This window comes from Crinia signifera, chromosome 5 (genome assembly GCF_055691185.1).
Source record: "Crinia signifera chromosome 5, ASM5569118v1, whole genome shotgun sequence".
In the NCBI taxonomy this organism is placed as follows: Eukaryota; Metazoa; Chordata; class Amphibia; order Anura; family Myobatrachidae; genus Crinia; species Crinia signifera.
The window spans coordinates 56,565,532-56,709,710 of NC_139221.1; the positions used below are offsets into that span (position 1 = coordinate 56,565,532).

A 144,179-nucleotide genomic window follows, 5' to 3' on the forward strand; every position below is an offset into this window, starting at 1 on the left:
TACATCCCACCGCTGCCCCTGAGCCTTCCCCTTACATTCCTCAAATGTAATTCTGGATTTCATGCCCGCTCACACAGATAAGGCTTTAGGAGCTGATTAGTTGGTACTTCATCACTCTCCACTTGTCATTTTTTTAAGCTTAGTACATCTGACATACCTTCCAACTGTCCCGATTTTCGTGGGGCCGTCCCATTTATTTGGGATGCCATCGACCATTGATGATTCAAAATCATTGACGGTTTATGGCCGATGTCGAATACTTTTACCATCAATGGGGGAGATCCAGATGGTTTCCCTCCATCGATGGCACAGCAAAACCGATGTTTTGATTGGCCCCCAGGCCAATCAGTCAAAAAAAATGGATGACCATCAATAGATAAAAACATTGATAGTCATCCATAGCATAGTTTAACACTATCAATGATCAGTTGCACTATTGACATCGATGGCCATCCCTATGTCCCACCCAGGGCTGGAAATGTGTCCCGTGGTGGTGGGGGCAGTTGGGAGTCCTCCCTGCCTGCTGCTACTCTGCTGGACAGAGCAGCAGTGAATAGACAAGATGCGCACAGTGTCTAGGTATGCCCATGTGCCAATCGTGTACTATGTGTTCTACTAAGCTCAATATGCATATTATACGACTCCAGCTAAAAATGAATTTGCATGGGGTTGTCAAGGGAACAGCCATAGAATTATCCCAACCCACTTGCAATTTTCTAGCGACCCCACTACATACTTGCCTACTTTTGAAAACTAGTTTCAGGGAGATTATAGTTAGTAATGGAATTTTGCAAAGCGGCCCATTGAGGGAGCGTGTCATGCTCCCTCAATGGGCCATATATGGAGAGACTGTGAAAAGAGATTGTGAGCGTGGCACCTAGAAGCGTGGGTGTGTACTGCTACATCTGAGAGGAATCTTTTAAAATGACTTATATCCAAATGTAGGTGAGCCCCAAAGCAGATAGTAAAGGCCCCCATACACTAGCCGATTTTGGTCAGATTTCGGCCAGATCAGTCGGATCTGGCCGAAATCGGACCAAAATCGTCTAGTTTTGATGTCCCCTCAGATCCGATGCGCGGTCCCGTGCGCATCGGATCTGCGTCGGGTGGTCGGACCTGCTGCACGTCCGACCACCCGACTTGGGACCTAGTGGGGCGGCGCGGCGGTGGAGGGAGCAGGGGGGGCTGGGGACGCTGCGGGGGACACAGGCGGCATAGAGCCGGGCAGGGGGAGCCGGGAGCTGTCAGTACTGAATCAAAAAAAAAAGCCCATACAATGAATGGACGGCCTGTGATTGGCTAAGCGCTCTCTCAGCCAGTCAGAGAGAGCGCTCAGCCAATCACAGGCTGCCCATTCATTGTATAGGCTTTTTTTTCTAGCACTGACAGTTCCCGGCTTCCTCTGCCCGGCTCTATGCCGCCTGTGTCCCCCGCAGCGTCCCCAGCACCCCCTGCTCCCACCAGCAGCCCTGCTCTGTAGCTCCCCCCCCCGGGTTTTTTACATGTGATAAATCGAGACGATTTATCACATGTAAAAAATGGCACATCAAGTGCCAATCTAATCAAGCTCCCCCGGGGAGCAGCCGGGGAAGCTCAGGGGGAAGTCGGTATGGGGGCCTTAAGAGCTACTATACTTGGTAAAGTGCTGGGAAATGGTGCTGATGATTCATTGTAACTGTATCTATCTCTTATTCCTTTTTCCCCCAAAATATGTAACAGTGTAATGTGGGCTAGGTGAAATGAGGGAGATTGCTAGACCAAATGAGGGAGAGAGGGAGATTACTGCTATTTCAGGGAGTCTCCTGCAGAATGCAGGAGGGTAGGTAACTATGCCCCACTACCTTCATTAAACGCTGACTACTTGTAACTCGCTTTATTATCGATGAATCCAATCCTATGCCCAGTGGCAAAACACTGCTCCACTGCATCTGGCAGGCACCCGGCGTGGCAACAGAGCATCAGAGGGATTATAATTAGCAATAATAGCATTAAATACAACATTTTGCAATAGCTCAAAGTATTTGGTGGTAGTGGAACAGAGAGCACACAGGCAGCAGGTCCTCTGTCAGTGTAGGGAGCCTCTGCGGGCAGCAGAGGGCGCTGCGATGCCAGTCTCCGCGTCTCCTGTGCTCTATGATCTCCGGAGGTCACTGACTCTGTTCTCTGTTGTGTCCTATCTATGATGGCGGCGCCCTGCAGGAGACATGCCGGCAGCTGCCTGCGGATGTTACGGGCGGCTCTCCGGACTGATGTTGCCCGTCCGCTTAGTGCATCAGCGCCGGTTGAGCCTGGTGCTGGGAACAGCCAGGACTCGGCGGGGAGAGAACCCGCGACGCCAACGGTGAGAGGGGCAGAGGAAGGCAGGTGGTCACCCCTGTCTGCTTTGGGGGCTCTGGGTCTTGTGGTTCCACAGATGGAGAGGTGCAGGCTCGCTGGCCAGTTACTCAGTGAGGGAGTGGGAGGTCGCTTACTCTCCTATAGCAACCTCATCAGGTCGGTCCTTAACATTCTTAATGCATACTTACCTCCCAACATGACCCTCTCCAGGAAGGACATATTGCTCTGTTCCCGGACTTCCCTGATAATGTATGATTGCTATCACCTGTGGTGAAACACCTGTCTTGTCAATCAACATGTTTTAAACAGGTGAATGGCAATCATAAATGAAGAGGGAAGTCTAGTAACAGCATTCTGTCCCTCCTGGAGAGGGTCATGTTGGGAGGTATGCCTAATGGTGCCCATACACTTAAGATATTGCATGCGCATGTCACGTGGTGCATACCTCCCAACTTTCGTCCGGAGGAAATAGGGACTAAGCCGCGCGAGCGCCCGAAAAGGGGGCGGGGCGTATGCAAATGAGGGCGCGGCTTATGCTAATTAGCCGCGACCTCATTTTCATACGAGAATAGACGCTGTGCGCATGCGCACAGCGTCTATTCTACTAGATTGGGGGGTCTCCCAACTGCCACCCCCCGCAGCGGGACAATGCCTGCCGCGGGTGGGTCGTCGGGACAGGACCCGAAAATCGGGACTGTCCCGACGGAATCGTGACAGTTGGGAGGTATGCGTGGTGCACTGGCATGCTGAATCCTGTGTTGCCAGATATTATGTGCTGCACATAATATTTATCTCATTGAATGTGCAATCGCATGTGGTTTTAACCTCATGCAATCGCTCGCTATGCGATTGGCGGCGGTGGAGTGGGAGGCAGGAAGGCTGCCCGAATGTGAGGCCTCTGAATGGCTGAGAGAGCTCACTTAGCCAATCAGAGGGACCGCCCAGTCTTTTGAAATGTTTAGTCTCAAATTCTGCTGCGTGCCAGCCATCATGTCGCCAGCTCCGGTACACCGCCACCTACCAGACTGCCCATCAGCCTTCATATAGCTCCCATTGTGTCATCGCAGGTGGCATGTGACATTGTGTGCTAGAAAAAAAGCACTTTGCACAATGTATGGGCACTGTAAGGTTCACGTTCAGGACACAGGACCCCCAGGCCAGCCCAGCCCCACTGCCCCAAGGAGGCGTCACACAAGGGAGAAGCATACCTCCAAACTATCCTGATTTTAGCAGGATAGTCCCAATTTTCTTTTTTTTTTTTGGAGGGGACGGGGGACTGTCTTGCATCCCACCTGCAGTTGGGAGTCCCCCTGCCCATCTGTTCTCTGCAGAGCAGTGGTGAATAGAAGCCATGAGCATGCACGCTCGGTGTCTATTCACGGAGACAGAGAGGCTGGGTGTGTGGCCAGCGGCTCACAGATTGCTGGCCATGACACCCTCAGTGGTGAAAACAAGGGTTTGGCCTTGCATGAGTTCAGCAATCATAGGCCATGTCCCCTGGCTGTGAAGCTATGCCCCTAAATGCACGCTACCGTCTCTTTCCTGTTTCACAAAGTTATGAGGCATGGAGAAGTAGCAGCATATGTCATATTCGGGGCCCCTCTCCCCACCCCTCTCCTCTGCTGCAGATTCTTGCAGCCCCTGCTCACGGGCTCCCACAGTGGAGGTAGTTTATCCACACATCGTCTCCCACTGTTCTTGTTGCAGATGGGGACAGACCTATGTTTATTCTAAAACTCTGCTGTTACAGTCCGTTTTAAGTATATCTCTGCTTGAGTACAGGTGGTCTATTTAGTAATTTGATGTACTGTAACCATTAGATCTCAAGCATGGATATTCTTTAAACCTGGACTGTAATGGTAGAGATTTGGTATATTTGATATATAGAATGAAATGAAATATAAAAGAACCCAAGACAGGAAATTTCAATCTGAGTTAGGATTTTGTTTATTTCTGAAGTGTACGGATCATAGGCTCAACAGTCAATAAATCGACACGAAAAGGTCACTACATGAAGAGGTCAGCAGAACTTTTCCACCGTTTTAATCAGTGTCAATGTCAACACCTGAGTATGTGGACCTAATCTAGTGTAACCCGTACCCACGTTTCTCTCGCAATGCTTCGGTTAAGGTTCCTCCCTCCATTACTGCTGTGCTTGACACTCTACCGTTCCTAATTAGAGTCGACATAGATGTTAAGTATGAAAAAATGAAAACTCATGTCAACAATTGCCATGTTCACATTGTGCAATTCGAGCTATTGACTGTCCTTATCATCTGGGCCCCTTTTATATAATCCCCCTGTAGGTGATGGCTGTCACAGGCTATGGTCTTCATTCTGCAACGCTTATATATACATTTAGCATGGACAGCAGCTATTTTTCCTTTTCAAACTTATTACATTTTTTTAGTTATTTTGATTTGTAAGGCCCCTTTTACACACACCCACGAAACTCCGCACTACCAAGAAGCCGTGCAGTGCACAGAAGTTTACAATGGTCGGGTTGGCCACAGCCCCGCAGCCGTCCTTTCCAGTGCTGACAGCCGGCTGCACCCGCGTGAATGGACACAATCCTGTCCATTATTATCTACTGTGTACAGCAGGGCTGGCCAAACCGGTCCTCGAGATCTACCAACGGTCCACGTTTTCCAGGTTTCCTAACTGATGCACAGCTGTAGTCATTACTAACTGTCACATTTTAAAACATGCTGCATTCATTCCTACTATAGATCTGCAGGTTGCCTGGAAAACATGCACCGTTGGTAGATCTTGAGGACAGGTTTGGCCACCCCTGTTGTACAGCATGGCTTTTGGCCGCCCGGTGTCAGCCGGAGCGTGTGAAACAGCCCTGAGGCTGAGCCGGCTCTTCCATGTGCTCCTTGACACCTAACTGGATTAGCAAGTGGCAAGACTATTCTCACCATTGCAGAAGCAAAAGAAAGAAAGAATGTCTGTTCCTGGCGCACTAGGAGTACACTAATGTAATATTTAACTTTTAAAAAATTCCAATAAAATTGCTTTTTTTTTTATACTTGTGACAATTGGGGTTATACTACATTACTGGGTTATTATATTACAGTCATTGTTGGTTTCAGTGATTCATTATCATTACGCTAATGATCACTGAAAAATGACTGTAATATAATTACCTAGTAATGTAGTACAACTCCAATTGTCACAAGTGGGGTATAAGCAGCGACGGAGACTTCCACTCAATTTAGGAGATATATAGTGTTCATTCTAGCACCCGCCATATTTGAAAACCCATGCAGTTCCTCTTCCCTGCCTGTCACTGTATGCTGTAGTGCTTCTAGCACAGTGTGGTCTGTATATGAACACTGATATGCAAACCAGATCTGTGCTAGAAACACCAAAGCAGACAGCGACACCTAAGGCAGGGAAGAGGAATTGCATGGGTTTTCAAATGTGGCAGGTGCTAGAATGAACACTAATATACATAAGGCGGCACTGACAGCTATTTGCGCATAATAAAGCAGAGCATTCCTCAGCTATTATGCTAAAGTAAGGGATTATATAACAACCTCTAATTGCAATGTCCTGACACACGGTCAAGGACTCACACTTAATCTATGCTCTGTAAACCCCTCAGTCGGTGCTGCTAACCCATTTGGAATATAATAAAGTACTCCTTAATTATATTGCCGGACTGTAGAATAGTGCAGCAACTTCAATCTGCATTAAAACACACCTCCGTCACACTACCAATGCGATTCATTCATATTGAACTCAACACATCTCCTAATCAACCTGATACAGGGAACTGAATATTATGAGCGATATTATAAAGAATTAGCAATCCCTCACTACTATGGGGAAGGTGTAATATATTTGCCTGTCCGATATAGGACCATAGACATATTTCAAGTCTAACAATCTGGCAAATAAGAGGCCAGTAAGGCACACCATATATTAACCCCCTAAATATATCCCACTGCCTAGTGGAGAGACATCAGCTCACTGAACTGAGAGTAGTTCCTATGTAACCCAATAGGAATCTTGTGATATTATAAAATTACAAATTCTTAAGGCAGATTTAATTGACACAATAAGGGAACCAATATAGGTTCAAGAATCAAGCGCCAATATAGAACCCAGAATATATTGGGTCTCTTATAACTGAGAGCACTCCCACGGATAACATCGGTCCCGATGTATAGGTGGAAATTGCTCAGGTCTAATTAGAACTAACATCACTGTGTAACTCATGGAAAAAACAAAGAAGTCAAATTGACAGATGCAACAAGTAAACGACACACAGCCTACATTTATTTCATCACACTTTTTATTTTCTTTGACAAATTTATTCAAAGTTAAAGTTGACATTATTGTACCCCTAGCGCGCCACAAACAGACATTCTTTCTTTTGCTTCTGTACATTTCTGGGGCTGCACCCCCTCAATAAGAGCATTGATGGATGCCGAATAAATATACTGTAAATGAGATGTCTTCTGTATCCTTAGAAAAATAAGACCTATAGCTCTATCTCCTGTGCCTACATATTCTCACCATTGCTGGCCAGTGTCTTGTGACCTTTTCTTCTTGTCACCTTTTTGAATCTCCAAATGGAAGATGTATCACTGTGATGATCATCTTCATTACTGTGGTGTCTTAATAACTAGATCCACAAATTCCCTCAGAAGCAACACACTTGCAATCTGAGGTTAATTTGTTCAGCATCCATAGGGGACCTATGCAAACAGGAGAACATGTGAACTCCACACATATGGGTTTGTAAATTAACTCTTGGCCCTAGCAAACAAAAACAAAATATACAAGCAAAATATGGAAATGACTCCTTGGCATATATTCAATGCCGTGGGCGAGCGGTGACTGCGAGCAGGACTTTTTGCTCGCAGTCACCGCTCACCCTGTCAGTATTCAACTGACCCCCCCTCATTCGCAAATTCCCCCTCGCTCCGTTTTTTGAGCGAGGGGGAATTTGCGAATGTGCCTCCAAAAGCTGCGAGAGCCGAGGCTAATTACAGCGAGTTTGCTGCACTAGCCGCGGCTCTCACAGTTTAGGGGAATCCTCGCAGTTCTGTGACGGCGAGGATTCCCCCGGAACGTTGCATAGTGCGAGCGGCCGGCGCGGGGGTTAAACTGCGAGGATCACTGGTTTTCTGTGATCCTCGCAGTTTAACCCCCTCGCCGGCCGCTCGCACCGGCATTGAATACTGCACCTTGTCTTTCACATTGTTTTAGACATTTACTTTCCTGTGAAGGAAGTTATGGGCTTTGCATATTGAATTGGAATTCAATAAAAGACCCGAAAATATAAAAGTAGTGACATTCTGCATGTAAGGGAAAACTTTACAAACTGACTGCTGTATAAACGACATGATTAGACCAGTCTTCAGGGTGTATATCATGTCTGATACTAAACACTATAAATAGACTGTCAGTGGTGGTTCCTGCTTCCTTAGGAGAAGGATAATTGGTTCCCAGATAAGATATTTTTGCCAGGAAGAAACATCAGTTTCCTGTGAAAAATCTTATTGTCATCACCTTAACATTTCCTCCAATACTTGAGACTCTGCATCAGAACAAGCTAAATAGATGATCCAAAGTAACTGAAATACTGCAACATATTTGATTACAGGTTGAGTCTCCCATATCCGAAATGCTTGGAACAGAAGGATTTCCGATATCAGATTATTCCTCATTAAGTAATATTTGCAAAGCATCTTGGGGATGGGACCCAAGTGTAAACACAGAAAGCATTTGTGTCATATTTACTGTATACACATAGCCTGAAGGTCATTTTATACAATTTGTTTTATTAAATGTTGTGTATGAAATTAAGTTTGTGCAGACATTAATGTATGCTTCATATACGCCCAGCCTGAAGGTAATTGTATACAAATATTATAGTTTTGTACATGAAACAAAGTTTGTGTAGAAAACAAAGGTGTCACTATTGGTCATGCACAAAATATTCTGTATTTTCTAATACTCTGTATTTCTGAATTTTGAATGTGGGAAGCTCAACCTGTTGGTAAGGTCAGAGAATCCCACCTTTGAGCCAACTTGTCCAAAATCATATCCTATAAAATCATTTGTATACCATTTTGGTCTTGGCATTATAACTTGAGTTTTTGATTTGTTATATGTATAACAAGCTGCTTTATCTTATTCAGCCACAAGAGGGAGCTTGTGAAACAGAAGTTAATTTTGCAGTTCTGTTGCATGCAGGTCACTTGGCTTTGTTGTAGAAATTAGTGTCCACACATAATGCAGGTATTATCAGTGCTAGTTTGTTGCGCACAATATATTTTACACACATTTTGTAGAGCGCTCTCATACAGTTCCATTAGTTTAAAAATCAGAGCAGGGTTGTTCCTATATGATAAAAGACTTAAGTGGTTTATTCATATTCTTGCCCCAAATACATATGACTAGATGAGAAGTGCAGTTTGTGCTGGAGGCCAGATGGGAATAAATGTAACCTACTCCTATGCTTAATGTGTGAGGGCTTTTGCATACATCTATATTCTAGTCCAGTGATGGCTAACCTTGACACTCCAGCTGTTGTTGAAATACACATCCCAGCAAGCTCTGCATCAGTTTTAGCATGGCCAAATAGTAGAACTGTAGCAGGGCATGCTGGGATGTGTAGTTCAACAACAGCTGGAGTGTCAAGGTTAGCCATCACTGTTCTAGTCTGAGCACTTTAACAATTTTTTTTCACATGCTCCTGTGCAAATTAATGGACGACAGATAGGGTTAATATAATAATTTCGGATTACAATGGTGGGAAACAAAGACGTATGAGCCACAGAAAGAAAGCTGTAATAATGCCACTGTATAAGTCATCGCTACAACCTTCTATTTAGTACCGCTTTCAATTCTAGAGGCCATATTTCAGAAGGATATTATTAATACATTAGCGATGGTACAAAGAAGGGCATCAATGGTACATGGCTTACTCTTCAAAACTTACCCAGAAGACTAAAATGTTTTAACATGTATACTTTGGAGCAGAGCAGGGAAAAGAGAGACATGATAGAGACTTTCACTTATATGAAGGGTTTTAACAAGGTCCAGGAAGGAAACCTTTTTCAGATGAAGGGAAGTATTAAAACACAGGGACATACACTGACACTGGAGGAGTTTCAGGCGATAAGTGGAATAGCCTCTCATCAGAGGTGGTAGAGGCATATACTCCTATATAACCACCATAGCTTTCTCTAAGCATAACGCTGAGTAAAATATCTTTGTAATTAGACCTCCATGACGAGGGCAAGCTGTTGCTCAATGCAGAGAGATGATTTACTAATGTACTGCTTTATTGCATGCATTTTCAGGAAGCTCCCGTGGACAAAGAATCTTTCGCCTATTTACTCCGCCATTCTCCACTCACTCAGCTGGGCCCAGCCAAGGATAAGGTAGTCGCTGGAACAATCTTCCAAGTTATTGAAGATGATCTGTACATCGACTTTGGAGGAAAGTTTCCCTGTGTGTGCAAGAGGCCTGAGCAGGACGGAGAGTAAGTACAGAGAATAGAACGTACTGTAACACCAGCATGCCACTGTCGTATTTTTTTCATTAGCTACAGCTACTTACTTTTAGACAAAAATATTTTTGGGTGCTTCTCTCAATCATCGGCAGCCTCAATCGCCAACACTTTAATGGGACTCATCCCCTATGCCCCAAAGAAGATTTAAAAGTGTGAAGAGGGGTTTTGATGAGGGTGGAGGCACTAGACTGATGTTAATCTATAATGAAACAAATACTTATCTAGATGATCTTCATATGGTTTCTTTCCTATTGTGGTCTTCTTATCTTTAGCTCGATTATTGATTGGAACGGTGAGTTCACTCATATAACGGTTTCTTTCTCCGTGAGGAATAATTTTATTCAGCATACAAGGTGTGGTAATAAAATATAATAAAAGCAAAAGTATTTAAAAAAAAAAGGAATTGTTTGCTAGTGAAGGAGTTGTTATAGACCCCTGAGGGAGGTAGGCTCAGTAATGGTGTGTACACACGGCAGGTATGCCATGCTATGCGAGTCTCAATATGATCAGATTGTATTGGGACTCGCATCGCACGGCATGCTGCAGAGGGACAATTTGCCTGCCCTCACTATATCGTTGCCGATTTGCGCTCACTCGGGAGCGCGCATCGGCAGCACATCGTGCTCGTTAGCCCTAAAAAGCCGACTATTAATATGCGATATGGCTTCCGATGTTCACTATATTGGGAACATCGGAAGCCATATCGCCCCGTGTGTACACACCATAACAGTACTATAATCCGGTTTTACAGTCACTGGTTTTTAAAATATAGAGTCCTTACTTTATCTTCTTGGGTCCACCCCTCCGTATTTCACCAACAACCTGTTAGTGACCACGCACTATCCTTTAGTAGGGATATGTGGCAATCCTTTTCACAGCGGATAACATTTTAATCTCTCTCTCTCTATCTATCCTATCTATCCTATCTATCTATCTATCTATCTATCTCTATATATATATATATATATATATATATATATATATATATATATATATATATATATATATATATATATATATATACACACACACACACACACGAGTATTAGTAATTTTTTTATTTTTGCATGGGTTCAATTTAGTGTCTACAAATATGAGCCATGCATAATAATAATAATCATTGATATCTAAATGTTGAATAACGATCAGCAATGGCATTCAGTTTCGAGGGCAAAGTTTCTTGGTCTGCTGAGACTTTTCTCTGGATTTACAGATACATGTAGCATCACTATAAGAGTATACTAGGCATTTATCTTGCTTTGCTAGTCTAAAGTCACGTACACACTGGCAATGGGAGCTGAGCAATCTAAGCACAGATCGCTCAGCACACAGCGCCGCACTAGTGATGTGAGCTGAGCAATCGGTCACTGGCCGTGTTGTCAGTAGAGAGAACATAAGCGTTGCCTGCAGTCAAAATTTAGTGAAGCGATCGTGATGTGTGGGGCCGTGCTTCATTACTGAGCGATGTAGTCAGATCTCTTAGAAGTGGGGCTGAAATCGTCCCATGTGTATGCCCCACTATATTACCCAAATAATCCTGATGCACACATTCTTCACTTTAGAATACCTGTAGCATGATATAAGCAGACGTTCTGGACTGAAATGGATACCCAACAGATCTGTAAGATCCAATCAGAAAGACAGTGTGTTGCCTTCACTTTAACCCAGTAGCTGTCATTCAATAACTGTATGTTTGGTGAAAGCGCCAACACTTTATTATTTTTGCCAGTTATTTATATGTGTGCACATAATCCGCAGCGCTTATATTTATATGTGTACCTGCACCAGTGGAGCTTACAATCTCCTATTCAGCAGTACGCATTTTCCCGACCTTTTTATACCCCCACTACTCATGTCGGCGTGGAGTTGAATTTATAAAGTGTGGCAAGCGCACGCGGAAAACGAGCCCAAAGCGTGGCGAGCGGATGCGGAATACACGTCAAGTAATCCGCGGGGCTCACTGCGCTCTGATTACTTGACGTGTATTACTTGACGGTGGCTTGCTGCGCTTGCCACACTTTATAAATTCAACTCCAAGCCAATGTGCATAGTAGGGGTATGAACAAGTCGGGAGGACATGTACCACGTCACCTCGCGGGGCTCGCTGAGCTCGCCATGCTTCGGGCTGACGTGGATAGTGTGGGTGTACTAAATACGGCAGGTACAGTGAAACTGCGAATGGCTCATTGCATGTGATGCGATCCGCAGGAAGTGCTGCCGTGAAACTACGCAAGTACCCAATTTGCATGGTGGTCTACTAGATTTTCACCTGTTTTGCAGTCCTCAGTAGGTATGTGAAGGGAAAAACATAGTTGTGCAGGAGGGGCACGCTAGATAAGGTCTATACTACCTCTTTGTCAGAAGTATGTTCACTTTGGACATTTATTTGGAACCCTAATGTCCTTCAGTGTCTTTAATATGAGTTGTTGTAGAGATCACTGTCAGTGAGGAATCAGATGGTGATCTGCAATATACACTCCATCTACTGTCATTGACAGGCTTCACCCTATGATCAAGGTCAGAGGTGACTTAGTAATTCCCAGGGCTTTAAGTCTTTGAATTATTGAATCAACTCCTCCTGAAAAGCCAGGGGAAGCAAAATGGGAAATGCAGAACAATTGTAACTTGTTTCTCGGTGGTGTTGTCACACACTTGTTGTCTTGGTTTATTTTGCTTTGTATAACAACCTCACTTGACTAGTGCAGTACCTGGCTCTGTTATGGGAGCAGCATTTACTGAAGCGGTTGTGCAACCTATTGGCCATCTGCTGGGTGCTGATAGAGTAGTGTCGCCTGCATGTCACGTCTCTTCCACATGACCCCTGATCTCCTCACACCGTGCCAAAGGCTTACTTTTGTCAAGTGTTTGACACAGAAACGGTGAGCCAGCCAGGCAATGTGAGACACTGCTATTTGCCTTTCATATCACCATGGTTCCTGTGGTTTTCTCTATGTACACACAGAAATATAGAACAATCACATAGTGTATAAAAAAGATGGGTGTTAAGTTCAAATCATACATTCCATATAAAGCGCAGCGGTTTTCCCATGATGGGCTGAGGTTGGACAATGTTGTGATGTCCACTTTATCCGGCAGATTCCGGTCAGTTTGGTGTATGATGCCCCTTTTTCATATGGGACAGATTCACCCTAAGAAGCAGATGTGCGTTCCCATGTACTTGGTCACCTCAGAATAATAATGCCAGTCTGCAGCTCGGGACAGGGAAGAAGTTGGGGCATGTTCAGTGCTGAGGCGATAGCATGCTCTCCATTATGTATTTATCACTATTCCCAGATACTTTTATGCTAAAAAACAAAACCCAAAAGATTAATACTCTGTATGCAGATGTGCAATTGCCTATGCCCTGATGGTGTGCCTAGTCAGAGCGTCCGGCTGTGCCCACAAAATAATGATTACATGAGCCGGATGTATTGAGTTGCAGGATCTGTGCCGAACTCTGAGGTTTTTTTAAATGGCCGTGATTTACAAACCATGCATGTGACTGCCCATTCTGCACAGCCGCTGGGCACGCAGCGCAATACATCCGTCTCCGGATGTCTAAATGTTGGAAAGTATTAGTACGTACATAGGACTCCATTTGAGAATGACACCATTTACCGACAGCCTGTTTCATTTCGTATCACAGAGATATGTATTTATTAACTTTTTTTATATAGCGCACACATATTCTACAGCAGTATACAGAGAAAATTTGAACATTCAGTCCCTAGCGCTTTCGATCTATATTCCCTACCACATGTACACACAGACATGCTAGGGTTAATTGTTGATGGGATTCGCGTACCATTGTATTTTTGGATTGTGGTAGGAAACCCACGTAAGCACGGGTAGAATATACAAACTGTAATGGAAAGACAGATGTATGTGGAGCAATACAGCGCAATTAATTAAGTGGGGTGCAGCTTGTCAAACATAAAAATAAGGTACACCACCTTCTGGAGTGAACTTTATAAAGAAGGAAAATGTTTGAACTGAGTGTTGAATTGAGCGAGCATTGAACATCTTTTTAAGAGGGTTGTGCTCATTTCAAAATTTTCCTTCTTTGTAAAGAATATACAAACTGCGCACAGTTAGGGCCATGGTGGGAATCGAACCCATGACCTCAGTGCTGTGAGGCAGCAATGCTAACCATTACACCATCCACACTGGCCCCCCATACCATAACCTAACTTAAATATCCTGTCTGGTCCAGTGGTGTCCTCCGCTGTTAAGCTTGCTGACTAGTGTGCGTGAATGCTGTCAGATTGCGCATTGTCCTGTGATTTCTGTATGGTAAAATAATTTCCCACCTTTTACTGTGAAATTATTTAGCAAATGCAGATTGCGGCCAGAGATTGAGGATAAATTCTTCTGAATTCCAATGGCGAGGTTACAAAGAGAACGCAAATACGTTCCCAAGCCAACATCTGTTACCAACAACTTGCTCTGTTATACTTAATATATGCAGTATGTTACCAATGGGCACAGACATACTTTCACACTGCGCAGAGGTCCTCTTTATACGTTAAACCGATTGCACACAGGATCTGTCAGCGCCGGCTGAGCACAGCTTAGAACAGAAGAGATATTGACAAGTGGATAAGGAGAGCTTGGCATTGGCAGCTCAGCCATGGAGTCAGCGTGCCATCATCACCACCTATACTGCAGCTGCTGCACGTTCCCCACAAGTGGTGTGACACTTCTCCTTCTCACCCTTTGTGTCGTCTGCCAACATAAATCCAGAGTAAAGAAGCAGTCGTTTAGCAACGAGCGGGACTGTAATCCTCAAGAGGTTTGTTTACCGTGAACTTTTGGACACTGATTCTTGAAATGAATTTCACACAACGTGCTGAGTCCCATTCCAACCTTTTCCAATTTCACCTTTGTTTCATTCACAACAAAATAGAACATGTTTCTGGTTATTCTAGGTCCCCTGTCACCTGGTGGTTCTTTGCTCTGGGGTCATGGGATGTGAACCCCAGCTGGCTTGTACCAAATACTGGTTTTTTTTTTTTCCCAAAACATCCAGATCTTGGTGGTAGAAGCAAGTGATTTTCTTTATGCTGCCTGAATAAGTACATATTTGTTTCTTAAACACATTGGGGTTTATTCTAGTTCATTCTTTCTGACAAAATCCTTCTTAGATGGACAAAACCATGTGCACTGCAGGGGGGGGGGGGGGCAGATGTAACATGTGCAGATAGAATTAGATTAGGGTGAGTTATTTTGTTTCTGTGCAGGGTAAATACTGGCTGCTTTATTTTACACTGCAATATAGATCTCACTTATAGATCAGAAGAAAAACCCCACCCAAATCTAATTCTCTCTGCACAAGTTACATCTGCCCCACCCGCAGTGCACATGGTTTTGTCCATCTAAGAAGGATTTTGTCAGAAAGAATGAACTAGAATAACCCCCATTATCAGTAGTGTAGAATCAGAGTTGTAAAGTTAAAGACAATTTTGAGTGGAACTTGGTGGTAATGTGGTTTGCAAAGACAACACCTTCTGACTTAATGCTCAAAACATATAAAAAGGATTTCTGAGGACCAATTTACCGCATTTGGGTGGGTATTTAATCCCGGACGCTATTTCTGCCAGCAGAAATAGCGGCCCTTGCCTATTCAACGCTGCAGTTACCAACAGCATTGAAGGCAATTTCCGACAAAACAGATCCGACTTAAAACAAGTCTGATCTGCTTTGTCGGAAACTATTGTGGAATGACAAATCCGCAGAGTTTCCATCACTCAACAGCTGGAACATTGAATTCCGTCTAACTGAACGAAAACGGCCCAGGATTCTGACTGATGAGACATTCCAACAGTCTGAATCCCACAATGAATAGCAGTTTAGTATGATTAACGGGTTGGTTCATATACATAGTGATCAGATTAACTCATATAGGGGTAGATTTATTAAGCTCAGTGAAGTGATATGGGGCCAGATGTATCAAGCTTCAAAAAGTGATTAAAGTGGAGAGCATTCTGTAACATGGCAGGCAGGAGCTGATTGGCTGGTTGTTTATCACTCTCCATCTTATCACTTTTTGAAACTTGATACATCTGGCCCAAAGTGTCTGGTTTTTATCACCGCCAATCAGATCCTACCTGTCATTTTTCAAACTAAGCCTGTAACTTCACAGTTAGGAGCTGATTGGCCGGTGATAAAAACCAGGCACTTTATCACTTCACAAGCTTTTAATAAATCTGCCCCATAGTGACATCTGATTCCTCTTTTAACATTACTCAGGCACACCTGGTTCAGTCTCATGTGAGAGAGAAACTAAACGGCGGGAGGAAAGATCCAATAAAGTGTTGATTAAGACAAAAAGTTGAAGCAAAGACCAGCACAGCAGTATTTGTTCTCTGTTCGGAGAATGAAGAAGTTCAAAGAATAGTTGCAGATTTCTTAATACTAATTATTATACATTTGCAGTTTATGAAGGAGTTGAAGTTTCTGTATAGCCATCCATTGGCTGAATGCGTTTAATCAGCTGCGGACACAGAAGTGGTGTCTGCAGCTCAGCTAAAAAATGCGCATACAAAAACCTCTGGCAGCTGCATGTGAATGTGCACAGAATGTGCAGGGTTGAAAAAAATCAAAACTTTTTTTTTGTTTGGTTTACTTTAAACTATTAACAATCAAGTCTTTTTATATGATTTATTTAAAATCTTTCAATCAAACCAATTTTAGATTAATCATTAAAACATGCAAAAGTAGTTTTCAGAGAAACGCACTAACACAAAAAATCAGTGGTTAAGCATTAGCACTGGATATGTCACTGGCATTAAACATTTTTAATAAAAACACTAACTTAGATGCCATTTCAGTTCCTTGTCTGTTTCCAAGCTTCGAATGAACTAAACCAGAAAAAGAAAAAAATTCTTAAGACACTAGCTGAAGATGAGTGACCAGTCCGATATTGTTCAATAATTTAAAATACATTAGGATTAACGAATGTTTGGGGAGAAGCTTGATGCAAGGCAGACTTGGCACCTATTGGATTCACCTCCCTATGTCTCCTGTGTGAGATTTACTGCATTGATTCAACTTACCTAGATAATGACCACAAGCAACAAGAATGTGCAATAACACCAGGCATTCCCTTACAATAGGGTTTTTTTTATATCATTGAATGGTTTTGATGTGAAGACTAGTAACCATTGCATTACTTATTTGATGTCTGAAACCCGGGGGGTGTGGTACGGGACTCCGACAGTCGGGATCCCGACAGTCATTATCCCGAAGTCGGGATCCCGACTGCCCGGAGTCAGACAGCATGGCGAGTGCAAAAAAGCCCCTTGCGGGCTCGCTGCGCTGTGGGCACGGTGGCCCACGAGGGAAAATAGCGGGTGGCCGTCGGGCACCTGGCTGTCGGCGTTGTGGTGAATGGGTTAGAACATTTTGACTCCTACCCTGTAAAGCCGAATACTAGTGCCAGCTGGGATGTTTTTGGTCTGATTTTCATATAGTGGGGAAACCACAAGCCTGGCTCAACCTATTATCAGCCTGGACCGGTCAGATCTTGCTTAGTGACCATGTCTGATGTATGTGAACCGTTTGTCTTTTTTTTTAAGATGTTTTGCATAATGTTTCAAGAGATGGATGAAATCTATTTTTCCACTGCGATTGCAAATTGAGTTTTAAGACGTTCGCTGACATTTATCCTTGTGGGTTACACACGTTGAATGAAATGAACACTGCTTACAGTTTATTGGTTCATTGTGCTGCAGGAAATTAGTCTCGAACTCGAGGAGTCCATTTCTGTGTCTGCCTTGTGTTTGTTTGCTGAATCTTTGTATCAAGGTTATAGAAAGTGGCTTTGTCGCCTTTCACAGTCTACAGTACTTTATAATTCACTTTCCTTCTGCTCTCATCCAAACAATGTGGATGGTGCCTCGATGTCTGCCACACCGCGTTTCCTTAGACTCTCTGTCACAGCCCCTTTATAGACTGGGATAACATTATTCACACTGCCGGCCTACTCTGCAGCTGACTGCTTAACGTTGCTCTATCATCTAACCTCTCAGTGTTCTGGATTTGGACAGAGAAATCCATGTTTTCCAGAGGATCTTGTAGCTTCTTTTCACTTTTGTTTTTCATTAGCTGTTAAGTGAACCAATGGGTTGTGGGGGGTGGGGGGGGGGGGGCTAAATGTTCATGAGAACTTTAAACTTTATTTAATTTGCCTCAGATTTTATTATGTGTTGTACAATCATAAATGGAAATAATGGGGCAGATGTATTAAGCCAGGTGACATGATAAAGTAGAAGGTGATAACACACCAGCCAATCAGAGGTATGAAAAATGATAGGAGCTGATTGGATGGTGCGTGATCACCTTTCACTTGATCACTTCACTAAGCTTACCACATCTGCTCCAATGTAAGGTCACATATCCTGAGGAGATGCTTTCAAAATCCTGGCAGTTGGGATCCGGTGGTCAGAAGACCAACATCGGTCAATCTTGTCACATCTCAAGCCCTGGGGTTAGGGTGATCTCCTGGATCTGTACCGCCATCTCCTGGATCTGTACCGCCATCCACACTGTAAAGTGACCATACAGTAGTACATTTCTATTGAGACTTGTTTCCATCCTCTGACATACTGCACAATCTAGTATTGTGGCTCCGACCAGCACATCGCTGCTGTTACAGGCTTGATCAATGTCGTTCTTGTCTGCACTATGGTAACTGTGCATTATATTTATGTATGCAGGTGGCTAATATGTTGTATATAAGTATTAATTATAGTGCTTTCACAGTAAAGAGCAGGCTGTTTGCTGCAGCTTGTAAACCAAGGTGCACGTTAGGGGCTAAATCAGTCCTTGCCGGTGTTAGCTGTACTGAACTCCGCATGACTGTTTGTGCCGGGATTAAAGGCTTTGTGTGGATGTCATCAAGTGAAGTTGACGGGGTCACCCCAGGTGCACACAGACACCTGTGACTCGTCAACCGCCCTAATAAACAGAATTTGGGCTTTTGTTTTTCTAACAGGTTTTGCGCACCTGACTTTGGGACCCAGTGAAAGGATACAGATCCTCCTGTCGTGTAATGGCTGTTGACAATGGAATTACATTGCTGTCGAGGGTTTGCTGGCAGGGAGTCTCTCTGCTCTTTGTGATGTGCCCTGCCTCCTGCTGGGATGCACTCACTGCCTCGCTGCTAATACTTGTATGGACCTCGCTCTCGCTGTGTCTGTGTCACACGGATTCCGGCACAGTGTAGAGATTCATGTGTCCTCCTCAGCAAGGGAAAGGATGAGTCCTTGTTCATCTATTGCTGTGTGTGTACTTACAATTGGTTTTTGTCAAACTGATGAATGTGATGACTTTACAGTCAGATCCTGATATATGCACTACACATTATGCAGAGTTCTGTATTGATGCCATTATTGTACATGGTTTAACCATAATCCCTTGTTCCTTCCCAGAGGTTTCCAGGTAGACGTAAAGCATGTACAAACTATGGCCCTCCAGCTGTTGTGAAACTAAAAGTCCCATCATGCCTTGCCACAGTTTTGCTAATGGGGAATGCTAAAACTATGGCAAGGCATGTTGGGATGTGTAGTTTTAAAACAGCTGTAGGGCCACAGTTTGAGCATGCTTGATATACAAAGTGCGCTAGGTATATGAGGACATGATTGATTGGTTGCATGGCTTAAGTGGCAAAAGGATAATTATGTGCAGCACTTTTGCATAGGTGTATCACATGTGGTAGTTCTGGGCCTAAAGGCAGTCAGAAATAACTTTCTCTAAGCCCATAAATATGCTTCTAGCCCGCAGAGGTGGAAAACATAGCATTACTGTATACTGTGGGATACACTTTTAACCTGTCATGATGCAACCAAGGAGCACTGTCAATGCAATATAGATTGGTACAGAACTACTGGCCAGGTATTGTTTGCAGTGTCATACCTGCCAGGGCCTCTAGAGGGAGCACCGCTACTAATAATGTAATGAATGGCTAGCTATAGTATAGTTTCGGGGTTCTGGCTCTGCAAATCAAGCCACAACTGGAAGAACATAATTTTTTCATGGATTTACTGGTTAATCTGCATGTTTTACTGATCATGATGGAATTTGTGTTTTGGGTTTATTTTAAGGATTGCATTATGCTGTCAAGCATGGCTGAGGAAGAACAACACACGGAATATATTATGCTGTACTAATGACATGGTTCAAATACTACATATACAAACCTGTTTAGAGCAGTAGTCTGGCAGGGGTGCAATATTACACACACTGACACCCACACAGTGATTTTTAATCATGATGATTTCTAGGCAAAGGGCAACCTAAGTGTTCTTCAGTATTAAAAAAAAAATAATGGAGGCGCACAATAGTGTGGTTTTTTGAGATTAAAAGCAGTCTTTACTAAACACAAATAAAAACTCACATAAAGCATATAGGTTTTTAATAAAATGAACAGAAAAGCACCTAGAGATAAGGGATTATCGGCATATCCCCATCCTCCTCTGTATCGCGCTAGCCTTTGGGTGCCGACTTACAGGTCTCTGACCATCATGTCCACGCCGCCGGTGTAGCTCCACCCCAGGGATCACTTATGTCTATGCCTTTTCTTTACCATTTAAGACCCCCATACACTAACTTGATTTGGGCCGATTTCCCCTCAGGTCCAATGAGTAATCAGACCTGAGTCGGAGGTCACACTGGCATGCAGGTCCAACGTCGGTCCTTCCGGCGGATGGCTGGATGGGGAACAGGGCTCGCATGCAATCCCTCACAATTAAAGTACTGCATGTGATGGATCACATGCGACCCTCCCGACCGGCTGGGCATACACTGCTGGGAGAAATCGCAGTAGTGTGTGCCCAGCTTTACAGTGTGTGCAGGTGGAAGAGCCCAAAAAAGGAATGCTGAATAGGCTGATCAGAAGTTGCCTTTGGGGACATTAACCTGGCAACAATCCTGCACAATATATTGAAAAATAGACTGTTGACTTAGACATAGGGGTTGATTCTATGAGCCGCAATGAATTTGCAGGTGCGGATCTTTGCGGCCGCACTTTACAGCAGAAGGATATCACAGAACCGTGCTTGCTGCCTGCGTTTAACCGCCATTGGAACGGCACCTCGCACCCATCGCATTTAATAGGTTTGACCCTATTGTCTGTCAATCATCCGGATACCCACTTTGCTCATGTCAGCATTGCATTGTAGAAAAAGTTTTTCAGCCAGCATTAAAGAATATAGATGGACATTTCTTTGGATCAGAGTTCAGATCTTATTCCATCCCTTCCAAACGTCTTTAGTGTGCATCTAAGAATACATTTTCGTGTACTTCTCTGGTTTTTAAATCCAGTCTGTAAGTACCCCCAAGGTGGGGAGGCTTTCATCTGCTTCTGTTCACATTTGATCAGCCTTTCATTGGCTGGCTTCCTACTTCGAAAACTAAATAGGAGGGAGGGCCAGGTATTATTATACTGGCTGGGCTTATTAGCATGTTGGATAGGTTTTGGGCCTACACATGTAGTGATATCAGGCTATTTTCTGAGCAATGTTACCTAATGTAACTACATCACTCAGAAAATGGCCCTACACTGCTGTGTGTTTTTGTGTAGGATCCACCAGAGAACACTGACCCATACAGGTCATTCAGGGGCACGTCAGCACTGTGGGCCTTATTCTAGTTCACTCTTTCTGACAAAATCCTTCTTAGATGGACAAAACCATGTGCAATGCAGGGGGGGCAGATGTAAAATGTGCAGAGAGAATTAGATTTGGGTGAGTTATTTTTTTTCTGTGCAGGGTAAATACTGGCTCCTTTATTTTTACACTGCAATATAGATCTTACTTTGAAGTAAAACCCCACCCAAATTCAATTCTCTGTGCACAAGTTACATCTGCCCCACCTGCAGTGCACATGGTTTTGTTCATCTAAGAAGGATTTTGTCAGAAAGAGTGAACTAAAATAAGGCCCTGTGTGTTGAGCGATCTACCGTCGCTCGGAACATTTTGTGGAGGTATCCTATGAAAGCCTATTTCAAAATTCCCATTTGTTGGAGATCACACATTGGGATCCAAGATAAGTCGGCTCTGAAGGGCTGCTTATTGCAGATTATGCGTCAGGTGCCCGATATGTGCCAGCATCAGGACTAATATGATAGTCCCGGGAATCCATTAGCAATGGAAAATGACTGTTGCTAATAGTATATCTCCCTCTGAAGTAGAACCTTGCAAAATGTAGTCGCATTGTTTTCCCACTTTACTTATTTATGAATTGTGGAGCCGATAGAGAATAACAAAATTAAAAAGACATGGGGTGTTGTTCTAAGCACCACGCTCCCCTGCGTGTGATCGCACAGGGGAGAGATGGTGAGCGACTGCCCATGTGCATATAATTTTATACGCGTGTGCAGCTGCGGCGAACCGATTGTTCGCCATCCCATTTGCACCTATCAGGGCAGGGGGCGTGAGGCAACGGTGACTGGCTGTGCCCATGAAAAAGCTGGGAGTTCCCATGTAAATGCGCCCATGACGAGGAAGGAGGGCAGCGGATGTCAGCTTCCCGTACACGACGCCCGCAGATGCAAGACACCAGAGAGGATACCGACCATCGAAGGATTTCCTCCCTGCACTCAAGCGGCGAATGGATGTTTATGCTAAACATCTATTCACACGCGTGCGGGGAACTCTGCGTGCGAGGGGGAGCAGCCGTTTATGTGTGGCATTTAAACCACACGCAAAGCTGCGAGTTTCACAGCTTTGCGTGTGGAACAGAATAAGGTCCATGGTAAATAGAAAAACTTGACGATTGGCAAAAGTTATACACTACAACAATCAAAAGGGTTTTTACATATAAAAAGAGTCCAAATAAATGGGAGTAGAATGCAAATGGAGTTAAATATCAATGTAAACTAAAATAAGAATAAATATTAGGCGTAATCGACCAAAGGATTAACCAGTGTCCTGAGTTATTGTCAATTAGAGCATCACCCAACAATTGTATAGAAATAATGCAGCTGCTTCTTCATATCAGAAGCCTTCAAATCAACAGACCTTTCCAAATCCCAAAGAACTTATCAGTGCCGACTTCCGTATGCAGTCATTAGGTCGACACAAGGGGGAAAAAACGACATACATTATTTCGACATGAGTCAACCCTCTTCATGTGTCGACCTTCTGCCTGTCAACCTAGACACTGTCGACCAAATAATTCACATCCTCTCAGATTGCTTTTAATTAAGCCATGCGAAATACATAGAATAGCTTAGCTTGACATAAAGCCATAGTTGGCTCTGACTGAATCCACTTATGAGCGGTACGTTTCCTGGCAGCTGCACTCACAATAGGCAATAGTTTAGGAATCTGACCGATGAGGGAGTGACACCCAAAATTGCCCACTCGGTCAACATTGGAAGATACATCAGTGTCGGCAAAGGGACAAACCGGTCTCCAAAAGTGTGAAATAAAGGGACACTCATACATACAGTGCAGAAATGTGGACTCAGACATCTTTTACATTGGGAGCAGGCTCTAATGTCAGGCCCATAATCCGTGATGTGGGGACAAGTAACCATTATGAAAGATGTTGAAGCCGCCCACCACGTCGCTCATTTAGCAATGATGCGGGAGCGAGCATCTGTGCACACTGAGCGGCTTTCATTTCAAAGTCGTCCAGTGTGTATGGGCATTATGAGTGAGTCTTCAGGAACTGCTCCAATTTAACATGGCCAAGATGACAGGCCCTTGGTAGAATGCATACGATCCAGTGGTGTGTGTAACAAGCAATGACCTTTGTGCCGGCTAAAGGATGAGAAAGCATAAAGTCCAGATTAGTAGTAGGCCAGTCTAAGGGGAAAAGTGATTAACCACAGCATACTGCTGAGCTTGCTGTAGTGCCGAAGCCTGTACACACCAGTTCCTTTTTTTTTTTTTTTCTTCAATGGTATGCACAATAACGATTTGTAGCGGCAGAGAAAGCATATATAAATGGATGCTGTTATTTGTTATGTTTTGGCAGGGCCCTCACTCTTTGTCTACTGTTCATTCATTGGTTATGGCATGTTTGGTCGGAATTCCATATATTGATACTGTATAAATGTTGATAGTGGTATTTTGTATTGTAGCCTAGCCCTGATTGTAGAACAACTCAAAAATCATGTGTCGTCAAGACCGTGTTGCCATGTTCCACACAGTAAAAAAACAAAACAAAAAAAAAACATAGAAAATGCAGGCGCATGTTCTAAATACTAAGCGCTGCTAATCAGACAAAACACTGCAATATAACCTATTCAATTTAAGGTGCTTAGCATAATTTTGGTAAAACATTTGGGCCCACCTACTGCGAGCTAGGGATGGCCAACGATGATTTGAAATCATCAATAATTCATGGCCGATGTCGAATACTTTTGCCATCGATGGGGGAGAACCAGATGGTTTCCCTCCATCGATGGAACAGCACTTTTTTTTAAGTGCCTGGACACGGAGCATAGCTCCGCCCCGGACACCCACGAAGCCCTGCCCCCCCCATGTTTTGATTGGCCCACAGGCCAATCAATCAAACACAATGGATGACCATCGATATGTAAAAATATTGATGGTCACCCATTGCATAGTTTAGCACTATCGATGGCCAGTTGCAGAATTGCCATCGATGGCAATGATGGCCATTTCTACTGCGAGCTGGTGGGTCCCTAGCACTAACTTTAAAGTTCAGAGGACAGGAACTGAAAGGACAGCACAAGCCATCACACTAATGAAAGGTTTAGTGTTGAGGTGCCCATACAGTAGGGCGATTCTCGTGCAATTTGGTCACTTTTAATGCGGTTGTGGAGATAAATGGCATGAAAACCGTCCAAATCGAATGTGATTGACATTGGGTTTAATGCGATGCCTGATCTTGTGCGCATCACATCAGAGCCTGTGAGTCACATCGGCTGCAGGAGAGATATATTGTGAGTGTTCAAATATTCTCTGTAAAGCCCTGCGGAATATGTGTGCGCTATATAAGAAACTGCAAATAAATAAATCATGTGATATATTGCATGCGAAAGGACTGCATGCGACCGCATGCGGAAGGTCCCGAGCAGCACAAGTATATGGGCAGTTTACATCAGTAAGAAGCAACAGCCATGCATAGAGAGTGCTGCATAGGACGAGAGTTAATAATTGGAGCGTAAAAAGTGTTAAAAAAAAACATTAAGTACTAAAGTGCTAGACCAGTGATGGCTAACCTTGACACTCCAGCTGTTGAACTACACATCCCATCATGCCCTGCTACAGTTTTAGTACTTTGGCCATGCTAAAACTGTAGCAGGGCATGCTGGGACGTATAGTTCAACAACAGCTGGAGTGTCAAGGTTAGCCATCACTGTGCTAGATGGTGCATGTCGACATTCAGGCCATGATGCTGTTGACATTCTGGATGTTGACGTAACGACTCCACCCTTATTCTCTACCCCGTTCTGTGCACCTGCTGCTGCGTATGTTGATAGTGTATAAATGAAGAGAATAGCGGGGGGCCTTTTAGTCTCCCCAATCTTAATATATCTATTTTGAACATTTTTAAATGCTAAGTTGTGCTACGTTGTTCATTGAGCGATCCAGATGCTTTTATTTCGTATGTTTCTTGTAATTCTTTTCAACCTGTAGAGTTCCAGTGATCCTTGGCAATGGTTTTCTTCTGCTTCTTTGTACATCGATTTCCTTTACCTGGGAAATCATGAAGGAATTTAGATCTTTATAACAGAACGACTGAAGGATTTGTGCGGTGCCTTTTGTGCCAGTGATGTGCCCTATATCCTTGATCTTCCATTCGAAGATTTATTTGTTTAGACGACCGGCAAAAAAAACAAAAACTTTTTTAACATTGACTTTAAGCTTTGGGCTGAGCTATTCTTTTCAGCCAGTGGGTATGACACGGAGTACAGGAGTGAAGAGGAGTCATTCTTCCTCCCTCACTTTCAGGGCTCACTTGCCCCATTGAGCTGCACACAGTGACGGAGGACAAAAGCAGTATACACTGTACAAACAGGGCAGCAAAGCGGCAGTACACTGACTCATTCTTCGGCCTGTGTGAGAACTGAGGGGGACTCTATTCACTTCCTTTGTGCTGGTGTCTGTCAACAGCACTGTTTGAGGCAAGGCCTATTGTGCCGGCCAGTGTTTCTTATTGACCTAAGTCTGTGCCTGCAATGTTCCCAGGGTCGAAGTTTGGTGCAAGGGAATGTTTGCAGGGGGAGAGGGAACGGAACGCTTTCAGAATCATTATAGTACTTTATATATTGTCATCCTATTAAGTCTTCACTTATTCACGTTACAGCAGACGGTGGTAACATCACTGCTGCGTTTAGGTACATGCAGTGGGCTGAGCTGCGGGTTCAGAAGGTGTACCTTTGGGAGTAGTAACCGTATGCAAAATGTTCACTGGTAAAGAAGTCTGCCTGCCTGAGGTGTACAGGTGTGTCCTCATACACCACACCAAACAGCCCATCACAGCACGCCAGGTGCTATGCACCTTGTTTTGTGCTGAGCGTCTTTTATACTCTAATGTGTGCAGCGGTCAGGGAAAAAATATGTGGGTCCTGGGGACCCCTCACGTTTTTGAGCTGCTTTCAAATATCGTCCAGTGTGTATACCCCGGCGATGAGTGCTGATGCACGCTCCCGTGTCATCGCCGGCTGCCGCCGTTTGCTGGTTTTTACTAGCTGGGTGGACAGCTTTCCATAGCATGAAAATCGTTGGGCTGGGTGAAAAATCGTTCAATTTTTATTTTTATGTTTTTATTTTTACTACATCGCTGGCCATACACCTTGGGCAAAAATGCCCAGTGTGTCTGGACCTTTAGTTGCAGTGTGATGTGATAACACTGCTTCATGAGAAGGCACTGAGTTAAATGTGTATGTGTGTTGATGAGTGCTACGATGCCAAGCTCCCATTGATTGGAGTCTGCAGTGCAATAAGACTCAAATTTGAAAGAAAAAGTTGTTACACTGCACCATCCGGTAGAACTTACCTGCTTTGCACGGTGTATTGAGGCTAGGTGTTTGAGGACACATCTGTAGGTAGTTTTTTTCTGATCATATACGTTTAGTTGGGTGGGTAGATCTGTTTAATGAAGCAGATATTTATTTTATTCATGATTGCGGTCCAGGTCTCCCGAGCTCCTGTACATGTTTATTATTGTGTTTACTTGCAGAAATTTGGCACATGTACTTGTAGATATAGATCTTTTGATGGTGACTTTTTCAATGTTTAAACAGCAACTGAATGGCACCTAGCACCCTTCGGCACTAATAGGATCGACCGTTTAATTCAGTGTTTTAAAGGGGCATACACACGGGTGATTTAAGCCCTATTTCTAAGTGATCTGACTAGTTCGCTTAGAACCGAAGTACATATTGCTTTGTGCGTACAATCTGTAGTGATGGCGATGCGCGGTCCCATGTGAGACAAGTGCATGCACTGTCTATCCTGCTTAGATCCCCTATCAGCATAGGCTTACACTGCTCAGCATTTATCCCAGGTGCATCGCATGTGTGCAGCGATCCTGCTCAGCAGGGGACTCAAGTCACCCCATGTGTACAAGGTTTTAGTGGGGGGATTGTACTTGATCTTATCGCTAAATTGACAAAGGGCTATTCAATTGTTTGTGAAGATGAGTGCAATTATCTGGGCGCCTATTACTTATTATGCATGTTGCATGTAAGGTGGCTAAACCTAAATTTGCGTTTGGTGCCCCCAAAATCCCACTTTTTCTGTATTTTGTCTTGTCACTTCATGGTTCAAACCAAAATAATGTCCATCTTCGCCCAGCAACAGAAGCTATTGGACCACTCCCATCAGGAGCTGCTTATGCTGCTATTAAGAAATAGAGGCAATAATAGCGGGGTTGGACAAAATTGGATATTGGTCTTGAGAGTACGTTGTGCTTGCACTCTTTACACCACAGGTCTTCAACCTGTGGCCCTCCATATGTTGTGGAACTACATGTCCCAGCATGCCCTGACAGTTTTGGCAAGCTCTTATAGGAAAAAATGTGGCACTGCATTTTGGAACATGTAGTTTCACAACATCTGGAGGGCCACAGGTTGAAGACCCATGCTTTACACTGTTGTAAGCTCTGTGATGCTTTCTTTGTGACAAGGGGTTAATGAGCAGCTAATCACCCATAATATTTAATCGAGGTTCCACACGCTGACATATGCACTATTTTTCTATTAGATTTTGCTTATAGAAGCAAAATTGAATAGGAAATCAAATAAAAATAATTGAATGGGCATCGACTGTTTTTTCTACATTCCATGCAGATTCAATCCCGATGTGGTCTTCCGTGTAGTGTAAATCGAATAGAAAAAGTGTCTTGGCAGGAAAGAATATAGAGTCACATCGAATGCATTTTGCGTATCTTTCGATTCGATCCCAATCGAATCGGGATCAAATTGCACCATATGTACCCACTATAAGTGCATGTGCCTGCCTACGAAGGGTTCTTGTTGGAACTGACAAATTAGTGGCCAATTGGAACTCGTGTGCAATGTACTGTAGGCATGGGACGACCGCTGTTCTTTTTACATCTCCCTGGTTAGCAGTCTCCGGGCCCTTGGGTGCACTTTCATGGGTCTTGGAAGGCGAGACATTCCTGTAATGACTGTTCATCCATGCATCAAAGACAATGGACACAGTGGCTGGAGGGACCTGTGTAATGTCCGCGATGCTTCTTGCACTCATAACTCCGGTTGAACAGCCCATGGTGGTCTCCTTTTTAAACTTGGTTATCTCCTTCCTACGAGGACTTTTCATTCCTTTTTGTTGAACTGCTTATGGTTACGTTGGCCACAGGTTTCATTAACCTGGTTGACACTGACACTGCTTGTCACTTATATATCTGTACTCATCTAGTCTGTATCACTTGTATATTTCAATTACGGTTTCATCTATTTTTGTGAATTTGCATAAATACTTTTTCTGTTGGGGTTGGAGATGAGGGGTTCTTTATTGTCTTTGCCAGAAACCAAATGCTGGGTACACACTATGCAATTTTCCTTATCACTATGTACGATAACAATATGACTAACGATATTGTGTGCATATTGTTTAGTGCGCATCCACTGTATCTTTAATCATGCACACTACAATGGGTCAGTAACCCTTTGAGTGCCAAGTGAATTTGTCAAAATTGGTGTACAAAAATTGCCAAGCAAACATGTTTTTCATCATAATGACCTGCAATGGTTACCTTTTATATAGGAAATATAATCTTTTTTTCACACAACATTTTTAATTTGAATTGATATAACAAATGTGAGCGACACTGGCATTTTAAGTGGATATTTGGAACCTCGCCTAGAGATTTTGTCACTCAAATCCTTAACAATCACCCCTGTCGTCTGCACATGCAGTCAAATCTGACTATAATATCATTGCAATATCCTTTTAAGGACATCGTTTAGTGACATCACCAGAACTGGTGATGTCACTAAACGATGTCCTTTAAAGGATATTTTTCAGTGTTTTAGTGCTAGATCGTTCATGCGCACTGAAGCGCTTAACCTCTGAACATTCTCTTTTTAATGACCTCCTTCATTGACATCACCGGGTCTCGTGTATATATATATATATTGTGTACCCTTCTTAAGAAAAATTGTTTTGTAATTGTTGGGTCATCCACTAGTAAGTACCAATGCTGCATATTTGCCTTTGCAGAGTCACCGCTATGTTCAGCACCGCAGTCTCTGAAAAAGAACATCTGTAATTTGATTGTATGTTTTACTGGACACCCCTAATTGCACTTCCCATTGTTTTGCCTTGTCTAATGTATATGTGTGTGCTAGTGTGGATGTTGTGACTGAGAACAGTGTACATAAACAGAAATATCCCCCGCCCCTCCCCTCTAGGAATGTAATGGAGCAGTGCACATATTTCCTTTAGTTCCCCGTTTGAAATAAACCACTAAACAAAATGACAGGTTTGGGTGCAGGAGCAGATGTTGGAACAGGCAACTGGGAAATTAGTAGGACATCCCTCTTAATTATCATTTCAAAGGATACAGTTCACATGTTGTAATTATGGATAACGAGGTAGGAAAAAGTGTCTGAGCCATATTGTTCTCAGAAATCCACAATAAGCCCGTGATTTGGCAGTACTGGTAACTCCAAAGGGGTGTCACCTCTGGTACTGCAGATGTTATGGCTGTGTCGGTGCTTCCCTTTGGAATCTGACGGCGAGGCGATAGGACATAAAATTTAATTATTAAATAAGCACAATTAATAATAATAATAGATTAGCCATTATGTACTTGTACGAACAGCAACTCTACATATTTGTAATATTTCAAAAATCATGTTTTGCAAGGTTCAGTACAATGTTCCCAACACTAGAGGGCAGTGCTATATAAATTAGCCAATGAGTCAGTGTTGTGATTATCTAATGGACAGTTCATAGTATAAACCTGTGGGAAGGAATTCTGCTTAGTGGTTGATTCTTAATTGTTTTCTATAGTTATTACAAGTTTTAAAATGCATTCTTTCAGCTTCTGATTCACATGTCTTTACGCTTTAAGGTTATTCTAAGTGATTATTGTAACTTGGTACTTGGTATTTTCTTACATTCGTTAATAATCTATAGGTATTATGTATCCTGGCGTATGTGATGGGTGCCGGACAGGATCCCGACAGGCATTCACCCGACGTCAGGATCCCCACTGTCAAAACACTGACACCGGGTTTCCGACGGCCGTCGGCTATTTTCCCTCTTGGGGGTTCATGACCCCCATAGAGGGTGAATAGAAGAGGTGGCTCGCATAGCGAGCCACTGTGCCTACAGCATGGCGAGCGCAGCGAGCACGCAAGGGGCTTTGTTGCGCTCACCATGCTGTCTGAGTCTGGCCAGTCGAGATCGCGACGTTGGGCTAATGACTGTCGGGATCCTGACTGTCAGACCCCTATACCACACCCGTATGTGATGTTATACAGTAACTGGCATATCAAGCCCTTTTCACCTGTACCGTTAGAAGTGTTTCCCTATGTATTCCTGTACATTATATAGATCTGTTCTAGCACAATCGTACTTGCACCTCTGATATGGACAGAGTAGCAATAGCTGCTGCTTACATGGAAGCTCTGATATAGTAATGGGTGTGGATCAATAGGTCTACCACTATTGGTCGACAGTCAATAGCTCAACAAATGATGAAGATTGACAGGCTTTATGTCGACATGTGTTTTTCACTTTTTTGGTATCTGCCGACATGGACACTGTGTAAGTGTACCACGTCCCCTTGCATCGCTTGCTGCACTCACCATACTTCAGGCACACTATCATAAAGAAAGTACAAATTGAGTTTTTCATGATTTTTTTTTTTAAATCGTGAAAAACACATGTCGACCATTTTCATGTTAACCTTTTGTCAATTTTTTTTGTATGACTGGTTTCTTATATGCCCTTGACACCACTATAGGGATAGAGCTGGTCACCCGCTAACTTGCTTCTGCCGACCCTTTATCTGGTTCTCTGAGCAGCAACATTTTGTCATTTTGTTTTGGAGAATTTTGTTCAGCCTGGTCTTAAATTGTCCTTTTAAGGAAAATAACGAGGTATGGAACTTTAAACAATGGCTTCCTTGTCCGCATGGAGATATTAAAAGATGTCTATATTTTGTTATTAATAGTCGGTGGATGTCTGTCTCAGGAGCTGCCTGCTGTGGAATCAGATTTGAAGATGTGAGATTACAGCTGCTGGGGGCACTTAAGTTCTATCAGGGTCTTGAATAGACTCTTGTCAGCAATAAACTGACAAATAAATTATATTCCTGGGAACAACTGGTCTTTCGGCCTCACAAGATGACCAATGACGTTGATAGCTGTGGTCCTCCGCTACTGCTGCTCATATCCTTACAGGAATACAGTACAGCACTTCTCACTGTCCTCTGTGGTGCCTGCTCCCTCCCAGGGGAATATACACAATGCACGCATGGTACATCTATAGGACCCTTTTGGATCCTCTACTTAGTTGGTGTTTGTATCTATACATGTCTGCCTGTATATGCCCTTGGGAGGGTATGAGGGGCTTTGATATGACTCAGAGTTCACGCTATTGTGACACTGGTCTGCATTGATCCGCTTCCCTCCCATCTTTCCAATACGAAACTGGTAGTCTGAGTTCTGGTTCTGTAAGCGATACCATTACAGAAAGCAGCGTCTGCTGGCTTAGCTCATGCAGTTGTGTAAACCTTCGCATTGAGAGCCACAATTAACAACCTCATCAGAACACACCATTGGGTTATGAAGAAGTGGGAACACTGAGCAGATTTCATCTATAAATAGCAGCCATGAAAATAATTTAGCTTTGTTTAAAAAGGAAGAAAATGTGGTTTTATATTTCCAGTATATGCAAAGCGTGTATTGTACAATGTGTGAGTGGCTGTACATAAGAGCAGTCACATGAAAGCATACCTGTGCTAATCCTCCTTGTTGGCATTGTGTTCCCTCTATAGTCCTTGAGTTTGGATCCGCAGTCATTATGCAGTCTGTATATGACACCCTGGAATGCAGCATACCTGTACACGCATAAAACTGTCCAGTGTTTTGTCTTTCCCAAATCGTTTCATAAAAGAAAGGAACAAAGGGATTTAAAAATAAAAAATAAAAATAAAAGTGAAGTTATAATAAAAACATATTTAGGGGGGTAATTAGTCCCGGGTCACGACTGCCAGTCCATCCCCACAGCCGTGACCCTTTTTAGTTTTGCTCGACCGCATATGGGCATGCGGGATTCAACATCCCGCCTGCTCATTATCGAAAATGGGGCGTGGCCGCTTAAACGGCCGTGGATTGTCGAGATACGGCCACGGCCGTTTTCTGCAAAACAGGGCCCGACCGCTTTTAAAGTTGGGCCCGTTCTGTCGATCTGCCTCTTCAATGCTGCTTGGAAAGACAGCATTGAATAGGCGCCCACCGCTATTTCCCCCGTAGAAAATAGAGGCAGTAATTGAATATCCCCCTAAGTGCAGTATTCAGTCCAGGCTTCTGACTGAATGTCCCTAAAGTCAGAACCCTGGGACGTTTCGACAGCTTCTTGACAGGTGGATTTCAATGTGCCGTCTGTCGACTGGCAAAAAGTTGGCGTGTCCGCGGATTGTAGAGAAACAGCCGTGAATTAGACAGTTTACATCAGTTTCTTACAAAATGGATCAGACTTGTTTTAAAGTCGGATTTCGTTTTGTCGAAATCCACCTTCAATGCTGTCGGAAACGGAAAGAAGGCGGCTGCTTTTCCCCCTGTCGGAAATAGCAGCCAACATTACATACCCCCCTAAATCGAAGAGATTTTTCCAGGTGTACGCCCACTCCATGCAACACCCTTTTTTCTTTTTGTATCTCAATCCTATGAACTTTAAAATGGGCAATTAATTCTCTGTGCAGGCAAGACTCTCCCTTGGCATCCCTGTTCTGACCTCGGTGGTACCAGTCAGTGCAGAGATGATTTCTTCCCATAATTAATACTGGATTAATAACTCGCCATTATAGACCAGGTTTGGTCCTCTCACAGAACACCGTGGTACACCGTGGTAGCACATCCACTGGAATGGGATTCCTCTCTGTACACCCTATCTAGCAGATAGCCTCTAATTACAATGTATTATAAAAGTGCGCAGTCTTCGTTAGTATTTTGTGAACTAACTTGCTCTGCCAATTCCTGGCAGCCGGCTGGAATGTGCATTTTAACGAATAGCTGGAAAGTCTCCATCGTCGTTAAGTGTCGCCATTGTCTCTACTGTGACAGTCCAGAGCCGAATGAAACATTTTTATACCACAAAATCAAGTGTCCTATCCACAGTAAAGTATATATGTATGTGTGTGTGTGTGTGTGTGTGTGTGTATATATGTGTGTATATATATATATATATATATATATATATATATATATATAAAACTGTGCACTATTGAGCTTTTTAACCCTTTCAGTGCCAACATTGCTGTGAGCGATCCTCAAAATATCCGCTAAAAATGCCAGTATCGCTCACAGCGACTATTTTAAGTATAAATAAATGCAAATACAGCCAAGTCAAGTTTAGTTAAATATTGCACCCAAGAAAAGAACAGTCGCTGTGAGCGATGCTGGCATTTTTTAACTGATATTTTGAGGATCTCTCAGCGATCTCTCACAGGATTAATAAAGGTTTGCCTGGCAATTTTCACACCTATTATGACAAATTCCCTTGGCGCTCAAAGTGTTAATATACTGCAGGGAGTGTTTGTACATACTGTACATCTTCTTCTCTTCACAGCTGCTTTGCCAGGAGCTTCTAGTACTGAGCAGGCAGAGTATGAGTGACAGGCTTGTTGTCCTGTTCTGCGGGTGCATACAGCGGGTGGTGTGGTTAGTGATCTTCTAGCTGCTTAAAGCCGCGTTCACACGTGACAATATAACCCTATATCGCTAGGGATATGGGCGCTAAGCGCCCATATCCCTGTGTGTTACGGGGCAACTGTCACTGGGAGTGCGCTCCAGTGACAAGCCCTGGGGTGGTTGCTGATCGCAGGATCATGCTCCTGCGATCAGCTGTTTCCCCCGGCAGAGAATCTACTTTTTATCAGCGATCAATTCTGGTTGCTGATGAAAACGGGACACTGAGCAATATATTGCTTCATGTGTACGAAGCTTAAGTCAACAGGGATATGGTCGTTAAGTGATAACAAGCCAAAATCGCTCAGCGACCATATTGCACTGTGTCTACACACCTTAAGTCATGCTCTTCTATGAAATCTCAGCGTTGTCTTAATCTAGCCAGTGCTGTGTACTAAACATGTGGGGTCCGCTGCCTTTAATAGCACATGGGAGGTGATGCTGTAATACGCTTTACTTTTTAACAGTGCAATAACTGATTGGCAGAGCAACACTGGATAGTGCGCTTTTAGTTCTGGCCAATGGGCAGTCTCTACGAGTATGGCCAACTATGTAAGCAGCTGAGCATTTGTTTACCCAACCAAAACATAACATGAGGCGCTATAAAAAGAAACTGCAGGTGCACACTCTATACCCGTACAGGTGTAGAGCATGAAACCCCCCGGTCCAGCACAACCGACCGGCCCTAGACCAGACACTACTGTAGCAATTGAAGTGTTACTTTAGAAAAAAGCAATTAAGATGCTAAAAAAGTTTTTTATTTTAATGGCGGAATTCAATCCTGTTCTTGGCCTGCTCCATTGCATCTCGGCAGGCAGGATTCAATGTCCCACCTGCAGTGCCGAGTGCTGGAAAGGGGGAGTGGCCATGAGAAACGGCCATGGATTGTCGAGTTCCTTCTGTGAGCTCGACAATCCAAGGCCATTCTCGGCAAAACGAGACCGACTGCTTTTAAAGTCGAACTTGTTTTTCCAAGATGCCATTCCAATGCTGTCGGGAAAGACAGCATTGAATAGGTGCCCACCGTTATTTCCCCCATCTGATTGAATACCCACTAAATGTTGCCCCGGCTTTATTATTACTCTGCAATGTAGTTTTGCGTTAGGACACATCTTAAGCTCACCAGGCATTAGTGCGATTTGGTTTTTTTTTTTTTCCGACGGATTGGGCTGAGAAACCAGATAAAAAGTGGCAAATCATTTGTGTTTTGTCTCATAACTCTGATCTGATGCCAATCTGCACCGTTACGTGTTTTTTTTCCCCATCTCCAAATCAGACCCATAATCTACCGCAATGAACACAAATCTACAGACCAGTGCAGCCGTGTCCCCTTCCTTGGATGTTCGCACTGATCAATACCGGACTGTCAGCAGAAGCTGCTGTGCTCTCTGAGGCAGCAGTTTATTTATTGCTGAGCCTGCCGCATGTCCAGTAAGAATGGAAGACGCCGGGGTAAGGGGCCTTGCTCTTGTGGCATGCCCTTTTACTGTCTTAACACCAGTTTGCATGCAACACGCAGTTGGCATCGGGGTAATAACAATGATAGAGAATCCTTTAAACATCAGCGGCCGCAGCTTGCTAAGCCCAAACAGCTGCTGCATGCTGTCTAGGAGTGTGAGAGCACCTTACTGACAAGTTCTCAGGCTCAGTTCTTAGGTCAGCAGAGGATTAGGACAGGGAGCCCACTTTACCCATACTGACAGCTGCACTACTCAGGAACTGCAACCGCAGAGCCTCTGAGCAATGTTATCAAAGGGGACATGTTCAGACTGGTGTGCAGCGTTCAATTTGCATGTCCTACCCATTCCTCATTTAAAGCTGCCCGGAATCTCCCTTACTGGGAAAAAAGGAGAATTCTGCCAAGTCAGTTTAGCGGGCAGTTGTCTGTAGCAAGTCACCTGTTGAGTGGAGAAGCCTGGATTCCCATGTCAGCAGGCTAATGAGCAAGCAAGGTTAATGCGGTGATAACATCATGCATAGTAGCGGGTCCAACTGTGTCAAGTCACAGCTGGAAACGGCAAAATCTTCCCTCTGGGAGGTGAACTGTAGTTGTTCGGTTTCTCTTATAAATCAAGAGTACAGTTTAGTGAAGGTCATTTTGCTTGTATAAAGCACGGTCAGGTCCAGGAAATATTGTATTACTCATAAACTAACATACTGTAAGCACAATCTATCAGCGAGTGTTTAGTGCTGTGTCTGAGCTCAATAGGGGGAGGGGGGGGGGTTCAGCTTGTAGCCACTGGATCGGATATGTGTGACGTGGGCACCCAAATGGCACTCTTTACTTTAGTTGGGTTTAGCTGCTATAAAAATTGAATACAAATCCCCCTGATCTGCCATCACTTAATGTAAATAGAGCATGGGATAAAGCAATTGAATCACCCAGCTGAATACATACCTGTACTTCATTTTCTATTAACAATGGCACATCAACCTGACAGGGGGCAGTTCCCTGGGGCACCATGCTTCATCTTAAAATTGCCATTTGGGCAGCAGGAGGGCCGTAGTGGACACTTGAGCGGGAAGAGCAGCTGACTCCTCTGGGTGCTTCCTGCAGACTACCTCCAATCTGCATTGTAGAAAACTAATGCTGGATTGTCGAAAACCGCAGTGGTTTTCGGCAATCCGCATCCATTCTGACTGTCGGAACGTTCCCGACAGTCGGAAGTTTGAATACCAACTGTCAAATTGACGTTTGAAAGAGACGATATTGCGACTGTCGGGAACTTTAAGGCGCAGCAGTACATGGCCACTTTAACAAATCCGTTATATTTAGCATTCCCCAATGTTATGCTCTGCAGGGTAATTTACTTCCTGCTTTTCTACATTGCTATGAACACATAGGAGGTGCCTTCACAAAATAAAAGTAATCCTTAAACTACAACATGACCAAATAAGCTAAAAGACAGTATGTCTAGTTGCAAGGGGACAAATTGTCTTGCATATACATTAGTGTGATCCTGTCTTAATGAGCATGTAACATTACATGGATAAATAGATCTTAAATTCTAAGCGATGTGCCACCGAGCATTGCTGTAGTGCTCTGCTGCCCTACTGGGGGTGTATTGACGAAGGTGCAGGTTTTTAAAAATGATGTCCAGAGCAACCAATCAGATTATACTTCTCATTTATCTAGCACCGTCCGGGAAATGATTGCTAAAATCTGGCTGCTATGGATAACCTTTACATTTCTAAAAACCCGCACCTTTAGTAAATGTACCGCTTGCTAACATCACTAGTTTCCGTGCATACCTGTATGGAGCGCTAACTAAACCTTGTGATGTGGGTGATGCTCATCGCATCCATCATGCTGAATTGTATCCTCCTCATTATTGTTTTTTGATTTAATAAACGGTGACTTTATTTTTTGAACTCCTATAAATCTCTGCTGGATTTGAGGACAGTGACAAACGTTTGGTGCAGTAGGTGATTAAAAAGAAATGGGTACTTGTGTACTTTCACGGCTCCCACGATGTGCATCGTACAGGGAAAAATTGCATCGCAAGTGTGTCTTGCCGCTGCAGGGGGGGTGGAGCTTTGTTGCACATCACTAAGCCCCACCCTGAAATGTTGCGGGTCTGTGGCTAGGGGGCTGGGCTAAATTATCTGATTTGGGACATTTAATCTGCCCCCTCCATACAGCACTGCAATTCCTTGTAAGATCTCCTCTTTCTGCACATTTCACTAGTAAGTGTTTGTGATGCCATGGTTGTATGTGACTGAAAAATTGTGAGCCTGCAAGAAACTAGTTAAGTGTGGTAATATATGACATTGACAGACATCTCCTTAATGCTTGGGCATTTGGACAGTGGTTTAGAGCATTCCTCAATGCAACGCAATGGTCCAGGGTTTGGGTATATCCATGTTTGGCCACATGTGATTTAATTAGCATATCAGTAATTTTGAGTTAAACATCTGTGCCGAGTCACAGATATACTTAAAACCTGGCCCGTTTTAAATGTATCATATGCTGTTACGTAAAAAAAACAAAAAAAAAAACATTTTCTCAATAAAAATTTAATGAGAAAAAAAAAACCCTGGCCCGTCAGGGTGCCTTGAGGACCGTGTTTGGGAACCTCTTCCCGAGATTGTAAGCTACTAGAAGCAGGGTCCTCCTCCCTAGTGTTCTTCAATGACAGCCTTCACCTACTCGGTGCCCATTTAGCACGGAATGCCTCTCACTGACAGCCAATCATGTAGTCACTATTGGAGACAGGCTCCACCCTTTGTTGATTACTCCCTCACTTGCTTTGCTGTCCAGCTGTAATGTGTACTGAGATTTGTGGTGCATATGTGTGTGTGTGTGTGTGTGTGTGTATGTATATGTGTGTGTATGTATATATATATATATATATATATAGTGTATATGTATGTATATATATATGTATGTATGTGTATATGTATATATATATGCGAGGGGGGGATTTGCGGCACTCCAAGCTGCTGGAAATGTACAGTGTTCAAATGGAATAATGCGGTGCCCGTCCTGAGTCAGCACTGGGCTGTCGATGTGCACGGGGGGGGGGGGGATGCGGTGGCACTCGCAAACAAAAGAACCACACCAGGCGGATAACTTCACCAACGTTTCGAGGCTGGTTGCCTCTTTATCAAGGTGCTCAAGAAACTTTTAAGTTTTTTGAGCACCTTGATAAAGAGGCAACCAGCCTCGAAACGTTGGTGAAGTTATCCGCCTGGTGTGGTTCTTGTGTTTGCGAGTGCCGCCGCATCCCCCCCCCATATATATATATATATATATATATATATATATATATAGATATATATATATAGATATATAGATATATAGATATATATATCTATATATATATATATATATATATATATATATATATATATATATATATATATATATATATATATATATATATATATATATATATATATACAGCAGGTATGCCCGGCACTCCACTTCAGCATATGGATATAATTGCTCTGGTGCCTTCTTAGGTCGTGTGTCAGACCAACATAAACAGCAGGAAACAAGCGGCACTCACGAGACTTCAATGCGGTGAAAAAACACTTTCTTTATTGAAGATCCAACATGTTTCGGGTGTTACCCGTCGTCAGGGACAAAGTGCACAGTGAAAGAAACATACATTTATACCCGTTTAACAAACACACCCCCCTCATTAAAATTAAACTTACCACAGCCATGATCAGCGTGCTACCAGAGACCGTCTCAGCGTGCATCAGACATACCAAATGCAGCAACTGATGACCTCAGTGGTGAGCGCCGGGCTGGGCAGCATCTGCGTTACCATAGTTACAGAGCAAAGCACAGACGGACAGAAATGTATTTAAAAACAAAGTTACAATCGATACATTACAAGCCGTAAATGCAACATGTATTTACAAATATATATACAGCATATAAAGCATTGAACTATAATTAATGTACATAGCAAAACAGCATTGAGATGGAAAAACAGATTATAGAAAACTATTTAATCCGGCATATTCATTAAGCCCTTTGGGGGATAAACTGTCTAATTTATGTATCCACATACATTCTAACTGGAGAAGTTTTCAATTTCTATCACCCCCCCTGATATTCTCCGGGATATGATCTATGATGCGTGACCTTATACTGGCAATAGAATGGCCTGCCTGTATGCAGTGTCTGGCTACAGGGTGCTCACTGGTATTGTTCTTCAGTGCTGCACGGATTGTGCTGCGATGGTTCGCCATTCTTTCTTTGAAGGTTGTAGTGGTCTTACCTACATAGATAAGACCACATGGACAAATTAATGTATAAACAATATATTTGGAAGTACAAGTTAAGACAGATTTAATAAAGAATTTTTTTCCGGTGTAAGGGTGGCAGAATGAGTTCCCCGCTAACATAGAGCTGCAAGTGGTGCAGCCCGTACACCGATAGCAGCCTGGTTTTTTAGAAAGAAAGTGGTGGGTAGCAGTAGGTTTATTTAGGTTGGTCACATCCAATTTAACCAGTCTATCCCTAAGGTTTTTACCCCTAGAGTATGCTGGCATTAAGCGAGTGCCGTGTAAATCTTTAAGCTGTTGGTCAGTATTAACAATTGGCCAAAGCTGTTTAATGGCTTTATTGGAAGTGGTACTAGAAGTCGTATACCTATGTACCCACCCCTCTTGAAAAAGGTGCTTGGGCACCGAAACGGCCGTCGAGGAGACGCTGCCTATACTTTGATGCAGGAATGCTAAGTATCACTTATTTGCCTATTGGGTGTTGATTCTGACATGACCATGATTGGTCCTTTTTTGCTGTCTATGGACAATAAACATGTATTAATTTTTTGCATTCATGGACTGGTGCTGGTTTATCCCATTCAGTGGGAACTGTGAATATATATATATATATATATATATATATATATATATATATATATATATATATATATATATATAATTATAGTTCCCTGTACTGTCCTAAGTTTTGTTGGTATATTTACAGGGATGTGGATGACTTACATTTTGGTTGGTTAGAACAACAGTCCTGACAGTGCTATGAAAAGTGGATTTAAAAAACCAAACCAGGACACCCTATGGGACTGTGACTAGCAGATGATGAAGTAAAGGAAACTTCTTAAGTCTGGGATTAGCAGCCGGACTGGTTTGTGCACCCTGGTTTCCCCAGCTGTTGACAAGTGAAGGCAGGTTCTCTTCCCAGTGTACAGGGGCCATTGGCCTGAAAAGCCCCTTTATCGTTCTGCCGTGGTAATCAACTGTCACCCAGCTAGTCATGTTACTGATTGGGCCCCATATTTGGTGTTTCAGTGTTCTCATTTCTTTGGGAACCTCATTGACACGTTCTCTGGGTTTACCATGGACTGCACCTGTACAGTAAGAGGTTGAATGAACAGTGAAGCCATTGTTTGTGGTAACTGGAGAAGGCTCCGGAGGAAACAAACCCTACTGTATGAGTAATTGATAGTCCGCATCACTGATTTTCTTTGTTACAAAGAAGAGAAAAAATAGGAATGAAATAGCTGAAGATTACAGCTTACTTCGTAGTTTAGGCACGTGGAGTGTTTTATAGATTAACCTCTTATAGGATTGTAACTGATCAGGCTTTTCGTGCATATCGTATATGTTAGTACATACAGAAAGCACTTAAGCACTCACCGCTGAAACTATCTCCCATGAAAATGTATACGGTACATGCAACTTTCTTTTGCACTGCTTCCTTATCTGACCCAGTGATGTCATTTTTTGTGTTGATAGATGCATACAAGGTCCGTCTAAGGGAGTCCTAAAAACAAATAGGGTGCATTATTTGTTTCAGCCACCAGAAGCCATCCGTTTGATAATGCATTGAACATCAGATTAGAAGTAAGCGGTAGTGCAAGTTGATAGGGTGCAGGACTGTCGTGTCTCATTGTCCCTGCAGTACGGTGTGTAGTGTGAACACAATGCGGTAACTCTTGTCTGATTTCCTGGTTACTTTTTAAGATGTTATCTTTGCTTGCAATAGCTCCAGTCCCCTAGAGAGAGCCGCTCGCTGCCAGCAGCATTTTCCCACCAGTAGATTAAAGTGTTTGAAAGAATGGTTTCTGTTCCCTTGAGTGCAGGGTCTATAGGAAGCTGTGTGTCTCCCCTATATGTACACACACACACACACACACACCGTATTGCAAAATATTTTCTCACAGGTTTGAATTTTTCATTTAAGTAGCTGTAACTGCTGAATGAGAACACTTACTCCCATCTTTGCAAGTTTTTTGTTTTAAAGATACTGTAACAGTAATACAGTAATTAGTATGGCAAATCAATCCGGTTATACATTTATAATACAAATCAATCGTGGTTTTATCAATTTACCTAAGAATCGATTTATTTAGCGCCATACACCCAGTGTATTTGTGACTCAGTGCATGGGATCTTATTTCTGTGGGACATCTCCAGAGGGTAAAGCCTGTTGGAGCCCCTCTAGTTCCTGTCCCTTGATTGGTTGGTTGTCTATCACTCGCCATTTTATCACAGTTGAATCTTAGTGCATCTGGCCCCATGGTCTGTGATATACACGTGTATATCCTCACAGACCATGGGGCCAGATGCACTTAGATTCAACAGTGATAAAATGGAGAGTGATAAACAACCAACCAATCAGCTCCTGCCTGACATTTTTCAAACACAGCCTGTGACATGGCAGGTAGGAGCTGATTGGCTGGCTCTTTATCACTCTCCATTTTATCACTTTTGAAGCTTAGTGCATCTGGCCCCATGTCTTGGTCAACACAAAAAAAACCACTAGGTCGACATTGACAACATGGAAAAGTCAACATCAGTTTTTGTGTCGCCACCTGAGCATGTGGACACTAAAATAGTGTACCGTGTACCCTCACATGGTACACTGCTTCACTCTCAATGTCCATGTGGAAGTTAAAGCTTGAAAATGTACAAAAAATTGTGAATTGTTGCATTTTTGTGTCGTCCATCGCCATATCGAACTTTTGCTTGTCAACTTTTTTTTCTTAACTCTTTGTCAGTTTCAACCCAGTGCCTTGATGGCTAACCTTGACACTCCAGCTGTTGTTGAACTACACATCCCAGCATGCTCTGCTTCAGTTTTGCTATTTGGCCATGCTAAATTTGAGCAGGCTGGGATGTGTAGTTCAACAACAGCTGGAGTGTCAAGGTTTAGCCATCAAGGACCTAGTGCATGTTGACACCTTTTGGTGTCGACCTGCTGCCTTTCGGCCTAGACATTGTCTGTGAGCCATCCGAATGCAGCCATGAGGCAAGGCTACGGTTGGGTCTCTTTTCCAAGATATAACACAGGGTTTCCCATGAGAAGGGAATCCTTTAGGCCCTGTACAGTGCATGGACATATGTATAATCTATCTTGACTAAAAAAAGTCCAAGATTAAGTCTATGTGCAAAACAATTCTTTGTGTTATTAAATATGTAAGAAATAAACACAAACCCACAAAAGGGTGCACGTTAATGCCAGTTTATAAAATGGATCCTAGTCACACCTTGACTTTCAATGAAGTCGGCCATTTTGTGGGCGGAATTCATACACATTCCATCTGTTCACCAGTAACTGCGAAATAATGAAAGAGCTCATTAAGTGGTACATATTAACCAAATGAAAGCCACACGATGTCAGGGCATGAAGAGAAGTTTAAAAAGCATAAATATGAGCCCAAGTTCCAGCCATCAAATAACTATCATTAATCTAGTCCAGTGGTTCCCAACCCTGGTCCTCAAGTAACCCCAACAGGTCATGTTTTCTGGGTCTCCACACACAATCACAAGTGAATAAATTAGCTCTACATGGCGATCTTTTAAAATGTGTCTGAATAATGAGTGCACCTGTGCAACTGCCGGTTGACCTGGAAAATGTGCACTGTTGGGGGTCCTTGCGGACCAGGGTTGGGAACCACCAATCTAGTCAGTGGTAGTAGCAGAAGAGGGGCAAGCGGTGACTGAATGATGTTTACACTTTGTATGTTTCCAATTGTAAAGCACAACGGAATTCGCTGCCCTATATAAGAAACTGTTAATAAATAAAAAATAAGTATGTGGAAAACGAAGTATAAATACATAAAGTCAGCAGTAAAGGTCTGCAGGGCAGGATTGTTCATTCCGTTTCCAGAAATGTCAGTTGTCTGTGTAGGTATACTTCCTCCTCCTTCTCAAGTACATGTGCGATTAATGTCACCTGCATGTACAGGATAGATGAAGTTCGGAAACAGATGGACTGCAAAATATAATAATAGTGGGTATATAAGCGACTTGTATTCACTATACAGTACTAATTTTATCTGAATCTTATTGGTTTATTCATTTAATGTAAAGAATGCATTAAACTCCAGGGGCAAACAATTGCACTGTCTGTGAAGCTTTGTAGTTTCAATGTCACAGCCAGCAGCAAAACTGTGAGAATTTAAAGGTTCCGCTGAAAATTAATCTCATTATAGATGTTTACTGTTTTGCCGAATATCCAGTAGAAATTATTAATCTGATTATAGATACATTTTGAGGCTCTGTGGAATGTGTCTGGGTTTTGTCCGTCTGTTTCTCTCTTTTTGTAGTGCACGAGGTGGACCATATAATCAGAAGGTTATTGTATTGTGTGTAATCCGTTTTGTCTTAGTCTGGTTTTACTTTATTTCACTTTTTTCTTCATAGTTCTTCGGTCTCCGTGTGTCGCCTATTAAATCGAACGTTTTCAGTCAGCACTTTGGTTTGAGCCAACCTTCATGGGAATGCAGCCTAGAGATGGAGCCTTCCTTGTAGGGGCTGGCGGTAGTTTCGCCAGCCCGGACACACGTCCCCTTACAATGGACCTCCCCCGGGTCCCCACCGCCTCGCTGCCAGTCCCCAACACGGTCTCCCCGCCGACAGGAAACTGGGACGCTCGTGCATTCCAGTCAAATGTAGTGTCCGCTTGCCAGTGGGGGTAGTCTGGCGAGCCCCAGCACTGAATGAGCGGCACTACATCTGTACATGCAGTGCCACAGTGATGATACTGGCTCCCGCTCAGGTGATAGGTTGTGGTTGCAAGAGTATCAGTTCCAATATTTTTGGAAAGTCAATTTCATGTGGTCCATGCAGTAAATTATTTAACAGATAGCCGTGTATATCTCCCGTAGCCATTGTCACATGCCTCAGTGACAAATGACAGTGTGTGAAATACAGTAAAAGTTATTAGGAAGTATCTGTAGCTAATAATTGTCATGCACAGCAAAAAGGAATTTCTGCCTTTTATGTGATTGCCGCTGATTGTATATTTACATCCATCGTCTTGTATCGTTTGCATAAATAGCACAGCCCAAGCTGCACTCATCTGTTGCCGCCACTTGGCTTTTTCCTAAGTGACCCAGTGCTTTTGTTGGAATTTCAAAAGGACTGAATTCCATGCGTCCTCTGATCAATAGTGATGATGTGCGGCAATCATGACTACTTCTGTGTACACTTAACAACATCTTGCCTACAGTTGCTGTCTCTTGTGCAAGAACAAGATAATCTGCTGAAATGAGATCTAAAGGGGGGTAAAGCTGGCCGGCACCTTAAGCCGTATTCACAACACTAAGACAGCTCGCTGCTTGTTTTGAGTGTGTGATAGAACGTGGAGGGATAGAAGTTGGATTACTTTGACTTTACCGCTAATATCATTTTATGCTTTTGGTGGTATTGTGAACTTGGGTCCCTTTATTAATAAAGATTTTTTTTTTTTGCTTGCAGTTTACTTGCCATTTGTAATACACTACTACACAGTAACTATGTACTTTTGAAGAGAACAACATTCTTATATAGGCTTATTGTAAAACACCGTTTTCTGCTGGCTCTTTTGCCCATACAAGACACACTTAAGTGGGAGCTACAGTACCAGACCATTAGGTGAGAGCCTTGATCACCTAGCGGTGGATTTACTAAGCCTGGTGATAACGCAGCAGCCCATCAGCTCTTAACTGACAAGTTACTCCCTGGGTTTGAAAAATGACAGTTCTCAGCTGATTGGCTGCTGCATTATCACCTTCCACTTTATCACTTCTTCAGGTTTCATACATCTGCCCCATAGCGGTCTGGTAAGGAATGCAAGCTTATTACATTCCTTTATTTACAGTGCTATTATGTGTACAAATTGCATAATACAGGCAAATACCAAAATAAAACATGTATTGGAATAATGTTAACTAATACCCCATTTACACCGAGGCAAAAACCTGGGTTTTTACCACGTGGACTCAGTTCAGCGTCGGTGTAAAAGGGGTACTGGGAAAAAAAAAAACGGGTGGTGGGGCAGTGTAAACGGGTATGCCGGGTCATTGGACCCACTCCTGTTTACATCAGTGGGGGAGCCCAACCTCCTGGCAGCTTCCTGTGGTCAGTATGGAGGTTGGGCCGGGCGCGCACATAGCCTCCGCTGCTGTACTGTGCAGACAGCAGCTGCGCCGGGGAGGAGGTGAGTGGATGCCTGTGTGTGGCATCCATTCACCTCGGGGGGCTACACGGGTGCACGGAGGCTGGTGAGGGCCCAGCAGTTTAACAGAGCTGGGCTTGTCCCCAGCATGGGTGATCAGTGGTCCCTGCACTTGGAGATTATGTAATCTCCAAGTGCTGCACCCATGTGCAGTGTAAACGGTGCCGGTCTGGGAATATTTCGGGTCGGCACCGCGTTGTTAATGGGGAAAATCGCGGATCCGACCCAGATTGGAACCGTATTACAAATACCGTGTTGGATCCGGGATTTTGGTGTAAAAGCAGTATTACAAGGCGAGTAGCATATGTAGTCACACTATAGCGCAGTGATAAAGCATAAAGGGGAACACAAAAACAAGTACTGGTCTGCTCAAGCTAGTACCTGGGGGTATACCCCTTGTGCACAATTCAGCAGCAGTTTGTCCTGTTTACAGTAGGTGTCAAACCACTTTTCAGTGGCAACACATGGCTCCAGGCTGCAGAGTATTTAGTAAGTGGCTACCCGAGCCCCACGGTCTGCCTTCTTCCCACTGATACTCCACAGTCCGTCAGTGGTCACAGCCCCTGGCCAGTCCTGCCTCCATAGCTCCAAGGTTCCCAGATCTGTCATTTCTCCCATTTCAGCATAAGTGTAGCCTTGTTGCAGATTTCCCTGATCTCCTCCTGAGGGTTGGACAGGGAACACGGCTCTGCCCCTCTTTCACTCCCATGCTGGACCCAGCTGTCTGTATCTGATGGCCAGTCTGAGTAAGCTTTGGCATCTGCAGACTAATCGCGGTCTCCTACCAACCCAAGATGTGATGGTGGGCCGATGTTACAACCCCAGATTCAGCACTTGGATCTCCTCCTATAAATGGGTATCCGGCCCATAGTGCTTTGGGGTATGATCAGAGATGTCCCTGGTATCACATATGACTGGCTTTATGCAAGGTGCCTCATGATGGCCTTCACTGTGCTGGGTCTATGCAGCCTACTTTTGACCCCGAGCAGTACCGTGAAATCCCCACTTCTGTCCTCATTGTAGGGGAGAGAATGAATTATATGAGGCATGGATTACAAGAAATGGGTGCAGGGGGTGATATAAATGATAGAGGACAGTAGTTAGACATGAGCAAAAGGTGGCTGAGGTGATGTGGTAAGGTAGTGGTATTTAGGGGGCAAAGTGGTTTCTGTCGAGCTTGCCAGATGCAGTTTAGTTTACCTAGTAGATCAGGGATGGGGAACCTTCGGCCCTTCAGCTGTTGTTGAACTACACATCCCAGCACTCCCTGCAACAGTTTTAGCATGGCCAAATAGCAAAACTGTAGCAGGGCATGCTGGGATGTGTAGTTTAACAACAGCCTGTAGTAGATCATCCCTATTCTGTCATGTGGGTAATGAGAAGTTACTGCTTACCCACATGACAGAATGGTGGTAATCTACTGGGCACTGCAGAGTAATGGATAGCTCCAAATTCTATTTTCTTTTAAGGGGATGGAGTTTCATATCGTAAGGGGCAAACAATACCAAACATAAAGTTCACCTCAGCCCTGTTTAATAATGTATTTACCTCAATCTGACAACTCTCCTCCTGGTAAGATACCCACTTCTCTAATGGAAAGAAAGACTTATCCGTGGAACAAATAAGATCAAAGGCAGTTGATGACTCCATGTTCCCACTTCAGTCCTAACGGTTCTAAGCTTTCTTGGCACCCAAATCACGCAGCTTTTCTTAGCATTGCTTGTAGTACTTTGATGTGGACCGGGCAGCTTGGGTGGGAATGTAGAGAATGGAGCCATCGCTACCCCTCTCCGTCCATGTTACATCTTGTGGCCTAGGCTACACTTATTTTTGTTATGTTTTTCTTATTTATTTCCATCTTCTTCTGAATCTATTTTAAGCAAACTTCAATTAGTGCAATGATATGTTTGTTCTGGACTTGTTTTGTGTTATGTAAAGTGTAGGTATGCTTCCTCTTTTGCACAATGGCAAATACAGACTACCAATGGAATAAGGTGGCATGCTTCAGTGTTGGACTACATGGTCAAGTAATCAGCAGCGTATAGGCAGCTATCTTTCTGTACACAATTATTGCCCAGGAAAGTAACCTCCAGTGGATACAGATGTATGGTAGTAGGCGGAGGAGAGGACCCAACACAGGATGCGGTGACCCCTCCCCCCCCCCTGTCCGGAACGGGGGGAGGGGTCACCGCATCCTGTGTAGTGTCCTATCCTCTGCTTACTACTATGCATCTATCAACTGGAGGTTACTTTCCTGGGCAATAATTGTGTACAGAAAGGATTCAATTATACTTACGATAATTCCGTTTCTTCTGAACTTCTCCATGGCAGCCATTACTCTGGGTATTCCCTCTCTCTCCAGGTTTAGACAGGTAGACTTGTAACTCCTCCCACCTAGGGTATATCTCCGCCTCCTCCCCTTCCTCTCCAGTCTTTTGAGTGTCTCTATTCTTAATACCATAGACAGGGAGGGAAACTGTAGGCTGCCATGGAGAAGTTCAGAAGAAACGGAATTATCTTAAGTATAATTGAATCCTTTCTTCCTCACTCTCCATGGCAGCCATTACTCTGGGATGTACCAAAGCATAAAAACAGGGGGGGACTCAATAACGACATAGTCAGGGTGATGCTTAATATATATATTTTGAATAGCTCACAAAACAGCATGTTGTAGCACCACCTTCCCCAAGTGGGTAGGAGATACATTTACATTGTAGTGCTTAGCAAAGGTATGAATGGAGTTCCATGTGGCAGCGGCACAGATGTCCTTAGCTGAGAGATTTGCTCTATTCGCCCAAGAAGTAGATATGGCCCTGGTAGAGTGTGCCCTCAGCTCCTTCGGAATTTCCAGGCCTCCTTCTTTATAGACGAAAGTTATTGCTTCCGTAATCCAGCGGGCTATAGTGATTTTGGAGGCTGCTTCGCCCTTTCTTGACCCTGAATGCAGAACAAATAACTGTTTGGTCTTACGTATCTCTTCTGATCTTTTCAAGTATAAGGAAATTGCCCTGGGCATATCGAGCATGTGCATTCTTCTTTCTTCCTCTGTTTTTGGGTCTGGAAAAAAGGCTGGAAGAATAATTTCCTGATTTATATTAACATTGGAAACGACTTTAGGGAGAAAACTGGGATTTGTTCTTAACAATACTCTGTCATGAAGAATATTGAGGTAGGGTTGTTCTGCCCAAAGAGCCTGTAATTCACTGACCCTACGAGCCGATGTGACCGCTGTGAGGAAGACAACCTTCCATGTCACTAATTTCATATGTGCCTCTTCCAACGGTTCAAACGGTGCTGTCATCATGGCGTTCAGAATAAGATTCAGGTCCCATGGTGCTATGGGTTCCTTGATCCTAGGACGCTGTCTCTTTAGTGCTTGGCCAAATTTTCTGACAAGCGGATCTTCGGACAATCTTATGTCCAATAAGACGGATAAGGCTGAGATTTGCACTCTTAACGTTGATGCCGCCAGACCCTTTGAAAAGCCTTCATACAGGAACTGTAGTACACACGGGACACTGAAGCGTATATCCTCTGGATATGACTTGGCCCATTCAGTAAATTTGTTCCATGTTCTGTAGTAAATTCTTGAGGACACATCCTTCCTTGCCTTCAAAAGGAATTGCGCCACCTGCTGGGATAAACCCTTTTTAACTAGCATCGCCCGTTCAACAACCACGCCGTCAAATTTAGAGTCTGGATGTCTGGATGTAACAGTGGGCCCTGCTGAAGGAGATTGGGAAGGAGAGGCAGTCTCCAATGATGTCCGTCTGACATTCTTAGTACTGTTGGGAACCAACTTCGTCTCGGCCAAAACGGAATTACAACAATCACAGTGACTCTTTCCTCCCTTATTTTCTTCAGTATTCGTGCAATCATCGGGAACGGTGGGAACACATACCCGAGACTGAATCTCCACTTCTGGACAAACGTATCCACACCTTCTGTCCCCAGTACTTGTTTTCTGGACATGAAGCGATTCACTTTCCTGTTGTGGCCCGTCGCCATTAAATCTATCTGCGGATATCCGAACCTTTCCGTGACTTCCAGGAAAACCTCCTGGTTCAGCTCCCATTCGCCCGGAACGACTCTCTTTCTGCTTAGAAGATCCGCCAACTTGTTGTCCTTCCCTGGGACGTGTAACGCAGATATTGAGCTTAGGTTTGATTCTGCCCATGGTATGATATTGGAGATCTCTTCCCATAATCTTACGCTTCTTGTCCCTCCCTGATGGTTGACATAAGCCACCACTGTCATGTTGTCCGATCTTATTCTCACGTGGGTATCTTTGATGGAATCTTGAAAGCACTCTAGTGCCCTCGCCACTGCTCTCATTTCTCTCTGATTTGATGACATCACTCGCTCTTGCTGTGACCACAGGCCCTGACGATTTTCGTCTTGTAGGTGCGCTCCCCATCCAGACGCGCTTGCATCCGTGGTTATTACTTGATAGTGCAACTGGCTCAGGGATGTGTGTCTTTGCTTTAACTGAGGATCCAACCACCAGTCTAGAGATCTTCTGGACCTTAAAGTTAACCTTACTTTTGACTCCAGCTCTGTTGTTCCTTTTGTGAGAGGCAACATCTCCCTTTGAAGGGTTCTCATATGCCACCTTGCCCATGGGATGACCCCTATGGTTGATGACATCATCCCCAATATTCGGAGCGCTTGTCTCAGAGAAGTTGTCCTTTGTGACTGTAGTATTAGGGCAAGATTTTGAATTCTTCCGCATCGGTCTTCTGACAAATACACTGCGTGGTCTATCGTATCTATCATTACACCTAGAAACTGAATTCTCTGCACCGGCTCCAGTTGGCTCTTTGCTTTGTTTATTAACCAGCCATGGTCCTTTAATATTTTCATCGTGACTTGTAAAGCTTGTCTTGCTTCTTCTGCTGTTCCTCCGCATATCAATAAATCGTCCAGATAGGACCATATTGCTATTTTTTGTAATCTTATGAACGCGATCAAACTTGTTAGTATCTTTGTAAAGATTCTCGGGGAGGTTGAAAGCCCGAAGGGAAGGCATTTGAACTGCAGATGCTGATTCATAACCTCTAGTCTGAGGAATTTTCGATCTCTCATGGCAATTGGCACGTGGAAATAAGCATCCTTCAGATCTACTGAACACATAAAGTCCCTCTGATTTATGCCTAGAAGAATGACTTGCAGAGTGTCCATGTGGAACTTCTTTACTTGGATGTTCAGATTTAGTTCCCTTAGATCCAGAATTGCCCGATAAGCTCCGGAAGCCTTTTTTACCAGAAACAATTTGGAGTAGAAACCTCTTTCCCTTTCCCTGACGGGTACAGGTTCCACGGCTCCTGATTCCAACATTTCCTGAATTATTAGGCTTAATGCTCCTGACTCCTCCGCTGTTGTGGGTACTCTGGATCTTACAAACCTTCCTCTGGTTGGTCTTCTTTGAAATTCGAGGCTGTATCCCTGAGTGAGGATTGACAGAACCCATCTGTCTTGGATAGATTCTCTCCACTTGTGTACAAAATTGGTCAACCTTCCTCCTACTGGGATCTCTACCTCCGTGCCGTAATTGTCAGAATCTTCTGTATCCTCGTCTCGCCGACTGGCGAAATGACTGCCTTGTGGTTCCTGAATTGAATCTTCCATACTGTCTCCCTGGTCTATAACTTTTGGCTTCCTTAAAGTGTTGCCTAGGTGACAGACCACTGAATCTTTGTTTCTTATCTTGCGGAAGTTTAGCTGACTTCCCACCAGACATTCTGTGTATTATGGAGTCTAGTTTGCTGCCGAATAACAGCTCCCCTTCATAAGGCAAAGTAATAAGACGATTTTTAGAATTGGAGTCTGCTGACCAGCTCCGCAACCAGACAGCACGTCTCGCTGCCACGCCAGCTGCCATGGTTTTAGCAGAATATTCAACCACGTCCAATGACGCTTCGCATAGAAATTCTATTGCTTTCATCATAACGTTCAAATTTTTCAGGAGATACTGTCTAGAAATCTTTTCTTCTATGTCGGTAGTCATATTGGTACCCCAAACCCTCAGGGCTCTCGAGGTTGAAGCCATGGCTACTCCTGCCTTTAATGCTACTGTGGATGTGTTGTGTACTTTCTTAAGCGCCATCTCAATCTTCTTATCCATACTATCTTTAAGGTTTGCGCCGTCCTCCAACAATATGGTAGTTTTTGAAACAACCTCAGAGACAGCAGCATCAACCTTCGGCACCTTACAATATTTCTCGAACAGCTCATCTTTAAAAGGAAACATCCTTTCAATTCGCTTGAAATTACTGAATTTCTTATCCACATTCTTCCACTGATCAATCATCAAATCCTTTAGCACCTTGTGCACAGGAAAATTTCTCCCTTTAGCCACTCTATCTTCAAACAAGGAATCAGGTGTCTCATCCTCCTTTTCCTTATAATCCATAGCTTTATATATATACTTGAGTAAACTCTCAACCAATTCCAAATTAAATGCTCTTTCTTTCTCAATCACTTCACCCGACTCAGGTTCTGAAGTATCTGTGTCATCTGCGTTAACTACAGGTGAATCAGATTCTGCATCACAGTCCAGGCTAGTTTGAGCCCTGGTTCTTTTGGCTCCTTGCACCTCCCTTAATTCCTCCTTGGTAACCAAGGACTCCTTCATCCATTGCATCAACTGTGCTAGATCCACAGGCTGAGCCTCTGCAGGTTGTCTACACTCCTTGCATAGGTTAATGCCCTTTTCCACCGGGAAAACTTTGTCACATGACATGCAATTATTAGAGGCATGCTTGGTTTTAGCTTTCTTCTTAAGGGGACCTTTAGACACACTATGATAAACAGAAAAAGCCTGTCACTAACTAGACTTTACTCCAATCCAAGTAAAACACAGCACCTCTATGAGGGCTTACCTCTCCACGGCAGATTCTGGCAGATTCAGATTCTGGAGCTACATTGGTCTCTGGATCCATCCTGAACGACAGCAGTGTTGTACTCAGAAAACGAGTAATCACTTAGCCATCTGACACTCCTTTTGTATTCAGCGCCGAGCGCCTGCGCATGCGCAGTATGCGCTTCCGGACGCCGCGCGTCCACTTCCGTCCATACGGAGAAGTGCTTCTAGCAGACAGCCTCCTCCGGCTGTTACTATCCCCCTCAGCCGACTGCCGTACGCGTCACTGCCGTACGCGTCACTTCCGTATGCGTCACTTCCGCCGCGTCTGAGACTCGCGTCTCTAAGCCCGGCCGTCTGCCCGCATCTCAGGCTCCATGTTTATCCGCTGCACGGCGACATCACTGTGCACGCTCCGTCGGCTTCCAAGGAGAACTCAGTGCAGGACGCTGCCTGATGAGAACCCCATTATCCCCAAATGCCTTCCGTATCAGCTCAGACACGCAGGACTGAATTGCTGCATAGCCTGAGGTAAGCCCTATATAGAACAAACAAACAAACCTATCCTACCTAATCTAACTTAGAGACAGGAAAAAAGACTGGAGAGGAAGGGGAGGAGGCGGAGATATACCCTAGGTGGGAGGAGTTACAAGTCTACCTGTCTAAACCTGGAGAGAGAGGGAATACCCAGAGTAATGGCTGCCATGGAGAGTGAGGAAGAAAGATAGCTGCCTATACGTTGCGGATTACTTGACCATGTGGTCCAACACTGAAGCATGCCACCTTATTCCATAGGTAGTCTGTGTATTTGCCAATGTGCAAAAGAGGAAGCATACCTACACTTTACATTACACAAAACAAGTGGCATGACCACTGAGGTGTCGGGATTGCAATCGTTGCCATTGCCATCGATGGCAATTCTGCAACTGGCAATCGATAGTGCTTAACTATGCAATGGATGACCATCGATATTTTTGCATATCGATGGTCATCCATTGTGTTTGATTGATTGGCATGTGGGCCAATCAAAACATGGGGGCGGGGCTTTGCGGGTGTCGGGGGCGGGGCTATGCTCAGTGTCCCGGCACTTTGAAAGAAAAAAAAAGCAAAACATTGTTTTGCTCCCCCATCGATGGCAAAAGTATTCGACATCGGCCATGAACCATCAATGATTTTGAATCGTCAATGGCCATCCCTACTGAGGTGGTGACCTCTATGGGAGGAGGTGTACGGAGGAGGCAGACGGGGTCCCTGCACAGGACCTGGCCGGGACAGGCAGGCATACCCCCATGGCCCCCGGCATGACCACCAGAGTTTGAGTTCCCCATTGGCTCCCGGCTGCGTCACCCGGCTGCGACAGTGGTTTCCGGCCCAGCCGCTCCTCCAGCATGAGCGAATTGCGGGAGCCTGTCCATCACCCACCTGATGGTCCAGACGAAGCATAGTGGTGGCGTCCCCCTAAGGGAGGAGGTATGGTTACACGATCTGGGGCAACTGTTGGAACTCATCCCAGAGGGTCCAACTCCAGCCCCAGCCCTCACTGACTCTCCCCAGCCCTCACTGACTCTCACCAGGCCTCAGCGACTCTCTCCCCTGGCCTCACAGACTGACTCTTGCCACCCACCCCCACCACGACCACCCACGCTGGCTCTCCCTCTAGGGAAGATGGCCTGTTGAGCCCTCCTGCCTGTGAGCCGCAGGATCAAGATGGTGCCGCAAATGGCTGCCTAGGTAAACCCTGTGTCTCCCATGTCTAGTACATTGCACAGCAATCTGTATCTGTACTGTCTGCATATTTTTACCTGCTGATGGCTGCCTAGGCGCTGTGCAGCTTGGCGGGTATGTGTTCCCTGAGTCATAACTCTACTGTTTGCTTGTATTGTTGCTTGCCTGGCTGTCGCGGCGACCAGTGGTGCCGCTGATGGCTACCTAGGTGCTGTGCAGCTTGGTGGGTAAATGTTCCCTGCGTCTTTACTCTCCAGGGTACATCTAGCGTATACCTGTATGTGTTATGTATATTTGTACTATCACCTGTTACCTAACTGGCTGCTACACAGAAAACCGAATCAAATTCCTAGTATATGCGAGTATACATGGCCAATAAAGCATTCTGATTTAGGTTGTACTTGCCGTGGGCAATACCTGCAGTGTTTTACAGCGTTGGAAAATAACTTTCTGTTTCTTACTGAAATGATAAATGAGAGCGTGAGTATTGGTACAGTACTGAGCGCACCCCCTTCCCATTCTTGCCCTCACAGTTCTCCCTTGTCAGTTTTTAAACCTTCATTCTGTTTGGATCTGTCATAATGATTGAAAACTAAATATCCTCCACTTATGGCTCCTACACATATAGCGATTTAGGGGCATTTTGTAAGCGATCTCACTAGATCGCTTAGAAAATACCCTTACATCACTACGTGTGTAGGGGCCATAGTGATGTGCGGCGCGATCGACCAGTGATTAATATCCCACATGCTGGATATTAATTGGTCAGGGCCAGTGTTCTCAATGGTAGAGCCGGATTAAGGGGGGCTCCGGTGGTCAGTACCCTCAGGCCCCCCTTTCTGAAAGGCCCCCTCTAACAGCTGCGAAATGGATCTCTGTTATGGATCCGATATGCAGCACTGCTCCCCCAAGTGTCAGCCGTCACAATCACCTGTGCTGCAGAGATCGCACGGACTGGATTATGTGAAGGCGGAGCTGGATCCTGCGCCGGATGGAGACAGGACGCTGCTGCAGCTAATGCGGGAGAGAGGGCAGGAGGTGAATACTACTTTCCCTCCTTTTTCTGCCATGCCTGCATCACTACCCCGGCCATGCCTACCGCCTGCACCTCCGCTCATGAGCCTGGTGCCTGCCTAGAGTTTTGAAAAGGTGCATGTATTTTTCTGTTTTAGATGTTAATTTTATGGGAGAACCATACAGAGGTTCAGGTGTGACAGGGGGACGGAGAGGGTGCAGGTGACGGGGACGGAGAGGGTGCAGGTGTGACGGGGACGGAGAGGTGCAGGTGTGACGGGGACGGAGAGGTGCAGGTGTGACGGGGACGGAGAGGTGCAGGTGTGACGGGGACGGAGAGGTGCAGGTGTGACGGGGACGGAGAGGTGCAGGTGTGACGGGGACGGAGAGGTGCAGGTGTGACGGGGACGGAGAGGTGCAGGTGTGACGGGGACGGAGAGGTGCAGGGGGGACGGAGAGGTGCAGGTGGGACGGGGACGGAGAGGTGCAGGTGTGACGGGGAGACTTTCTAAATCACAGGTCTTCAACCTGCGGCCCTCCAGATGTTGTGGAACTACATGTCCCAGCATGCCCTGACAGTTTTGTCATGCTCTTATAGGAAAAAAATGTGGCAATGCATGTTGGAACATGTTTCACAACATCTGGAGGGCCACAGGTTGAAAACCCAGGTTCTAAATGGATATCACACTACCTTAGGGCCCCCCTGTCTTAAGTACCCTGGGCCTTCCTTCGCTGTGTGCTGAGCGATGTAGTATAGCTTAAAACGCTCAGCTCCTCTCCCTGTGTGTAGGCCCCTTTAAAAGTTGATTTGCTTTGCTGTCCAAATTAACAGATGGGACCACTACTTCTACCTCTCCGGTACCCAAGTGCGGATGTCATGTCTAGACAGCAATTCGTTACTTGGGACATATGGGTGCCCAGTGTACTGTAAAGAATGTAGTATCACCTCACAATACGACATGTTTTGTTTGTGTGTTTCGTTTTGATTACCCATGAAAGTCCATCTTTGTCCTCTGCTCTGTAGAGCGCTGTTGTTGTCGGGTGACTGTCTATTTTGATAAGTTTGCATGTCGCCAAGCTAAGTTTCATATGCACTACTTTCCCTCCGGTTTATTTTTCTGTGAGAAAACTTCACTAACAATCCCTTCCACCCTTGAGAGGGCTGTGGATTGCTTGCACTGTCAATACATCTCAAGAATCCTTTGTGGGATAAAATAAACCACCCTGTTCTTTTCTCAGGAGAGGCGGTAGAATTTCAGCCACTATTTCAAATGCAGATAATACCTTGTTTGGAGAAGTTTTTTTAAGTTAGAGTGAATTATCACCTAGGCTGGCTGGCTGCATGCGTGTGTTTGTGCCAGCAACACGATACTGTGGGAAAGTCTGTAGCCACCTTGGGACATGGTGAGAAAGGGAGTCCTGCTCAGACATACAATGGGTTATGCTCTTTGGATTGCTTTTTAATGGGTTACCTTGGCTATTTTAGCCCACTAGATCATGACCATTATAAATGCAGTAAGATGCCTGTTTTGGCAATCGCTCGGTCCCATGAGGTAGCAGTGCCTCAACTATTGCATTCTGGTCTAAACTAGAAGAAATAATGGATCTGGTCAAAATTTTTGCTTTATTGAGAGTGGGTATTTTTCTAGGGAGAGGTGGATTTGTAATAATTAACAGTTAAGCAAAAATGTTTTAATGAAGAAAGAATTGTTATCAAATTTAACAGAACGGTTTATTAACACTGTGTACTAATCTCTACACCCTCTTACGTTATCCGAGTAATTACACACAGACCTGGTCTATCTGGGTGATCTTGAGAGTTTATTATGAGCCATGTTTATTTAATTTTTATGCCCGGGTGTTACTGTTCACTGGAGGCAGCTATGTTTTGAGCTGAAATCACCCCTTGATCACCCCTTGATTACCATAGGGAAAAATTTCATATTGTTAACCAATGACTACTGGCATTTGCGGTCACCAACAAGAACAAATACAATATGAAAGGATCCTACTGAACATAAGACCTGTGCCCCTGTATCTCTCCACAGAAGCTTGTGGTGTTGGATAATCCCAGTTATTGGCTTGCAACGGGTGTCGTGGGTACAGGGGTGTCCAGTTGCCCCTCACAATGAACTGGCAAAGAGAAACTGAGTCACCTTGACAATTGTAGCAAAATTATAGTCTTATTTCTTAGCAAGTAGACACTCACTTTCCAGGTATGTAGGCTAGAATGCTTAGTTGCATTTCAATAAATATACTTACTACCATCATAAACTAGTATGTTCCCAAAAAAATTTTTTTTTTTTTTTTTTTTTCTCCCCCTGTAGAATATTTGACTCTTGGGGAGTACCAACTACAATACAATTGTAACGGTAGTCATATACTAATTGGGGAAATGGGGGGGCACTACTGGGGAAATAACATGTAACTGGCACTACTGGGGAAATAGCATGTAACTGGCACTACTGGGGAAATAACATGTAACTGGCACTACTGGGGAAATAGCATGTAACTGGCACTACTGGGGAAATAACATGTAACTGGCACTACTGGGGAAATAACATGTAACTGGCACTACTGGGGAAATAACATGTAACTGGCACTACTGGAGAAATAGCATGTAACTGGCACTACTGGGGAAATAGCATGTAACTGGCACTGCTGGAGAAATAGCATGTAACTGGCACTGCTGGGGAAATAGCATGTAACTGGCACTGCTGGGGAAATAGCATGTAACTGGCACTGCTGGGGAAATAGCATGTAACTGGCACTGCTGGGGAAATAGCATGTAACTGGCACTGCTGGGGAAATAGCATGTAACTGGCACTGCTGGGGAAATAGCATGTAACTGGCACTGCTGGGGAAATAGCATGTAACTGGCACTGCTGGGGAAATAGCATGTAACTGGCACTGCTGGGGAAATAGCATGTAACTGGCACTGCTGGGGAAATAGCATGTAACTGGCACTGCTGGGGAAATAGCATGTAACTGGCACTGCTGGGGAAATAGCATGTAACTGGCAGTAAATATGTGCAAAAAATGAATGAAAAAAATAAGCACTCAAATTCAGTGTCTGAGATTGTACACAAACGGGGATAGATTATTGTGTAGACAGCAACTAGGTCAACAAGCATTAAGTCGACAGTCAAAAGGTCAACATGGGTTTTTTTTTTTTTTGTCGTGAATGTGGACACTGAAACGTAGCACCGCGTCCCCTCACATGGCTCGCTGCGCTCGCCATGCTTCGGGCACGCCACTATTTTATTCTCCCACCATGCTCTAGTGCAGTGGTTCTCAACCTCAATGGTGCACGTTTTCCAGGTCTCCACACAGAATCTCAGGTGAATAAATTAGCTCCACCTGTGATCTTTTAAAATGTGCCTGCCAGTGAGTAATTAGTGCACCTGTGCAACTGCCAGGTGACCTGGGAAACGTGCACTGTTGGGGGGTCCCTGAGGACCGAGGTTGAGAACCACTGCTCTAGTGGATGTAATACCTCATGTCGGCACATGTCGCTTTAAAACAAAGGTGAAAAACCCCATGTTGACCTTTTGACTGTCGACCTTCAGTCATGTCGACTCAATGCTTGTAGACCTAGTGCCCGTATCCCACACAAACATTGTTTCCGGTTTTAAAACCTTGTTTTGAGCACAAATAAAATCTATTTGTGTGTATTTCATGTGTTTGTACAACATATTTATGTTGATTTGTAAGATACCTCCAGATACAACATTGAAATATAAAAATATTCCAAAATACGGAATAATCCGTTATCCAAAATTCTCCTGGTCCCGAGCTTTTTGGATACGGGATACTCACCCTGTATTTCATATGACTAAACATGCAAACAAAAAAAAGTAAAAGTCTAAGTAGAGTAAAAAAATAGCCACATTGATTTCGGTTTGAACTTTAGTCTTGTATTGGGGGTTCCTCTATATCTTTTTATGTCTTCTGTTTTTTCCTGTTGAACTCTGCAGTTCTCCCAGTGGTTACCTGCAAGTATAATAAATCACTGAAGCCGGACAACAAATTTATTGGTTGTTAAGCACCGTGGGGCTATTAACGAAAACATCTCCTGCTTTAAAGCTTCCACCTTTTAAATGCAGGACAGGCTGAGTTGTGTTAAGGATTAGTACTTTGGTGCCAGGGTATAATGATGGGTTTATGTATGATTACCATGCCTACAGCAACATATCATTTGGGTTTCCTTCTGAAAGTGTGATGGGAGCCTGTGTAAGCAGCATCCACATTTCCGCTTCCCGCTACCGTTTTCGATTGATCTCCTGTCCGCAAATGTTTTAGCTGCAGGGAACATCTGTCACACAGAGCAGTGTTTAGATCCCACATTACCTGACGGGAGACGTCAGAGGCCTTTCAAGATGATGATGATTTTCAGGATATGTTTATACGCAGGTGCGACAGGGCTGTTTAAGAATTTCTTTTAATAAATTGGATTAGATGTGATTAAAGTATCTGAGAGTTTGTGTTCAAATTACAAGGAGCAGCAGGTAAAGCCTGTGGCGTTGGTATCACAATGTAATTGTCTGTTCCATTCATGGAACACAAGCTCCCCTGCAGGTACAGGGAGACGGCAGAGCAACTTTCACCCATATAGTTAGACTCGTTGCTGGCGCTACAGCAGTGTTTGGATTCTTTTTCTATTTCTTGTCCCCTGTCCTTGTTAGGCATTTAAATGTCACAGCCTGGAACGCTTCTTATTTTGTCACAAGCGGAAGTCGTAGCAGATGAATGGCTGATTGTGGTGTCTCTGGCTGTAATTATCTGCAGAAGGCTGCATCTAAAAACCATCATGCAAATATTTATGTGACATACTCTATTATGTATTAAAAGTGATTCTGCTGGCTGTTCTTTTAAACGGTTAAATGTAAGGATAGTCGTCACCGGAACGTAACCTCTGCAGTGTAGCGGACAGATTATTTTTGGTGTGTCAGGGTGCTGTGGTGTTGGGCTTCATTCCCATATAGAGCTTTATCAATGTGGAGTTTAGATTTTATCTCTGTGTGGGTTTCCTGTATAAACTCTGGTATGTCCTCTGTCCAAAGATAAACTGGTACCCCTAATGGGTCTCTAAAGGTCCATACACACTGGGCGACTATGCTGGGCAACCAGCTCAGTCGCCCAGTGTGTATGGGCCTTAACTAAAATAATGCTGCTTTCAGACCGCAAAACTGGCTTTGACCAGGTATTTTAAAACGTTTCTAAAAAGGGGTCTGCCAGCTAATTCCCCTTTCACACCGCATGTCTTTAAATGGTATTTCAATGCAGTTTTTGTCCTTCACAACACTGAAGCCGTTTTAACCCATAGAAAACAGTGGATGAAAAAAAAACGGGTCTGAAACTAGTAGGACCCTGCTTTATTACCGTTTAGAAATACCAGTTCAATAGAACAGGTAAATTCACTCTGCACCTTTCAGACTACACAAATTACCGTTTTAAAACGGTAAAAAAAAGGGCAAAATAACGGGTAAAAAGTGCGGTCTGCAAGGGTTGTAACTTTGGTGTGTGTTAAGTAAAAGTAGTAGGGAAGTTATCATGGGTGTTGGAATGAGGGAAGCAAAAGGGGATGCCTTGCTCGCCCCAAACATTTCAGAGGCATCCTTCAATGTACTGGCTCTGTCTAGGGCAGTGATGGCTAACCTTGACACTCCAGCTATTGTTGAACTGATGCAGGGCATGCTGGGATGTGTAGTTCAACAACACCTGGAGTGTCTAGGGTAACCACAAGCAGTGTCCATAGTCTCTGGATGGAGTCCTTTTCAACTGTTCCACTTCCTCCCGTGCATCCTCTTCATCTCTATCGCTCACTGTCTGCCGCACCCTCGCCCTCCCTGTCGCTTGCCGCCTGGCGTGCTTGCCCTCCCTCCCTGTTGCTTGCCACCTGGCATGCTTGCCCTCCCTCCCTGTCGCTTGCCGCCTGGCGTGCTTGCCCTCCCTCCCTGACGCTTGCCGCCTGGCGTGCTTGCCCTCCCTCCCTGTTGCTTGCCACCTGGCATGCTTGCCCTCCCTCCCTGTCGCTTGCTGCCTGGCGTGCTTGCCCTCCCTCCCTGACGCTTGCCACCTGGCATGCTTGCCCTCCCTCCCTGTCGCTTGCTGCCTGGCGTGCTTGCCCTCCCTCCCTGTGCTTGCCACCTGGCATGCTTGCCCTCCCTCCCTGTCGCTTGCCGCCTGGCGTGCTTGCCCTCCCTCCCTGTTGCTTGCCACCTGGCATGCTTGCCCTCCCTCCCTGTCGCTTGCCGCCTGGCGTGCTTGCCTTCCCTCCCTCCATGATGCTTGCCGCCTGGCGTACTTGCCCTCCCTCCCTGTCGCTTTCTGCCTGGCGTGCTTGCCCTCCCTGTCGCTTTCCGCCTGGCGTACTTGCCCTCCCTCCCTGTCGCTTTCCGCCTGGCGTGCTTGCCCTCCCTGTCGCTTTCCGCCTGGCGTGCTTGCCCTCCCTGTCGCTTTCCGCCTGGCGTACTTGCCCTCCCTCCCTGTCGCTTTCCGCCTGGCGTGCTTGCCCTCCCTGTCGCTTGCCGTGCTTGCTCTGCTTGTGATCATTGCGTTTAAAATAATAATAATTGGTCCCATGATCTGCCAGGCACTTTAAACAGGAGATTGGGTGCAGAAAAGCAATTGAATAGCCCATAGAGTTTAACAAGTATTTGAGATGGGTGAACTTAGCCGGCGATGTTAGAGAATACTGTGAGGCAGATCCGGTATATAGCCAGAAATACCATAGTGGGAACTGTAAATACATAGTGGCTTACTCTATGCACCGCTTTGACAAGAGGGGTAAAGAGATCAAAAGTTCATTTTATTCATGTTTTCAAAGTAATATGCATGCTTTCTGTAAGATCAACGTATAAGTGCTGTAAGACTCCAGGGTGTTGAATAATCCCTTAATGTACACTCTATTGCATGTTATTCCTTGTTTGTGGATCAAAAGGAGTGCGCTAAGCTCACTTTGATCAGCTCCCGGTAAAATGTACATTCTGATGGGAGATGTGAGCGTAATTGGCAGTCATGTTCATGAATTGCGTTTTGCTGCAAAACAGCCCTGTTTTGATCATCGGATTTTTGGAGGCAAATATTTTACAGTTGAGTAAGTAGATGAAAGAGACCCAAATCCTTTCTGCATGTTTCTGCTAAAACCTCTCTCCCATTCCAAGGAGTTGTAAGCCCAACTTTGTGTGGTTTTAGCAACCCGCAAAATGTCGTTGGGTAGCTGGCAGGAAAAATCATCATCAGATTGCTTCAAATTACTCAACATTTTTTCAAAGGGATGTTCTACCGAATGCGTATTTTAAAATAAACATGGTTTATACCAAGAAGCAACAGTTTTTTTGGAGTTTGCCAACTAGCTACAAGTATGGTGGCGAGTGACGGAATATCTCATGTGTGCTGGAATGAACAGTTGAGAGCCAAGAAGGGCACCTAGTCAGATTTTGCTATTGGACCCAGTGATCTACTGTTATACATACATTATAATGGTAGAATATGAGGTTTCGCACTGGAGCCTCACTCACTCACAGATAGTGCAGAGTGGTTCGGGTTTATTTATTTATTACCAGTTTCTTATATAGCACACACATATTCCACAGCACTTTACAGAGAATATTTCAACATTCACATCAGTCCCTGCCCCAAAGGAGCTTACAATCTATATTCCCTACCACATGTACACGCACACACAGATATTCTAGGGTTAATTTTGTTGGAAGCCAATTAACCTACCAGTATATTTTTGGATTGCGGGAGGAAACCGGAGTACCTGGAGGAAACCCACGCAAGCTAGGGGAGAATATACAAACTCCGCACAGTTAGCCATGGTGGGGATCGAACCCATGACCTCAGCGCTGTGAGGCAGTAATGCCAACCATTACACCATCCGTGCTGGGTTTCAGACGCAGCTACACTTCTGACCAAAAAGGTGTAGCGGGGTTCTCGTGTAGACACAGATCAGTAAGGGTCTGTAGGAGATGGGTGAAAATTTAGATACACCAGATGTACAGATATATCTTTTTGCACCTGGATAGGCACAGTGATGATGAGACTGTGCAGTCCAGGCATGTGAATAAGAGGTAGGCACGCCACAACAGTGTTCATTTTAGCACCCTGCATCTTTCATAACCTGTGCAGTTCCTTTTCCCTGACTGGGGCTTCATTCTCTGCTGTGGTACTTTTTAGCACAGGTCTGGTCTGCATATCGGTGCTGAAGTACAGACCAAAGTGTGCTAGATGCACCACTGTAGGGAGACACACCCCTGGTACAGGTTTTGAAAGATGCAGGTGCTAGAATTAACGCTGCACAAGTAATGCATAAGGCGGCATGGACAGAGCACTAACATCCACTAGTCCAGACTCCTCTCGTGCTGTTGCAGCCACATACCGATTATCTGATTTGTTAATAAACTAATCCCCCCCACCCCCACAGACAAGTGAAAAGGGAACATAGACTATAGTAAGGTCCTTACACTCTATTCCAGGGGTCCTCAAACTATTTTGCTCCGGGACCCCGACAGACTATAAAATGAATTACAAGACCCCAGCAAGTTACTGCAGAAGTCCTCACATCACATGGGTAGTCAGCAGACAGCACATACATGGCAGCATTGTGGAGGCACAGAGTGATGGGAGGAGTCTAAAATAACAGACAGTTCAACAGATTTTTCAGACTCCTTGAATCACTGACTGAGATTAGAAAAGTCATCAGCCTGATGGTCAGCAACATGGAGTCACGACCCCATGCTGAGAAGGTCGGGACCCACCATTTGAGAACCGATGCTCTATTCAAATAGACCTTTATAAATAGACATGGACATGTAAAATCAGTGCACCAGTACATTTTGCCCATATACTTTGTAGGTTGTAGGTTTTTGAAATACAGCCACAAAGGTTCCATTCCAGAAATGTCTGTGTACTATTAAATAACTTGGGTAAATAGCCTGTAAACTGCTGCAGACACCGGTGCAATGTTGGCGATGTAAGTGGCAATAATGTTGTTGGTTTTTTGCCTTTTAAATTATTGCCACCTTAAATCTATGCGCTAAATAACAGAAAATGCTGGTTTTGCATTACATCTAAGATCACACAAGTGCCTGCAACGCGCAGGCTGCTACATTTGGGCCTTGGGCTCCATCTGGACTGACGATGTGTTATGTTTTTTTGTGCCTATATTTTATTCATTGTTGCAGTTTTGGTATTTGCTGTATTAGCACGAACTGTTCTTATTGGTTCCTTCCTTAAGGAAAATGTGGATCTGGGCATTACGGAAAGAAGGGGTTAAAAATAAATAATTGCTTGCTTTTTGGTGGGAAATGATCTCTTCCCACAATAAAGTGGTGAAGGGAGGCTAGCGGAGGAGAGGTGTTCACAGAGTATAATTAGGTGCAAGTCAATGAACCGTGTAGAAAAGTGGAAAGCTTGTTACAACAGATCCCAAATATAGGAGAGCATAATACATAATAAAACCCTGCCCTAGGCAAAGTTTGGCTGAAGATAACAATTGTTCACCCTACCATCTACGGTCGTCCTGTGCATGAGAAATCTCAAAACAGTCAATTGAAGTTTAAAATCAACTTTTTCTGCAATTAAATCTTTTTTTCTTTTCCGGTTCTCCATCTTTGCTTCTGCATCGGTGTAAGCTGTAACAGTACCGTGTGTATGGCTCAACCTGCAGGAAGACTTTTAAACAACCCTAAAACACAGCAGCTATTGGGCTTTGGGGGAGCCTCCTGATCCATGTTACATTTAGTGATCTTTAATGGAATACGAGTGAATCTTTGTGAATACTTTGCTAGTAGAATCACTGCCCTTAAATGTTGGGCATAACCCAGTCAGAAGCTCCGGGTTTTACACAACTCTTACTAAATAAACTTAAGTGGCTTTCTGTGATTTCCTTTGATTAATTTAAAAAAGTAAGAAAAATAATCCAAAATGAATACTCTCCGGGCAGCCTTATTTCTTCGCTTGGTGTGTAACCCTGTTTTACATGAATTTCCTTTTGCTGTCTTTCCAGAAAATACCTAAAAGGCACAAAAGTACGTCTGCGGCTGAATGATCTGGAGATGTCATCGAGGTTTCTAGGCGCTTTCACAGATACAACCTTGCTGGAGGCGGATGCAGTACTTCTAGGACTGCTGTAACACATTGCTGGAAGCTTACGATGCACCTCTAGGACTGCTGTAACACATTGCTGGGGGCAGACGCTGCACCTCTAGGACTACTGTATCACAAAGTATCAATTTGAATAAAGTATTTAAAAGTATGGGGAATAACTACCATTATATTTTGTTTTATTGTTACTAAACCACAGGGCTGCCATCAGGAATTTTGGGGCCTGGGACTAGATTCCACTCTGCAACCCAGAGGTCCCAGAGCGCAGGCTTCCTCAACCCAGGATGCCAGCAGCCAATTAAAATGCAGCACTGGCTAGTGAGCCAATCATAGCTCGCGTATCGGCATCTGGATTGAATAAGCCTGCGCTCAGGGCCCGGGTTAAAAATACATTCAAGATTAATGTTCCAGACACACTGATGGAATAAGACGCTACACTGCTCGGTGATCCGCAGCCCTCGCGGCATGGCCTATTCAGGCCAGGTAGGAGAGTACAGATCTGTAGCTAAATGCGCTATTGAATACTTTTTCATATCACCATTGAACTGGGCACAAAAATCCTTTTAAATGTATTTAGCTTGAAACAGACCAGGTATCTTCTTGTTTTTGTTTTTCCCATTTGTTTACATATAGATATTGTAAGTAACAAACAATATCTATGCGGCCATAATGATATTTGAGACGACAGGTCTGAGGCATTTTTTAATTTCTCTACCGTCCAATGGGATACTGGGCTTCACTACTATGGGGGATTGAGACCTCCGCAGGAGAGACAGGCACATAAAAGAACTTTCAGTGTGGGTGCACTGGCTCCTCCCCTCAATCTCCCTCCACTAGTCAGTTTTGAAAAATGTGCCTCAGGAGAGGCAGTGCTTCTGGATGCTCCAGAGTTTTTTCCACATTTATTTTCAAGTTTGTTATTTTGGGGCGCTGTAGTGACCACACAGCTGTCCTGCTTCGTGGGTGTCAGGGGAAGGGTCAGTCCCCGACCTCTTCAGGTGCAGAGCTGACCCTGCTACAGGACAATCCAGTCCTGCGTGGGACTTGTCACCGCACAGCATTGCGCTGTAGCGAGCAAGTCCCCTAGCCGCCGCACACCCCTGACAGGTCTGAAGACATCGGTGGTGAGTACAGGCTGGGGGTCCCACAAGGGGTCCCCGCAGCCATTTCTGGTGCGGCAAGACGACGGCTAGTAATGGCGGCTCTCCAGCAGGGACCGCGTGAACACCGCGTCTGATAACTGGCATAGGGGTGCTGCCGCTGGACCACCAGGGACACCCCTCAGGGTATAATGTATGATATATATATTTTACACCTTTAATAATGTCAGTATAATTATATGTAAGCGCCAGCTCCGTGTAAAGGGGCGGGGCTTCACTCAGAGCGGGACCAAGCTCTGCTGGGCGCGCGCTGTCACTTCCTGCTTCTTCACACGCTGCCAGACTCCATTACAGGGCTCCTCACTGGCGTGGTGGATCCGGGTACTTGCAGCACGGCAGAGACAGCAGGTTTTTATAGCGATTTAGCGCTGCTGCGCTATCTAGCTTAGTCAGACACTGTGTTGTTTATATATCACTGTGTTTAGCGTTACCAGCTCACCCAGATCTGTGAGTTCAGGTTAAGGGTGCACTTGGCTCCCCAATTGCTCTGTTTTTCCCCACTGTTTAGTTACAGACACAGCATAAAGCAAGCACATAGTCTGTTTTTCACTCAGATGAAACACATCCAGCAGTGTGTGCACGTGTGTGACTGCGTGGGGGTTGTGTTTTTTACTACAGACATTGTAGTACTATCTCATCATGGTGAAAAAGTTCACTTGTATGGTGTGTAGCACCAAGTTTGTGCCCAAGTCACAGTCCCAGGTTACTTGTGAGGCTTGTATGTCACCACAGCCCAGTAGTGCTGACACCCAGATCAGTGGGGTTCCCCCACAGCTTGCGGGGCAATCGCAGGCAGACGAGCAGGAGCCTGCGTGGGCCTCCAACATAAAGACATTGTTGGACTCTGTGGCTTCACAGCTTTCCACTAACACTCAGCAAACGCAGAGGGTTCAGAGGGAATTGTCCATGTTATCTGCCAGGGTGGATATTCTTCATACCCAAAATGTACCTCCCCCGCCCGCACAGCCTCAAAAGAGGCAGGCTACTGCTATGGATCCTGACACAGATGAGGACGATGAGGACATATTGGAGGAGGGTGAGGAGCAGGGTCTGCAGGAACCAGCTCCTGAGACGGCAGTACATGGTCCTGAGCCCCTTATCAGGGCCATTAGGGATGTTTTAGATCTCCCTGTAGAGGCATCCACAGAAGGAGATCCTTTCTTCATGACTCAGAAGAAACAGCCAGTGTACTTCCCTGAGCAGGCAGAGTTAGAAACTGCTTTCAGGGCTGCATGGCAAAACCCTGATAAGAGGTTTACTCTTTCAAAAAGGTTCACAAATGCATATCCTTTTGAACCTTTGGGCAGAAAGAAATGGGAGGAGCCACCGGTAGTGGACTCCTCTGTTTCCCGCCTTTCTAAGAAGGTGTTGTTACCAGTCCCAGGGGTATCCACCCTTAAGGACGGGGCGGACAGAAGGCTGGAAGCTACCCTCAAGTCCATATATACGGCTAGTGGGGCATCCCAGCGTCCAGTTTTAGCCAGCTGCTGGATGGCCAAGGCTATTCATACCTGGTCAACCCAGATTCAGGAAGGCTTGTTGGGTGACATGACTGTGGCCCAGATAGGGGACAGCCTGCGTCACGTTCAGGATACCGCAAAAATCCTGTGCGAGGCACAAAAGGAATTGGGCGCAATTAACGCGCGCAATTCAGCCATGGCGGTGTCAGCCAGACGGGCCTTGTGGCTGCGGCAGTGGTCTGCAGATGTAGACTCAAAGAAGAGTGTGGAGGGTATTCCCTTTACAGGAGAATGGCTGTTTGGCAGTGAATTAGACGGTTGGATTTCCAAAGCCACGGCAGGAAAATCTACCTTCCTTCCATCAGCCCCCACGGTTGCAAAGCGTACCTTCACAGGTGCTTCCCAGCAGTCCTTTCGTGGGAACAGGTTTCGCCCCAAGGCTAGGGGCGCCTCCAATGCCAGCAGGGGCACGAGAGGCAAGTTTAGGAAGCCTAACACCTCCAACACCCAGGACCGTCCAAATGCCGCGACTTCCTCTAAGCCTGCAGCATGACGGGGTTTTCCCGCCACGAGACTCTCTCGCGGTGGGAGCGCGATTGTTGCATTTCAGCCATGTGTGGGACGCCTCGGGTCTGGATACCTGGGCCAGAGGTCTCATTTCTCTAGGTTACAAGCTGGAATTCGACAAACCCCCTCCCAGACGATACTTCAGGTCGGCACTTCCAGCATCCCAGGAAGATCAGGTGCTGCTTCAGGGGGCCATTACCAGGCTGCTTCAGTCTCGGGTAATTGTACCGGTGCCAGTCACGGAGCAGGGCCAGGGATATTATTCCAACTTATTCCTGGTACCGAAGCCAGACGGCTCAGTAAGACCCATCCTGAATCTAAAGTCACTGAACCCCTTCCTGCGCGTGTTCAAGTTCAGGATGGAGTCCTTGCGCTCTGTGATCGCCAGCCTAGAAAGAGGGGAGTTTCTGGCCTCTATAGACGTCAAGGACGCCTATCTACACATTCCTATCTGGCCCCCACACCAAATCTATCTCAGGTTTGCCTTGGGGAACGACCATTACCAATTCCGGGCGTTACCTTTCGGCCTGTCGACAGCCCCGCGGGTTTTCACAAAGGTAATGGCGGAAATGATGTCACTACTCAGGCTCCGAAGGGTCAATGTAGTGCCATACCTGGACGACCTGCTAATAAAAGCAGGGTCGGCGGAGGCTTTAAGCAGTGCTCTCAATCTGTCCATACAGGTTCTAAGAGACCACGGGTGGATCCTAAACATGCCCAAATCATCGCTGGTTCCAACCCAGAGGATGGTTTTCTTGGGCATGATCCTGGATACATCAGAACAAAAAGTTTTTCTGCCGATGGAAAAGGTCACTGCAATACAACAGCTGGTCAGGGAGGTCCTACAGTCACCTCTGGTACAGATCCATCTTTGCCTCCGGCTTCTAGGCAAGATGGTGGCTTCATTCGAAGCAATACAATTTGGCCGCTTCCATTCCAGGACTTTTCAATTGGATATTCTGACAAAATGGTCCGGCTCCCCCCTGCAGATGCGCAGAAGGATTGGCCTTGCAACAAGAACCAGGATCTCGCTACAGTGGTGGCTAGATTCATCCAATTTGTTGGCAGGCAGACGGTTCCAGATCCAGGACTGGATTCTGGTAACCACGGACGCCAGCCTGAGGGGCTGGGGAGCTGTGACACAGGGAGTCCGCCTACAGGGTCGATGGTCTCCACTGGAGTCAGGCCTTCATATCAACAAGCTGGAGTTGAGGGCGGTCTACTATGCCCTGTTACAGGCAGCTCCATTGTTACAGGGAAAGGCGATCCAGGTCCAGTCGGACAATGCCACCACTGTGGCCTATATAAATCGGCAGGGTGGTACCAAGAGCATGCCTTGCATGAGAGAAGCGTCAAAAATTCTGTCCTGGGCGGAACAGAATGTCCAGGCCCTGTCTGCCATTTTTATCCCGGGGGTCGACAATTGGGAGGCGGACTTCCTGAGTCGTCACGATCTTCACCCGGGAGAGTGGGGCCTTCACACTCAAGTGTTCAATGCCATAGTGGATCTGTGGGGGCTCCCTCAGATCGACCTAATGGCTTCACGATTGAACCACAAGGTAGCAATGTACTGTGCACGGACCAGAGACCCAGGGGCGATAGCGGTGGACGCTCTCACCTGGACCTGGGATTTCCAATTGGTGTACCTCTTCCCACCTCTCCCATTGTTGGCTCGGGTGCTAAAGCGGCTCCGGCATCAGGGGACGGAGGCCATACTGGTGGCACCAGACTGGCCAAGAAGGGCCTGGTACGGGGACATTCAGGCCATGCTAGTGGAAGACCCGTGGCGTCTGCCCCTAAGAGAAGACCTGCTCCTCCAGGGCCCGTTCGTCTTCCAGGACTTACAGCGGCTACGTTTAACGGCCTGGAGGTTGAGCGGCAGATCTTAGTCCACAAGGGTCTCCATCCCTCTGTCGTCACTACAATGATAAAAGCCAGGAAGCCGGTGACGGCTGCTCATTATCATGTAATATGGCGCAGATATATTGCCTGGTGTGAGAAGAATGACTTGCCTCCGGCCAGTTTTCGATTAGACAGTCTGCTACGTTTCCTTCAGGCTGGCCTGGATAAGGGACTCAGATTGGGTTCCTTAAAGGTCCAAATCTCTGCACTTTCTGTGTTTTTTCAGAAAAAGATTGCGGCCTTGCCGGAAGTGCAAACCTTCTTACAGGGGGTGCTGAGGATTCAGCCCCCCTTTGTGCCTCCCACTGCACCATGGGATTTGGAAGTAGTTCTTACTTTCTTAAAATCAGCCCGGTTTGTTCCATTGGAAGAGTCTGAGCTGCGACTCCTCACTTGGAAAACTGTTGTTTTGCTGGCTCTAGCTTCGGCCAGGAGGGTGTCCGAGCTCGGGGCCTTATCTTGTCGGAGCCCTTACCTTGTGTTCCACAACGATAGGGCGGAACTCAGGACTAGACCACAATTCCTTCCAAAGGTGGTGTCAGGGTTCCACCTAAACCAACCTATTGTGGTTCCTTCTAGCGCGACACACCCAGATATACCAGATACCTTGGATGTGGTCCTCACCCTTAAGGGGTATGTCAAGCGCACAGCTAGGATCCGTAAGACGGACAGCCTGTTTGTGCTTTATGATGCGCAGAAGAAGGGTTTACCTGCTTCAACGCGCACCATTGCCAGGTGGATAAGATGTACTATCCAGCAGGCTTATGCATCAGCTGGTTTGTCGCTTCCTTTTTCAGTAAAGGCTCATTCAACCAGGTCTGTAGGTACCTCTTGGGCGGCTGCTCGAGGGGTGTCGGCAATGCAGCTATGCAGGGCCGCAACTTGGTCAGGGCAACACACATTTGTGAAGTTCTACAAGTTTGACACCCTGGCCAGGGAGGATTCCCAGTTCGGGAATGCGGTTCTACAGCAGAATCCGCACGTTCCCACCCGTTCTGGTAGCTTTGGGACCTCCCCATAGTAGTGAAGCCCAGTATCCCATTGGACGGTAGAGAAAATAGGATTTTGGGTACCTACCGGTAAATCCTTTTCTCGTAGTCCATATGGGATACTGGGAGCCCGCCTCAGTGCGGCTTTTTCTGCTGTCAGACTTACTTTATGGTTAGGCTTATTGCCTTGTTTTCTATAGGATAAATATGACTATAGATTGTTTTAGTTACAGGTGTCCTCTTAAGTTGTTAGGATTCACCTCTTTTATATGTTTTTTGTTCGTTTGGGTGTGCTGGATGAATCTCACCACAATACATTATCACATACTCCTCACATGCTCTCCTTCGGCACAGTTTTTGCATTAACTGACTAGTGGAGGGAGATTGAGGGGAGGAGCCAGTGCACCCACACTGAAAGTTCTTTTATGTGCCTGTCTCTCCTGCGGAGGTCTCAATCCCCCATAGTAGTGAAGCCCAGTATCCCATATGGACTACGAGAAAAGGATTTACCGGTAGGTACCCAAAATCCTATTTTTCTTTTGGAAATAAAATACATATAATAGAGGAATTTTTTTGTTTTGTTTTCATTTTTTGAGGCTCAATAACCTAGTATGTAAATTATAATAAAACACTCATTATTTTTTAAGCGATTGATTATAATATATATATATATAATGTGGTAGCTGAGCTTAGGGGAGGGTACGGCCCCCGTACCAAAATAAATAAATAAAACCGTAGTATGTTGCATCTTTGTGTTTTACTCTCCACGTATTCGTATGATCTATGAGACCAGAATATATATGCATCACTGCTTGTTATCGCTTATTCCAACATTGCAGTGTACTCCTTAGAATCCAGTCTTACGTACTGTAAAACACACACGCACACACGTTATTAAAAGTCAGTGAGTAAATGCAATGGTTGGAGGAAATTCCAGGTGGCCATTGATAATTAGGTGGTGATAAACCTCATGAAGCGGGCAACCATAGACTGCCTTTGGGTTTATTTGTGTGCAATAAACCCATCACTAGCTAATTGTGGTAGTAAGAAAATGACTAGCTATCTGATAGCCAGATCAATGTAAACTAGGAATTGCTATACTCCAAGGTCCTCAGGAATTCAGTCATTGGGAAGCACAGTATCTGTCAATATAGGGAAATTGATGTAGCATAAAGCATACTATTGATTGACACAGGAAGAACCGAATTGTCAACCCAAGGTGACGGAGGACCAAATATTTGGTCGAAAATCAAAAGAGGGATGACGGGAATTACTGTTTTGTGTGCTTATTTTAAAATTGGTCCGTATTTGAAGTGACAGTTACCGGAAATGTGATCTCTATATATAAATGTGATGTGTATAGTTATTAATGTTAGTTTGGGAAAACAGTTCTCTGTTTTTGATGAATTGTGAATTGATGTTTTGCATAAACCTCTATTCGCAGATTTATGTGCGGGCCCAAAATCATTCGTTGGTCACCAATTGTCACTTTATTTGAATAGATTGAATGTTGACTGAAATTTGTCGAAAAAGTGCTTAAAGTTTTTGATAGATGGAACTAATGGATTATACCACCCATGGTCTTAATATAAAAATTGAGCATGTCGGCACTGATGAAATGTCTATATGGTCACCATGCTACTAACCAATTCTGCAGCACTCCAAAATTTAATCCCATCACTAATTTCCACATTTTCGCTAAATCCACATATTATTTGTCAAATTTGACATAAGTCAACATGACAGTCTGCTTTATGAATACATATCCCCAGACCACTCCCAAATTTCACCCCCATAGCACATACTCTGGCCTTCATACTAGTTTCCACAGCTACTGTTCCATTTGAGACTCACCACTGTGCAGTACCCTGATGATCCAGCTGATGGTGACATGAGCAATGCTGTGCACAGCAGGAGAAGTGCTGCTGGTGAGGTAGTTTGCGTTCATGTTTGTAAACAATGCGCAGTTCCATAACTTGAACAAATACAGCTACACATGCAATTGTGTACAAACATGAATTAGGCCCACAGGGGAGTACAAGTTCATTCATAAACCTTGTTACAGCCGGATAGTCTCTGGAGGCCTTTTTGTTGCTTTTATTGTATGTTGCTTTGCTGACAAAGAAAGTTACGCTCATCTCTCTTTTATAAACTGCTGCAGGAAAATTTTGGGCTTTTATGAAGGACAGTAGTTCCCAACCTGTGCTGTGGCACCCTGGAGTGTCTTGGAACCATTGCAGGGGTGCCCTGAGTTGGTGGTTTAGGTTTAATTAAATTATTAATGGTCCGTGTAATAGACAAAACCAGTGTCTGCGGTTTCCAATCGTTATCTATGTGGACAAACAGAAGTAAATCCTGTTCCCCGCAACATAGCGGGCCATTAGCATGACATAGAAACACAATTTACTTCATTTAATATTTTTTTCAAAATTTGTCAGTAAGAAACTTTTGGCCATGATTCAAAAAAAAGTTTGGGAACCTTGGCATAGGTGGACCCCCCTAGCTAGAATGCATGATTACATTGGTTCAGTGACTAGAACAAGGTTAATGAATTCTGCTTCAATCTGAGTCTGTTTTGTCTTAACATTTATATCACTAGATAACAGTAATATAAAAACGAAGTACAGAAATGCTGTATAGAAATAATTTGCAATTAATAGCGCGAGTGGTATAAGATGAAAGTGTTATAGGGCGTACACACTGTTAAATTCATCTACAGGTTGAGTATCCCTTATCCAAAATGCTCGGGACCAGAAGAATTTGGGGTAACAGATTATTCTGTATTTCAGAATATTTTTATATTTCAATTATGTAGACATATAAACATCAAACACATGAAATACACACAAATATATTTTATTTGTGCATAAAACAAGGATTCAAAACATTAAACTAAGTTTGTATCCTATCTCGAGCACTGACTTTGAATGCCAAGCAATCATTTTCTTGCACATATTTAGTGTCAGTTACATAGCACTACTGAGGACATGATGTTACAGATGTCCCCAGTAGTGCCAGTTAAATATCCTGTCCCCAGTAGTGCCAATTACATATCCTGTCCCCAGTAGTGCCAATTACATATCCTGTCCCCAGTAGTGCCAGTTACACATCATGTCCCCAGTAGTGCCAGTTACACATCATGTCCCCAGTAGTGCCAGTTACACATCCTGTCCCCAGTAGTGCCAGTTACACATCCTGTCCCCAGTAGTGCCAGTTACACATCCTGTCCCCAGTAGTGCCAGTTACATATCCTGTCCCCAGTAGTGCCAGTTACATATCATGTCCCCAGTAGACCTTTTAGCAAGAACTTTTTTCGGTACTTATGTAATATCTGGGCTCCCGTTTTTCTTATGAGACCGCGTCCCCTCGCGGGGTTCGCTGCGCTCACCACGCTTCGGGCACGGTGGCTCGCTGCGCTCGCCACACTATATAAAATCAACTCCATGCGTAGTTGGATAGTAGGGGTATGAAAATATGGGGTTCATTTAACATGGGAGCCCAGATAATACATAAGTACCCTTTTTTCTTTTCACTTTCTGGTATGTATAGTTTTAAGAATAATTTAGATAAGGGACACTCAACCTGTATTTGATTTTGCGTAAACAAGCTTTCGATTCGATCCTAGTGCGCAGCACCGCGGCATTGAAATCGACTAGAAAAATAGACACTGCAGGCAAAACTATGTAGTACAGATCTGTACTATATAGTCTAAATTGAATGTGTACACAGCGCTGTGCGTTTAGGTCTGGATTGAATAGAAAGTAAATTTCCCCATGTGTACATGCCTTAATTAAGATGAGTATAGATGAATTGTGAGAGGTGGTGAGCATCTGTGTTTGGGTGTGAGAAGCTGCTTAGCCACTTGTGTCCCCTCCAGCACTAGAAGGAGATAAAGAGTAGACAGCGATAACCCTGCTGCAAGTTACCCAGAACCCTCACACAGGCGAGAGAGAAGTTTCATTTACCGACTCGCTGGCTTTGGTAAATAGAAAGAGGGGGTGTCCCCTTTCCCCAATTAGTGTTGCAACTTGTACAGATCAATGTCGGGTTAAACTGAGCTGCCTACTCAAGTGGTGGGCGTTGCATTTATTAGAGAAGTGGTGGGATCGGGGAGGGGGCTCCTTCTCTTTCAACAGGCTGGATTCTTTCAGCTGAACTGCAGTGTGCAGGAATTCTTGTGTGAAAAACAACTGGCACAATGCTTAAGTCCTAACCTCCTCACCCCTGACGGCATGGGAAAGTGCACTGCTCAGCTGTAAGTTATAGAAAGGCCGCGCTAGTCATGAGAAATGTTGATAAAATGCGAAGGAAAGATTTCCCTCCTAGGCACATGTCATATTGCTTGTCAAGCGCCTTAATTGGGGAAATTAGCCCTGCCTTTAACGATGAAAGTCTGTATGCCACTGGTGTGTCAGAAGCCACTCGCAGGACGGCGGAGGAGCAGCAGCGGCGGCGGGAAAATGTCTGAAAGCTTGTACACAATCCATAGTCGGAGAAAGCAACAGACAGTGGTTCACAGACACTATTTGTTCATTGCTTAATAAATGGCATGTGACCTTTAGGGTGTAGATTTATACACATGCACACACAATAATTTACCTCATATTCACTAAGCACGGAGTTCCATAGTTGCGCTGTGATCATTCTGGGGGCGCCTACATGCAATGTTCAGTGATCATCTTCTATCCACGACCAATCACCTGTAGCAACAAAGTTATGTAAGTGAGCTAATGCTGGGTACACACTAGACCAGGGGTAGCCAACTCCAGTCCTCGAGAGCTGCCAACAGTTAAGGTGCGTACACACAGGCTATAATTGCTGGCATTATGGTCGCTGAGCGACCATATTGCCAGCGATTGGAGAGTGCATCGGCGATAAATCACCGGGTGCGCGCTCCGGTTTTTAGCCCCCTTATGGTCGCAAGAGCTTGCTCCTGCAACCGACTGATTCCCTCTGCGGCTCCCCCGGCAGAGGTTCCCTTTCATCAGCGATGTAATTTAATATTTTCCAGATCTCCTCACAGAATCACAAGTGAAGTATTTAGCTCCACCTGTGGATCTTTTAAAATGTGTCAAGCTGTCCATACACAGTCCGTTTAACGGATCCGTTTGGGACTTAAACAGCACACATCGGATCGCATCCCTAGTGCATGCAGTGTGCATGCACTGCGATCCGATACGATGTGTACCTAGTTCAAAAAGTATGTGCAGCACATACTTTTTGTACCGTACTTAGGCCCTTATTCTGATCGGTGCGGAAATTCCCGCATGCGGACGGACCGCCGATGTTGATCGTCTGCGCATGTGCAGAGGTCACTCTGCGCATGTGCAGGCGATTTCGCCGCACGGATTCTTTATACGCCGCACAGGGGGCGTAGAGGGGCGTGAGGGGCTACTTAGCCTCATTACCCTATGCATACGCCCCCCGTTTCATGGGCGTTCCCATGCAAACGCGGGGCGTATGCATGGTAATGAGGCCGTGACGCGTGTGTACGGGGCGGGCATCTGACATCGCCGGATGTCAGCTGCCCGCCTCTATACATGATTTCACACGGACAAGTGTCCGTGTGGTCTTGTGTTGCGGGACCTGGTGGAGCGTGCGGCCCTGCATTCGATGTTCGGCGACCATCGAATGCAGGGGCTGCTCCCACCATGGAGGAGGCGTATCCCCGTCCAATTTCATGCGGATCGCCACATATCCGCATACGGACGGCAGGTGGCGATCCGTATGGAAGGCGGGGATTCGCCTGCACGGTTGCGGCCGCATATTCTGATCGGGCCGCACCGATCAGAATAAGGGCCTATGTGATGCGCGGGAGCGCGCATCGCATATTACAGAACGGAGCCGGCAAAAAACGGAGGGTCTATGGGCTCCTTCAGTCAGTAATGAGTGCACCTGTATACCTGCGAGGTGAGCTGGAAGCTAGTCAGTCGGCAGCTGCCTGTCTCCACTTCAGGGAGACGGGCAGGGTTAGGGGGAGGTGGGGGCAAGTGTTGGGGACCGGCCCCGGGGAGAGCTCCGTTGGAACGGGTGCACCTTCTGAAGGCTGGCGGGGGCATGAGCCGTTCTCCATCTGTAGCTCTCGAGGACTGGAATTGGCTACCCCTGCACTAGACAATATGTACCAAGCACAACATGTACCCAGCACTAATGTGTGTACACATTAGGACGATTTGACCTAGCAACTACTTGTTAACAGGCAGATTGTTCGCTAGATTTTACCTGGCTTTAAAAGTCATAGGAGACTTTGTTGGGTATTTATTAAAGCTCAGTGAACAAGAAAATGGATAAAGCTCCAGCCAATCCGCTTTTGGTCTTGGGGGGGGTGCACACCAGAACGATTAGGGCTCAATTCCATCAATCTGGATCCAATTCCAACCAATTGGATGCAGATTGTATGTAGATTGGGCATGTTTACATCCAGATCCGATTCCAATCCAATTCGCGTCCCCGCTGTCGTTTGGTCGTTTTACAGATCCTACCTGCTGCAGATAGGATCTGTAAAAGATCCATTCAACTGGATACAGACTCAGATCGGATTGGGATCAGATTGGATGCAGATTGTTAGCAGATCATGTGCTCCAACAGATCGTGCGACAATCACACAATCTGCTAACGATCTACTAACAATCAGGATCGTTCTGGTGTGTACCGGGCCTTACATTTTACAGGCTGTGTTGGAAAATAGCAGGAGCTGATTGGTTACATAGTAGGTGAGGCTGAATAAAGACTTGCGTCCATCTAGTTCAACCTCTGTTTATAGTAGCTAATCCAGGGGTTCCCAAACTTTTTTGAATCACGGCGCCCTAGAGCATCAAAATATTTTCAAAGCCCCCCTAGGCCAAATGCTTCTTATCGAGAAATTCAGAAAAAAAAAAAAAAATTTAATGAATTGCATTGTGTTATATGTCAGGATTTGCTTCGGTTTGTCCACGTATATTCGGATTAGCAGCCACAAGCACTGGTTTTGCCTGGTACATTGACCACAAATAATATGAATTGATCCTTGTCCACCAACCTAAGGCACCCCTGCAAGTGTCTGGAGGCACCCCAGGGTGCCTAGGCACACAGTTTGGGAACCACTGCGCTAATTCCTTTGTTGTATAGTATGTTCTGATATTTTAAAGACAGATTGTTACTTATTCGTACCCGTGGATGTTTTTAACCAATAAATGTTTATCCAACCTTATTTTAAACGTATTTATAGTGTCTGCCGACACCACTTCTCCAGGAAGAGAGTTCCAAAGTTTGACTGTTCTGACTGTAAAGAATTTTTTTCTTCTAGATGAACAAAATCTTTTTTCTTCTAATCTAAACTCTGCCCTCTCGTCCTAGATTCCTGTCTAGCAGAAAAAAGGGTGTTTGACAGTTCCTTATATTGGCCCCTGATATATTTGTACATGTTGAGCATGTCCCCTCTTAAACGTCTCTTCTCTAGTGTAAATAGTCCCAGTTTGCTTAATCTCTCCATGTAGCTTAAAGTCTCCATTCCCCTAATTAGCTTAGTTGCTCTTCTTTGGATTTTTTCTAATTCTATGATGTCCTTTTTATAATGTGGGGCCCAGAATTGTACTCCGTATTCGAGGTGCGGTCTAACCAATGATTTGTACAGAGGCATAATTACTTTTGAATCCCTAGTTTCCATGCCCCTTTTAATACATGCTAGAGTTTTATTGGCCTTTTTAGTTGCTATATTACATTGAGCACTACACCCTAGTTTGTTGTCTATTTGGACTCCTAGAACCTTTTCAAGTACTGAATTACCCAATTCATCCCCAGTTATAGATTATAACTAGCACACTGGTTATGTCTCCCAAGGTGCATGACCTTGCATTTGTCCACATTGAACCTCATCTTCCACTTTTTTGCCCACTCATCTAGATTGTCAAGATCATTTTGAAGCGTGGTGACATCTTCTGATGATTTAATAACTCTGCTCAGTTTTGTATCGTCCGCAAAGATGGAGACATTGCTGAGTAACCCCATCCCAATATCGTTAATAAAAATGTTAAACAAAATGGGCCCTAGAACCGAACCCTGTGGCACTCCACTTAGTACTGGTTGTTATTTTATCTCTCACAATTTCTTTCTCTCCATACTTTGATAAATACTGTACCTCCCTTTAACCACAAACTTTATTGACATATAAGAAAAATATCATACAAGATACAAATGTGCAAGTATAATACAGACTCAGAGGTACACTATCAATGATCCATCTGCAGAGAAAAATATTAAATCTCAAAATGCTCAATGGAAGTGCAGCTATTGAAAGTGTGCAAGTATAAATTATATTGCTACACAATACTGTATGTTTTATACAGGTACAACATGGTTTATCCATGTCTGTCAGAGCTTTATGTGGTGGGAGGGCAGGAGTTGTACGTACCACCAATAAACTGGAAAAATGGTTAATACAACTGGAACCAAGGGTGTTGGGTTATTGCTGGTGTACCTGTAGTAATGCTGAAGCGTGAAAGGGTGTGGGCAGGGGATACGGTCATATTGTCGACCCGACTTAGGTCGTCAGGCAACAAGGTCGACATGGATGAAGGTTGACAGGTTCTAGGTCGACATAGTTTTAGGTTGACAAATGCGTTAGATCGACAGGTCGTGAGGTCGACATGAGTTTTTTCACTGTTTTTTGTGCTGACAGGCAGTATTTCATGCCCTACCATCCACTAGGGCGTAGTGGGATAATAAAATAGTGTGCCAAGCGCAGCATCGCAAGCGAAGCGAGTGTTGCGAGGGGCTGCGGTTGACTTCCAACTGTGTCCATGTCGACTGTTTCGACATTTGGGTAAAAAAAAGTGAAAACACCCATGTCAACCTCGCGACCTGTGGACCTAAACCCATGTCGACCTTGTCCCATGTCGACCTAGAACCCTGTTGACCTTGCTGCCTGTCGACCCAACGGTGTTGACCTAATGACTGTCGACCTAAGTTGGGTCGACAATACGATCCACACCCGTGGGCAGATGATGTATGTGCAGTTACTGAATAACATAATCAAAATATAACAGTGTGGTTGAGAGTATTGTTTAAAGCAGTGATGGCTAACGGACATGGGGGTTTTCACAGTTTTTTTTAGCCGAATGTCGACACAGTCGACATGGGCATAGTTTGCATTGCTCCCTTCGCTCGCAATGCTTCGGGCACGGTGCCCTCCCTTCGCTCGCAATGCTTCGGGCACGGTGCCTCGCTACACTCAGCACACTTTTATTCTCCCACTACCGCCTGTCGGCACATGTTGGCTCAAAAAACAGTGAAAAACCCCATGTCAACCTTTTGACTGTCGACCTAGCCCATGTCGATCTAATGCTTGTGTTGACCTAATGTCATGTCGACCTAGATCCATGTCGACCTTAACTCATGTCGATTTTGCTGCATGTCGACCTAGTGGTGTCGACCTAGTTGTTGTAGACCTAATGACCCTTTTCCCCTGCAAGGCCCGCAGGCCACATGTGACCTGTGACCTCATTATATTCGGCCTGGGAAAGGGTTGAGAACGAAAAAAAATTGTCGGAAGTCGCCCTAATCCTTTGATGGCTAACCATGACCAGCTGTTGTTGAATTACACATCCCAGCATGCTCTACTTCAGTTTTGCTAATTGGCCATGCTAAATCTGATGCAGAGCATGCTGGGATGTGTAGTTCATCAAAAGCCGGAGTGTCAAGGTTAGCCATCAAGGCAATCAAACAGTTGAACAGTCAGGTGACCATGATGCTAGCATAGAAATGTTTTATTTATGTTGTTGGAACATCATACAATTATATGTATAAAACAAATGTAATGCAGGCCACATATATATATATATATCAGGAAGTCCTGGGATGTGTAGTTCAGCAACAGCTGGAGGGCTGAAGGTTCCCCATCCTTGGTCTATACAAACACAAAATAAACATACAAACTCCACACAGATGATACCTTGATCCGGAACTGAATTTACGACCTTAAGTCTATGAGGGAGTAGTGTTATACCCCTTTTAGACCAAAACGCCGGGTCGCACCCGGCTTTTTGGACCCTGGTTGAAGCCGGGTGCGACCCGGCGTTTAGGGGCATTTACACCGGACGGGATTAAACCCCTTCCCGGCGCTTGAAGATGACAGCATCTTCAAGCGCCGATCGACGCCGCCGTACCCGGAACGCTGCTGGGGGCAGCCCAGCACTAAGGTAAGCTGCTAGGCTGCCCCCAGTCCCCGCGCGCACCCCCCCGCCATTGGACAGGAGGTGAATGGATGCCGCACACAGGCATACGTTCACCTCCCTCCCCCGCCGCCGCTGCTGTCTGCAGAGTATAGCAGACAGCAGCGCCGGCTGTCAGTGTCAGACTGACAATCCGTCCAACCTGCGGACGCTGCGGTCCGCAGGTTGGACGTTCCCCATTCATGTAAATGGGAGCCGGGTCATCCGACCCGGCGTTCCCATTTACACCGCCCTCTACCCAGGTCCTAGCCGTGTTCTACCCAGGTCAGGACCTGGGTAGAAGTCCCGTGTAAAGGGACACGGCGTTAGGGATTTACACCGCCGAAGATCCGGGTCTGACCCGCCGCTGACCCGGATTTTTCGGCGGTGTAAAAGGGGTATTATTCAGCACACCATCCATTGCTTAGTGGTGGTAGTACCTCAACTTGTTTAAAAACAAAAGTAGTAAAAACTTAATTGTATCTGTCTGTGTGATCTTCACAGATAGACAATGGTTAAAGTTTTTCAAACACCATGGGATAAAGATGATGTGTGCAATACTTCCACTCCATCAGGGACTGGTTTCCTCTCAGACAATTTAAATAGTTCTCCTGTTCCTCAGGTTTCTGTCAGTCGTCCTGTGCAATAAAGATTTGGATTTAAGAATGTTGCCGGAGAAAAGATGTCCTGTATTCATCACATAGCTCTGACAAGGAAAGCCTGAGACTTGAGGCGAAGATTCTCTCGCAGGAATAATAAAAATCTGTTTTATTCAAGTATAGTATGATTAGCATGAAAGATAATGACTGAGCAAACTTCATAGCCCCCGACGCCACAGCACACTCTCCACAGACTGTTTATCTTTATTAGGTAATTAGAGAAGTCTGCGTTACTCGGAAGGGTTCTCCTTTGATTCATCTCGTTTCAGCCCTTGGGCATAGGTGTAGACAATTATCAGCACAAGTGCTTGGACAATGTCCGGGGTGATTCTGGATTTGTGGTATTCATTGTGAAATTCTACCTCTTGATACTGTATTGTTTAGTATGTATTGACAACTGGTCTTTGTTTCTGATTTTCCCAGCTTCAGCGATGACATCTTTATGCAGCAATAATGTTAGGTGCTAGAGCCATCTGGCTCTTTGTCTAGTCCTGTGTAAGAAACAGCATATTCTGATGTTAGAACTGCGGCTTATAAAACTGGTCATACATTAGACCAACTTTCCTCCAACCATCCAACTGACCAACCATGAAACTTGTGTGTCCAACTAATACACTGCCCCACACATCTATATACCCCGAATGTATACACCCTACCCCTATATACCCAATCCTGTACCCCATATACTCCACCGTCCCCTTATAACTACATTCCCAGGACACATATACTTCATTCTCCCCCATTCCATTATACACTACATACTCTTCTGTGCCTCTAACCACCGTCTTCCCCTGTATCCCAGCTCTACATCCATATATCCCTGCCCCAATCCTCCCATGTCCCATATAGCCCAGCCACCATCCTCCTCCTGTAAAGCCATATATCCCAGCCTCCACCCCCTGTACAGTCAAATATCCCACCCTCCATCCTCCTGTACAGCCATATACCACAGTCACCATCCTCCCCCTGTACCCACACAAGATAGCTGTACTCTCAGCCCTGCCAACCTTTGGACTCTCACCCCGTGGGCCAGCTGTACTAAGCTTAAAAAGTGATAAAATGGAGAGTGATAAAGTACCAGCCAATCAGCTTCTAACTGATTCACCAATGTCTGGTGATACGCCCATTCTGGACATACTTTTTGTACTTGATTTTCATCGCATTGCATGCACAACGCATGCACAAGGCATTCAATGCAATGCTATTTTAGCCCCAAACACACGCCAGGATCGGTGCGTGTATGGGCACCTTAAGGGTACTCGTGTGACACAAGGCATATGTAAACTACTATTGGTAATATCAGCGGATACAACCAAACATCCTGGCTTTATCACTTTTTATAGAAAAACTATTCCACATTTTTATGATGGATTGGTTGGAGGCTTCCCAGAAAAAAAAAAATTACAGAACACTTTTTGACACAAGGTAGAGCTATATTGCCACCTTATTCCCATTGCTTATTCGAGATTAACTCTGGAAATGCTTTCGTAATACACTATGGCACGAAACGAGAATCTACTCCCTGGAACCCCCAATTATCCTTGATGCCACCCCTGGCTGGCTGTAATCCATAGATCTGAGTTTCATTGTTTCATATACTGTATTTATCGTCACGTGGATAATGTTTCTTTATATGTAGTATTGCCTGTACATATAACCAATGTCTTTTATAACTTGCACATATACTGTCATTTCCATCTTATTTTGGATGATTTATGTACCCATGCTTAAATTAAAGAAAAAAACGTGTTTAAAAAAAAAAAAAAAGATATTTGACAGATCCTTTAATCATTTATGTTCTAGGCAGTGGTAGCCAACCCTAGCCCTCGAGAGCTACCAACAGTGCACGTTTTCCAGACAACCTAGCTGCTGCACAGCTGTAATTATTAATCACTGACACATTTTAAAAGATACACAGATGGAGCTAATTAGCTCACTTGTGATTCTGTGAGGAGACCTGCAAAACATGCACTGTTGGTAGCTCTCGAGGACTAGGGTTGGCTACCCCAGTTCTAGGGTCATGGGTCATAGGTTTTCTTTAGAGGCACCGTGCAAAAAATATTCAAAAGATGGAGCTTTTTTTCACATTAAAAAATGTGTAGAATTCTGTGATCCGCTGCTGAGTCCAGAGGTGCAGCATCAGATCTTTTGTGTGAACATTGGGCATCTTAGTCACCTTACTCAGAATGTCCACCAAAACCAAGCAGTCAGGGATAGTGAAGCTGCATCCAAGGACGGAGCCACTGCCTTCGGCATGCCCAGAATACTGGGCCTACATGCCCCCGGTTTATGCAGAACTCTATGCCCCACATGGCTGCAGACTGTCAGCCATCCAATGACCAACATCGCAGGACCAGATGAGCATCTGCGCAGTGCAGCAGCGGCACATGCGCTGATCATTCAACATCGGAGATTTGTGTAAATATCAAAATTATGCAAAAAAAAAATGCACTCGATTAAATATCAGATGTATGCAAATCTCCGAATCAGGCCCTTTACACTTCACACGAGGGTCCATTTCTAACACTAATTCCTCTCATTCTTTCCTCTCACTGATGAAAGGTGATGCCGGGTGCTCAGCACTCCCTCCCATTGACCATGTACTCACACACCTTGATATTTCATGGCGTCTGCAGGAAGTATGCCATTATCTCAGGAACAATAAACAAATGCTACACGCTTTTCTAATTCCTTCCCAGCAGGATTGGGTGTTGTAGAGGTAGCAGCTGGGATCACATGCAGCCACAACCCCTGCTCTCATATACATTGCTGCGTGAGGCTTGCCACTGACAATCTCTGCTGATCCTGGCAGGATTTCATAGATAGGAATATTTGCTGGTGGTCTAAGCACAGTGCTTTCATTGTAACAGAGTTCTGGCCCCTCGCTCTCATTTCCACTTTGCCATGTATGTTATGTGGGTTCTACGTTTCTTTTTCATTTTTTATTTTTTTAAGAGAAATAAGTTATATAATTTCTAAACACCCACCTAGGCTATTTCCTCTTATCCACAAACCTCCTTCACTCCGATGAACCCATTGCCATGGCTTTCTGTAGACTTAAGTAAGAGCAGGATAAGATTTCTTCTGATCTTATATGAATATATAGAGGATAAAAGCTACTTACTCCCACGCTTAACCCTGTACATGCAACTGTGATGCCGCAACATCATGAACTATACACGTAAGTGACAACATCAGGTATACTAAGGGTTTAAAGTGGTCATGCAGAGGTGGGGAACTCATTTCTCTATGCAACCTAATTACACCCCCTCCCCATCCCCAATTAGGCAGAGACATGGCCAGTGGTAGGGTTTTTGGCATTCCCCTGCATACTAGAATGCTTTTCTGTGAGAATTACTGTGCAGGGACAATGTGGAGGTTAAAATGTTCCACCTCAACATTAGAGGTGGAGAAACTCAGTTCCACCCTGTTCCCCCTCACTTTAACCCCGGAATATACTCAGGGACGGCGCCACAACTAGGCAGCATTAGGCATTTGCCTAGGGCGCCAGCCACTGGAGGGCGGTACTGAGCCGCCAAGGAGAGCACCGGAACTTATCCCAGCAGGGTCAGGTAGCGGGGAGCATTTGAGTGATATGTGCCCCCCACCACCCCCTAACCCCCCCCCCCCCCCCGGTCATCAGCGGTATGGATTATTATTGGCAGACGGCAACCGCCCGCTTCCTCCAGCTAGTGATCGCCAAAAATCCCCGCGCGACACCCGCAGCACCCCCAGCAATCCGCCCCCCCCCCCCCCCCCCGCAATCCCTATGCGGCACGCACCCTCCGGAGCGCAGTAAGTACCGTGCTATGTAAGGGTAGGGTCGGTCGGGGGGGGGGGGGGGTGTGGGGGTGAATTCCTTGCACCGGCCCTGGGTATAATCATACGCAGAGACAGGGCTTCCTCAAACAGACTTTTACCCTGAAGAAATGGAGACTACTGTATAACAGTTACTGTCGCATGAAAATTATTATTGGGGCAGGATGCACTAAACTGAAAATGCGGAAAAAACCCAGGGTTTTTACTGCATTTCCAGATGCAGCAAAGCCCCACCACCAGGGTTTTGCTGCATGGAGGAGGAGGAGCCCGGCAGTCCCTGCAGCCATATGAGCAGGAGGCAGGAAAGAGCCGCAGGGACCCGCTCACACCCACCGGCTGCTTCGCAAAGGGCAACTCTTATTGCAAAAGCTGCCCTGTTAGTACATATGTGATTAGTGCCTTTGTAGTGCAGTGCTTGGTACATCCCGCCTAGACAATACTGGCAGGGGTCACTCTGATCAGACTCCAAATCGAATGCATCTTTCCTGATTCATAGGGGTTTATTTACTAAGATGGGAGTTCTATTGATGATGGGATGTTGCAACCAATCAGATTATATCTATTATCTTCTAGAAGGTTCTAGTAAATAAGAAGTAGATTCTGATTGTTTGCAACTTCTCATCTTCAATAAAACTCCCACCTTAGTAAATAAACCCCACAGACATCAAAAGGAGAGATCTGAGTGGCATTGGGGAGCTGTGTGGGGGTGCATTTGGCAGAAATCGAAGTGGCATTTGGGACGTTTAGAAAACACAAGGGGGGAAATTTACTAAGGGAAAATCAGGAGCCGCTAGGCAGCCAATAGTCAGTTTGCTGGTTCAGGTTTTTGCGTGTTTTTTTTTTTTTTTTACCAAGTCCTGGGTGCCTACTTTGGAACGAAGAGGGCCGATCAATGCCGAAGGACCCTTGTAAGTATAATTTCCTTCCACAGGTACCCCTATGGATTTGTTCTGGACCGCACCGATGGACGGATGACAGCTTCCTACGGGCTCAAGATAGGTATCAGTATGTGTGGGCTCTGTATGGAATAAAGTTTTATTATTCTGTTGTGTTTTTGTGTTTATTTAACTATTTGTATTGATGGAACTACAAGTTCCAGTGGACCCTTTAATGCCCTGCATGCTGGGACTTGTGGTTCTCCAAGTCCTTGCATGCGGGGGAGGCTTGCTGGGACTCATAGTTTCACAGCAATATACAATAGTTTTATTCTATTTTTTACACCAAAATCAGCCCATTGCCCACTGCCCAGGGGCACTGGGGACAGCCCCAGGTTTCAGCTTGGGTAGGTAAATTCACTGCGGGATCCCCACTCCCCCAGGACCCCTGCCCAGGCTGACAGGTCAAGGGGTTAATGCTTTGGCCAGGGGGACTTGTATAAAAAGTATCCCCCCACCTGTGGCATTACCCTACTGGCTGGTTCTTAAATACGGGGAACCCCTACTAATTTTGTCCCCCCATATTTTGGAATCCAAGACCGGCACTTGGGCCTGATGCTGGTTTTAAAAAATCAGTGGAACTCTACTCGTTTTTTCCCATGATTTATTAAAATCCAGGACTGGCTCTGTGAGCCTGGGGCTGGTTACGGCCATGGGGAGGGGGGACCCCCATGGTGGTTTTTTTTAATTATTTATACTTATGTGTATGTATATTTATATTTACACTGCAGCCTGCATGGATCTGACTGATCTGCGCAGGCTGCCTATATAAATTCGTATTTAGCTGCCGTATATAAATTTCCCCCAAGGTGTCACAGGTGTAGGATTGGAAGGATTGGTGCGATGCTCAGGAACTACACTCGCACTAGAAATTCATCAATGGAAAACAAACAGACTGATCCCAAATAACGTCTTTGAGAAAAGTCAATGGTTTAACTAAATAAGAAAGCAATAAGTTCCTGCATAGGGTTTTAGAAAGATTGTTGAACCTGGTTAAAGAATGGAGATGACATAAAGATAATTCTATCCAGTTTGAAGATAGGATATGACATGAGGATAATTGAATCCGGTGTTGAGGAACGGAGAAGTTGTGAAGAATTTTGTCCAGAAGATTGGATACAGGGGCGTAACTAATTATTTCGCGCCCCCCCGCCGCACGTTTTTTCGCCGCCCCCCCCCCTCCCGCACTCACCTAACCCTCCCCCCCCCCCCCCTTCTTACCCGTACCTGTCCTGCTCTCTGCCGGGACCAGCCTGACCGCCACGGTCCCGGCCGGCTCCTGCTGCTACAATGAAAACTGACTCTTAGAAAATGGCTGCCCCATATTGCAGACAGAAAACTGTCTGCAGTATGGGGGCAGCCATTTTCTAATTGTCAGTTTTCATTGCAGCAGGAGCCGGCCGGGACCGTGACGTCAGGCAGGTCCCGGCAGAGAGCCGGGCGAGACGCAGACCACGGGTAACTATAGCCCCGCAGCCCCTCCGGCGGCGTCCCCAATTTCTCTGCGCCCCCCCGCCACCGCGGGGGCTGCGGAGCTATAGTTAGGCCACTGATTGGATATGACATGAGGATAATTGAATCCGGTGTTAAAGAATGGGGAAGACGTGAAGAATTTTGTCCAGTCAGAAGATTGGAGATGACACCAGCCTAGGCAGATCCCATATATAGCTAGAGGGCGGCTGCCATTGGCCGTCAGTGCAGGGATTGGGGGGAGTTTTAGAATAAATGTGGGCTCTTAATAAATGTGGTGGAATTTTTTAATAATATAGGTGCATATTTGGAAATTTTGGGCTGAAGCATGTGGGTGCTGGAGCTTTTAGGTGCATAGTTTCATTAATAAATTGGGGGGCTACATATGCGACCCCTGTAACTCAAGCCCATTGCTGATCTAGAGATTCATACACGAATATATAGGAAAGAAAGAATCTGAGGAACATCCCATGGTATATAACAAAGCATACTGTCAGGGATGACAACAACTAACATACAGCCTGGCAAGGAATGATTAGATAGCAATCTGAAATCGGGGAAGGCGCCTAGCAGAGCAGTGAGGTCATGTGCAGAGGTCAGAGCAGATGGCAAGCAGGAACAGCTGATCATAGGAAGAGTTCAGTATGGGCAGCAGACAATAACACAGCACGAAAGCCAGGCCAGCTAATACTATTATAGGCAACAAGTATATGCTACTAGTGTCTAATCCCATATTATTCATCTGGCAAACCCTCACAGTCACGAGAGTAATACCTGAGCACCAATTATAATGGAATGTCAAGACAGCCTAATTCAACCTAATTCAGAGTTGATTTCTGTTGTGCGAATTTGCAATCCTATCGTTTATCGAGCGACTGCGCAAGCAGACTAATTGTAGTGCGCATACACGTGGCCAAACATCGTAAAAAAAAAAAAACAGCGATGAATCTAATCACAATCCCATCGCAATTTGTGGGTAGAAGTCGGCCTCTTACTGGGAGTGTCAGGAAAAACGCTGGTATGCCCAGGTGTTTTCAGGGAGGAGCTGTGTAGACTTGCACAGGGTAGGGGATTCGATCGGCAAGTGGTTGGAATTCCGTGGGGCGGCGGGCGGCATTTACCTGTTCGCAAGGCTGCGAACATATGCAGCTCGGCAATCAGGTCTGAATTAGGCCCTAAGTCTGTTGTAAACATACAGAAATGCTGTCACAGATTCGGGCTGATCCCGAGTTGATCAGATGCCCATGGGCAGAAACACACTTAGTAATTGTGGGGCTTAAATGCTTTTTCCATCTTTGCTTTTGTCTTCACTGTGTGCACGTGTAAATCTAAGGGGACACGTTAGATCACGGCTTAAGCGCGTGGTTGCGAATTATAACTAAAGTATATAGTCGTTAATGTTTAGAAGGCTTTAAGTTGGCTTGAAGATCCTGATGTAAGTGTTACGTGGATGGCGATGGTCGCACATGGTGAAATACGCCTATTTATGTACAACTGCGGCCGCCGCAATAGTGTTTAAAAATATGATTTTGCACTGCACTACAGAGCACAGTCATATCAATGGAAGGAAGCCAAATATACAACCTTTATTGCAAATGCATTTTGCTTGTGTATGTGTCACACTCTGATGTTCTGGGCTCAATACTGCACAACACTCAGATTCAGCTTTATAATTAAACTGTAACATAAATGCAGCAAAATGTTCAAGAACCCTTTATTTAAGGTGACCAAGCAAAATTCATAAGGATTCTTTATTACTGGAAAATTTAAGAATATCCCCCAAAACAGCCATATCAGTTTTTTTGGGGGGAGGGGGATACACATATTTAGAGCAATTCTGATATGTGCTACAATGCCCAGAAAACAGCCCCTGTAGGTTCCCAGATGGTACTACAGCCTATGGGATTAATGTTATACATTTTCATAACATTTACAAACATTTCTGTAAAAATGTCCATCCCTTAGCAAAGCTTGCATTCCCACAGGCACAATAAGAAGCTCTCATATGTATACTTTGCGTATAGCACGTCTGTCTACATATTTGTATTAACCTTTCTGAGTACATGCATTGAACTGTCCCAGGGCCATGAACTAATAAAATACATTTTACTAATGAGTAGTCTACATCAGTGGTGTCAAACCCATGGACCTCCAGCTGGTGTGGAGCTACATGGATTGATAAAACTGTGGCAGGGCATGCTAGGAAGTGTAGTTCCACAACAGCTGGAGGGCCATGAGTTTGACACCACAAGTCTATATGACCCAGTACAGAAAAGACCACCCATGCGGCCAAATGTCATAGCCTCTGACCTCGGCGGCCATGCGTGATGCCGACCGAATTCTGATTATTTTTTTAAAGGGGTAATCCAGTAGCGTAACAATAGGCCCGCAGACCCCGCGGTCGCAGGGAGGCGCTGTGTAAGTACAGGCGGGGCTATTGTAATGCCGCTGTGCTGCAGCCGGGACCCACAGATTTACCTGTCTGCGCATCGGTCCCGGCTCCCCTCCTGCCCTGGCTTCTGCAGTGCTGAAATGAAAATGGACCATCATAAAAGGTCCGCCCCCATAGAGCAGACCGTTCTCTAAAACTGTCTGCTGTATGGGGGCGGACATTTTGTGAAGGTCCGTTTTCATACCAGCAGAAGCCAGGGCAGGAGGGGTGCAGGAACCACAGACAAAATCTGCAGGTCCTGGCCGCAGCGCAGAGGAGGGCAGGGCCGGCGCTACCCACTCAGCGGCTCCTGCGGTGCAGGGAGGCGCCGGACTGAAGAGGCGCTCAAGCCTCTCCCTGCACTACCACTCTGTTTCTGCCGGGAGCATCGGCTATCGCTTAATTGGGTCTTCCCCACCGTGAGTGTACCAGTTACCAGTATTTTCAGCAATAGCTTGGACACCGCTGGGGCGGCTGCAATGTTACTTTGCGCTGCCTGTGTGCAGGGGCGGATCCAGGATAAAATGACAGGGGGGGCACCATGATAAAAGAGGGTTTCGGTGGGGGAGGGGCGGTGTTAGTGGTGCCAGTGTACATGCTAAGAGAGCGGCAGAGAGAGGGTGGGAATGGGATTAAAAATAGGCCCTGGCATTTAAAGTACGCAGGCCCACCATGGCGACAAAAGTGAAGGATGTAGTTGTCCTTGAGTGTAGTGTATAACACCATATACAACTTCTACACATTATGCATCAAAATACCAGCCGCCATTATACTTACCCCTTACACATGATGCCAAATGGAATGAGCCAAAATTCCCATAATGCCACATGGATTGAGCCAAAATTCAAATAATGCCACATGGTTTGTCTCAAAGTTCACATAATGCCACACAGATTGAGCCAAATTTTACATAATAACACACGGATTGAGCCAAAATTCACATTATGCCACACTGATTGAGCCAAAATTCACATAATGCCACACGGATTGAGCCAAAATTCACATAATGCCACACGGATTGAGCCAAAATTCACATAATGCCACACGGATTGAGCCAAAATTCACATAATGCCACACGGATTGAGCCAAAATTCACATAATGTCATACGGATTAAGACAAAATTCACATAATGCCACACAGATTAAGCCAGAATTCACATAATGCCACACAGATTAAGCCAAAATTCACAATACACTTCATAAACAGGGACATTGTCCACCAAAGGCGCTCATTAAACATTTACACCATAATGTCCATTACACGTTAAGTTACAAGCCATTATGTCCATTATGTATTATGCCAAACATGATAATGCCTATTAAAAATTATGCTACATAAGTGCTGCTTATCTACATGCTCATTGCGAAGGGTTCCATGCTCATTGCCAGAGGTTCCATGCTTGTTGCCATGTGGGATTACATGCTCATTGCCAAGGGGGAATACATGCTCGCGGTAAATGGGGGACAGCCGCCGCCAGGCAGAAGTAATAGCCACTGACAGTGGCAGAGCCTGGCTGTATTCAGAGCACTGCAGGTCCCGGCTATTTGAAATAATACCTCTTTCACACCAGAAAATGCATTCCCAGGTTGGCCCCTTTTACACCAGCCTAGTCCCTGCATTTTCTGGTGTGAGGGGGAGAGAAAACCACCCCTCCCCCCTTTAACCAGTTATCTAATTTAACCGGCTATATCTTCGGAACCAACTGACCCATTTACATGAGACAAGTATCATATTGAAGAACTTTTGAGTGGGCTTTGAATGATTTTGGTCCAGTGAAACTGGAACGTTTGCTTTCAGAGTAATTTGCCCTCAAAGAACATGAACAGCCATGAAATTACATTTCAAAAATAAAAAAATCGGTTTACATGCAATATCTCTGGAACCGATTGACCGATATGGACCAGCCTGGTATCATATTGAAGGACCAGCGATTTGAAATTGAAGGAGATCCACAAGCTTCTGTGATGCCAGGGAGGGAACTGGCAGCCATCGGAACCGGGTGGGGGTCGGAATTGACGGCTCCCATATTATCCTATGGGAAAAAAAAAAGTTACAGCTTTGCCAGGCGATATCTCCGGTTCCCGGGGGGCTAGAGACACGGGGCTGGGCTCGTTGGAAAGCCCTAGTCCTCGGCTACAAAATGAAATGACAGGGGGGGGCACGTGCCAGGGTGCCCCTCCCCCCCTGAATCCGCCACTGCCTGTGTGACATGCCCGGGACACGCCTGGAACTGCAGCTACAGCATGGACCAGCCCTGCTTTCTCTTCACTGCCTGGGGTAGGTGTACTGGGCTGGCTGCCACCAACCCCAAAACTGCTGGGAAAGGGGGAAGGGGTAGGTTGTCTGGTAATAAACACTTGCTGAGTGCTTTCACCCTAAACCACCAGGGAAAGCAGAGTTATAATAGATAAACTGCTTATTTTAAAAGCAATTAAATATGCTTATCCAAAGACATCATATTATATGGTACTTATGTAGTATCTGGGCGTCCGATTTAGAAATCGGATCGGATCGCATCGCATCGCATCGCATGCGACCAAATCGTATGCGATGCGATGGTCAAGATTTTTCCATAGGATTCAATGTTAAAATGGTCTGAGTCCATTTTAACATAGAATTCAATGGGAAAAAGGGGTCCTTTTCCTTTCCCCACTATCCAAGTGGGCATGGAGTTGGATATAAACCTGTGGCGAACGTAGCGAGCCACCGAGCCCGAAGCGTGGCGAGCCCCGCGAGGGGACACAGAATACTTTTTAAGAAATATGCGTTCCCTCGCGGGGCTCGCTTCGCTCGCCACGATTCGGGCTCGGTGGCTCGCTGCGCTCGCCACACTATATAAAATCAACTCTATGCCCACTTGGATAGTGGGGAAATGAACAGGACCTTCTTAACATTGAATCCTATGCAAAATCGCATCGAATCGCATCGCATCGCATCTGATTGTATGCCTTAAGGTAAGGCATACAATCACAAAATCGGCAGCCCAGATACTACATAAGTACCTATTATATATATATATATATATATATATATATATATATATTGATTGCCTGACCCTAACCCCCTTCTTGCCCCAGTACTGCCCAAACTGCTGACTACCTTTAACATATAAGCATTTAATGGTAACTCAGCGGCAACAAGCATGAAACCCCTAGTAAGGAGCATGTAACCCCTGTATTTGAGCAAGAAACCCCTGGCAACGAGCAATTGAACTCCTGGCAATGAGCATGTAGGTAAGCGCCACTTATGTGGAATAATATACAACCGGCATTACAGTGTGTGGTATAATATGTATTAGGCATTATGGCGTGTGTTATAATATGTAATAGGCATTACGGTTTTGGCATAATGTGTAATAGGCATTACAGTGGGTTATAACATGTAATAGGAATTATGGTGTGTGACAATGTGTTATGGGCACTACGGTGTGTGGCAATCGTGTAATAGGATTTACAGTGTAAATTACGGTGTAAGTTTTGCCGCGCGCCTGCGGTGTGCACTATCACTGGTTTAGGTGTCTGTGTGTGTGTGTGTGTGGGGGGGGGGGCGGGGACCAATTCATGGGGCGGTATTCAATGAGCTGAATCGTTGGTCACAGCGATTCAGTTTTTTCATTCGCCAGCCAATCGCCGGTTTTTTGCTGCCAATCGCCATGCATGGGGATTCGTGGGGAGTCGCCGAGTCACCCTATTCAACGTGGCTGAGAATCGCCGGCCCTAACGGCGATTCTCAGCCAACCCTGCGTTTCCCTAAACAGCTTCATTAATGTCGTCAGTGTTTAAAAAATTGCAGTGAAATGCAAGAAAAATGCAAATTACCCTGAATAAACGCTTCCAATACAGCAGACGGCAAAATCTGGGTAATCTGCACAAAGGCCAAACGAAGGAGTGAGGTGGGGAGGAGAATCATGGGTAAGTGAGGTGCACCATGGGTAAGAACAGTGCTTTGTGGGAGAAAAAAAAAATACCTAAAAAAATTAAATATATATTTGTATAGCACTTCTACGACCATCACATCACACAAGGGCAGCAAATAATAATACATTACACTTGCACAGTTAAATAGAACACTTAAAACCAATTATTTGACATGTTCCTATAAAAGTTCACCAGAAAAAGATGACGAGGGACACTCGGTGAGGAACGGCGATATGTAACAAGAAAAAGGAATCGCCAACTTCTCATTGAATACACTTTTGGCGATTCCCCTCGACTACCGTCGATTCCCCATGCAAAATCCTATAGACTAAAAACGGCGATTTGTAGAGAATAACATTTGGCGATTGGTGCTTCATTCACCGGTCCTTATCGGCGATTATAGGTCATTGAATAGGGTGATTCGCATTAGGAGCTCCAAAAATCACCGTCAGACACGAAAAAAACACAGAATCGCCATAAAACTTGGCGATTCTGGCTCATTGAATACCGCCCATTTTCTAACACAGGGCACCAAAATGTCTACATATCTACATATGGTATTGTTGCTACTAAGCCCATTATATGTTTTTTCATCATGTGCCTTCAGAAGGCATTGAAGGCGCAAATTTTTAGTTTGCAGGGGGGCGCCGAACACCCTAGCACTGGCCCTGGAGGAAGGTAAGGCACGGGGGCATGGGCGGCGGCGGCGGGTGTTATATTTACTGGGGGGGGGGTTTGTTATATTTACTGTGGGGGGGGGGCACTGCCGAAATTCGGTGGGGGGGGCTCAGTTTTCATAGTTACGCCACTGGGGTGATCATTGCCCCTTTTAAAAAAACCTCAGCATTCAGCTGGTAACCCGCATGGCCACCGAACTCAGAGGCTATGACATTTGGCCAATTAATTTTTCGTGTTCTTCCTGTCCTGAATATGGATGACAAAAACACCTCTAGATATGTCAACTTTTTCATATGACACTTTGGGGTAAATGTACTAAGCAGTGATTATTAAAGGTACCAGATATTTGGCAATTTTGGCTGCCTGATTTATAAGAGCAATAATATTACACAGAAAACCATGCTTTAGATTTAATATTCTTGGTCATGTGACGTCAGCTGCCTGCCCCGAGCAGGTGAGATGAGCTCCACATCTTACCAATAGGTCCTGGATCTACCAAAAGTAAATAACACGTCCCTACAATTACCTATCATCAATACTAATTCAATGATCAATGTCTGACTTGTGTTATATGAAATACAATTAGAGTAAGCATTCCATGTCTGGCGAAATGTAGTAGCTAAGAAGGCATTTATATAATGATCATTATGATAGTATTATTAAGTAATGGTTCAAGAGTTAAATCGATAATTCTATAATTTGCATTAAGTTAGAATTTAAGAACCTTTTACCTTGCTTAGAAACACTGGGGCAGATGTATTAAGCCTTAACAAGAGATAAATCCAAGGGCAGGTTTTAGTGATTTTAGTGATATCCAGGCTTCAGCACAGATGGTTTAATCAGAATCCCTCAGATACTAATAAAGTCACCTGTGCTCAAGGACCGTGGTTGGGAATGCCTGGTTTAGAGTCTTTGAACTTAGGGGCAGCACAGACAGTGTAATGGTTAGCATTACTGCCTCACAGCACTGAGGTCATGGTTTGATTCCCACCTAACTGTGTGGAGTTTCTATATTCTCCCCTTACTTGCATGGGTTTCCTCGGTACTTGTGTATTTTCACGGCACCCGATATATCGGATGCGATATCGGCCGATATATCAATGTGATCCGAACTGATTTTTGACCTGATCATAATGATTTTATATAGTGTGGCGAGCGCAGTAATCCGCGTCCCCTCGCTGCGCTCGCCACACTATATAAAATCAACTCCATGCGTAGTGGATAATGGGGTTATGAACAGGTCAAAAATCTGTTCAGATTGCATTCATATATCGGCCGATATTGACCACATGTACACGCACACACATTCATTCTGGGGTTAATTTTGTTGGAAGCCAATTAACCTCTCAGTATGTTTTTGGAGGAGGAAACTGTACTTGTGTATTTTCACATCGCCCGATATATCGGTATATCAGCCAATATCGCATCCGATATATCGGGCGCCGTGAAAATACACAAGTACAGTTTCCTCCTCCAAAAACATACTGAGAGGTTAATTGGCTTCCAACAAAATTAACCCCAGAATGAATGTGTGTGCGTGTACATGTGGTAGGGAATATAGGGGGTGATTGAGGTTGGTTTGCAAAAGCAAACTCCTTCTTTAATGGACAAAACCATGCTGCACTGCAGGTGGGGCAGATGTAACATGTGCAGAGAGAGTTACATTTGGGGGAGTTATTTTGTTTCTGTGCAGGGTAAATACTGGCTGCTTTATTTTTACACTGCAATTTAGATTTCAGTTTGAACACACCCCACCCAAATCTAACTCTCACTGCACATGTTACATCTGCCCCACCTGCAGTGCACATGGTTTTGTCCATTAAAGAAGGATTTTGCTTTCGCAAACCAACCTGAATTAGTCCCATAGATTGTAAGCTCCACTTGGGCAGGGACTGATGTGAATGTTCAACTACTCTCTGTAAAGCGCTGTGGAATATGTGTGCGCTATATAAATAACTGGTACTAAAGATATAAACTCTCCCATAGATGGCAAAACTGCTTACCATTAGGAATAAGCCATTAAAAGTGACTAACCGTCGATGGTTAATGGCCATCCCTATAGCCTACATTTCCAATTGCTAAATAATTGTCACCCACATTAAAACACGTTTTCCCAGTTCCATGTATGAATAGATAGCTCTAAACATTGTAATAGCAGATGTGTGACCCCAATCATGCTCTATATAATACTTATACTTCTATAATAAATAAAGACACGGAGACTTGAATTTGGCAGAACAGTTGTTAGCTGAATTTTATTTCAAAGAATTTTTTATGCTAATTTTTGTTTATTATTTTTGTTTGCTTATTTATATTTAAATTTTTTAAATTTTTTATTTGATTTTTATTTTATTTTATATTTTAATTTTAAAGGTGGCCCAGAAAAGAGCGGCTTTTAACTAAGCTCCACCCAACACCCATGTATAATCGGTCTAACATATAAAAAGCGGTATCCACTCAACCTACAGCACTGGCTGCCCACCCTCTGAGTGGGTTCGCCATCCCCGGTCGGGTAATCTAGCGAAGGCCTAAGCCAAATGAGAGGCGAGCGCACCGCAACATGACCGAATACGCAATAACATAACTTGATAAACCTCTTGAATCAATAACTTGCCGCTCTTTCCCGCCTAACAGCTAACGCAATTAAACTACTAACCCAAACCCTCTAGACCATAATTTTAGGGCAGGGAGGGCGGGGAAAATTCCCTGGAAGAAGAGGAAGACTCCTCCTACTCCCAGAGTAATTAACAGAGCCAACAACCCAAATTCAAGATAGCCATAGGCTCTCCATGTCACATGACCTCTAAGGTCACACCCAGCTATCATGTTTAATCTCCTCCATGCCTATGCAGCCATTACGTTTTACTAAACATTGTAATAGCAGATGTGTGACCCCAATCATGCTCTATATAATACTTATACTTCTATAATAAATAAAGACACGGAGACTTGAATTTGGCAGAACAGTTGTTAGCTGAATTTTATTTCAAAGAATTTTTTATGCTAATTTTTGTTTATTATTTTTGTTTGCTTATTTATATTTAAATTTTTTAAATTTTTTATTTGATTTTTATTTTATTTTATATTTTAATTTTAAAGGTGGCCCAGAAAAGAGCGGCTTTTAACTAAGCTCCACCCAACACCCATGTATAATCGGTCTAACATATAAAAAGCGGTATCCACTCAACCTACAGCACTGGCTGCCCACCCTCTGAGTGGGTTCGCCATCCCCGGTCGGGTAATCTAGCGAAGGCCTAAGCCAAATGAGAGGCGAGCGCACCGCAACATGACCGAATACGCAATAACATAACTTGATAAACCTCTTGAATCAATAACTTGCCGCTCTTTCCCGCCAACGCGGGGTCTCTAGCAAGAGGCACCCGCCCGCCACCTATCCCAGGACTATACCTACAACCGCTAGCAAGTCCTCGATGAACCAATACAGACCCCCTTCAACTAAATGAATCCCGTCCGGCCTAAATAGCTGATGATGCCTAAACCTTATACGCTCGTGTGGTACCACGGCCCCGCCTGCTTCAATCACCCATTTAGCAACAGCTGAATTCAATTTCTTCCTGGCCTCATCTATGGCCCTACAGTCTCTCGCACCTCTCCAACACAACCGGGGGACCACAAAGGACCAGATCAGGGTGCATCCAGGCCAGGCACCCCTAATGGCAGCCAGGTCGTCTATAATCAGGGCCCGCAACTGCAATTGGGACATTTTCCCAAGATCGTTACCCCCAAGGTGTAACACCAATATGTCCGGCACACCGAACCTCCTCACCTTCAGCAGTAAGAATGCCTTTAGCTCGCGCCAGGACATTCCTCTCACACCCATCCACCTCACCAAATGACCAAAATCACATGCGGGTCCCTTGCCTGACTCTATCAACCTGGCCGCCCAATGTACGAAGGAGTGCCCAACTATCCATATTCTGCGTGCATCGGAGCCCACACCTATAAAGAAGGAGATGGTTGATATCAGTTAGCGCCTGTCTCTAGGATACCGGAGCGGTAGTTCACTAGTTTTGGAAGGGTCTGCCAAAAGAAAAAAGGAATTTGGTGGTTGCAGCACAATTTGGTGCTTTTTAATGCTTCAATACCAATTGAAGCCACTCCTGGACACAGAAGGGAAGCCACAAACAAGGGGGAAGAATGGGTTTGGAAGGGGTTTGGAAAACAAGGAATTACTCGGCCGGAGGAAAAAACGTCTGGACCTGCTGAGGGACTCTTAATTGGAGCCGAATTAGCCGAATTAGATATAGCCGAATTCAGTCCGTCAGATCAGGTAAAAAAGCGTGAAAACTCCGGACACTGGCCCAACAACAGAGTGTGGCTAATCCCCGAGTAGGAAACAATCGGGCAGGGGTAACATAGGAGTACAACCACACAGCTGGAACCCATATATGCATAGATCGATCAGGGCAGTAGGTGAGGCCTAATATACCTTCTGTATGCTGCCGAGCGCCAACGCCCTAGCCTCTTAATTTCCCTAACCGACTGACCAGCGCTGGCAGCAGATGTTGCAGCTCCAATTCTAAAGGAGTGGGTGCCAAATTCCTCTGGTGGCAAACCCAGTTCACCCAAGCATTTCCTAAGCATCCATGCAAATTGGTATCTGGTCAGGGGAGATCCATCATAGTGCACCAACCAAGAGGCAGCCCCAGCTGGTCGCACTAGTGTATAGCGTTCAGCCATTGCAACCGGACATGCCGCTTTGGGTATGACAGAGGCTATGTGCACCCACGTCCCTCTTGCTGCCTGGTCGGTCTTGGATCGCCTAATCCTACACCAAAGCGACCCTGCGTCTATGCGAATGTCCGTATATAGCAGCGCAGCAACCTTAACTTTCGATGCCGCCACCAACTCTAATATTCTAAAAGCTCCATGAAACGCCATGGAAAAGGCTAAACTGAACAGGAGGGTCTCAAACTCGGAGTCTGCAAATGAACTAATTTTTTCCAACAATGATAACAAAAGAGGGAAGCTAATGGGACGCCTGCAATCGGGAGCTACAGGAGCAATGCGAGCCCAACCCTTCAAAGCCCTACGCACCAAGAAGCCTTTTGTAAAATCCTGTTTCCCCTTCAGTTGCGCAAAAAATGATATCCCTGCCAGGTAACGCGCTGCAACAGCTCTAGATTTCCCTGTCTTGTAAAGATGCCAGATAAAAGATAGGAATAGTTTACTGCCCCGCGTACCTGGCTGCGTTGCCCCTCCGGAAAAAGCCTCCCACTCGGACCAAGCGTGGCGGTATGTTCTAAGCGTAGCCGGCGCTACCGATAATTCCGCTAGCCCCTCCAGTCCGGGCTGATGACCTGCCAAATATAAGCCGGGCACGAGACCCCAACAACATCAGCATAAGGAGCCAGTTCCCTAAAGCGATCCCACTGAAAACGCGAAAGCGCGTCGGCTACCCCATTCTCTGTTCCCGGGACATGCCTAGCCCTGAAGAGGATGTTAAAACGTAGACATTGCAGGAAGAGCTGAGACAGCACCCTCAAGACTAAAGGTGATTTTGCCTTTTGGTTGTTAATCGCATGTACTGTGCTGTAATTGTCGCACCAAAAGAGTACACTGCGATTAGCAAGCTGCGCGCCCCAGACTTCAATCGCTACCATAATGGGGAACAGTTCCAGGAGCAACATGTCCTTCGTGAGGCCGTTAGTGAACCACGAAGGGGGCCATGCCTGAGCGCACCAACTACCACCCAAGAAGCACCCAAAACCTGTTGCGCCAGCGGCGTCGGTGAATAGCTGCAGTGAGCAGCTGTCAATCGCGGGAGCCAGCCAGATGCGAATGCCGTTGAATTCTTCTAAAAAGGTAGCCCAGACGGCCAGGTCGCGCCTGATCTCCGCAGATAGCCGCACTAAATGGTGAGTTCTGGCTACCCCAGAGGTTGCCCTTTCTAACTTCCTGCAGAACAGCCTACCCATTGGGATGACCCTACAGGCGAAGTTAAGCTGTCCTAGCAGGGATTGGGCCTGCCGCAACGTAATTTTACGGGAATCATGGCATGCGTCAATGACTTCTTTCAGTTTAGTGACTTTCTCGACGGGTAAACAACACTGTCCCAAAACTGTGTCTATCTGGATCCCCAGGAAAGACAGGCAGGTCATAGGGCCCTCTGTTTTGTCCTCCGCAATAGGCACCCCGAATTGCGAGAAGACAGAACGAACCGTCTCCAACAACACTGCACAGTTTTCGGAATCTGCAGGGCCAACGCAAAGGAAATCATCCAGGTAGTGAGCGATCCCGCTCAGCCCGGATGACCTCTCCACGCACCAATGCAAAAAGCTACTGAACTTCTCGAAAAATGCACATGATACAGAGCACCCCATCGGCAAGCATTTGTCAATGAAGTACTCCTCACCTATGCGAAAGCCCATGTACCTGAAAGCATCGGGGTGAAGGGGCATGAGACGAAAGGCCGACTCAATGTCCACCTTCGCCATCAGTGCCCCCGCACCGTTGGCCCGGACCATTTCCAGTGCGTCATCAAATGACTGGTAGGTCACTGAACAAAATTCCTCTGGGATGGCATCATTTACCGACGAGCCTGCTGGGTAAGAAAGGTGCTGGATAAGTCTGTACTTACCAGGAACTTTCTTGGGTACTACCCCAACGGGGGATAGAATCAGATCGGGCAGGGGAGCAAAAGGGAAGGGCCCGGCCATGCGACCCAAACGCAGCTCGTTGTCAACCTTGTCCCTTAAAACTAATGCCAAGGAGCGAGCCGACTGAAGATTTTTAAACTTTCCCCCGGCAACTTCACCCTGAATAGGGAGGTGAAAACCCTCAGCAAAGCCTCGCAAAAGAAAATCCGCGGAATTCCTGTCCGGGTAATGGCGGAGCCATGGTGACATGGCCTCCACCGTTACCGGAGTATGGGCTCTATCTAGGGTTGCCTGACGTAGCGGGCCTTGCCGCTGCCGAGGCAGCCGCCCCCCTAGAGGGGCGGCTCCCTCGAAAGCAGCTAAATGCCGGGTGATTGCCTGAGCAGCTTATGCAGACGTGCTTGTAACGGCACCGCTGCCCCTGATTGCAGAAGGAGTTGTTGAAACCATAACATTTACCCTTTGCAGCCCCCGGTGTAAATGACCTACCGCCAGAAGGGAAACGCTTCGGCCCGGCTGCTTCACTCCCCGTGGGACGCTGAGTCACCGCTGTGGCGGGAGTTGGAGCGGCAATAGCTCGCGTGCTCTCCACCGCCTCCACGGGAGTCCTTGTGAGTGCCATCCAGACTTCCACGTCCTTACACCCGAAATCTATGACGTGTAAGCAGTCCTGCTTGCGGCGGAACTGCTCATCGTATGTCCTCCACGCTACACCACCGTACGTGCGCCTCATCTCATGGACCATGTGAATGTATCGAATTACATTCAAATGCTCCTTAGGCCTATCCTCCAGATAACAAGCGGAGAAAACACAGAATCCCGCCAGCCAGTTATCATAGGAGCGGAATGCTTCTGCCCCTATGCCTCCTTTTGCCTTAGCGGCTTTGTAGGCTTTTTTGGACTCATCAGTCAGACTGAACAAGTCCACAAATTCCCCTTTCTGAATTTTTGACCTACAGCTTTCCCTAAGACCTCTAAGCACGGCAGTGTAGTCGCAGTGCACTACTCCAGGTAGGTTACGGCGCTTGCGCTCCCTCTTTGAAATTGAAGCTGTATGTTTGCGCTTGCGACTGAGTGCTTGGCGACCCGCCTCCTTTTTGGCATATTTGGCCGCCTGCTTGCGCGCCTTCTTAGCACTGCCTACCTCGGAGCCACCGGCAGATGAAGAGGAGGAGGAAGAGGAAAAGCGACTAGAGCCGGACCCCACTGTGGAAGAGTACGCTACTGAACCAGCCCCGTCATCAGTATTTCCCTCACCTGAGGATTCGGGCTGCGCCGCCCAGGTGTCATCATCCGTGTCATCCTCCGACTCAGCCTCTCCTTCGTCCAGAGGGTCAGCCTCTCCCTCATCGTGATCTGAGGAAACAACAGACAAAGGCCCGGCGGGCCTCCTTGCCCCGCTGCGGCCAGACCTGCGACCACTGGGAGCGGTGTTAGCATCGTGCCTGCTAGAAGACCTATGCTGTGAGCCCTGCGCAGTGGGGCTGATATTCCTAAAAGCCCTAACAAACTCAGCACAACCAGGGATAGATTGCCCCCTAGCAGAAGGTCTGCGGTGGGAAGACCCTGATGACCCGGCTTCGTCATGACCCTCCCCTATCAAAGGAGCCAGAGCCCCAGCCATTGACGACAAGGCCGCAGATAACAAAGCTGGATCAAAAGCTGCAGGAGAAGTCCTGCGCGCACTTTGTGACCCCCTTGTGGTCTCCCTGTCCCTGCTAACACTCCCGTGTGACCTGCTACTCCTAGCGCTCCCTCTCCCCCTTGATCCAGGAGGGGTCTGTGAGCGCTCATCTCCCCTCTGGCTTAGCCTCTCCCATGACGGCCTATAGCCGTACAGGGGAGTCTCAGGATCAGGTGAAGGGGAAAAACCCCTCTCTGATCCCCTTGATCCTCCCTCTGGGCCTGCATCCGCACTGTTTACTGCCCCCCTGCGGCTTCTAGGGCGACTAGGCCCGGCCGCCATGTTATGTGAGCGTGCTGGGCCGCGTAATGGCCGCCGGTCCGGGCTAGCCATCACGCAGGCCTCAGCAGCGCTGCCTTGCTCATTGTTGCCTCCAGTCCCCCCCGCCCCGCGAGCAGAGCGGCGGGCGCCGTCAGCAGACCTGCGCCCGCCGCGTGACACTGCTCGGCCGCGTCTGGCTGGCCGCACGCGCAGGGGGATGCCGTCGTCGACGGGCACCCGGCGCGCTGCAGACCCCGTCACGCGGCCTCTTCCGGAGCGCTCGGCTGCACCGCCCAAGCGCCCCCTACCACGCCCGGGGGCCTGGAAAGCTTGTGGGAAGCTGCCCTCCACCAACGCCAGGCCGCGGCGGGCGCTCAGTGACGCAGCGCGACCGCCGCGGGCAGCACCCCGACCGCGAGCCGCCGCCAGCCTGCCGTCAGGAAGCACAGGAACAGGAGCCTCACCCCCACTGTCCCTACGCCCCCCTCCGGAGCCGCCAGCAGCACGCGCCGCAGAGCTGCCTGCCTCAGGTGAGGACGCAGTCTCCCTCCCGGCTCCCAAGGCCTCCGCAAAGCGGGCGGGCGGCCTGACAGCACGCCTTGAGCGGCTGGGGGCAGAGCGGGACATGATACCAATATTATGCTAGAGGAGAGCAGAATAAGGGGTGCAATTTAAGCTAGTGGGCCTAACCTTCAGAGCAACAAAATGTGTGTACTCACTCAGAAAATTCCCTGGAAGAAGAGGAAGACTCCTCCTACTCCCAGAGTAATTAACAGAGCCAACAACCCAAATTCAAGATAGCCATAGGCTCTCCATGTCACATGACCTCTAAGGTCACACCCAGCTATCATGTTTAATCTCCTCCATGCCTATGCAGCCATTACGTTTTACTTACATGGTGTTTTTACTCTTTTGTGTTAGTTCCACTGGAACCAATTAGCCACTGAAAAGAGGCTTCTCTGTAATGACAGAGGCATCCCTAATAGTTGCCTCACACCTGACGGTAAGTGCTTGTTTTAAAATCAAAATAGTACATTTGCAACCAGCAATGTGGAACAGCCATGTTCGAGTGCAAGTGGACAAACGCAGCACCTCCGCCCACGTACAGCAGGCGGCTGCAGTAAGAACTTTGCGCGTGACTCTCTGCTCCCTGACGCGCGTTTCTGTGCCATATCCTGCAGTGCTGGCATTTACATTACAAGTGTAAAGTTGCCTGTACTTTATTCAGTACAATTAATAAAGGAACCTGTTATTACATGTCAGCAAAAACATGATGTCGCTTTGTTCCTTTCTGTTTGTTCACATGCGGTTTAATAATCACCTTGAAATAGCCTTTAATCCAACTAATGCATTCCTCATTGTGAAACCATTAGCTCTTAGTCCGGCACTGCTGCTGCACAGATGTGAATAGGCTGGTAGGCTTGGTGCACACATATCAAATTAGACATGTGCTACCCATGTTATTACCGCCTCTCATCTGAACATCTGACAGCCTTTAATAATTTATTGAATGCAAATGGTGCAACCTACTGGCTCGTTAGGTACTCTGATCCAGTTGCCACGGTGCATTAATGGTAATTACTGGTTTGTAGTGACAGCGCTTGTGCAGACGGCCAGACTAGGTGCAATTATATGGCTGTATGAGAACTGCTGTTTTTGTTTTGTTTAGGTTTTTTTTTTTTTATCTTAGACCCCGTCCCTTCCCATAGGTTTGCTTCTCTGTCTGTTCCCTCCTGTGGTGATGAATGGAAATCTAATGAAGTCACCAGTCCCCATATGCTGTGTAATGAGCGGGGTCTACAATGTATGAACCAGTCTAGCATTGAAATGGTTAACAGCCATTATGATTATACAGTATGTCTACCGTTCTAGCCAATGAGATGTGTGACTGACAGCTGCAGAAACGCCAGCTCTTCTCTAATGAGGGAAATGTAAATGAAAAGACAGAGGGATCGTTACATAAAGACAAGAAATACCCCAGAAATATTAACGATGTGAGATTTTATATAACATTCTTTAAAAAGATGCTTCGGGAGATAAGAGCCTCAGCCAGATGTACCTTATTTATCATACTGTAATTGCCCTTATTTTCCCAGTGTAATGGATAATGTCCGACAATTATTGCCACTGACTTCCTGCAGAGTCAGGTCACAAACATTGCTCAAGGCCTAAAGGTCTTTTCAAGGAATGGAGATTTCACTTTTCATCATTCCTCTGGCATCTAGGTGTTTTGGGTTATTGCAAACTCACATGGATTTTTATTAACTAAGATGGGAGTTCTATTGAAGATGGGCTGTTTCTATGGGCAACCATAATGCTTGAGGTATAATTGCCTACCCTCCTGCATTCCGCAGGAGACTCCCTGAAATAGCAGCAATCTCCCTCTCTCCCTCATTAGTCTAGCAATCTCCCTCATTTCACCTAGCCCACATTATACTGTTACATTTTTTGGGGAAAAAAAGGAATGAGAGAAAGATACATTTACATTGAATCATCAGCACCATTTCCCAGCACTATACCAAGTATAGTAGCTCTTACTGACTGCTTTGGGGCTCATCTACATGTGGATATAAGTCATTTAGAAGATTCCTCTCAGATGTAGCAGTGCACACCCACACTTCTAGGTGCCACGTTCACAGTCTCTACATATATGGAACTAGACACGCCCTGTGGGTGGAGCATGACACACCCCCTCAATGCAAAATTATACTACCAACTATAATCTCCTTGAAACCAGTTTTCAAAAGTAGGCAAGTATGGCTTGAGGCCCTGAAGGCTGATTTCACCTGTTCCCAAGTGATTGGGCCAAGAAATGAGCCCAAATCGGATGCGTGTGATCGTGTGTGGTCCCGTGGGCATTGGACCTGAGTTGGAGGTCCTGGTGATGGGGAACAGAGGTCGCATCTGAGACCACATTTGAAAAGACCGCATGCACTCCAGCTGGCCCAGAAAGGTCCCGGGCAGCTCGCAGGGGATCAGATGGCCATACAATGCTGCGATACATCGCAGTAGTGTATGGCCAGCTTAAGGTAGCATTATACTGTATGAATATAATAGGCCCTCTTTAATAACATTGACTTAGTAATATAAAAGGTAGACTTATGCATCATCTTTCAGCCCTATACCTGCCTCTTACCACGTTCCTTGTTCATTTCCGCGCTCTGACCCTTTGCTGAACCTCTACCTGAATATGAGCACTGAATGACAAGCTGTGAGAAGGAATTCTCCTGTACATCTACAGTATATTATTTTTGGCACCGTAATACAAACCGTTTGTTAGGCTTCTTTTTGTTCTTGCAAGCGGTAACAAAAACAAGTAACAAGTAAACACTTTTTTTTCCCTCACAACTTACAATTTATGGACTTTTTTATATTTGATTCCCTTATTGCCATTTTCATTCAAATCACTGGCGAATGTAAGTGGTGAAAAAAGAAAAGGAGACGGGAGAACTCATAGCTGTTGTCTGTGTCACTGTGTCACATTAGGCCCACTTTCTCAGGTGATCATGTTTGCTAGAAGCTTGGACAATCTCTCTTGGCTTGGGGAAACATGAGACTGGATGTGGTGACAGGGTGCGTATCCTCATTGGAACGCTCAGCCGCTGAAACTGGGGTAGGCACTTGTGCGTTTCATGCTTGGTGGCACATGAAAGCTCTGGTTCTCAGGATGCACATAAATAGCAACAAGTGTGCAGGTGAAAACAAAGCAATTCTTCAAGTAGGGGTCACTGATGGCTGTCAGGGAATTCTGTTGTCCGGTGAAATCTACACTCGGTGCATAGCAGAGAATCAGTTGCTTTCTTCTCGAGTTCCGCTTTGGAACCCTTGAAAAATAGATAGAACACGACGGGCCTGAGTTGCTCTCGGATCAATGAATCATAGCAAAGAAAACCAGAATCATACTTGGAACTACTGTATATGGGTATTTTACCATGTACAACTGATGGTGATTGGGGGAACTGTGCATAAATAAATAGGTACACATGCAAACACAATAAAGATAACAAGAAACAGAATGAATTGGCTGTTTTGTGTAAGGATGTGTTTCTGCACACTGTGACAGGAGTCTCACATTACTGCCCTGTCCCATAGGCACAACAGGTGTGGTACATTCTGCCGACATACATTATGACATAATGCTGACATTCAGAATGTTGGCATGGACCATGCCAACATTTACATACCTCCCAACATTAAAAACTAGCGCAGCAGGGTTAAAATTGGCATGGCCTTGTCATAATGCTGCAACTGTGTGCCTTGCCCCTGCTTGCACAATGGGGCATGAACAGCGCTCTGGGAGTCCCTCTGTCTCCTGTGAATAGATGATATGCACAGTGCCTATGCTGCACTGCGCTTACGACTGGCACGTGGCACCAGACATGGGGGTAGAGAAAGGGCAACCCCCCCCCATTGCAGCAATCATGCCAGATGACCTCCCGGCAGTCAAGATTGTGACGGTCATTAGACTGACATCTGAATCCCAACTGTTAAAAGCCCTTACAGTCCACGACCCCCATTTAAGGAGAATAGAACTTTTGGTGAGCCACCGAGCCTGCAGCATGGTGAGTGCGGTGTGAGACCACAAGGAGCTTCTTTGCACTCGCCCCGCTGTCGGAGTAACAGGCAGTCGGAATCCCAATTGTTGGACCCCCATACCTCACGGGTCCACCAAGTGAAATTAATTTCAAGTCTCACCCAAAGAGCATGCCATTGTGTGAAGAATAATATATTATAATGGGCATTAATGTGTGTGGCACAATGAGCATTGCTCTGTGTGGCCTAATTGGTGATACTACTACATGGACGCGCCACTTCCCAGAAAAACCACATCCCCTTTCTTTGCCTCTTCACCGCATGCTCTTTCTATTTCTTTCCGAATATGGGGGTGGGAGAGGAGGAGTCAGGAATAGTAAGGAAAGGAGACTATGCCAGGAGCCAGGTGGGCCTGTGTATATTAAATGCCAGGGACTATCTGTAGTCGTAGACCGTCCTGGCTGATACAGTATGTAATGTGTGTATTCATGTTCTGTAACTGCAAGTAAATTAGGGGTCACCTGTCAGCCGACAGCAGCGGAGCACTAGTGTGCAAGCCTCAGGGAAAATGGGGCAGGTTTCCCCAGCGATTTCCCTACTCAAGAATGAATCTGCTTGTTGGCACTAGCAATATGAGGGAAGGTATACAGCATGGGGTGACCCCATAGAATGTGCAACCAGCAGTGACACAGACTGGACTGGTCACACTATAGCAGAGAAACCAGCAGCGTAGGGTATTCCTGGTATTGTGGGGTACATTACCTGTATGTTTAGCACATGGCTGAATTCCCTGGGTTATCTGTTCCTGAGGAAATAAAGTCTTGTCAACCAAGAAAATCAATGGAACTCTTCCCAACACTCCTGGCTTTTAGATATTGGGGTACCAAATGTGTAGGGGTGATTATTATGTGTAAAAGTACAAAACAAAACATTTTCATATGTAACACTACTAGTCCCTGCAATTGCTGGCAGATATAAACTGCTTTGGTATGATCTATGATAGCACTTGAAGAACTACAGGTGCCAGCAGGCTCACGGCTACCAGAACATTCTGGCTTTTGTAACTCCATGTTTCCATGTTAAAAGTACAAAACTACATTTTTATTTTTTTTTACATTGCACCACCCCATGGAAGAGCGGAAGTTGGAGTCTGAAAAAACATTCTTGCGGTGTCCTAGGTAACACTTTGTAAAGATTGGTGGTGCGTGACCAGTGATATCACAGCAAATATAGCTGACATACTATACTTTACTGTTTAAACTTTTTGTCATGTATCAAAGTTGTTTATTCAGTGTCTTAAGTTTGTGTCTTTAGCGGTTTGTGATCTAACAGGACAAAGCAGTCCAATCCTATGCTGTGTATTTTGCCTTTATGTGGTATAAATTGACATTTGCTTTTAAGGTTTCACCAGGACTGGGTGTTTTTGTTTAACTTTTTTATTTTCTGCTAACAAGGGCCCTCATTCAGTAAGGATCGTATATGATAATCTGCTCGCAGCAGCTTAGCATATGAGATCATTAAGCAATGCAAATGCGGGAGGAGGAGGAGGAGGAGGAGGGGCATACCACACCCTGCCTGCATTTGTTTGTTTTTAAGTTTAATATTTTTAATTGAAGTTTTATGACGATTTACATGAAAACATACAAACTTAAAATACATTAAAAAAAATATTAACATGCTCTTACAAACAGATGTGACATGAAAACGGAGTTGCACATTTGATTACCCATGTATAAGTATTGTGCCAGCATATAATAAACTGTACACTAGGTGATTCATCGCGCCCTAGTAGCGCTCTTCACTCCGCCCCTTTACCTGTGAACGTTGCCTGGAGTATGTACCTATGGCAGTATATACCTAGACACCTATAGTATATACAGTAAGTATACACATCTGTAAATGGCAGCATATGAGCGCATATTACATAATAAAAGAGTCGTGCACATGCAGGTGAGTAGGTCATGATGCTGACCGTGCTCGTGCTGGCTCAAGGCAGAGATTCATGGGAAGAGGGGCAGAAAGGCATGTGGAGACAGAAAGGCATGGAGAGAGGGGCAGAGAGACATGGGGAGAGGGGCAGGGAGAGAGAGGTGGGGGGGCAAAGAGACATGGGTTGAGAGAGGCAGAAAGACATGGAGAGTGAAGGGAGAGATAGAGATGGTAAAAGGGGCAGAGGGACCAGGGGGGAGAGAGGCAGAGAGGCATAGGCGAGAGAGAGTGGGGGCAGAGAGGCATGGGGAGAGAGGGCAGTGGAAGTGCACTCTGCCAATTATTAAGGATGCACCTGTCCCCCCCTCCCCACACTGGGAACGGTGGCAGGCAAGACACAAATGCATTGCAGACTGGAGTCTCACCCTGGCAGCTCTGTCTGTGTAACATGCCACATGCAGCATTCATTGAGAAAAGCTGCGTGCTGCAGTTCCCCCACATACAGTTACACCTGCAGCTCCCTTGATAAGTTGGGAGTGTAGAACCAGGGAGGGAGCGAGAGTGTGGTTTCTAGACAGGACAATGGAGATGGGGCAGCAGGGGAGTGCTTCTTGGCGGCATACAGACAGGTAAGCAAGGGGAGGTCTGCTACCCGGCACATATGCCATTTACCACCACTCTCTGTCCCTGATTGTGCAATCAGTTTTTAATCCAATTACACCTTTTATCTCCTAACCCTAAATTACCTGGTTTCATTAATAACCTTTTATGAGGCACCATGTCAAAAGCTTTAGCGAAATAATTTCCCTAAGTCCAGCCCCCTACTAACTTTTTTATAGAAGCTAATTCAATTAGTCTGACATGATCTATATTTGATGAACCCATGCTGTGCCTTACTTATCATTTTCTCCTGTTTTAATACATTTTGGATGCTATCTCTTATTATTTCTTCTAATATTTTCCCCACAACGGATGTAAGGCCGACCGATCTATAATTTTCAGGGTTAGTTTTGCTACCTTTCTTCCATATTGGTACTACATTAGCTATGCACCAGTCCCTTGGTACCGTCCCCTAGCTTATTGATTCCTAGAATATCAGATATAATGGTAGTGCTATGTCAGAACTCAATTCTTTTAGTATCCTATGGTGTATTTCGTCCATGCTAGGAGATTTGTTACTATTTAGGTTCTGTAATCTATTTTTGACTATTTCCTCACTCAAATGTACAGTTTGGGAGCAATCAAAAGCCAAGCATTTAATCTGTGGTATATCTTCTGAAGATTCTTCCCATGTAAATACTGAAGCGAAAAAACATTGTGACCGCTCCTCTGCAGCCTGATTTTTTTTTTTTGTCTGGGTCTGAATAAACTACCAGTAGTCTCAGAGCCATGGATACTTGCATAGACTTTTACTGTATATTAAAATATTCTTCAACATATAAAACTAAGGAGTAAAGGAGGGTAGAGAGAAGGGGTATGAAAGTAAATGGTAGGTAGAAGAGAGGGTGGGTATAGCGGTGGCCGTCGACCGAGAGCAAAATTGCTAAGAGCTAAGTGGCTTTCCTTTATGGTGTTACTTCTACAACTCCAAGGTCTGAAAATATAAAGTTTTTGTAGGCCTCGGAGGATTTATACTCTAGCCAAGGGAGCCAGACCTTTGCGAAGTCCGCCAGTTTGTCTTCTGAGGTGAGGAGGGCATCTTCCATATTTTTGTAGTGATCTATTTTAGAGAACCATAATTTCCTTATGGGTGGGTTAGTGGATTTCCACAATGAAGGAATCACTACCTGGGCAGCGTTAGCTAGATTACGTATCAACGATGTCTTATAGGTCGACAGTGTCATAGTCGAGTGGTTGATCAGCCAAATGAATATGTTTGAATGAATACACCATCGAATGAATACGATAGAAATCACCATTCAAAAGAATGGTGATTCCTGATTTACTAAGCGGCCATATTGAAAATTAATTGGCGTAAAACGCCCGCGAATGGCGGGCCAAATACGGCAGGAAAATACACTTTATTTTCCTGTCGTATTTGCAGGCTTCAGTGTAAAAAAATAAATAATAATTTAAAAAAGGCCTATTTATGTGCAGTGTGAAAGGGGTTTAAATTGGTAATATACCGTTTTAAATACTGTTTCAAAATACCGAGTCTCAAACGTTTAGGCAATGTGAAAGCAGCATAATGTTCATTTGTGGCCTAACAGCCTTTTAATTAGTAAATGTTGTATACTTATGTTATTGCTACCCTAATCCTTTTTTAGCACAACTACACCCCCCCCCCCCTTTTTTTTCCTTTACTTCCCATCACAGGTGGTAGAGGCAAATACAGTAGAGCAGGACAGGCCAACCTGTGGCTCTCCAGATGTTGTGAAACTACAAATCCCAGCATGCCTTGCCACAGTTTTAACACTCCCTTATGTGGCATGGCATAATGGGATTTGTAGTTTGACAACATCTGGAGAGCCACAGTTTGGCCAGGCCTGCAGTAGAGCAATTTAAACATGCTTGGAATAGGCATATGGATATCCTTACAAAGCAGTAAGGATCAAATATGGTTTGAGATAACATGTTTAAAAAAGGGGCAGACTAGATGGGCCAAGTGATTCTTACCTGCCGTCTATCTTTCTATGTTCTATGATTATCTTTCTCTAATTAGGTGGGGGGACACTGTATTTCCTCCATCACGCTCAGTTATGCAAGGTTTATTTATCTTTTCAAATTATATTTTATTTGTATTTTGAGCATGTTAACTACAAATCACGTATTAATAGCAAAGGTACCTCCAGTCAATAATTTACAAGTACTGTATGAGTAATATTTGAACATTTAAACTGTTACATTTAAGGTGATATCGTCATAAGAGAAAGAAAGAAAAAAGAGAGTGGAAGAAGAAAAGAAAAGAAGGAAAAATAGAAGAATAGAAAAAAAAGGAGGCGGGGAGGGGGGTTCACCTATAGCCCAGTGCCTCCTAATTACTGTACATTAACAAAGATGAATAAAAGTATAAGATTTATATATTCTGATATCATACTATAATGGTGCACAAAAACAATTGTGAATTTGTTCAAGGTATCAATAAATGATTCACAGACTTCAAAGAACTTCTCAAGTCGTTGTTGTTTATGTAGAGACAACTCCATCCAATTATTTTAAAAACTTTTGGAGGCATATTTCAATAAGACAAAAATAGCCCATTTGCGAATTGTTTGACTAGAATCCAGAATTTTTCGGTGAGGATACAATCCCAAAAATAGCGGTAAAGGATAGCAGCAGGCCTAACACATTTTGGACAGGCAGGCCTAGCACATTTTGGACAGGCAGGCCTAGCACATTTTGGACAGGTGGATGAGAAAGCAAGCCCAATTAAATGACAAGGATAGGGTGACAAATATTGACTATAACATTTAAAAAAAAAAAAAAAACGTTTCTTGGTATGTAATTGCTGAGAGAACTCTAACACTAAGATCAGGAAAGTGACTTTGCCAACAAGTAATATTAGTGTCGTAATGACAATAATACGCAGGACTGCCAAGAGGGTGTCCAGGCCCTGGTAAAAAGAAGGATTATGATCACTGGTGGGGGAAGGGGCATCCAGGAGGGGGCATGGCCATACCCCTGTGGGAAAAAAATAAATAAACGAGGCACAGAGATGACAGGCTGCCGCTGAGTCTCTGTCCAGCTCAGCACACTGCACTGAGCAGTGTGTGCTGAGCTGGGGAGAGGGGCTGTGCTGCTGTGCTATGCTCCCTGCAACAGGAGAGGGGGGAGCGGACCTCCTGATAACCCAGGCCCGGGTAAAAATTACCTGCCCCCCCCCCCCTCAACCGCCCTGATAAGACGAGGCCCCCAGTACCCTACAGATGGAAGAAATAGCTCTTCCAGAATCAACAAGAGATTGAAAGGTTGAAAGGCTGTATCTAATACCCCTTTCACATCACAAAGCTGGATCGGACCTGGGATCTGGGTCTGGCGCTTTCACACTAAACCCGGGTCGCCCATTATACAGAGGGTGACCCAGGTTTAATTCTTCTTATAAATCAGGCCGAATAGTCGACCCAGGCTATAAGCTTTGGTGCTTTCACACTGCGCCTCGACCTGGATTGACACGTCTCCAACCCGGCGATTACTCGGGTCCACGGTGCAGTTTAAAAGGGTTATTATTGGTACATCCAGAGAAAAGGAATGACCTTTTGAGGTGTAGTAGTGTTCCTCTGTAGAATGGATAGATTGTTGGTCTGCAAAAAAAGTAAAATTGGGAATGGGCCTGGGAAAAGGATAATGGTGCGTTGTGTAATCAAAGGGTTTCGCAGCGCCTAACAAGGCACATAAACAGATAAGCAAAACAAGAAAACAATGACTTCCAGTACAAGACAATGCAGAACAGATACATGGTATGGAAACATTGCAGCATCAGCAGTCATAACACTGAAATAAGCAGCTGGGCGGTAGCAACCAAGGGTTCGGCATCGGTGTAGGGAGTGTGGAGTACATGATACGTAGTATGCATTAAGGAAAGGCAAGCATGAGGGGAGAGGATCCTGCTTGTGGAAGCTTACATTGTAGAAGAGAGGAGCAGGCAGGCAGGCATGACAGAGATGGGGCAGACAGTGAGCATGGGGCAGTACAGTGGCATGTGTACCTGTGTGGACACCCGGCACAGGTTGGAGGTGTGGCCTCATGGGTTGGGGAATGTCTTTGCTGCCCAAACCCCCATTTTTATTGGAGGTGTGGGCTGCCCCATAGAGTGCCTTGGCAGAAGTAATGGCTTTTACACGGGGACACCAAGAGGGGGGGTACTAATTGCCCAGGTCCAGGTCTGATGAAAGGGCCCAGTGGGGGCCCTGGTCCTCCCCCCATTACCCAGAAGCAGGAGCTGCAGCAGCTCTTCTCAAGTTAGCAAACACTGTGTGCTCGGGTGCAGGGCGGCCAGGGTGGGGTGTATTTTATTTTAAGGGTAAATGGCCATACTTCCTGTGATGATACCAGATCCCCAGAGAAATACCTTGGCCCGGCCACATTCTCTACTGTCCTGCCCTACACAAGAGCCTCCCTACCATTCTATGTTAGGCAAGTATGCCCTACTTGGGCATGCTTTGAAAGTGGGTATTGTTGCCAGTAAAGGGGGGGGGGGGGCAGTAGGTTGAAGTTTTGCCTAGGGTGCTTAATGTTACAGTGCAGCACCTAGCTCTCGGTGGGCAACTCCCCTCTCGCACCCCCTAGTGATGCCACATAATTGATCAAAGCTAGTTTATTACCAGGTAATACTTCCTTGTACAGTTACTATGCACAATTTTTACATTATAAATAGAGGGAGGGAACACCTCTAAATGGGACTGCCTTGGTGACTGGCATGTCAGACTTCCCCAGAGCAGTCTCACAGACTGCATCCAGCTTCACTACAGCGGCGGATTTTACTCTGCAGCCCATAGGTAAAAACCGACACTGATTATAAACCAATACCAATAAATTCTAACAGTTTATATATATTTTAATGCTATTTAATGTCACACAAAATATCACATCCATATTCAGTAAAATGATTTCTATATAATCCAATTTTAAACTATATTTAACTCTTACAATATATATTTCTAATAAAATTTAAATTACCTGCCTGCATCGCCTTCCTCACCAGTGGAAAACACTTGACAGTTTTTGTTTCCTCTCATTTGACCTTGTGACATTATTGTGCTTTCGGCCATGTTGGGAAAAGAGTCAACTTTCACTTGCGACCCTGGAGAAATGAAAGATCATAGAAAATGCCTTTAAGTTTTCTTCAAATTTCCTCTCACTTGTTTATGTTGAGGGAAAATCGCCACTTCTGTAGCTGGCTGAGTAACAGTTCCCTTATTATGATAATCACTACTGAAAAGAAATTAGTACTTTTCACCTCTCAGTTCAGGGGTTACGGGTAAGGGTAAGGGAGGTGTCTGAGCTTGTTGACTATAAGGATATTTATGTATTAGCGAGACTCAGGCAGATACACACGTTCAGAAAGGAGAAACTTGTAATTAAATACAGCCAGGACTCTTATGGAAAACATTATGGGGGAAATTTACCAATATGAAAAACCTAGTTTTTCGTATTGGTATTTCCCCTACGACTGCATACGACTGTTTCAGTCATATGCAAAGTCGTGTTCCGGAGGGGAATGTACAAAGCAGTCATATACGACTGCTTTGTAACCCACCGATGTCATAGGAATTCGTATTAGCTGGCCATATATACGACCGCTAATACGAATTCGTACAGGCAGTCTGCACGGATCAGTCAGATCCGTGCAGGCTGCAAGGTGTAAAAAAAAACGAAAAAAAAAAAACAGCGTGGGGTCCCCCCCACAGCCATAACCAGCACCAGGCTGAAGGAGCCGGGGCCGGTAATTAAAAATAGGGAACCCGACAAATAGGTGTTCCCCGATTTTTAACAACCAGCCCGAGGCTCCTGCTCTGGGGCTGGTTCCCAAAATACGGGGGACAAAATGAGTAGGGGTCCCCCGTATTTTAAGAACCAGCCCCAGGCAAAACCAGCCAGCAGGGTAATGCCACAGCCGGGGGGAGACTTTTTATACAAGTCCCCCCGGCCAAAGCATTAACCCTCTGACCAGTCAGCCTGGCCAGGGGCCCTGGGGGAGTGGGGACCCCCCCAATAAAGGGGTCCCCCCCCTCCAGGACTTACCTGACCAGGCTGAAGCCTTGTGCTGTCCCCGATGCCCCTGGGCGGTTGGCATCGGGCTGATGGAATGGTGTAAAAAAAATTAAACTATTGTTTTTTACTGTGGCACTACAAGTGCCAGCAAGCCTCCCCAGCAAGCTGGGACTTGGAGAACCACAAGTCCCAGCCTGCTGGGCATTAAAGGGCCCGCTGGCACTTGTAGTTCCACAGTTAAAAAAAAAATAGTACACAAAACACACTGACACAAATTTTAAATAAAAGTTTAATACACACATCACACACACACTGATACTTACCTATCTTGATCCCGTCGGTAGGTCGCTGGCTCCGGTGTCGGCGGCTCCGGTGTCGGCGGCTCCGGGGTCGGCATCCTGTCTGAAGAAAATCCATGGTGGACCTGTGGAAGGAAATCCTACTCACCAGGTCCTCCATGGATGGTCTTGTGTCTTCTTTTCTAGGGCTTATTTCTTTATCTTCTTTCTTCTTCTTTACGCTGCCGGCTCCCGGGACTTTCAGAGCTTCAGAGATGTTTCCTCCTCGACGTCTGGACTAAGAATGAATTCTAGCCAATCAGGAGCCAACTTTACTGGCTCCTGGTTGGCCGCTAGGCGGCTCCTGATTGGCTAGAATTCATTCTTAGTCCAGACGTCGAGGAGGAAACATCGCTGAAGCTCTGAAAGTCCCGGGAGCCGGCAGCGTAAAGAATAAGAAAGAAGATAAAGAAATAAGCCCTGGAAAAGAAGACAGAAGACTCAAGACCATCCATGGAGGACCTGGTGAGTAGGATTTCCTTCCACAGGTCCACCATGGATTTTCTTCAGACAGGACGCCGACCCCGGAGCCGCCGACACCGGAGCCTCCGACACCGGAGCCAGAGACCTACCGACGGGATCAAGATAGGTAAGTATCAGTGTGTGTGTGATGTGTGTATTAAACTTTTATTTAAAATTTGTGTCAGTGTGTTTTGTGTACTATTTTTTTAACTGTGGAACTACAAGTGCCAGCGGGCCCTTTAATGCCCAGCAGGCTGGGACTTGTGGTTCTCCAAGTCCCAGCTTGCTGGGGAGGCTTGCTGTAGTGCCACAGTAAAAAACAATAGTTTAATCTTTTTTTTACACCATTCCATCAGCCCGATGCCCACCGCCCAGGGGCATTGGGGACAGCACCAGGCTTCAGCCTGGTCAGGTAAGTCCTGGAGGGGGGGGACCCCTTTATTGGGGGGGTCCCCACTCCCCCAGGGCCCCTGGCCAGGCTGACTAGTCGGTAGAGAGGAATGCTTTGGCCAGGGGGACTTGCATAAAAAGTCTTCCCCCTGCTGTGGCATTACCCTGCTGGCTGGTTTTGCCTGGGGCTGGTTCTTAAAATACGGGGGACCCCTACTCATTTTGTCCCCCGTATTTTGGGAACCAGCCCCAGAGCAGGAGCCTGGGGCTGGTTGTTAAAAATCAGGGAACCCCTATTTGTCGGGTTCCCTGATTTTTAATTACCAGCTCCAGGCTCTGTCAGCCTGGTGCTGGTTTCGGCTGTGGGGGGGACCCCACGCCATTTTTTTATTTATTTATTTTTACACCGCAGCCTGCACGGATCTGACTGATCCGTGCAGGCTAAAACGAGAATACGACAGGAAAATGGTGTTCTATTTTTCTGCCGTATTTTCGTGGACAAAAGCAGCCGTATTTTCTATACGGCTGCTTAGTAAATCAGGAACCACCATTCTTTTGAATGGTGATTTCTGTCGTATCCTAACGATGGTGTAGACATTCGTATTTGTAAATACAAAAACGAATGTTCCATCCCTAGAACTACGAATTGTTGTATTTTGGGGATAGAAAATCCCGAAAATACAAATTCGTAAAAAAAAGGTGTATTCCTCCCTACGAATACACCTTTTTTCTACGAATCCATATTAGTAAATTTCCCCCTATGTGTACGAAAACCCTGCATTTATTTGTCTCTGTTGCACTATGAGGATTGGACAAAATTAATTGCTTTATAGGTACTATATGGTATGTCAATCCTCTAATACCCCTTTCAGATCACAAATGCCGGGTCGCACTTGGGATTTGGACATGGGTCCATCCTGGGGGTGACTCGGCATTTGCGCTAGCTGTAGCTGTCAGCGACCTGACTCATTTCGCTGACATCATCCATGGGGGGCGAAGCAGCGGTGCGGGGGAGGAGGCAGCACTGAAGTGACACTGCTGCCTCCTCCATAGCACTGGATGGGACCCTGGTTACCATTCAGACTGCCCAGCAATCCGGCTCTGACCCGGGTAAAACCCTTCTTTTAACCTGGGACAGAATCCCGTTTTTTTTTGTGCGTTTTGAAAGGGGTATTATTGTATAGGGCAGATTCAGTGGACCATGATAGCCTCTGAAACTCACACGTGTTAATGCCAGGGCCGGTGCAAGGCACCGGAGCGCCCCAGGCAAGTCGGGGTGGGGACGCCCCGGTGTCTGCCGCCCGGGTACCTGTCCTGCGGCGCTGTGCGTATATAAAGCTGGCGGCGGCGGCAGTGGGGGGTCCCTGCAGTCAATAAGAAATAACGAGCGCTATCCGCCGGGCTATGCGGAAGCGCTTCTGTTTTGGAAACAATGGCCGCACGGCGCACGCTGATTGGCTGAATCTCAGCGTGCAGCCAGTGTTTCCAAAACAGAAGCGCTTCCGCATAGCCCGGCGGATAGCGCTCGTTATTTCTTATTGACTGCAGGGACCCCCCGCTGCCGCCGCCAGCTTTATATACGCACAGCGCCGCAGGACAGGTACCCGGGCGGCAAGGGGGGCGAAATACCGCCCTCCATAGCCCCGCAGCGGAGACCGGCACCCACAGTTACTCAGCGCCTCCCCGCCATGGCGGGAGCTGCGGGGCTATAGTTACGCCACTGCTATCGAGCAGCAGTAACTACAGAGATAATGGCACGGTAGCCATTTTTCTGGTGACGCACAGTAGAGAAGTTCCTGGGAAGTTTGCACTGGAGACTTGACCATGCACTGTAGACTCTGGCAGCATAGAATTCATCTGTGCTGCTAGATTGGAGGGGGCCTGCATAGTGCCTGGCCATGGGCCCTCTCCTCTCTTATAATGCCACTTTGCAGCCAATTAAGGTACAGTACCAGCAGAAATAAGCTACAATAATGTTTTGAAAAAAAAACATAAAACTTAAGATGGTAATTGCAGCTCATGTGTAACTATACCACTTTCACACTGCCTAAACGTTTTAAAAACCTGTATTTTGAAACAGTATTTAAAACGTGTCTGAGCCTTCACATTGCAGTAGATTACCGTTTTAAATCTGTTGATTTTACTAAATACCGTTTCAGAGCCAGTCTCACTGCATAAAAAACGGCTCTGAAACATGTAGGACCGGTTATCTTTAACTGGTAAGTCAACTCTGGTGCTTTCCCACTGCAGCCTCAGGTGGCAACTGTGTGCCAGCTGATTGCATCTGGAGCACCGGATGGCAGCGAGGCAGTGACAGCACCGGCGGTATTTCTAACATACAGCAGGTCACAGGCCAAACAGAACTCACGGACTGGCAGCCAAATCAGAAGCCCTCGCAGGGCCATATGTGAAATGCCGTCAACGCTGTCCCTGACTAGCTCCAGTTGCAATCAGCTGATGGCTTGATCCACCCCATTACTCAATATCCGGGTGTGGATCATTTGGTCTACAACAATTAGGTCAACAAGCATTGGGTCGACACCACTAGGTCGACATGCAGCAAGGTCGACTTGGGACAAGGTCGACATGGGTGTAGGCCCACATGGATTAGGTCGACAGGGTCATTAGGTAGACACAAGAATTAGGTAAACATGGGCAAGGTCGACAGTCAAAAGGTCGACATGGGTTTTTTCACTGTTTTTTTTTTTTACACAGGACAGTTTAAAGTGCGCTGCATCGCTCGCCATGCTCGGCACACTATTTGAAATACAGCCTGTTGGCAGGTGTCAGCTCAAAAAACAGTGAAAAACTCATGTCGACCTTGACCCATATCGACCTAGACCTTGACCTTGACCCATATCGACCTAGACCCATGTCGACCTTGTGGTGTCGACCCAATGCTTGCCGACCTAGTTGTTGTAGACCACATGACCGTATCCCCAATATCTGATGGCAGCCCTGGAGACCTCCTTGGATTTCCCACAGGTCATCTCTTCAAGAAGGCAGTACATATCTGAATATTGTACTCTGGAAGTGAGGTCACATATACTCATACAAACAGCAAATAACATGTGCCAGAAAATTACCACTGTTTGATTATACTTTGGCTTTTTTCAGGTTTAAACTATCATCCAACTTGTATCCTGGTAATGGATGAGAGCAAATGACAGTTGACCATTTGCTTTGAAATGCTGGCAAACTGCCAAACTGTCATTCAGATATAAACCAGGGTTTGTTCCAACCAGCCAGATCTGACAATCGATCTATAGATGTATGGCCAGCTTACACACGGTGCGATTGCTATTTGATCCAGATTTGCACGGCAAGACAAACACATTCGATTTGGACTGCATAGTTTTACCTGCATAGTCTATTTTTCTATTGGATTTCGATGCAGCCTGTTCATCGTGATTGAATCAAAAGTGTTCGATTTCAATTCGATTTTGCGTATATAAAGATAAACCACATCGAACCCTGTGGACGGGGCATTACACTTAGTTAACTTATGATCCTCCTGTTGTTGTGGAACGACAAGTACCAGAAACCCTGAGAGACTCTCGCATCACTCTTAATGTGAGAACCCCATGTGTAATTGAGCACGCTTTTGGCTGAGACATGTTTGATTTTATAACTTTAAGTTATCTGTATTATTATTTGACGATGTTTGGGCATCAGAAGAGAAAACACGGCCTGACCACTTGTGCTCTGTGGAAAAACATCGGCTTCAGAAGTAGCTTTTCCATGTTATGCGCCCATCACCCTGACACAAACAATTAGCTGTCAGGTGCACGGCGCTGAAATCACTGGCCAATTTTCAGATTAGTTCTAATTGCAGGGTGGGCTGACACATCAGCGAGAGGACCCTGTATTAGCAGCGCTGCCAGGAACAGTGCCCCTGTAAGGGAGGGCTCTGGCTGGCTGTCTCCAGACTGCTGGCAGTTTGACTGTGGCCTAAAGTAATGGAGCTGGCAGGGTGGAATCAATTACTGGCCAATGAGCATTTTCCCACAGGTCGAGGCTTGGGAAAAAAGGACGTTCCTGCTGCCTAGACAGCTGGCATGGACTGTCCACTGGGAAAAACGCCTGTAAAAGGAGAAAACAAGGGGACAGCTCACAGTGATAAAGTGGTGGCAGACTATAAATTTTCAAGAAAAAAATTGGCAGAGGTTTCCAGGTCTTTTACCTCTTTTTTATGTCCGTAGCTGCTTCCTGCACTATACCAGCTTTGTGAGGATTAAAGGAAGCAAGTGACATTCTCAATCGCTAGCCTGATACTGGGTCATCCAGTATAGTGTTTCATTTCTAGAATGCTGGGAAGGCCCAGTGGAACACTCAGCCAGTTTTGCTAAGAACGATTGTGTGTAAACCGGGGAATTAGGACACGTACTGTAGCTCTCGAGAGCAATTTACAGAGGTCAGGGAACATTTTAACCCCGTTAGTGTTTGAAGAACACTTGCAACAATACTCAACTTTTATGGCTTATATAACCACCCCCTCCAACAAACCCCCCCCCCCCAAAAAAAAAAAAAAAAAACCACCAACAAGGGTTTAAATAAAAACTTTTTTTACATCACTGATCTGATATTTAAACTGCTGCAGGAAAAAAAGATTCCCATTTAAATTTTAACACCTTCACTGCGGACCATGGGCCTTATTCTGGTTGAATCGGACAGATGCGTTTTTCGGGCACCGAGTGTTCTTAGCCCCGCCTATCGTACGGATCGCTCACACCGTCCGAATGCGGTAAGACACCAAGCGAATGGACTGCGAGTGGATGTTTCATGTGAACACCTCCGCCATCTGTGGGAACCTCCCCCATTCTCCGATGGTCGCCGACCATCGAATGATGGACCGAGCGGTCAGGCAGCACCGAGTGCTCCAGACCAAAGGACATTTTTCCGTGCGAAAGCAGGGATATGGACGGCCAGCTGGCATCCGGCTATGTCAGTTGTCCGCCCCCCACACGTGCGTCACGGCCGGATTACCATGCGTATGCCCAGCGTTTTCATGGGAACGCCCATGAAATGTGGGGCATACGCATAAGGGCCCAAACAGCCCTTCACGCCCCTCTCCACCCCCTGCTCGGATGGTTCCATACGAATGTTTCCTCACATAATTCACTCCATGTTCGGACGTGCGAGGCGTTCGCACATGCGCAGAAAAGCCTCTGCACATGCGCACAAAACATCGTCCGTCCGCACATGCAGCCGTCCGACTCAATCATGATAAGGGCCCATGAGTGAGACTCATCTTCCTTATACGCTAATGCAGCCCTTGTGAGATACCGTACAATGCATGGATGGATTGCACGCCAAAATCATGTGTTCCATATAATATTTATTGCATCACATGTGCGATTGCATGTGGTTTTTAAGCATATATATGATATATCACAATGCGATGTGCGATCTGTCAATTTATATACTCCCAGATAGCCCAGCACTCATTACATCACCCGATTTTAGGTCACAGAGGGCATGCCATTTATTGCATGATTGTATGCAAATCGAATTTGAAAAAAAAAGCACTTGTGATGTGAGTTATTGCACGGGGAGCATCAACGGAAATCAGAGCGCGATATTGCATAGCATACCATCGCATAAGTGTATGGAGAACATAATGGTGACTACGAGTCCCACGTGCTGCCCGCTGTTGGGATGGTCCTGCATAATAATAAAGAAACATATACTGTACCTATTCCACTGTTCTGGATGACCAGCATGAACTAGTTGGTTGGCAGAAAGTTGTGTTCTTCTCACCATGCCCATGTAGGTCGACATCAATTATTAAAATGAATAAAAAAAAAAGATGAGATGAGGGACGTTAATCCCACTAGCTCTCCCAAGCTGGCAACTACCATGATGGGGGTACCCCAATAAAAGCTAATGTCAGGGGATTGGTGTGATCACGTACAATATAATGCTGTATATGGATTGGGGAACATTTCCCCACAACCTGGTATTCCATTTTATTTGACATTAAAAAAATTGTGATATTGATGTTGGACTGTGATGAGCAAAAATATTGAAACATTGCCATTTGTGGTTCTTTATGTGGCAGAATTTACTCTCCCGACTTTAGTGGATCTTCAATGAAGACCAGTCGCACCGAAGGCGCAGGTGACCCGAAAAGGAGCGTGGCTTCAATGCCAGTGGATGGGGCTTCCGGCAGAGTAAGTAAGTTATATTTATATAGCACACTTTCTCCAACAGGACTGTGTGACATTTCCGCCAATTTGGAGGAGTGTACCCCAACTTACCCACCAGCTGGACACTGTGACTCGTGGGAGGGACATCAGGACAGTCTGCAATTAGCGGGAGTGTCCTGCTGTAATTGGGAGGTTTGTGTACGATGACTGAGACGCCCACTGCTGCTTCCACCATTGGTAGCAACGTTGAACATCACCCCAACCCAATGGCAGGCCCAGTGTCTCCGCCTGATCACAGCCTCCTATGGATGTGGCTCTGCTTATGTGTATGCTGTGTTGGGATATTTCTATCTTCTATTATGACTAAACATATTTAAGGCACAGATGACTGAATATATAGATACTGTGGCATTGACATGGATTTTATTTTAGAAATCATTTGTTAGTAATTGTACGATTTAGACCCTGAAAGACATAATTGATTTTGAACTATAATGTACATTCCATAACAATGCAGGCACATAAATACACATATGCAAATAGGCAACTTTATAATGTAACTCTGTATGAGCTCACTAATGTCTCTCTCTCTCTCTCTCTCCATCTCTCTCTCTCTCTCTCTCTCTCTCTCTCTCTCTCTCTCTCTCTCTCTTTCTCTCTCGCTCTCTGCCAGTTTCCAAGTGATTTTACTGGAGAATATACTAACGGTCACAAGGGATTTATATGTAATAGTATAGTGTGGTCTTCCCTCTATTCAGGGGCCCGTGTGCGCCACACACCTTGTACCCATAGGATGGCAGTAATTAAATGAGATGAAAGTGTGGAAAAGGCTCATTTAGGGTCTGTGGTGAATTTCTGGGGTCAGGCTGCCCCAGGCACTACATAAGTGGTCACCCCCCATCATGTCACTTGCCCCTTTTATGTCAGGTCTGGTCCCAATGCCTCACTACTGACAAAAAGGCCAAACATTACCCCCTCCTAACCTCAGTATACTCACTATTACCTGCCCCCACTGGATGCAAAGTAAAAAAAAATCAAAAGTAAAGTCAAATGTCAAAAAAAAAAGAAGAAGAAGAAGAAAATAATAATCACCTGCATCACTGGCAGCACCTCTCATGCAGGAGACCATGCTGTGATACCTCCTTCCAAGTGTCAGCCATAGGCTTGTGCCTTATGTTGGGAAATCAACCACTGACAACACACAAACGCATGTATACATGCTTATGACGTGTTCCCAAACTGCACATGCTCTGGAATCATGTATGCATCTGTGTCTTAGCTGTGATGAGGTATGTTTACATGGCCACACTAGTCAAGATAAAATGACTGCAGGCTTTGCAGAGTTTGGTATAAGCACAACAACACGTTTTTCAGAAGTATATTTTACACCAAGCATAAACTGGTACTAGACTGCACTCATGACAAGGACACATCATGGTCAGATATAATTATCTATTGCCATGTAGCCTTCACTGTGTTTGTAATGCACCTTTATAACTACCCCGGTCCAGGTGATATTACACATTATGTTATATTACACAGTGGAAACTAGAGGGGTTATTCTAATTGATTCGCAAGGCCTGGCCGCCAACAGGAGCTCACAGCCCGGCAGCCAATAAGGAGCGGCAATGGTGGCTCCTTATTGGCTGCCAGGCTGCAAGCTCCTATTTGCTCGCGGTCCAGCGGGAGAGTTCAAAATAGCCACGGACCAGCTTTCAGTATGCAAACAGGCAGCACTCAGCTCTTTGCCCGGCTGTCACAGCTTTACATTGTGTGCGGCTGACGGCTGTGTTACTTACACAGGGCGGCAGCATTTTACTTCCCCTTGACAACGAGCAATTTGCTTCCTTCTGGCAATGAACAATTCACTCCTCCTTGGCAATGAGCATGAAGCCCCCTTGGCATCCAGCATGAACCCCCTGGCATCAAGCAAACCCCCGGGGTAACCCCGGGGAGATCGATGCTGCTTGTGGCGTCAGTGGCCCTCACTCCCCAGAGGCGTAGGGAGGGCGGAGCCACCGGAGCTCATGCTCGGGGCGGCAATTGGTCGAATGGCGCTGCCGGCCCACCCCCCCTCCGCAAATGATCCCAGTCTGCAAGTGTCACTCAAGCAGTGTCCGGCGCCTGCCTCCTGCCCTGCTCGCCCGGTCCCTGCCGCCAGGCTGACACTCCATGTCCTCTCCTCTCTCTGAAATTAATTGCTGCTGCTGCTCGGTCCGGGCGGGTGGCTTCCGGGCAGCGCAGCACTGTACAGACCCTCCCAGAGTCAGTGTCACCTCCTCCCTGGCTACAGCAGCGCGTCATCAGCCTGGAGAAGGAAAAGGTGTTATTGCTGCCGCCAGTGCCTGTGCCTCTAACGTATTCAAGGTGTATTTATTAATATTTTTTTTACAGTTAAATTATGTTGTTACAGTAATAATAAACTTGTTTTTTGGTGGATTCGTGGGGCCCCGGGGCGGGGGGGGGGGGGGTGCTGTATATATCTTTATATGTATATATATTTATTTATTCACAGCATGTTATATAGCGCAGCAGATTCCAGTACAGCGTCTTATATGGCGCAGCAGATTCCGTCAGTGTCTAATATAGCGCAGCAGATTCCAGTACAGAGTCTTATATGGCGCAGCAGATTCCGTCAGTGTCTTATATAGCGCAGCAGATTCCGTTACAGTTTCTTATATAGCGCAGCAGATTCCGTTACAGTTTCTTATATAGGGCAGCAGATTCTGTTACAGTGTCTTATATAGCGCAGCAGATTCCGTTACAGCGTCTTATATAGCGCAGCAGATTCCGTTACAGCATCTTATATAGCGCAGCAGATTCCCTTACAGCGTCTTATATAGCGCAGCAGATTCTGTTACAGTGTCTTATATAGCGCAGCAGATTCCGTTACAGTGTCTTATATAGCGCAGCAGATTCCGTTACAGTGTCTTATATAGCGCTGCAGGTTCCGTTATAGTGTCTTATATAGCGCAGCAGATTCCGTTACAGTGTCTTATATAGCACAGCAGATTCCGTTACAGCGTCTTATATAGCGCAGCAGATTCCGTTACAGTGTCTTATATAGCGCAGCAGGTTCCGTTATAGTGTCTTATATAGCGCAGCAGATTCCGTCACAGTGTCTTATATAGCGCAGCAGGTTCCGTTATAGTGTCTTATATAGCGCAGCAGATTCCGTTACAGCGTCTTATATAGCGCAGCAGATTCCGTTACAGTGTCTTATATAGCGCAGCAGGTTCCGTTATAGTGTCTTATATAGCGCAGCAGATTCCGTTACAGCGTCTTATATAGCGCAGCAGATTCCGTTACAGTGTGTTATATAGCGCAGCAGATTCCGTCACAGTGTCTTATATAGCGCAGCAGATTCCGTTACAGCGTCTTATATAGCGCAGCAGATTCCGTTACAGTGTCTTATATAGCGCAGCAAATTCCGTTACTGTGGTTTTTTTAAAGTTTTTTTCTTTTCAAATGTAACATGCCAATTCATGTTAGCCACGCCCCCAATTCATTACCGGGGGGGGCGACATATGCCATTGCTCCGGGCACCATGTCGCCTAGCTACACCGCTGTCACTCCCCACAGCTGGGCCCCTGCATTTTAGGTGGCACTCCCAGAAAATGCTGGAGTGCCGTCTACAATGCCCCCTGGCTGTTCATTCGCAAGGGGACCCCGCGCATGGGCACAGTGTACCCTGCTCATTCGACAATTAGCAGGGCTGTGAATTCGTAGCTCTGCTATTGGGTCTGAATCAGGCCCCCAGTATAATAGCGTGTTTCTTTTTGCTTTACTTACAAACCAGGATCAGGACCTTGGTGATCATCAATAAAAAAAAAAAAATATTAAAATTAAAAAGGAGAAATATAGATGAAGGTTCTACATTTGAGTTTATTTCTGAAATGTTTTCAGCTGGCGAGTCCTGTTATTGCCATGCTGAGATGGACACGTAATGCCGCAATCATCCTTTGCACGGTGAAAATATCACCAAAAGCAGCTGTCTGAGGCTATGCAGAGGTCAAGAAGCCACAAGTGATCCATCTCCAAACACTGTGGTCAGCATGGGACTACTTTTACTGTGCTGTGACCATGGTTACCTGCCACTTCATACACCCATCCTGTTTCCCTTTACACAAGTCATAAGCACAACATTACTTTTGTCATTTATTTATATGGCGCCACAAAGGTTCCACAGCGCTTAGAATGACATAGATGCATAAAAAACAAATAATGAATTACAGTACAAGCCAATTTAGGACAAGAGCATGGTAAATAAGGATAGTTGCATCAGGGGACACGATATTGATGCAATTATCAGGGTAGCAAATAGGAATAGTATCCCGCACAGGACAAAGAGTTTAGTACAATATAGTTATAGAACCAACTTCAATACTATTAAGTCTTAACAAATATAGACAGTATTAAATGTTGGAGGTGCCCCCAGGAATCAAGTACTAGTATACTTAAACACAGGGAAACAGTGGTCCACAAGTAGAGGGCCACCGTTCACAGAAAGGATTCCTTTTTGGAGGCACACTTTTGAGTAAATGATGATGGTGTTAAATGAGTGAAGTAAAACTTAGCTTTTATTTCCAATTATTTTTAAAAAATTAATGCTAGCTCTATGTTTACATATAGTGCATAAATTGCCATAGAGAATTAAATGCATAAGAATAATTTTAAGAATTTTTATTAATCTTATAGATATTTGCTGCCTGGTTCCACCTATATTGCTACCTGCTGTATGGTCTTTGTCTGTCTACCACAAAACTGACTACACACATTAGTGTGTCGACATATCTATCATACCTGGCTTTACAGATGTTACCTGCAACTTCCATCACTGTCCTGTATAATTTCTCCTAAAAATTGCACTGCAAGGGATCAGTTTGAATTAATTAATTTTTGTCTCATTGGTATATTTTGTATGTACTCAAGGACACACAGTGATGTCGACACAGTAGCAGACTTATGCAGCAGGAGTTTTGGTTCACAAGTGGTTAAACAACGCAGTTTAAGTATCCACATTCATAATTGTGCCTGGCTCTCTATATACTCTCCCTTTTTTTTTCTCTCTTTCTCTCTCTCTTTTTTCTTTTCTCTCTCTCTCTCTCTCTTTTTCTCTCTCTCTTTTTCTTTTCTCCTTCTTTCTCTTTCTTTTTCTTTTTGTCTTATTTTCCATGAAGGAGAGACTTTCTGGTGGCGCATCTCTTCCCTGCAATACGCAGGCATCAGGGCGGTTCTGTGTTGATTTCAGCCACTCACATTAGTGTCCTCCTGTCATTTGCTCCCTTTCCATCAGTGCATCAACCTCTTCTCTCACCCTCTGTCCGCTCCTATTTGTGAAGACAGTGGGCAGCAGAAAGAGTTGAATCTAATTCACTGTACTTTAACTTTTTCCACCTCATAAGGATACCTGACACATTTTTCATGCTAGCATCGGTGCTTGTGTATTAATACCATCCTTTACCACCAACGGGTATTATTTGTGATTGAGTATCTGTACCTGGTTAATTCACATATAAAAAATTTTTTTTTGTAAACGTACTTTTTGACAAGCCGAAACATACCAGTAGTACAGACTTCTCACAGACGCTGGACACACCATCAGCTGGGCCTATGTTGGACCCTATTTAATCATTTGTTAACAACACATGATTACTAAATAACACCACTTATCGGCCACCTTATTGATACTAATTCATGACAATTTGCCTTAATGTTGATATAAATACGTTTTCAATTTTGAGTGGCCCACTCCTGTTTTGTTTTTCCATTTTTGTTTTTTCATCAAAAATTTAAAAATTCTTAAAATTATTCTTATGCATTTAATTCTCTATAGCAATTTATGCACTATATGTAAACATAGAGCTAGCATTAATTTTTTAAAAATAATTGGAAATAAAAGCTAAGTTTTACTTCACGCAATTATCAGGGTGACAGATATATATATATATATATATATATATATATATATATATACACTATGAAAAACACATAAGGAGAGAGAGGGCCCTGCTCGTGAGCGCTTACACTCTAAAGGGTCATACAGACAGGAGTTACACAGAAGGGGTAGAAGTAAGGTGAAAGTAATGGGCTGTGCTGGGGTTGTTACCCTCCTGGAAAGCAATGCCAAGATTACTGGCATTGTTAAGTAGGGGGCTTGCCCATGATGCCCTCAATAAATGCAAATATTATCATAGTTCTCCTTTACCCACTTCACCTGGGAAGCGGGCTTCTGTGGCCAGGCGGTTGGTGGCCCCATGAGACTTGGCAAATCTTCCCGGGGCAGTAACCCCACCTGATTCTCAGGAGTCTCACTGCCGTTCTGGGTTAGTGAGCAAGTAGCTATATTGTTCAGTGTCTGTGTGCCTAACGTTGTAATAGGAAATATAATAAAGTATTTCATGGACGTCATTTTATTCATATTCTTTAAATGGTTAATAGTGAACGGCTAATCCCGATTACGGACACCCACGCATGAGCAGAGCCTGTGGTCCTTAGCAGAGCCCACATGCGTCCGGCCTCATGTTATATTGTTTATGGAATAGCTAATAAGGATAATAAATCTCAGGAAAATGGCTGAAATCAACACAGAACTGTTCCCTGATGTCTATTACATCTGTTCCAGGATCTCAGCTTTATGGTACTCAGCTGCCTCTCCCCCTCTTTGTGGCCGCTTGCAAAATGCCATCAAACAAAGGTCCCTTTGCAGAGACTGAGTGACAGGTATAGGGTGTCTACTGTATGCAGCCTGGACATAGGGGGGTAAGGCAAGAAATGGAGTAGGGGAGAAGGGGGGTGGCGGGGAGATACATAGGTCACAGGAGTGTTATTGCCGCAGACAGCCCCCAACGACTGGGCGATTGACATTGTAAGACTATACACAGAGGTTGTTTGAGGGGAGCCTGTCAGATTGATAGTGTAAATGTGTATCACACACAGCCTGGGAGAGAGGAGACTGTCGGCGGGTGGGAGAGCGCTGGCTGTGTGTTGGTCACACGGAGATTGAATTACAACTGAATTAGATCAGAGCTGTGGGAAACAGCACCTCCTAAACACACACACACACACACACACACACACACACACACACACACACACACACACACACACACACACACAGTCACACAGAGGAGCAGGGGGAGCTGCTGGCGGGCAGCTGCACTGCAATAGGCAGGAGCTTCCAGTTAACTTAATTACTGGACAGCTCTGTGCAACAAGCATGCCACAATGTACACACAGGCCCCTCTTGGCTCAAACTATTCTGAATATGAGAGCAGGGCTAAAGCAGGCTTAGAGACATAAATTCTCACACATGAAAGCATTGCGCTGCTCGTATAAAACAAAAATAAAATCTGTAGCATCATCGCTGCTATTCGCAGCCTTAAAGAAAATATTATTTGTGGCGCTGCCTGTGCCATTTTGGGTTGTGACGACCAACGTTTCCACTGAGTAATTTGCATTGGTATATGTGAACGTCTACATCTCAGGGGGTTATATAACACTAGTTATAAAAGTAATGTCAGCGCTGGCGGATTCGCACACCCAAACAGAGCAACACTTGAGTTGCTCCATAGGGCCATCTAATGGCGACTGGCGGGCACAGCACTTGAATTCCCCCCTTAGAGGTGAGGAGCTTTTATTAAATAGAATGTTCCAGGCTGCATTGAACTGAAAACTGTAATTCTGGTATCTACTGTATAAAGTTATGTAGTAATGACAGCAGTCTAATAATACAACAGACAGATACGTTTTTACACTCACATATTATATATTCTTTGGGATTACAATGTATCATCATGCAGTTTGTAGCTTCTCCTATATTTTGACTGGTTTACTTCAAGGTAGTGGTGGAACTACATGAGGGCAGGTGGTATGGTTTCTACATAATTAACACAAGAGCTGTCCTTTGCGATAATTATCGCATATGTTAGTGCATATGCGATAATTATCTATGCGGTAGCTGGCGATGTGCGGCGGAGAGGGGCTGCGGATGTTAGTGCATCCTGCCCATAGGGCCTTATCCTAGTTCACTCTTTCTGACAAAATCCTTCTTAGATGGACAAAACCATGTGCACTGCAGGTGGGGCAGATGTTACTTGTGCAGAGAGAATTAGATTTGGGTGGGGTTTTACTTCAAAGTGAGATCTATATTGCAGTGTATAAATAAAGCAGCCAGTATTTACCCTGCACAGAAACAAAATAACTCACCCAAATCGAATTCTCTCTGCACAGACGGACGGCGCTAACTTCCCCCTCCGGTGATGTCCCCTCCTGGAAAGAGCGCATCATTTAAAACTGATGCGCCATCTCCTTCCCCCCATGCGCTGGGGATCTCGCTACTCACGCGAGATCCCCAGCGCAGCTCAGAGCCAGCAGCAGGGACAGCGCTGTCCCTGCTGTAGGCATAGGGCATCGCAGCTTGATGCTGACCATTCATAAATTAGGTAGGAGGCAGGCGCGCAGCATGAAATATAGTAGCTGCGCTATGCCTCCTGCCCCACAGCACCGCACGTTAGACACCCGCTCGGCGTGTGTCATAGATCAGGGGAAGCACTATCCCCTGCCATAACGCACGTGGATAGTGCATATTCCCCATATCACCTAATAATAAATCTACCCCATAGTGAGGCCAGGGGCCTGGGAGAGTCAGTGAGGCCTGTGGTTGAAGTTAGGCCCTCTCTGGCCCAATTTTTGGAGCCATACCTTCTTCCGGGCAGCTGAGTTTACCCAGAGATCTGTGGGGCCGGACGGGCTTCCCAGTCCATCTTAGGGCTTTTAGCCAGGGCCTGCTTGCCTGGAGTCTCCGCTGCAGTGCTGGGCTGGGATCATCGACTGTAGGCCAGGATCCTCCACTGTAGGCCTGGATCCTCCACTGGGGCCGGGATTCCCGCTTTGCTTCGGCAGTGTGGCTGGCATGAGGGACCGGCAGCGGGTCCTCATGCCGGTGGTATCGCAGCACCGGTCGTCATCCTGGGTGCCGTGGCTGTGGGTGCTGTCCGTCTCCCCCTCCATACTCACCAGCCGGGGGATGCCGTGACCAGCACCGGGGGAACACAGCGCTCCTCCACACTTTCCGTCTCCCCCATCCCCCTGCCGCTCCCCCTACCACCCACACCACCCGCGCCTTCTCCATGGGCCAGGGATGGGAGCTCCGTGGATGGAACACTGGAGCTCTCCTGTATGTGACCATCCCTGGCCCCACCGGAAGTAAGACAGCTTAAGATGTAACCACAGGCATCCCTGGAAGGTGCAGATGGTCCTACCGGGTCATGTCCACACTAGTCCCTCCGCCCAGGCGGACAGATGGAAAAAAGGTAGGTCTCAAAAAACAAAAGGTGCCTCTCCATTAACCAACATGATTCAGGCATTTAAGTTTCCCTTTTTCATGGTGTAGAGGGTGCGTTGTGCAGTCAGTCAGATCCGTGCAGGCTTCAGTGTAAAAAAAACTACAAAATATATAATAAAAAAAAACGGCATGGGGTCCCCCCCCACGGGCATAACCAGCCCAAGGCTAAATGAGCCAGTCCTGGTTTTAAAAAATCAGGGAACCAAACAAATATGGGTTCCACGTATTTTTTAAAACCAGCACCAGGCCCAAAGGCCGGTCCTGGTTCCTAAAATTGGGGGGACAAAACGGCTTGGAGTCCCCCGTATTTTGTGAACCAGGACCAACCAACCAGCAGGGTAATGCCACAACCAGGAGACACTTGTATAGATATATAAGATCCCGTGGCCATATCATTACCCCTGACCGGTCAGCCTGGGCAGGGGTCTTGGGGAAGTGGGGATCCCCCCAATGAAGGAGTCCCCCCTCCAGAATTTACCTGCCCAGGCTGAAGCCTGGGGCTGTCCCCGGCACCCCTGGGCTGTGGGTACCGGGCTGAAAAATGTGTAAAAGAAAGACTTGGAGGACCACAAGTCCCAGCATGTGGGGTATTAAAGGGCCCGCTGGAACTTGTAGTTCCACAGGAATACAAATAGTAAAATAAACACACTGACACACAATTTAAGTAAGACTTTATTACACCTAGAGCCCGCACATACAGATACTTACCTATCTTGACACGGTAGGTAGGTCTCCGTCCATCCGTCCGTCTGATGGTCCTGAAGAAATCCATATGGGTACCTGTGGAAACAATCCATACTCATGGGGGTCCTCCAGCGTAGATTGCATCCTCTTTGTTGCCAGTAGGCATCCACAGTTAAAACCAATATGGCATACTATAGGAGTAATGAATTCTCTAGAGAGTAAAGGGGTAAGCAGTGCCATTTCTAGAGCTTAGCCATTGTGTGATCCTCACGCATGCGCAGGCAAAACCAGGAGGACACACCCCTTTCTCTGTAGGTCTCATTGAACTTTCCTCCTACGTCTGTACTTCACTCTTTCACTGGTGGCGTGACATGATGGGAGCTGTCACCTTCGCTCCCATAGTGTTTCATGTGGTTTTCTGTGTGGCTGTGTTATGTCTGGCTGTCTTCATGGCCCTGCCCCCTGGTGGGGGGGCACTTGCAGAATATTTGCCTAGGGTGCTGAGAAACCTTGCACTTGCCCTGCCTAAAGACTCTCTTTTCATGTCCACCTATTGACCAATAGTGGTTGACCTATTAACTGTCAGACTAATTACTGTAGAAGAATTGACCGGATACTTCTAGCATCAGTGCCCAACTGATGTCTCAGCGGCCTTGTATGATACCATATACTCAACCACATAATTTAAATAATGGGGTAAGTCATACCTTCCAACATTGAAGAGAGGTGAAGAGGTACACTTTGGGGGCGTGACCAAGTGACAAGGGGTGGGGCCTATACTCGCTCTGCTCCCGTCACGCCATGCCCCCATTCTCGCCACTGTAGGGCCATGAGCTACTAGCCATGCCCCCAGCCCCTCTGACTGCAGGAATAGACGCTGTGTGCATGCGCACAGTGTGACAGGGGAACTCCCAACTGCCCCCCCCCCCCCGCCGCGGACACTGCCGGCCCTGGGCGGGACCCGGGAAGTAGGAGGTATGGGTAAGTCCCAACTATTTGCATACAGGATTCGATCTCACTGAACCTAAAAGAACGGCAATGCATTGTCAGTATTTGTGTCAGAGGACCGAGGGGGAAATCAAGTATCCTTACAGAGAAACACAAAGCGTTATAGGCATATGAAGAAAAAAACAACAACAAAGAAGTGGCTTGGCTTGTGTGTGAATTTTCACCTCAGGAGGTAGAAGCCAGTTCCAGGAGACAGGAGGTAGAAGCCAGCTCCAGGAGACAGGAGGGTTTGTATTTGTTTGCTGGCTTGGCACTGAAACCTGCAGCAGCAGTGACAAAGCTAAGCACACTACATATAGTGTTCTGTGGTGCAATAACACCCTGGCGCCTTCAAAAGATTTCTTTTCCTCTCAGAAGCTGAGATCGGGGAGGGTGAGAGGAGGGAAGCTGCTGCTGTGATTCTCTATGCAGAATGGCGGAGGAACAATCCCTAGTTTCACCATGACTTAATCTCCTGGGTCACAACAGCTCCGCCTCAGATATTTTGCCTGGGATGTGAAAGTGACCTCTGTTGTATGGCCACAGGGCTTTGTATCTTGCCTTTCATCATACATCAGCATTAAGGAACTAGATCAACAGGGTCACCGCGGTCACTAGGGGATGTGTGTACTCTCCATATAAGTCTTTTTTTTTTCTTTCTGTGTAAAGATCTTCATAGAGTTAATAAAAAAAAAAAAAAGTCTTTATTCATATGTGGTAAAAGGGTTTCCCCATGTTGGGAAATAGACGTGTTTTGTTGATAAGAATAGAGCTGATCTCTTCATCGCCAAGGGCAGGACCTCGGAACAACACGCTGAATAGCAACGTATGTGTTCTAAGATAAGCCTAGAATGATACAGGATGCAGCTACTTGAGTACTGAATAAACAGGCCGAGTGACAGGTGTCAAGGCAGAAGAGACACTGCACACGTAGTGGTATGTGCTGAAGTTGGGATTAAAAACTGAGACCACTTATAATGACAGCAAACTCCAAATATGTGTTGTTAAGTGTCTTTTAACCTCTTACAATGCTAAGGACAAGTGGGGCACATCCTGAACATATACCCCCACGGCTGCAAAGGATGCTACCCACGAATCCTCACCAGATCATGGAGCAAAAACAAGAATCACCATCCAATTGGACAGTGGACGGATAATTGTTCATTCCTGGCACTGTACTCTGACGGGGCTGAGATCAGAGACGTCGTTGCGTACTTCATCAGTGATGTCATCAAGCATTTAGCAAAATAAAAATAAGTTGGAGAATGAGGAGGAGAGTCATGAAAGAGCCTGAATCTTCCCCATCCCAGCACCTACTGGTACAGTGACAGGGGAGGCCATGTTTTATGTTTTTGCAAAATCGAATGAAAATAGATTTTACCCATAAATCCTCCTTTGCTCCTAAGTGCCCTCCAGCGCCTCTTCAGTTTTATAATTACTGTTTTTGGTACAAAACCAATGGGTTTGTATAGTCTCCCCATGTTTTGTGGTTATCTGTGCACTAGCTGCAAACTGCCAAATACTGCAACCAGCTGAATTGGTATGGAGAGGCCTACTGCAACTGCATTTTACCCCCCCCCCCCCCCCCCTCCCAATATTACCTCCTACAAACGCTCCCTATTTGTCAATCTTCTGCCTCCAAATCCACACTACAAATACCAACTTACATCCATCTCTGCACATTCACAGTACAAAAAACATCAGCCACCTGAGAAACTCCCATTGTATCATACTTTATGCTATATCTTGCTGTACTCAGGGCTGCCGAGAGGAAGGGGGGGGGGGGGAATAATTACCCGGGCCCAGGCTTGCTGGAGGGGCCCTGGTCCAAACCCCCCCCCCCTTCCCCCTCCGTCTCTCCTGGGCAGCAGAAGCAGCACACATGTGCTGTGCTGACAGCAGGCTCAGCATGAGTGTCTCACTAACGGCGTGAGCCTGTTGTCAGCACAGCACACACTGTAGGTATGTGCTACTGCTGCTGAGGGGATGATGACAATAACACTCCCCCCTCTACTTTAAAGTGTGTTTTCACCCCCTAAATGTTGGGGGCATGGTCTAATTGTGGGAGGTGGCCAACCCCTGCAATTAGGCCACACCCCAAACATTTTCCCGGGGCCCAGCATACCTCTCGTCTACCCTGGCTGTGCTATCTTAAATAATATAAAGAGAGAGAGAGAGAGACAGAGAGAGAGAGAGCAGAGGTGCGTCAACCAGGACTGGAAAGAGGCAGACAACACAGAATTGCATACAATGTTTCAGTTATTTTGTTAACTGTTTTCAGGTACAAAAATCGCAATACAGGTACTTACCTAAATACCAGAACAAACACCAATGCTGGAAGCCATGGCGGGACCACCTACCAGACTGGCGGCAGCTGAGGATGATGTCAGCATGCACTCGGCACGATGGCATCAACATTTGAAAACTAAAACCATCACTAAGCGGGATGGACTGCATAACTGGAGTTCAATGTGAAATATCAATCTACTATATATCAAGGGCATGCAATTACTTATACAACATAACAGTATGTTTAATGGCACAGATGGAGCCCTCCTCTTCCTTGCAGCGGCTGGCTCTCGCCAGGGGCGCGCACGTATGACACGCTCATGCGCGCCCCATGGCTACATAGCTGGCTCCACCGCCTCCCTTGATGCCCCTCGCCGCCCGCTGTCCCCCCTATCCCTGCCCATCTCCCTGAAGTGGAGACGGGCAGGGACCCGCAGTGGCGCCATCCTGAAACTGGGATCCCAGTCAGATGGAGCACCTCTGTGCTGGCGATCGCCAGCGGAGACATGCTGGCAATCCCCGGCCAAAGAAGAGAGGCGCTCCATCTGTATACAAAAGCAAATCACTGGATATAGGAATTTACATGCTAAATAAAGCTAACACATTCTATGGGGGGATGCTCTAACATTCGCGCCCCCTTACTGCCGCACATTGCTGCAGATCGCCTACAAAATTATCGCATATGCTCTAACATATGCGATAATTATGGCAAAGGACAGCTCTTGCGTTAAGAGCTGTCCTTTTTCTGTGAGAGACAGCGGGTCCCGTTGGGACCCGGCAGCTCCCCGCGGCTCCCCCCTCCCTCCCTCCCTCCCTTACCCGGCGCTGCTGCTGTTGCGCAGGGCTCTCCTTCTCCTTGCCGCCGGAAGAGGATCATAGTGCAGGGAGGAGGAGGTCACAGGTCACTGTGCTGCTCAGACACAGGTGAGGGGGGTTTGGTGCGGGGTGGCGGTGGTTCATGGTAAAAGCCCATAGGCTTCTATGGGGCATCGCCAGATTTTTCTGGCGATGGCCCCCGTCGCGATAACCCGGCGGGGGATGCTTAGAGCATCCCAAAATGCGGTAAAACCCCCGGTAACGGGGTTTTTACCGCATTTTCAGTTTAGAGAATCTCCCCCTATATCATCCATCCAAGCAAACGCTTACTCTTTATACAATGGTTGTATAGGAATTGTTTTCATTTAACCCTCATGAGTAAATAGTATCCTTTTTAGCTATCCATTGAGTTTCACATTGCAAAAGCTTGTTAGCTCGATTGGCATCTCTTATGGACCATGGGACTATCTATCATACGGTAGTGTAGGCTGCTTAAAGAATGATTCAGGAGCGCAAAATGGTGGGCAAACGGCTTCTCACTAGTGCCCACCATAAGAATTTAATTTGTTTTCCCAATATATGGAAGACTGCAAGGTCAAAAATTTGATAGATATCAAAACTTGAGTTTCAGGTAAGTGCATGTGGAGTTTTGCCTGAATGGTTGTGCAAACCCGGGTTCATAAACTAGCATGTGACACAGCCACATTTGCTGCAACCTAACTTTTTACCTGGCAAAAATGTGACAGTCTTGACAAGCCATGCCTTGACATAGCACGGTATTAGTCAAGTATCAACAATGGCCAATTGATCAATTGATTATTTCATGTACATTTTGGCCAGTGTTTCTTGGTGATGGTGTTAATTATTGGACACTTGGCATTATAGTGATTTACCCAAAGGAATACCGTTTTTGCAATCTGCTGAGGGCCAGATTTAGATAATAATTGATTCATATCTAAGGCCATCACTTTGCCTCTAGCTTCGACCAATAAATGACATGGGTATCCTCTATCAATAGATTAATTGATCAATTCTTCTAAGTATGCCAGGCAATCTCCAAATTACTGTTGGACTGCTTAATTCAGAGCACATGCGAGTATGGTAACCCATGGAGTAGATTTTTTGGATGGCAATTATTAGCAGTAAATTACGTTCAGTGGGTTTCAAGTAAAGTGAGGTGACAATGGAATGGTCAATGATGGACACCTAAAAAATGTACAAATGTAAATATGATAGGACTCTGGCATTGTGTGACTCAATGACATTAGCCAGAGATTAGTCAGAGCCTTTCCATAAAAGGAATAGGTCGTCGATAATATAACGGTTATATGTGACGATATGGCCCGCAATCTCTGGATTAGTAAAAATAGATCCCCCTTTACGGCAAACATGAGGATGTTTGCATAACAAGAGGATGCGCTAGATCCCATAGCAGATCCCTGCTGTTGTAAATAAAACTGTTTGCCTTAGAGAATAAGATCTAACCATATGATGTCAATCAAAGGGAATAAAAAATGACTCTTCTTAACCAAAAGCCGCTGTACTGCCGCAATACCCATGCTATGGGGTATGGATGTGTCAAGACTTACAATATCCACTCCTGCTAGCCAGCACTCTTCTGCCTGTTGTATTATATTTTTTTCTTTCACATAGTCGTTGGATCATATTGCAATATCCAATGACTATGTGCAAGAAAAACTTTGTTGGGAAGCTGGCATCGGCAAGTGCATACATACACACTTGCCCATGCTGACAGTACGATAGCGGGCGCGGAATGCCGCATGGCCCTCGCTTGTGATGTCCTACTGCATATACAGACACAGAGCATACACACTAGACAATATAAAGATTTTGTCATTCCGACTTGTCAAAATCCTTGACATTAGTGTTTAAAAACTAGGAACCGTTCCATTGACACATTTTTAAAATGTGGGGTCTGATTCAGGTCTGCTTGCTAATGTGCGAATTTGCAGAGGTCTGTGATCAGATAGCTGCTACCCAGACAGAGTGAAGTCCTGCCCCGTGCCAGTCTACAAAGGACTAGCTTATAGATCGCTGAGCTGCAAATCAATTCGTACAGTAGCTCACACCCGGTCTGTGCAAGTGTGTGTATATGTCTGACCCTTCCACAAGTCTGCAACAGAGACAGGCTGATCGAGGCCGGAGCTAACGTCACACACCCGCCCTCAAAACGCCTGGGCACACCGGCAGTTTTCCTGACTCTCCCAGCACAAGGCCGGCTACCACCCACAAACGGAGACTTCCTGTCAATCAAACTGTATGTGGATTGCCCCCCCCCCCTCCCCCCCCCCCCCCAAAAAAAATTGCTGTATTTTTTACACCGATCAGGTCTCAATAACCCCCTTGGAACTGGAAGTTAGAGAGACCATTTATAGCGGATAACTACAATGCTATTGTATTCTTTGCAAAACTCAGAGACATAAACGTCACCACAAAGGAAGCAAATCAGAGAATAATAAGTAAACAAGAGGGATGCTTGAATAAAGCAACATCCCGCTTTACACCAGTCAGCGACTGATTGATGGACTTCTGCTTCCCTATTATTTTAGTAAAGTTACCACCAGGCATGCATGTCGCCTAAGTGTATGGATCTCCTAATGTGATAAACAAGGCTGCTTCCTAGACCCTTAGCCAGCAGAAAAGGATCCTTGTGAAATGGAGCTGGCCTGTGGTTTTTGTTTGGTCGATGGAGCAAGCAGGAGCTTGTGCAGTCTGTCTGTCAATTCTGACAAGCTGATGACATCAGGGAGCAATAGGTGCCCCACAGCTGCTGCGTCTGCAGCGGATCACATATCCCTGTGTCTCCTTGAGGAAATGTGGGGTTAAAAAAGACACAGCTTATCAAACCTAACATCTTTTACAAATATTGACTGAGTCTACTGCCTGTGTGGCAAGCGCCTTTTAAAAATGTCTTTGCACAAGGAATGTGTAGCGGCTGGCCCCTGATGTACTGCTGAATCTCATGTGGTAGCTGCATGTGTCTGTGTGTGTGATTTCTGCAAAGACAGCCACCTGTCCGGTGCTGCCGAATGCCAACCAGTTCCCACCAGTTAAGAATGGCGAGGAGCGAGCGTGATATCTATTTTCCCATGGAAAGTGACAACAGTCTTTATGTATGAGATAAGAGCAATGTATTCACAGACTGTAAATTTACTATTTATATCTCTGAAGGGTTTAAGTCTAAAGGCATATCGTAATAATAAACAAGGTATCGATGTCCTGTCCTAGGTCATGTGTGTAGGCAGTGCGTGTGATATATAGGGTGAGTCCTATTTAAGATGTGTCCCCGGGTAAGTTCATCCGTAGTGACGGTGTAATTATTTGTCACGGGTGGAGCAGGTACAGTTTACCCGGGCCCAGGCCTGTCGGGGGGCCCGGGTCTGGACACACATGTTTTTTTTTTATTTGGTGGTGAGTGCGCTGCGTCTGAGTGCACTGCAGTCAACTTTTCAGCGGTGGCATTGGGAGTGCGGATGTGGTCGGACGTGGGCCGGCATGGGGGCAGCAGCATCACAGAGGTCCTTCCGCTCTCCGACTCCAGGGCCTGCTGAGAGCCCGCCACGTGATTTGGGAGTTTACTCCTGGAAGAGCATGTAACACGTGGCAGAGCAGGTTAATCCCATGGCAAAGAGCATGTTAACCCCTGGAAGAGCATGTTAACTCCGGGCAGAGCATGTAACTCCGGGCAGAGCATGTAACTCCGGGCAGAGCATGGGTACTTGTTTCCTAGCACGGCACCTGATTTTACTACGTATGCAAACGTAGTCAAATCGCATTGCATGCCATTATTGTATGGCATGCGATGCGATGCAATTTTACCTGTTATAATGGCATTTAATGTACTATACAATTAAATTACATATAATGTCATTTATTTATGCAACCCCCCCCCCCCCACACTATCCAAATCACCCCGAAACGTGGTGAGCGGACGCGTGTTATGTTACATGTATTACATGTCCGTTCACCACGCTTCGGGCTCGGTGGCTCGCTGCGCTCGCCACACTATATAAAATCAACTCCACGCCGACGTGGATAGTGGGGGTATTAATAGGTCGGCCGGACGCGTTCCGCCGCCGCTCACCACGCTTCAGGATGACGTGGACACTGGTGGGGGGGGGGGGAATGAATGACATTATATGTCATTTTATTGTATAGTACAATAAATTCCATTATTAGATGTAAAATCGGATCCGATATCTGATCGCATCGCATGCCATACAATAATGGCATGCGATGCGATTTTTTATCGGACCCGATTTTTGTAATGTAGTCACTGACGGAGAGCAATGAATACATTACATAGGAAAATCGCATCACATCACATGCAATACAATAATGGCATGCGATGCAATGCGATTTCACTACCCTGAATAGCCCACTATGCAAATGCCGTAGTGGGCGCCGTGCTAGGAAACAAGTACCAGAGCATGTAACCCATGGCAGAGCATGTAACCCCTGGCAGAGCATGTAACCCCGGGCAGAGCATGTAACTCCGGGCAGAGCATGTAACCCATGGCAGAGCATGTAACCCCTGGCAGAGCATGTAACTCCGGGCAGAGCATGTAACCCATAGCAACGAGCATGTTGACCCCTGGTAGAGCATGTTAACCCCTGGTATCAAGCATGAAGCCCATAGCAATGAGCATTTAGGCCTAGTGGAATTTACAGTACTGTATGTGGCATAATATGTGTGGTATTATATTCAATAGACATTACAGTATGTGGCATAGTATGTGTGGTATTATATGTAATAGACATTACAGTATGTGGCATAGTATGTGTGGTATTATATGTTTGCCTATGGAGGGTTCTCCCAGGGACCAACCTTTTATGGGTGCTACTGATAGTGAAGCCTTTACTTGTGCTAATCAAACATTACATAAATAAACCAGGCACATTTTCGAAAAATCAAGAAACAGAATTTAAGTTTTATCCAGAGCTAGGACCAAGTCCCGTAGCC

At 45.6% G+C, this 144,179-nt stretch overlaps 1 protein-coding gene across 1 annotated transcript; it reads left to right on the forward strand.

Annotated features, from left to right (window-relative positions):
• Window positions 1-2,147: 2,147 nt before the first annotated feature.
• MRPS28 (mitochondrial ribosomal protein S28) lies at window positions 2,148-66,032 on the forward strand. Its single transcript, XM_083187273.1, has 3 exons — window positions 2,148-2,341; window positions 9,663-9,844; window positions 65,784-66,032. The coding sequence occupies exons 1-3, from the start codon at window positions 2,180-2,182 to the stop codon at window positions 65,908-65,910; spliced, it is 471 nt and encodes a 156-aa protein (XP_083043399.1). The 5' UTR covers window positions 2,148-2,179; the 3' UTR covers window positions 65,911-66,032.
• The last annotated feature ends 78,147 nt before the right edge of the window (window positions 66,033-144,179 follow it).

Excerpts from the sequence above, each read along its gene's own strand:
- MRPS28 (XM_083187273.1), top strand. The coding sequence starts at position 2,180 with ATGATGGCGGCGCCCTGCAGGAGACATGCCGGCAGCTGCCTGCGGATG. Across the intron at positions 2,342-9,662 it reads GAGAACCCGCGACGCCAACG|GAAGCTCCCGTGGACAAAGA; the intron begins GTGAGAGGGGCA and ends ATGCATTTTCAG. Across the intron at positions 9,845-65,783 it reads AGGCCTGAGCAGGACGGAGA|AAAATACCTAAAAGGCACAA; the intron begins GTAAGTACAGAG and ends CTGTCTTTCCAG.